This window comes from Cuculus canorus, chromosome W, assembly GCF_017976375.1.
Source record: "Cuculus canorus isolate bCucCan1 chromosome W, bCucCan1.pri, whole genome shotgun sequence".
NCBI lineage: Eukaryota > Metazoa > Chordata > Aves > Cuculiformes > Cuculidae > Cuculus > Cuculus canorus.
The window spans coordinates 8,277,238-8,421,416 of record NC_071440.1 but is presented as its reverse complement, the minus strand read 5'-3'; the positions used below and the strand labels follow the sequence as shown (position 1 = coordinate 8,421,416).

The 144,179-nt window shown below is 41.2% G+C and overlaps 2 pseudogenes; one reads left to right on the top strand and one right to left on the bottom strand.

Moving 5' to 3' along the window:
- Positions 1-43,039: 43,039 nt before the first annotated feature.
- Positions 43,040-103,150, bottom strand: LOC128850209 (tyrosine-protein kinase Fer-like; annotated as a pseudogene).
- Positions 103,151-103,829: 679 nt separating this feature from the next.
- On the top strand, positions 103,830-125,577 carry LOC128850208 (tyrosine-protein kinase Fer-like; annotated as a pseudogene).
- Positions 125,578-144,179: the final 18,602 nt, after the last annotated feature.

Genomic DNA, 144,179 nt, shown 5'->3' with positions numbered 1-144,179 from the left:
CCCTTTCCCTTTTTTTTGGGCAGGGACACCTTCCACTTACCAGGCTGCCCAAGGACCTATCCAAACTGCCTTTGAACACTTCCACGGATGGGGCATCCACAACTTCCCTGGGAAACCTGTGCCAATGTCTCACCACCCTCATCATGAAGAATTTCTTCCTAATGTCTAGTCTAAATCTGCCACTCTCCAGTTTATACCCATTGCCCCTAGTCCTATCACTACATGCCCTTGTAAATGTCACTGCCCAGCTTTCTTGTAGGCTTCCTGCAGGTACTGGAAGGTACAGTTAGTACTTTCTTGTTGCTGTTGAGACACGACACGGTGATGTGGAAGCAAGTTTCTTTATTGAAGTTACAGGGCTGGCCGGCCTGCGCTTGATCTTACGCGCGCCTCTTATACCCTTTATTAACACACGCATCTCCGCATGATTGGATTAGCTTATACATAAACAATCTGTGAATGGATGGTACTACTTTCATGCACGGTCCTATATTGTCTGCCCACTTCCCGTCCCATGATCTCCTTCTGGGTGCAGTAAACAGGGGTCCCCAGCCCACTGTGGATCCCCACACTTTCTCTTTTTACATCTTTTCGAATCTCTTTTATCACTTCATAACTAACTGATTCCCAGCAAGGGTCTGCATTTCGTGAATAAATCATGGGAAAAAATTGCAACATTTCAACCTTTCCCCACACCTGCGCCTTCCTCCTGACTTGTGCCCATCTGTCTGAGGGACAGGATGGAAATAGATCAGGCTCCTTCTCAGGATCTGTTGGACCTGGATCAAAGGGGTTGTTGGCATCCCCTTTGGGGGGTGCAGAGGCAAGTGCAGCCAGTTTAGGGAGGTAGGGGATTAGTGCAGCTGTTGATGGCCCTGCACTCAGTTCTGAATTATCGCTGTGCTCTTTGGAGCTGGCATGCACCTTTAGTGCTTCAAAAACAGTCCGTCAGGGACCGAGCAACTTAGCAGCCGTTTTATCCAACTGAGTTGCTTGATCCCATAGTCGAACTCTGATCTTGTCCCAGGTTTCTTGCTTGAATGCTGAGCAAACATCAAAAGAAGGCTCCTGATCTTGAGCTCATGCCAAAAGTGCTTTAAGATCATTAGTTTCTAGTGTTCGGGTTTGTTTCTTTAAAATATATTTAAATAAGTCTATTACATCTTTCTGTACCTGGGTTATTATGTTCCCCATCAATTTATCGGCAGCTCACCTTCCATCCAGCGGGCAGGTGTCTACGGGTGCACCCTGGCCTTTGTTTCAGCCCCTCCAAACGTCCTGCCAATGTACGCTACTGGACCATGCTCCTCACGCGAGCCTCTGTTCAGACCCTTAGTCGGGTGCCATTTCCTACATATTAACAAGGAAAGACTCAGCTTTTGTTTCAAGCTAAGACCAAGTTTATTGTTACAAGCTCGTATTTATACCTTACAAAAAATGTCAACACCGGTCCCACAAGTCCTTCATAAAAATTTCCACAGCATGTTCTTCTCCTTCCAAGTTCCTCATGACCACTGTTATTGTTTTCATGCCTTCTTGTTTTTGCTACCGATGTTGATTATTCTCCGGCCAGAGGCTCACTTGATATCAAATGCTCTGCACTCCTGCTCCAGAGGTCCAACAACAGTTGTGACTATTTCTTGCTCACTCTCTCTCCTGACAACAGAGACCATCCTTTATAAATAGTCAGCAAAATTTAATGTTGTTCTTTATGACAGAGCTCTTAACCATCACTAAGAATTCTGAATATAATATGGTGCTTTTGAAGTTAAGAGCATATGAAAACTTGTGACAGCAAGATCTAAGGTTATTCATAACTTTCATTTGGCTCTATTTTGTACTTGTATAATAACACAATGTTTTTTTTTTCTTTTTAAGATAATGGTTTCTTTATTTAGATACCATAGCTTGTGTTCTGAGGTTAAATATGTAGTGAATGAGGCTTATTTCAGTAACTTTCTGGAAGAGCTAACTGGGGCAGGAAACTGTCGAAAGTGAAGGAATGGTTTGGGGAGTAAGGCTACTCTGGAGATCAAGTGATTATGCTGCTATTACCATGGCATATTGTATTGGACAAATCATATACATAAAAATTTGCCCATGTGATTGTTCTTCATTATCTGATAGTCAGCTTTCAAGCTGTAGATTCTGATTTGCAGAAATTCTTTGTGGTAACTGAAGCCAATTACATCTTTTGTTCTAGATGTTTAATGTTAAAAATACTAGGCAGTCTGAAAAGTCTGTTTTTAAGCCTTGCAAATTAGGTATCCAGTATTAGCTAATACAAATCTATTTATGTTTGTAAAACACTTGGCTAATTTAAGTGGCAATGAAAAGACATTAATACTTGTGTTCAAAAGAACTAAGACTTTTCTGGAGTGCAGGGATTGGTGAAAAAGAAGTCTGCAGGGTATGTTTGTGCTGCTATCTGGAGCTGTAATTTTAGTTTATGTAAGTTGATCTAAGTTTGAAGCTGATTAGTAAGGGCATAAGTTTTAGATGGATACACAGAAAATAGGGTTCAGCCCACAGGGCAAACCCCATGTAAGACTTCGGAAGTTGCTCATATATGTGAGATCAACTCTTCTGTGATGTGGCTACATGTGTATCTGTATCAGAAGCAGCTGTTTTAAAGCTAGCTCAGACATGTCTTTGACCTGCAGTTGTGCTGTAGAATTTCATATGGTAATATTTAATATTTCTTATCTGATTATCAAGTGATGTCCATTTTATGCAGTGAGACAGAGCTGCTTAAGGGAGAAATGGCATGGAATAAAGGACTCTGTTATGATGTGTATATTTAAGGGAGATCAGTGTAAGGTTGCATGGGGAACCTGATGTGAGGTATTTTCTAACTTTTTGGAGATTGAATCTGAAACTTTTACCACAGTATTTAGGAGAAAACTACCTAGTCATCTTCCTGTTATCTATTTCTCAGAGATGCAGTGCTTCTAAGGCTTAACACTGTAATCAATTATTTTGAGTCTCTAGGACTCTTTCTTGTCCCTTAGAGTTAGGGAGTGTGGTGAGTTGGCTCCTGTCAGCAATTAAGCACCCACCAGCCACTCACTTTCCCTGCAGTAAGATGGGGAAAGAATTGGAAGAGCAAAAGCAAGAAAAACTTGTGGGTTGAGATAAATACAATTTAATTGAAGGTAGGGGGAGGGGGAACCAAGTGATGCAAAGGCAATCAGTCACCACCAACAGGAGCAGACCGAAGTCCAACCAGTTTCTGAGCAGCAGCTACTGTGGAAAGACTACTCTCCATTTTAATTGGTGAACACAATGTTATGTAGCATGGAATATATATGACCCTTTTATATATATGACCCTTTGGTCAGTTTGGGTCAGCTACCCCAGCTGTGTCCCCTCCCAGCTTCTTGCCCATTCTCAGCTTACTCACTGGTAGGGCAGTGTGAGAAACAGAGAAGGCCTTGACTCCGTGTAAGCACTGCTCAGCATCAGCTAGAACATCAATGTGTTATCAACACTGTTTTGGTCACAAATCCGAAACATAGCCCCGTACAGGCTATTATGAAGAAAGTTAATTCTATCCCAGACAGACCCAGAAATATTATACTACTATTTTAGTCCCTCAGTGGAATATGCAAAAGTTAAGCTCCAGTCTTGCTTTAAGAACAATAAACTAAATCAGGATCCTGAATTTTGAACTTCAGTATTTTAGGTTCCTGGGTTGTTTGCTATTTTGTTTAGCATAGTCTGTTTTCAAAACATTACAGTAAGCTTTTCTTTTAAAAACAGTTAAATAGGAACTATTGTTTGTTATAAAATTTTTGACAGAAATAGAAAAATGCTAGGAAACCAAGGCAAAGCCTAGCATTCCTACTGCTATTCACACCATAGTATATTTTTGTGAAGACAAAGCATTAATTCATCGTGTTTCTCATAACTGTAGATTTATTTAAAGATAACTTCATACCCAACTTAAAATAACTGTCTTGACTTTTTATGAAGGTAAAGATGTCCTCTCCCTAAATGATTAATCGTCACATGTAGAGAAGTACAGTGAAGGTAAAGATGATATAAACTTCCCTGTTTTGTTTGTTACTAAGCTTTACTCATGACTTGGCTTCCTTCCTGACTAGAGCAAACAATTCTGTTTCAATGGCTTATTAAATTCTTGGCCCTTTTTGCTGTAGCAGTGGTTACACAGTCACTTCAGTGTGGCATAAATCCTGATCTCCTACTCTGCAGGAAAACATATTTTTCAGTCAGGTTAAGTTTTAGACAAAGCAGTTCTTAGCTGGCTTATGGAGTTGCTGCTTGTATGCTAGCTTCTTATGTACGAGCATGACATAGTATATCATGCTCATAGAGGTAGGAATGTATTAGGTTGGTGCAAAAAACAATTGCAGTCTTTAATCATCAACTTTAAAGCGGTATATTTCAGCTTAGAATAAAATTTATTAATCAAAATAAGAACCATTAGAATCTACGTATTTTTTCCAACAAGAAATGAGTCTATTCCAATATATAATTCTGGAGTCCTGGAACTGATGAATTCTTCAAAGGTGTTTTGAGCTATTGCTTGTTTGTGGAAAACCTTCTCTTGCAGGAAATTGTAGAGGTGCTTGGAAAGGTGATAATTGGTGGGAGAGAGGTCTGGTGAGTAAGTTGAGTGAGGAAGAGTATTGTATCCCAGTCTGCGCAGCTTCTGCAGAGTCATTTGTGAGACACGTGGCTGGGTTGTCATTGGTCCTTTTCATTGACCAACATTGTACGTAAACATTGCAGTTCCTTGGTGAATTTTGTCAACTTTCTGGCAATACTTCTCTGCTGTGATGGTTCTGTGAGGATTCAAGAAGCTGTAGTGGATGATTCCTCTTGCCAACCACCAGTGATCATGACCTTCTTTTGATGCAGCTTCGGTTTGGGAAAATGTATTGGTGCTTCACCTTGGTCAAGCCACTGTGCAGAATACCATCGGATGTTATGTAGAAACAATTTTTTAGAATCATAGAATAGTTTCGGTTAGAAGGGACCTTAAAGATCTTCTAGTTTCAACCCCCCTGCCATGGGCAGGGCTACCTCCCACTAGATCAGGCTGCCCAAGGCCCCATTAAGCCTGGCCTTGAACACCTCCATGTATGGGGCATCCACAACTTCCATGGGCAACCTGTTCCAGTGCCTCACCACTTTCATAGTGAAGAAATTCTTCCTTATGTCTAATTTAAATCTGCCCCTCTCCAGTTTATACCCATTGCCCCTAGTCCTATCACTACAAGCCTTTGTAAACAGTCCTTCTCCAGCTTTCCTGTAGGCCCCCATCAGGTACTGGAAGGTTGCTATAAGATCTCCTCGGAGCCTTCTCTTCTCCATGCTGAACAACCCCAACTCTCTCAGCCTGTTTTCTTATGGGAGGTGCTCCAACCCTCTGATCATCCTTGTAGCCCTCCTCTGGACCTGGGCACAGTAATCCAAGTGGGGTCTCACAAGAGAGGAATAGGGGGGCAGAATCATCTCCCCTGACCTGCTGACCACGCTTCTTTTGATGCAGCCCAGGATATGGTTGGCCTTCTGGGCTGCGAGCGCACATTGCTGGCTCATGTTGAGCTTCTCATCGACCAGCACCCTTAAGTCCTTCTCTGCAGGGCTGCTCTTAATCACATCATCCCCCATCCTGTATTGAAACTGTGGATTGCCCTGAACCAGGTGTGGGACCTTGCACTTGGCCTTGTTGAACCTCGTGAGGTTCTCACAAGCGCACTTCTCCAGCTTGTCCAGGTCCCTTTAGATGACATCCCATCCTTCCGGTGTGGCAACAGCACCACTCAGCTTGGTGTCATCTGCAAAGTCGCTGAGGGTGCACTCAATATCGCGGTCAATATCATTGACGAAGATAGTCCACCTGAGGAGCACCACTTGTCATGGATCTCCATCTGGACTTTGAGGCATTGACCACTATTCTCTGAATACGGCCATCCAATCAGTTTCTTACCCACCAAACTGTCTACCCATCAAATCTGTATCTCTCCAATTTAGAGAGAAGGATGTTGTGGGGGACCATGTCAAAGGCTTGACAGAAGTCCAGATAGATCACATCCATTGGTTTACCTGTGACCACTGCTGTGGTTACCCCATCACAGAAAGCCACTAGGTTGGTCACACAGGACTTGCCCCTGGTGAAGCCATGCTGGCTGTGATTAATCACCTCCCTGTCCTCCAGGTGCTTTAGCATGTCTTCTAGGACAACCTGTTCCATGATCTTCCCAGGCACAGAGGTGAGGCTGACAGGTCGGTAGTTCTCAGGGTCGTCTTTTCTACCCTTTTTAAAAACAGGCACAACGTTACCCTTCTTCCAGTCACCAGGGGCTTCTCCTGATTGCCATGATTTTTCAAATATCATGGAGAGTGACTTGGCAACCACATCGGCCAACTCCCTCAGGACTCTGGGATGCATCTCATCAGGTCCCATAGACTTATGTATGTTCAGGTTCCTCAGGTGTTCATGAACCTGATCCTCCTCTACAGTGAGAGGGGTTTTACCTTCCTGGTCACCATCTTGTCCCATGACCTAGGAGGGGTGAGGAGAGTGGTTGTCAGTGAAGACTGAGGCAAAAAAGTTAAGTACCTCAGCCTTCTCGTCTGTTGAAATTAGGTCACCATTCTCAACCATCAGTGGGGGTATGTTCTCTTTAACCTTCCTTTTGACAGATGTACCTGTAGAAACCCTTCTTGTTGGTCTTCACTTTCCTTGCCAAGTTCAGCTCCAGCTGCACCTTGGCCTTCCTGACCTCATCTCTACAGGGCAGCATCCCTATACATTCCCCAGGTTCCCTGTCCCTGCTTGCACTGCCTGAGCAGTTCCCTCTTGTTCTTGAGTTTGACCAGCAGGTCTCAACTCAGCCACACTGGTCTCTTCCCTTCCTTGCCTGATTTCCTACATCTGGGGATTGAGCGCTCTTGTGCTTCATGGAAAGCATTCTTAAATATTTGCCACCTCTGTTCTGCTTCCTGAGAGCAGGTGGAGGGCCCTTACCAGCATCCCATCCTTCCAACTACAATGTCATCACCCATAACTGGAAGGAGGGAAGAAAAATCACTTGGGCCCCAGATTCCCTCACTAGGCATCCCAAGGCCCTAAAATCTCTTTTAATCCCTCTTGGGCTACGTACTGCAGCTTCATCCCCTCCCACACAGAGCAGCAGTAACAAGTAGTAGTCTGGCGGCATTACCAGGCTGGGAAGTTTTCTAGCAATATCCCTTACCTGGGAGGCAGCAGACTTCCCTGTGAGTATGGTCTGCTCAACATATCGGACCCTCTGTCCCCCTCAGCAGAGAGTCTCCTACAACTATGACTCTCCTTTTCTTCTTTGTGGCAGTTGTAGAAATATGGCGTGTGTGCCTTTGTGGTCTCGTGTGAAGAATGGTTTGGCGAAGGAGGGCGCCCGATGTTCACCCATCAGAGGGCGGAAGTGCAATGACACAGGAACCGGAAGTGCCCACAGTAGCCAGCTGCACTGATAAAGTGCAGGGTTGACAAAGCTGTCACGCTAGCGAGGAATCAGAGGAGGAAGAAGATGACGTGGCGGAGGAAACACCAGATCTTCGCTGGGAATCAGTTAGTTATGAAGCGATAAAAGAAATAGGAAAAGCTGTAAAAAGAGAAAGTACTGACTGTTATGTCGCCAAGCTGCCCCCACCCCAGTGCTCGAGGCAGCCACCGGCTCCATCGTATGCATGCGTGGTTCATGGCCGCCATGGGATGGTCCTTTGCCATGAGGTACTTTAACAACCAAAGACTGTTACCTCTTAAACAATTGATACAAACCTTATTTTATAATACTTGTGCATATTTTAAGTGTTGTATGTGTTCGGTACCGTGTATAGTTTAAATATTCATACCATCGTGCTCTTCTTATTGATTGGTCGTAAACAATATTGTATAGGTATATTAAGCCAGCTCTCAAAAGAGTGGTTCTGTGTGTGTATGCGTGTGTGTGTTTAAAGCGCTTTAAACGTTTGTAAGATTTGCAAATTGGGTTTTGGTTATAGGAGCTTGAGCCTCTGTTTGTTTTGATTAATCTTAAAAATGCAACTCTGGGACCTTTCAATCTCAAACATCCACTAAGCCGGCAAACAGGTAGATTTACCTGGGACCTTTGGAGTGAAAGGCTGCAGAGGACACAATTTTAAACTGCAAACAAAAAAATTAAAATATATATAGAGAGAAAAAAGAAAGAAAAAATAGAAAAAAGAAAGAAAAATAGAAAAATACAAAAGGAACGTAGAAAATAGGAAAAGAAAATGGAAAAAAACCCAGCACCTGAAAAAGCACAAAGGTCAGCTCCGTGGAAGTATTTGGGCTGACGCATTTCTGATGCCCAAATCCCACCACAGAAAATCGAACTGACAACCAGTTTATGAACTGTTAAAGATGTTCAAACGTTGTTAGGGGATATTCAATGGGTCTGCCATTGTGTGGGCATTTCCAACTCTGATATTGCTCCCTTGACTGTGTTGCCAACCCAGCCCGCGAAATTGAGCTTACCGCAGATCAAAGGACTCTTTTACAAAAAATCAATCGTCGCTTATAAACATCTTGGTCATCTCAGAAGATACTGAATTTACCGGTCTCGCTTTTCGTTTGTAACAATAGCGAATCCCCATATGCAGTCATCTGTCAATGGCAAAACAAAAGAGGGGAATCTGGGAAGGACAGAGACCTGAATGACCCTGCCGTTGCCAGTAGCAAGAGAACCGATAAAGCTGAATCATTCTGGGTATTGGAATGGGTGTTTCTGGGTGTGCAGCTAAAAACGAGCATTCAAATCAGACCTGAAGCTATGGCAGAGCTAGTACGAAAAGGCAGATCTCGAATTATTGAGATCAGCGGTCAAGAACCTGCAGACATTAGCATTCCAGTTAATGCTGTAGACCTAGAGTGGTGGTTACGAAATGTAATACCAATTCAGGAAGCCCTATTAGGATTTGAAGGACAAATACATTTGCAGCAGCTGCAAGGGAAAAAGTGGCAGATACTGTCACGAAATCAGTGGCTGGAAAGAACGAAAGGGAGGGACAGCCCCAAGATTCGTTACAGACCTCAGAGTTTAACTGCTGTTGTTTGGGCCCTGTTGAATTGGCTAACCACCCCTCTTAATGTTGTAACGGACTCATTATATGTAGCAGGAGTAATCCCAAGATTAGATGATGCTCTTTTAAGACAGACAACTAACCCAAGATTAGGAGCATTGTTTGTGCAATTACGCTCCACACTTCAACAACGCACAGAGCCTTGTTGTGTTATTCATGTGCAAAGTCATCAACTTGACGTGGGACTAGGAAGGGGTAATCAGATAGCAGATAGCTTCGTTAGTCCAGCTCAGCATATGCCTCTTATGGATAAATTTTGTTTAGCAAGACAGAGTCACTACCAATTTCACCAGAATGCCAAAGGATTAAAACGACAGTATGGCTTAACAGGGAATGAAGCCCGTAGTATTGTACAAGCCCGTCCAAAATGTGGAAATCATGGTCCAGGAATAGGGATCGGAGTTAACCCTAAAGGACTAAAGTCCTTAGAGCTCTGGCAAACCGATGTCACTCACATTGGGGAATTTGGAAGACTAAAATATGTTCACGTGACAATCGATACCTTTTCGAAATTTGTATGGGCAACCGCATTACCTGGTGAGAAAGCACAACATGTGTGTAAACACCTGTTGTCCTGCTTTGCTGTAATGGGGGTGCCTGAGACCATAAAAACGGATAATGGACCTGCCTATACTAGTCAAAAGACGAGGGTCTTTTTGTCCAAGTGGGGAGTACAACATATCACAGGAATCCCGCACTCTCCCACTGGGCAGGCTTTGGTGGAGCGAACTCATCAAGTGTTGAAAGATTATTTACAAAGACAAAAAGACACTGAAATGAGACTGAATAAGGTTTTGTTTACATTAAACTATTTGTGTTTAATGAGTGATAGAGAAGAGCCACCGGTGATAATACATCATCAAAGTATAAGGTTGAATGAAAAGACAATTATCCCCAGCTTTCGAGTATTATATAGAGATCCAGTAACGGGAATATGGAAAGGACCTGTTGCTGTAATATTTAATGGTCGAGGATATATGTGTGTTTCCACAGAAGGTGGTCCTAGGTGGATACCAGCGAAAAGCATTCGACCTTATCAAGAGATGTCATCAGAGTGTGACCAACGGCCTACACAAGAAGATCCTGCACAGGAATGAATGAAGAAAGCTGAAGTCTGCTGTTTTAATTGTGGGAATTGTGATCCCTGGGTGTTGCATAATTGTGGTGACTGTGGTAATAAGCAGTGGCCCTGTAATATGGACTATTAAGGATCAAGATTGAAAGAGAGTAAAAGAAAAGTGTAGGCATTGTTATAAATGGAAACGGTATCGAAAATGAGGCAGTTTTGATTGTGTTTAGTATGTTTAAACTTAGTCATTGCAGTCTATCACCCCGCATTGTTTGATCTGCGACAAAATGTATGGGTTACTCTTGCACGAGTCTTGAACACTACTAGTTTTTGTGCCAGTTTGGCGACCCCTAGCTTACCATTTGTGACTTGTCTTATAGGAGTTCCCATAAGAATTTTTTCGAACTTTAATCAAACAATGCAAGAGTTGAAGTCACAGTTTAACATCACTAGTAACCTACCTTTTTGATGGAAAAATGAGAGCAAAGCATTCGACAAATATGATAATTGGGATGACAAACTTCCAGTTGGACCTGAACCACAAGAACTTGAACTTGATACATGTTGTCTTTTTATAGGTTTAGGATCGTGGTCTGAGGCACAGACGGAAGGGAGATTAGTGGACCAAGCAGCACCAACAATAATTGATCCTATAGGGAGTGATTGGGAGCAGAAATGGTGCAACATTACAATACGAAATAAAACTCATTCTGCTCCTGGCACTGTATTACCAAGACGATTACCACCAGGATATTTTTTGATCTGTGGTAATCAAGTGTGGGCAGGCATGCCCTTTAACCCGAAGGGTGGACCATGTACCATTGGTCAGTTCAGTTTGGGCATTCCACATCATCATCCAAATCAAACTCATCCCACAAGGTGGAAAAGAGACCTGACTCAAACCCTAAGTCGAGGCTGTGAGGATAACATTTAATTATGGAATTTTGGGGAAAGATTTTTTGCATTTCTTTTGGTATCAGGAGTTGCAGCCGCAAAAGCGCATAAAAACTTAGAACAATTATTTTGTTGGGTAGTGAAACAAGCCAACATGACAAGTCGAATTTTGTCTGAACTGGCTTATGACATGTCTACCGTGCAGCATACTGTTTTACAGAACAGAGAAGCAATAGATTTTTTTTTTGTTATTGGCGCATGGTCATGGCTGTGACGATTTTGACCTAGGTTTTTTTTTTGGTTTGGATGGATTATCCAACTGGCTAGGATTGACTGGTTGGTTTAGGAGCGTATTAAAAACGGGATTAATGTTGTTGATAGTTATAGTTGTAGGAATAGTTCTTTTCAGTTGTGTAATGTCATGTGTAAGAAAATGCTATCGCGAATAACAAATGAAGCCTGGCTTGTTCAAAAACAAAAAGGGGGAATTGTGGAAGAATGGCTTGGTGAAGGAGGGCATGATTTAATAGCAGTGAACAATCCAGGGTTTGCTGTCTGTGGCTAGGCCTGACCTTGAGATAAAGCTAAAAAGGAGCAGAATACAAGAATGCGGAATTCAGCACTGGAAAGTCCTGAAGAGTCGTGAAGCCGACAAGAACTTTGTATCTGCCCCTTTCACATGCTTGAGAGCATTTAACCAATTATGTAACAGCACAAGGCGCATGAACAGTATGATATAACCAATTATGATTTGTTATGTTAGCGCATGCCTTATTAGGATAAGTATATAAGGAGTGTTAAGTGTGTGAATAAAGGAGAATGATCATGCTCATATTGAGACTCCATCGTTACTCTGGGTCCGCCTCCCATTCCGACAGTCTCAGCCCTTGCTCTGGTGTAGGTGCGTCATGCCCCATGTTTTCTTCCGGTCCATCCTCCACATTGAGAGCCTCAAATCTGTTGTGGAGAGACACCTGGGGAAGTGTGGGCAAGGAGGGGGTTTGTTTTCTGCCCTGTCAGTGGACTTGCTTCCACTCACTACTTCCTTTTGCGCCCCTGCCTACATCCCAGTGGAGGGAAGATATCAGATCCCTTTGATCAGGGGCTTTTTCCTGTTGCTGAGTTTTCTCTTGTGTGATCCCACCAGTCTGTCTCTAGCTCAGACTCCCTGATGCTCCTCAGCCTCTCTACTTCCTCATTTAGCTCTGCCACCAGGTAGTCCACCTGCTCACACCTTATGCAGCCATTGCCCTTGCTGCCCTCTGTTTCCAGGGCAAGTTGATGGCACTCCGTGCAGTCCGAGACCTGGATGGTTGTGTGCTTTCCTGGGAACTCAGTCTGGACTGACGTATCCCTTCTGGCAGGTGCGGAGGATGCAGCCACTTGCTGTGTGGACACCATGGCTGGGCTCCCTTTCACCGACCAAACTCGCCTCCTGAACACGGAGTCTACACCCTCCTGTGCACCCTGCCTTTGTGAACTGCTCTCGCAAACTGCTTGAACCCACGCTTCTGACGAAGCCAGCCTCTGTTCGTGGCGTTCCCTGGAGAGCATTTAAATCTCCCGCAGTTGCTGCCGGGACTGCCCCCCCCCCCCCCCCCCCCCCCCCCCGCGCATCAGCTGCCATGTAGGAGACTCCGCGTCTGGGTGTCCGGACCCGACCGCCGGGCTCCCTCCGGGATTCCTGGGCTTCCCTCACTCTGGCAACCGCCCCTTCGCCTCAATCGCCAGGCTGCAGCACTTACCGTGTCTGCCGCTGAACAGACATTGTCACATGTTGCAATGCAATGATGTTGGAGATTGGTTTTGTTACACATAAGAAATGCAGAGTATACTTCATGACGGTGATTTTTAAATTTTCAATTAGATTGCGTGGCACCTATTTGTCAGGCTTTTTTTATTTTCCTATTTGGTGCAAACATTGAACTGTTGAATGTTCAATGTTTAATTCTTCGGCAACCTCTTGAGTTGTTTTGTGTGGGTCTGCTTCAACATTGGCCCTCAATTTGTTGTCATCTATCACACAAGGACGTCCATGACCCTCCTCATCTTCAAGAATCTTATTTCCATTACAAAATTTTTGGGACCAATGTCGAGCTGTATGGTTATTGATGGTCCTCTGGCCAAAAGCTTGGTTGATATTGCTGACAGTTTCTGCTGCTCTATGTCCCCTTTGAACTTATACAAGAAAGTCACTCAATGTGCTTTTTTTAATCTTTAATTTTACAGTGTAATATAAAAAGAATCAACAGTGAAACCAAAGCCATTAACATAAATAAGTAGAGCAAGTTTTGTGCTTTAAAATGGTATACTACATGAACTCAGTTAAATAGAAATTTAATCCAAAATAAGCATCAGTTTACAGCAACAAAACCAGCAATTATTCTTGCACCTACCTAATAACTACTTGTGCATCAATCTAGATTTATTCTGGATTAAAGTGGTGGTTTGTGTGATTTGATAGCTACACTGGTATAACTAGCCTGTTTCAGCTGTCCCAAAGGTATGACTTTATTGTATTTAGCTGAAATTCTATCCCTCCCCAATAATTATTGTATTTTTAAGTTGACAGTCTATCTTTTTTTCATATTTAGGTTTTAATGGTGTATTTTGAATGCTTTTCACCCAGTTATGTTTTTCATGCAGAGTGTTTTATAGGTTTTGTTATCTAAGCTTTGATTTTGGTAAACTGATTAAAACATTTTCTGCTTAATGGCAGAAGTAAGATATCTTCTTTGGGATGCATCTATATAAAATATTTGGCATAGAAAACTCAAAGTTTTATGTAGATTTATTGATGATTAATAATTCTTGTAATTGCTGCCCCAAAAGAATTGCTCTTGTGTCCTAGGAAAACTGTCTTGCAGTTATTTTAGGCAGTGAAACTGAGAATGATTTAAGACTGTAACAGTAGACATAGGTATTAGAGTATTCAGCATTGCAATCTTTAAGCTTTATGGCTAGCTCAGTCTAGCACAACTTATGCCAGTTATATGGGTGTCTTTTTTTGTGAGGAAATAATAATAACAAAAAAACCCTCCCTGAAGATGTATCTTTGTGGGGGTCCACAGTGGGCTGAGGACCCCAGCTGATCGTACCCGGAAGGAGATGTAAACAAGGAAGCAACACCTGAGGAATTTGGAGATCATGGGAGAGGAAGCTAGAGATGATACAGGACCGCGGAGAATGAAGTGCCATCCAATCACAAGTTTTTTACCGATAAGTTAAGCCAATCATGTGGAGACACAGGTGTAGACAAAGGAGCATGTGTGAGTAAAGCAAGGCACGAGGCACGTGCAAGTTGAATGGAGTCAGTTAGTTAGTTCGTTCACTCGTTCGTTAGTTTGTTAGGAAGTTAGTTAAGGAGCTAGCTCTGTAAGATCAATGAAGTTTGCCTCCACATCACCGTGTCGTGTTTCAACAGCAACATATCTTAAGCCATTTTCTCTTTGGGTTGCAGAGAGGGCATCTGTGTCATATTTTGAAAACTTGTTTTGGACTTTGGCACCTAAGTTGTTCTTTCGGGACTTATTTTAGCCCCCCTCCCCCATCTTCTAAGGAGGTCCCATGTTCTTCAAACTCTACACTTGATCTCTGTACATATTTGCATGAGAGCAAAAATATTCATGTGCTACCGGCAAATCTTTTGTATGGGCTTGCCTTGAAATTTCACTGTCAACTTAGATTTTAAGGTTGTGTAGCAGTACCTTGTCTTACTGATTTTTGACAATTAAAATGTCTGAATTATTGTTTTGATTACTTTACTGACATAATTCTAATTTACTTTGCTATTTCATGATACCCTTTAATGAGAAGATAGGTTTTACACAACCAAAATCTGACAAAATATTTTGTGGCATAGGTCTAGTATCTTACATTTCTTAACATTTTGAAAACTGTACATAAATATTTGATTTTTGGTGTTATGTGACATAAAAAGTAAATACTAAAATCTCTAATCTTTTATGGTTTTATTTAAGTGTATAGCAAGAGTTTTGGGGGGGGGGTTGTAGATTAATACTTTTTCCTTTTTTTGCTATTTGTCCCTTAGCTAGCTTTTATTTTTTTTAAATAGATTTTGCATACTCCTGACCCTACTCACTGGTGGGGCAGTGTGAGAAACAGAGAAGGCCTTGACACTGTGCAAGCACTGTTCAGCAATAGCTAAAACCCTGGTGTGTTATCAATGTTGTTTTAGTCAAATCCAAAACACAGCACCAAATGGTCTGCTATGAAGAAAGTTAACTACATCCCAGCCAGACACAGTATAATATGTTTATAATGAGACGTAAGAAAACCCCAAGCCTACCAAAAAAATACAGATTAACCTTTAATCATCAAACCTTCAGAAATGTATCTTTAGCAAGAACAAGATTTTAAAAATTGCATATCAGCTGCCTTCAGAAACAGGTAATTGTGTTGTGAATAGTCATTCTGCAATTTCAAATGTATCATAGCAGTCTGTTAGTGAATTAACCTCTTAGGAATCTAATACTGTTCATATCAACAAAGTGTAACAGGGCTCTTTAGGGTATGAGATACTTTCCTTTCATCTGAACTTTAATTTCATTTTTTTCATATCTGTTGTATGTTGGAAATGTTTGCTCAAATTGCGGTTTGTTCTTTATGCAAGGTTCAAAGCCACAGTATGTTTTGCAGTCCTGAAAACTGACTGGCAGAATGGCCAAGGAAGTTATTAAAAAGGTACAGAAAAATCTTCAGTTACTGTGAGTTATCTGTTAACACCTTATGTTTTGCCACTGATGGATTGAATACTGATGATATCAATTAATGTGGAGCAGCTGATGAATAGTATACTCTTAAACAATTATGGCTCAAACAATGAATATTACTGTGAAATATTTAGATAAAGGCATAAAAATCAGCTTGAAGAGAGGACCTGTAAATAGGAAACAAGAGAACAAAGAACATGGGGATGTGATTGTCAAAGGTCTTGAGGACATAATCCAGAAAAGGCTGTATAGATTTTATGGATGTTCAGAAGTACTAAAACACTGCTGAAATGTGACTATGTAATGTTATGTTTTTGTATCTGATACTTTTTTTAATGAATAAGTTCAAGGGATAGTTTTGCTGTAGCAGGAAGAACTTTTTTAGAAGATCTCAAGATTTGGGTAACTTAAAAAAAAATAAAATTACTAAGTTGTTTTAAACAGTGATGCATTTCCCCACAGTTCCTGTTCTTTATTTGATTATTTGTAAGCCAGAATAAGTAATGGATTTTCTGCCTTTTTTTTTTTTTTTTTAAATAGTCTTGGTTGCTCATGGTGCAGCAAACAGAACAGCTGAGTAAAATAAAGAAGACACATGCAGAGGATCTTAATTCTGGGCCTTTGCATAGTCTTACAATGATGATCAAAGATAAGCAGCAAGTGAAGAAGAGTTACATAGGTGTTCATCAACAAATTGAAGCAGAGATGTACAAGGTATTTTATTCAACTGTTTTATACATTTATTATAGTTTTGTTTAGAAAACTAAGAGTGAAATTTTTTTTTTAGCTCTTCTTTTTTTGTGCTATGGTACAAGTGATGATCTGGGATATGTAAACTGTCTAGTTTCGGGTTTTGATATTTCTTCCACATTTTCTGTCCCCTGCTGTTTGACAAGGCAGAGATTGAAAATTTTCTTCTATATGAATTTATTTGGACAGATATGGTGGGTTGACCCCAACCAGCAGCTAAGCACCATGCAGCCACTATGCATCCCCTTGCCCCTAGTGGGTTGAGGGAGAGAACAGAAAAAGCAAAAGTGGGAAAACTTGTGGGTCAAGATAAAGACAGCTTAAGTCGGGGGGGGGGGGGGGGGGAAGAAACATACAAGTAATGCAAAGATGATCATTCATTACCTTCCACAAGTAGATGGTTGCCCATCCAGTCTGAGTGTTGGCTACCTTCCTCAAATACCTCTCCCCCTCTGTTTTCATTGCTGAGCATCATGTTATATGGCATATAATAACCTTCTGGTCAGTTGGGTCAGCTGTTCTGACTGTGTCTCCTCCCAACTTCTTGCCCACTCCCAGCCTACTCACTGGCAGGGCAGAGTGAGAAACAGAGAAGGCCTTGATGCTGTTCAAGCACTGTTCAGCAATAGCTAAAACATTGGTGTGTTAAAAGCACTTCTAGTTCCATGAGGTATCAGGTGGGCAGAGGGACAGTGCTGGTATTTGGGATGATCTGCAAGTATGGAGTGCCTCCGAGATGAGTGTAAGTGTGTTTTTCTGTTAATGAACACCAAGCTGGACTAGTCAGTGAGTGGATTGGGTAGGAGGAGGGCTTAGGATACACACAAGGGTATTAGTGTGGTGGGTTGACCTTGGCTGGCTGCCAGATGCCCACCCAGGCACACTCACACTCCCTCTCCTTAAAAGAACAGGGGAGAAAATAAGATGGAAAAACTTGTGGGTTGAGCTAAAGACAGGGAGATTGCTTACCAGTTACCATCATGGGCAGAACAGACTCTACTTAGGGAAGATTAATTTATTGCCAATTAAAAACAGAGTAGGACAGTGAGAAAACCAAGACAAAACTACCCCCCCCCTTTTCTTTACAGGCTCAACTTTGCTTCTGACACTTCTACATCCTCCCCTGAGTTGTCGAGCAGTGAAGGGGGATGAGGATTAGTTGTCGAGCAGTGAAGGGGGATGAGGAGAGGGGGTTGTGGTCAGTTCATAATACTGCCTTTGCCACTCCTCCTCATGCTCTTCCCCTGCTCTGATGTGGAGTCCCTCCCATGAGATACAGTCCTTCACTAATTGTTCCAATGTGGGTCTTTCCCACAGGCTGCAGTTCTTCAAGAACTGCTGCAGCATGGGTCTATACCATAGAGTACAGTACTTCAGGAACAGAATGCTCTAGTGTGGGTCCCCCACAGGCCACAGTTCTTGCCAGGACACTGTTCCAGCATGGGTTCCTCTCTGCAGGCTGCAGCTTCCTTCAAGGTTTATCTATCTGCTGTGGCATGGGGTCCTCCATGGACTGTAGTGTTGATGTCTGTTCTGACACGGTCCTGCATGGGCTGCAGGGGGACAGCTTGCTTTACCATGGTCTTCTCCGCAGTCTGCAAGGGGTATGTCTGCTCCAGTGCCTGGAACACCTCCTCCCTTCTCCTTCAATGACTTTGTCATCTGTAGGTTTTTCTCTCACATTTTTCTCTCACAGCTGCCACACAGTGTTATTTTATCCTTTATTAAATGTGTTATCACAGAGACATCACTTGCATTGTGGATTGTCTCAGCTTTGGTCAGCTGGATCTGACTGTCTGACTTGGGAACAGCCCCTGGTCCCTTCTCACAGAAACTACCCATGCCATGTAAACCCAGTACATGGAGGGACAGATGGGCTGTGCCATTCATGAAGGGATCTGTGAACGTGATTGTGAATTGTGTGGTGTGTTTGGTTTCACTGGTGGCCTTCAGTCCTTACCAGCTACAGAGGAGGAAGGGGACTTGGTTGTCTATGCTTATTTTTGTGCGAATCCTGGCTGTTTCAACAAGGCAGTGCCTTGTCTGTGGCAGTCTGTGTAGCCCTCGGTCCTCTGTGTGTGTGTCTGGGATGTACACTCAGCCTTGCTACTGGTTGTACCTGCAAATGCGAAAGCAGCAGATGGAGATCTCAAGGTCTCTTTGCTGGGTTCCAGTGGCTTGGCAGAAGGAATCCCTGGGCTCCAAAGCTGCTGGAGGTGATGGCCACTTATAACATCCCTTGACATCCTTGGGATCAGAGCTTTAAAAACTTTTATTAATGAGTGTTCCTTACTATCCAGAATGTTTTGGGTGGAAGTGGGGTTCTATTCCCTATTCTAAAATATAAATCCTAATATTAAATTTGCAGGTAGAGCTGTTCAGGGTATTTTCTGTTACTTTTAGCATTAGTGGTGGAATAAAAACTGATTTCAGTTGTCCTGCTGACGTTGATAGTGCTGTGTCTAGGCAGTGAAGCCGACAGGAATTGGTTTCATTCAGGTGCTCAGGGGAAAGGTTAGTTGCAACTGCCAAAAATCAGGTCTGAAAAAAATCAGTCTGAAAGCTCTACTGATCTAAAAGCACTATTTCTTCTTTTTCCCAGCAATGTGGTTAGGGTTGAGGTGGATATTTAGAGTAGTGTATAGAACGTTTTCATCTAGTGTGATTTTTAATAAGCATTTTTTTGTGCTTTTTCACTTAATTAAAATGTACTAATGTCTATGATAAACTGTGTTTCTTAAACATTTATTGTTATACTGTACTGCACTGATGTAATTAGGGAAACCATTTCAGGCCTCAATTTTATCCCTTACACTTATCGATTTTTTTTTTTTGTTACAGCAAGAAATAGCCTTTTAAGATAACTTTAAGCTAATGAAAAAAAATTAATATGCTTGTTTTGGAAAATAAATCTTGTAATTTCTTTTCACTAATGGCAAGATTGTTTGTAATGCTGAGGTTGAGCATTTTTAATACACTTTTATATTTTTGTTTTCTTAAAGGTCACAAAGACAGAATTGGATAAACTAAAATCTAGCTATAGACAACTAATGAAAGAAGTAAATTCTGCCAAAGAAAAGTATAAAGAAGCTGTGGATAAAGGTATGACTGACTTGTATTAATTTTATCTATTTATTATTGTGATTTAGAATGTACTAAAACTCTTACAGTGAAACAAGATAAGTTTTTACTTTAGCAACTTGATTGCAATATTAAAAAGTGTCTTACAGGCTAATTGTCATCATATATACTTGATGGTACTGTTTTTGAAAATCAAAGTAAATTATAGCCCTTATTTAAAATGAATGGCAGCTCTGTTCTATTAAACTCATTCAGTGGGCATATTCAGAATATAAGATTACTTAAACCAACTATAATAGTGGTAAGCAGGTTGCAGCTATGTCTCATCTACATTGTAGCTGCAGCCTATTTACATCCTGTGATCTTTTATGGTTACTGCAGTGACACTTAGAATGGATCCAAATTGTTTAACCTTAAGCAAAAGCATGTGAAGAATTCATTGTTATGCTGGGATGTTTTAAAGCTTTTAAGGGAATGGTGTGTCCAAATTGCATGTTTTTTTATTCCTGTTGATTTGTACTAATGGTTAGGTAAATGAAAGCCTTTGTTTTATTGTCTGTTGAAATGTCTTGTTAATGATTAGTGGTTTTTTTACATGCCTTTCTAAGATTTTTTTTTCTCTAAAGAAAATAATTGGATGACAGTGTGTAAATATAATTCCAAGATTCATCTTTGCTCTTTGTATGATTGCCTAAAATTATCCTTATTGTCCTTGGTTCTGTTGTACTATAATTCATAGTGCAATATAGTAGTTATTGGTGCTGAAAGATTGTTTCTTTCCAAATTTGTCCAACAATCTGGATGAAAACTGGTGAATGAATGTGGTGAGAGATGTTAGGAGCATGGATTCCTCTTCCAGCTGCTCTGGCCCAGGACTCCCTCTTGCCTGACTTATGGAACCCAGCTTTGTGTGCCCAGGGACCTGGGGTCTCTCTGCCCAGGCCGAGGGATGCGACTGCTGCTTTCCCATTTGCAGGTTCATCCAGTGGCAAAGCATGTAACCCAGAGACACAGGTGCACACACAGGCAGAGGACATTGACGTGACAGGTTACACAGACTGCTACAGATAAGGCACTGCCTTCAACAGCTCCTATGTTTACATCCACTCACGCTGATTCCACCCGGTAGATGACATTCCAGGCAAAGTCTGTAGGACCCTACCTAGATTTGGAGATCTATGGGCCCCCTCCAACTGTTGATGCTAGGACCCTCACTTGCTTTAGTAGCTGACAGCACAGACTACAGGGCATCTACAGCCCCAGTCTGATTCCAGTAGCTGACACCAAATTCCCCTCTCGCGCACACAGGCCTCGCCAGTAGTTGGTGCTTAGTCCTTGCAGCACACACACATGAGACAGTGAGATTACGCAGAGAGATAGTTAAGAAAATATTTAATAAGAAGATATAAGAATATAGGATAGATTGTGGTAATCGGGTGCAGGGCTCAAGCTAGACAAATGTACTGACTGGCCTCATTCTACCTGTGACCAGTTCCTTTGATAGTTTGCCTTCAGTCTCTTGATAGCCCCTCAATTAGTATGAGTGACCAGGTTTGTTTCTGGTTATTGTCTTCGTTAAAGCTAATTGGTCAGGTTTTATGTCTGTGTTTGTCTCCTTCCCTTTACTTATCATACAGGCCGGAGAAGTAAACACTTCACATATCGTAACCAATTAGTTTGACTGACCAGGTTTGTTCCTATCACGATCTCCCTTATTATTTGTCCCTCAGGTTTGTATCTGTTTTTGTTTATGGCTCCTTTGACCAGATACTCTTAAAGGAGCATACACTCTCCATCCATATACCTTTACAGGCTGTAAAGACAAACCAGCATTGGATAAGAGAAATTATGATTAATTTAATTTATTGCAATTAATAACAGAGTAGGATAGTGAGAAGTAGAGACAAAGCTAAAACCGACTTCCCTCCACATCCTCCTTCTCCCCGGGCTCATCTTCACTTCTTCGTTCCCAACTCTTCTGCCCTCCCCTGAGCAGTGCAGGGTGGATGGGGAATGGGGGTTGCAGTCAGTCATTAACAGTTTCTTTGCTAGTCTTTCCTACTCATGCCCTTCCCCTGCTCCTGGGTAGAGCCGCATGGTCTACAGTCCTTCATGAAATGCTCCAATGTGGGTCCTTCCTTTGGGCTGCATTTCTTCAAGACCATTTCCAGCATGGACCCTTTACATGGGGTACAGTCCTTCAGGAACAGATTGCTCCAGAGTGGATCCCCCACAGGCCACAGTTCCTGCCAGAAAACCTGCTTCAGAATGGGCTCTTCTCTACAGGCTGCAGCTCCTGCCAGGAGCCTGCTCTGGTGTGAGTCCTCTGTGGGCTGCTGCTTCCCTTAAGGCACATTCATCTGCTCTGGTGTGGGGTCTTCCACAGGCTGCAGGGTGGATATATGCTCCAATGTTGTTCTCCCTGGGATGCAGGGGGACAACCTCTATCACAGAATCACAGAATAGTTGAAGTTGGAAGGGACCTCTGGAGATTGAGTCCAACCCTCCTGCTAAAGCAGGTTCACCTAGAGCAGGTTCCACAGGAATGTGTCCCAGCTCAAGTGCCTCTACACCAATACATGCAGCAAGGGCAACACACAGGAGGAGCTGGAATCCGTTTTACAGATGGAAAACTATGATATAGTGTCCATAATGGAAGCATGATGGGATGACTCGCACAACTGGAGTGCTGTAGTGGATGGCTATAAGCTCTTCAGAACAGATAAGCAATGAAGGAGAGGCGGTAGAGTGGCTCTGCGTGTTAGAGGGTTTCAGTTGTGTAGAGCTCAACAATTGTGATAATAAGGTTGAGTGCTTATGGGTAAGGATAACGGGGAAGACCAGCAAGACTGATATCCTGCTGGGAGTCTGCTGTAGACCACACATCCAGAATGAAGAGAAAGATGAAGCATTCTACAAGCGGCTGGCAGAAGTCTCACAGTCGCTACCCTTTGTTCTCATGGGGGACTTACTGGGCATCTGCTGGAAATACAACGCAGCAGTGAGGAAATAGTCTAGGAGATTTCTGGAGTGTGTGGAAGATAACTTCCTGACACAGCTGGTAAGTGAGCCTACCAGGGGAGGTGCCTCGCTTGACCTGCTGTTTGCAAAAAGAGAAGGATTTGTAGGTGATGTGGTAGTTGGAGGCCATCTTGGGCTTAGTGACCATGAAATGACAGAGTTTTTGATCCTTCATGAAGTGTCACACCCCAAGGGAGACAGAGTAGGACCCAGAACTGCACTTAAACATTTAATTTATTACCTATAATGTTACAATCCTAAGTCTAGAGTATAAACTTAAGTCTAGACCCAATATTAACATCCTTTAAGGGTTTGTGAGGGACTAAATGACCTGCCCGGAGTTCAGTGATAAAGTCTTTTTAGATGTTTCCACGAGGTTGCTGCAGGTGAAGTTTTTGCAGATGCTCCGGTGCTCAGAGGGATTGGATCCATGATGTTATGTTGATGTCGGTGGGGGTCTCAGACCAGCTGAGAGGGAGCTCCACTTATGATCCGCTCCTCTCATTCTCTTATAGCCCCTTCTGGAGTGATAACATCTGGGGTATCAGTTGGCCCAGCTCCTTATCTTCTTTATCTCTGGCCAGTGGTGCCGTGTGGCAGTGAAGGCACGGACTCCATTTATGGTGCAAACAAAATCGATTTTATTGAGTGAAAGTAAAGTTTATATACCCTTGTCTGCCCCACTAACAGCTACCCCAGTAAAATTCCACTGCTAAAGTTTCTATGGTTACAAAGATAAAGCACAAGGACTACTGCTAGAGATGTACCCCTTATCTTCCTGTTTGCCTTCACTGCTTCCTCAACTCACACATTCCTTTCTAGCATCCCACGAGTACTGTTAGTGATTCCAAGGTCATTAAGCTACCTAGCAATCTCTGTGCTTGCTGCTGATATTGCAGGCATGCCAAGGCATTGGCCGCTTGCGTTGGCATACGCGCGGCAGTGGAATCTTTTATGCCCATACTGATTCAGGGACACAGTCTTTTCTCGTCAGTTCAAACCCATACATGCTTTCTCCCATAGTGCTGCTGGTAAGGGACGCAGTGAGGTGCTTTGGCTCCTCTGCCGGTGCAACCTCCACCAACATGTAGGGATCCGAAAAACTCCAGGGTCATACATCAGGCCATTTCCAACACACAAAATCCATGATTTCCACATCCTTAAGTCTACATGCTATCATAAAGCACATGCAAGAGAACTGGGTGATAAGGTCCAGTCAACACGGGTTCATGAAAGGCAGATCCTGCCAAACTAACCTGATCGCCTTCTATGACAAGGTGATCTGCTTACTAGATGAGGGAAAGGCTGAGGATGTAGTCTTCTTGGAATTCAGTAAAGATTTGACACAGTTTCTCACAGCATTCTGCTTAGGAAACTGTCTGCCTCTGGCCTGGACAGGCGCACCCTCTCCTCCGTGGAAAACTGGTTGGATGGCAGGGCCCAGAGAGTGGTGGTAAATGGAGTTAAATCCAGCTGCAGACCGGTCACAAGTGATGTCCCCCAGGGCTCAGTGCTGGGTCCAGTTCTGTCCAATATCCTTATCAATGACCTGGATGAAGGGATCGAATGTACCCTTAGTAAGTTTGCATATGACACTAAGCTGGGAGTAAATGTCGATCTGCTTGAGGGTAAGGAGGCTCTCCAAAAGGATCTGAACACACTGGATGAATTGGCTGAGACCAATGGCATGAGGTTTAACAAGGCCAAGTGCAGAGTCCTGCACTTGGGGCACAACAACCCCGTGCAGCTCTACAGGCTTGGGGAAGAGTGGCTGGAAAGCTGTCTGGCAGAGAAGGACTTGGGTGTGTTGGTTGACAGCTGACTGAACATGAGCCAACGGTGTGTCGGTGTCCAAGGTGGCCAATGGCATCTTGGCTTGTATCAGAAACAGCATGGCCAGCAGGACCCCTCCTTCTTCACTGACCTTGGTGCCTGCATAGTTGTTTCTCTCACATATTCTCACTCTTCTCTCACAGTTATTCTTGTGCAACTATTTTTCTCTCTTCTTAAAGATGTCCTGATGTTTCATTAACTGTTTCATTAATTATTTTACCAATGTAAGATTCATTCCAGTAGGTACAGGTGATAATTTAGGAAATATTGTACATTTGGATTTTATCAGCTGATGGGATACAACTGGTGCTAAATAAGAAAAGTCACACCCAACAATCTTAACAAGATTACAAATACAGAAATTAAAAATTAGAGTGATTCTTACTATCCATAATTATCTCATCTATTACTACACATGTACAAGCAGTTCTCAAATACACACAACCCTGGCCCATATATACAAGTACAGTCATCTGATTAGCGTCTAGATGGATCCCAGAGTGACAAATGCTTTGCTCAGTGTTGAGGCAGATATCTTGAGCATCGATTGCATTATTATCAAATGAATCCTTGTTGTTCTCGTGTAATGCAAGATTCTAGATTTATAGTTTGCCATTTCCCGTTCACTATTTGTGTCCATGTTCTATGTTCAAAAGGATAGAGCACAGTTTTATCATGGCTTAATCCTAATGCAATGATGGAGTGGATTACACATATTGCAGACTTATATATGGTAAACACAAAGGCTGTGGCTGGATTAGTGATGGGGTCATAGGTAAAATTTACCAGAGTCTACCAGAACAGAACTTCCTCTCTAAACCAGTGGCACTGTCCCGAACCACTTTCCAGATTTCGGTGGGAAAGTACCCTCACCACCTTCTCTTATAATTAAGGCGGCCACTGATTGCATCCATAATTGTGCCTGTATACAAATGAGGGCCAAAGAAATGTTTTCTTGCATCAGACTGAGTGCATTTCCTATTAATTCATGGTCTTGTTCCTCCACCTTTTCCACTTTGGTAACATTTCTGATAGTCAATTCCATTTAGGACCTCCAATCCTGTCTGTAACACGCCTGTTAGGCACCTTTGTGTTCTGCCCCTGAAGGGCACTTGTTTTCACAGCCAGGTTGTCCAGCCCTTGAAGGATGTTTCTAGGAAATGAGAGCCTGCTGGTTGAATTTCAGAAATATCAGTTTGCATTAGCAGTTCAACACAGTTAAGAGACCATTCTGGGTTGAACAGCATTTGCTATAATATTTATTTTAAATTTGAATGAGAGCCCAATGGTATCATAGGCCCAGAGACAAACCACCTTAACAGTCTGTACTAATGTAAAATTATGCCAACAGTCTAATTCATTGGAAATACAGGTCTTTGTATTCTTATCTGTAGGCGTAGTTGAGATAGTAATTTGGGATTCCTTTATATGGATAGTCCCATTAACTATTCAGCATTCTACTTTGATTTCTCCTCCTACAGTCCCCTGAAATTGCTGAATTCCCTGTTCTCTATCCACATTCCATTCTTGCCTCACATATACTTGATTTTCATGCATAACCACAGTTGATAGATTTAAACCCTTTCAATCAGAATATTTCCCAGGGCTCCAGTATGCCAAATAAAAGTTTGAGACCAAGGCCACTCAGTATTCTTTTGGCTAGAGGTGCCTTTCCCTCCATGGATTATAATTATAATCATGAGAAAAATAATTTTCCTGGTTGGACTTGCGTGACCATTCATGGAGATTTATGTGCCTTTTTCACTTGGGTGCGATGGAACCATGCACCCTGCTCCTTGATTTCAATTGCTGTGAAGGAGGTAAGGAACATCTGGAATGGTCCTTCTTACTGCAGTTCCAGAGTCCTCTCTGCAAGAGACTTTACATATACATAATCTCCAGGTCGTATGTTATGCACAGGTTGATCCAAACCCCTACTTCACATCTCAGCCTCATGTTTTTCAATCTTTTGGAGCTGATTGTCCAATGCCACCATGTAGGAGGTCATGATTTCATATGCAAATAGTGACTGATCTGTTGTACTACTTCTGGGATAAGATGTGGTCCCCTATCAGGAGACATAGTTGCTGGAACCAAAAGCATGGTATTATCTCCTGTATTAATGCTCTGGTTATCTCCTTGTTCTAGTAGGGAATACCTCCGGCACACCTGAAAAGGTACCAGTTAATACCACTAAGTATCAACATCCCCCCTGTCTTGGGGGTTCTGAAAAATCAATCTGCCATTATTGCCCAGGCCTGTTGCCTCTTCCAATTTGGCCCATTTCTGGTTTTGGGTTAATTTTGGGATTAGTCTAGAGCCAAAGGTCACACTGCTGAGCCACTTGTTTCACAATGGTGTATAAATTTCTAGCTGCAATCCCTTTAATTAGGTGTTTCTATAGAGCTTCTGCCCCTCCATGTCTCTTCCTGTGTTCTTCCCTCCTCAAAGACCATGTTAAATAAGGGGGAATGATTAGTTTTCCTTGTGGAGTGAGGACCCACCCCTCTTTATTATATGACCCTTCCTCAGATCTACTATAAATTTCTGATTATCTGATCTTCCTTGGTATATTCTGGCTTGCCTTCTACAGAGATTCACCTGTCAGGTATCAAAGCCCCTTTTGGTTTTACCTCACCTTTGGCTGCCAGTTTTGCCTCTCTTTCTGCCAGCTCATTTCCTCTCCCCAGTTCCGAATTCACTCCCTGGTGCTCCTTGATGTGCATGATTGTCACTTTCTCAGGTAGCTGGACTGCTTCCAGCAGTCTCAGAATCCCTCTGCATGCTTGATGTTTTTGCCCTGGCATGTCTTTTATTGCTTAAGGCATAGCTGTTTCCATCCATGAACCAGCCCTCAGCGTCTTCCATGGGACTGTCTTTCAGGTGTGAACGGCTCAAGTATGTGGCCTCAATAGTCTTTAAGCAGTCCTGGTGCACTGGTTCTCCTGTATTTCCACTGAGAAAAGAAGCTGGGTTGATGATGTTAGTAACCACAATTCTCATATCATGTTCCAACGTTATAGTTTGGTATTTTAGGAACCTTTGTGGAGAAAGCCAGTGCCCACCTTTCGCTTCCAGACACTAACACAGTCATTTTCTGGCCCCAGGGTAAATCTTCGTGCCTCCTGGATGTTTAGCACGATGGCTGCAACCGCTCATAAACAGCCAGGCCAAATTCTGTAATATGAGTTATATCAGTTTGCCAAATTTCTAGGGCCTGTAAGCCTCTAGGATTTACTCCATAGACTGTTGGAAAATGTTGTCCTTGACAATCAGGACATGAGGCAACGATAGATCAAGCTTCAGTTGTCGAAAGTTGAAACTGTCTCTTGAGAGCTCTGCAACCCTGGTGAAAAAATTGATGAGAAGCAATTGCTTGTTGCATAATGTTTGGTACTGGTCCTAATGGTACTGCAGATACTAATTGGTCAGCCTGGGCATTTCCTTCTGCTATAAACCCAGATAAATCAGTATGGCTTTTTATGTGTAGAATATAATAGGGCAGGCTGCGTTTTTGTACAGTTTCCCACAGGAGCTTCATAACTCCAAACAACAGGTGGTTTGTCACTTGTCCAAGAACTGTTTTATCCAATCTGTTCACTAGGCCTGCAACATAAGCAATGTCAGTTACCACATTTATGGCTTGTGGGAACTGTTGAAATGCCAATGTGACTGCTCGTAATTCCACCACTTGTGGGCAGCCTTGCTGGTGCTCAATTAAATGTTGCCAATTTTGTCCATCAAACCGTGTAACAGCAGCTTTTCCTGTTTTCCCAGACCCATCTGTGAAAACTGTGGGTCTGTCAACATGTTCTGTTTGGCTTAATAATTTCTGTGTGATAGACATTTGAGTTCCCAGTTTACAAAGTGGCTGAGAAGAAAAATGATACAATATCTGGCCTGTAAAATCCAGGAGTGCAGCTTGAAGTGCAGAACTATTGGCAAGACACCATTCAAAATATTGAACTTGTAGAGGAATAACAATACATTCTGGATCCTGTGCCAATAGTTCCACACATCGTGTTCGAATTTTGATGATGAGTTGAGCTAACAGCTCATATAATCCTGGAGCAGCCTTTTCCTTTTCTTGTTCTAAATGGTAAGAAGATGCACTTCAATACATGGAGGGGGTCTTCCCACCCCTGATCCCACTGCACGAGCACAGCGTAGGGCATTGTGCCCTCCACAAAGACCAATGCCTGCACAGTTACAGTTAAGTCAATGCGCCAGTCATGCTTTTCCTGAATGTCTTGCTCTACTAGTTCCAGAACATTTTTGACTTCCTTATTTAGAATCCTATCTGTGTCCCCTTTTACCAAATTGTCTAGGGGTTGTATTTGTGATGGCGTAAGGTCCAAATAGGGTCTCAGCCAATTTATAATTCCAATTATTTTTTGAACATCATTTAAAGTCTTTATTTCAGTTACTCTCTTAATTGCCTGAGGTTGGACTGTTTTGGCCAGTATTTTCATGCCCAAGTACAACCACGGCTGAACACGTTGTACCTCTTCTTCTGGGTATGGTCAGAAGGGGTCCTCAGCCTGCTGTGGACTCCCATAGTTTACCACTTTTGGAAGAAGGGATAGGCAACTCAAGAGTACAGGGATCTTGTTAGAATATGCAGAGAGAAAATTAGAAAGGCAAAAGCACGACTGGAACTCAATCTGGCCACTGTTGTAAGAGATAACAAAAAATGTTTTTACAAATACATCAACAGCAAAAAGGGAGCCAAGGAGAATCTCCATCTTACTGGATAAGGAGGGGAACATTGCCACCAAGGGTGAGGAAAAGGCTCAGGTGCTTAATGCCTTCTTTGCCTCCATCCTTAATAGTCAGACCAGTTATCCCCAGGGTATTCAGCCCACTAAGATGGAAGACAGGGATGGAGACCAGGATAAACCTATCATAATCCAGGAGGAAGAAGTTGATGACCTGCTATGCCAATTAGACACTCACAAATCTATGGGGCCAGATGGGATCCACCCAAGAGTATTGAGGGAGCTAGCAGAGGACATTGCCAAACCACTCTCCATCATTTATCAGGAGTTCTAGTTAACAGAGGAGGCTCCAGATGACTGGAGGCTTGCCAATGTGATGCCCATCTACAAGAACGGCCAGAAGGAGAATCCGGGGAACCGTAGGCCTGTCAGCCTGACCTTGGTACCAGGGAAGATTATGGAGCAGTTCATCTTGAGTATGCTCACCAGGCAAGTGCAGGGCAACCGGGGGATCAGACCCAGCCAGCATGGGTTCATGAAGGGTAAGTCCTGCTTGACCAACCTGATCTCCTTCTGTGACCAGGTGACTTGTCTAATGGATGATGAGAAGGCTGTGGGTGTCATCTACCTGGACTATAGTAAAGCCCTTAACACTATCTCCCACAGCATTATCCTAGAGAAGCTGCTGGCTAATGGCTTAGACAGGTGTACTCTTTCCTAGGTTAAAAACTGACTGGATGTCCAAGCCTAGAGAGTTGTGATAAATGGAATTAAATCCAGCTGGAGGCCGGCCACAAGCAGTGCTCCCCAGGGCTTGGTGCTGGGTCCAGTTCTGTTTAATATTTTTACCAATGATCGGGATGAAGGGATTGAGTGCACCCTTAGTAAGTTTGCAGATGACACCAAATTGGGTGGCAGCGTTGATCTACTTGAGGGTAGGGAGGCTCTACAGAGAGACCTGGACAGGCTGGATCAATGGGTAAATTGTATGAGGCTTGACAAGGCCAATTGCCAGGTCCTGCACTTGGGACACAACAACTCTATGCAGCGCTTGGGGAAGAATAGCTGGAAAGCAGTCAGCTGGAAAAGGACCTGGGAGTGTTGGTTGACAGCTGACTGAACATAAGCCAGCAGTGTGCCCAGGTGTCCAAGAAGGCCAATAGCATCTTGGCTTGTATCAGAAACGATGCGGCCAACAGGAACAGGGAAGTGATTCTGCCCATGTACTCAGCAGTGGTGAGGCTGCACCTTGAATACTGTGTTCACTTTTGGGCCCCTCACTACAAGAAGGACATTGAGGCTCTGGAGCATGTCCAGAGAAGAGCAAGGAAGCTGGTGAAGGGGCTGAGGGAACTGGGGTTATTTAGCCTGGAGAAGAGGAGGTTGAGGGGACACCTTATCGCTCTCTACAACTGCCTGAAAGGATGTTGTAGAAAGGTGGGTGTTGGTCACTTCTCCCATGTAACAAGTGATAGTATGAGAGGAAATGGCCTCAAGTTGTGCCAGGGGAGGTTCAGATTAGACATTAAGAAAAACTTCTTCACCAAAAGGGTTCTCGGGCATTGGAACAGGCTACTCAGGGAGGTGGTTGAGTCACCATCTCTGGAGGTATTGAAAAGACGGGCAGATGAAGTGCTCAGGGATATGGTTTAGTAGTGGACAGGTATGATTGGACTGGATGATCTCAAAGGTCTTTTCCAACCAAAAGATTCTATGATTCTATGATCCACAGCTTTTCTGAGCCACTCGTTCCAGTGCCTCACCACCCTCACAGTAAAAAATTTGTCCTTGGACTAAGTCAAGTTATAAACTTGTTACTTCTCCCAAGTAACGAGTAATAGGATGAGAGGAAAGGTCTTTGAGTTATGCCAGGGAAGGTTTAGATTAAATATTAAGAAAAATTTCTTTACTGAAACAGTGGTGAAGCACTGGAACAGGCTGCCCAGGGAGGTGGTTGAGTCACCATCCCTGGACATGTTCAAAAAGCATGTAGACATGGCACTTTGGGACATAGTTTAGTAGGCACAGTGGTGTTGGGCTGACAGTTGGACTTGATGATCTTAGAGGTCTTCTCCAACCTTAATGATTTTAAGGTTCACTCTATTACTGCACAGCAGATGTAATAATAATTCAAAGTTACCAATACAAAATCTTAGTCTGCTATAATACAAGGTTATGCATGATTTTGGTCACTTAACAAAGACATGCAATTGGTAAGGAGAGGTCTCAATCTCAAAAAGTAATCTTGAGAGATTACTCCACCATTTCATGGTCATCGCAGCCATGATTTCCCTTGAGCTTCATATTCCCCACGAGCATCCACAACTTCCCTGGGCAGCCTGTGCCATTGCCTCACCACCCTCATTGTGAAGAAATTCCTCCTAATGTCTAGTTTAAATCTGCCCCTCTCCAATTTATTCCCCCTAGTCCTGTCACTACATATCCTTGTAAAAAGTCCCTCCCCAGTTTTCTTGTAGGCCCCTTTCAGGTACTGGAAGGTCGCTATAAGGTCTCCTCAGAGCCTTCTCTTCTTCGGGCTGAACAACCCAAATTCTCTCAGCCTGTCCTCGTATGGGAGGTGCTCCAGCCCTCTGATCATCTTCGCAGTGTCCTCTGGACCCATTCCAACAGTTTTATATCCTTATGTTTCAGATTCCAGAACTGAACACAATACTCCGGGTGAGGTCTCACAGGAGAGGAATAGAGGGGCAGAATCACCTCCCTCAATCTGCTGGCCACGCTTCTTTTGATGCAGCCCAGGATACGGTTCGCCTATCCTGTACTGAAATTGGGGATTGCCCTATTGGTGGACTCACTTCCACTCACTACTTCCTTTTGAGGCCTTGCCTACCACCTGATAGGGGGAAGATACCAGATCTCTTTGATCCTGGGCTTTTTCCTGTGGCTGAGTCTGCTCCTGTATCCTGGAGCTCTTTGCAGGTGTCTGAGCTCCCCTGGAGTTTCCCTGGTTTTTGGCCCACCCTGACCTGCACAGGTGAAAAGGGAGGGTAAAAAGAGTTCTTTCAATATCTGTGCAGCAAATCGGAGACCGACAAATCTCCCAGGGTAAATTCAAATGCAGTATTTATTTTGGATATAGCTAAATTCACAAAACAGATTCTCGGGTACACTCTGAGTGGCAACTTCTCAAAGTCACAAAACAGATCCCAGTCTGGTCCGATCACAGTCTGATGCCCCGAACATAGCCAAGGTCACTAAACAAACTACAACACAACTCTAATTCTGGGCAATACACCAAAGTGCCAAGGGAAAAAAGAAGGTATGTTAAGATAAGGAAAGAGAAGGAGAGAGAAAGAAGTAGTGGAGGAGGGGAAATGATCACCACTTCAGTGGGGCACAGCTGTTCCTCAGGAAAATGGGGTCCATCCATCAGCAATTCCTCCAGCAACAATTCTTCAGGAACATATGGTCTAGTAGTCCTTCTTCAGGAATCCTTGTCCATGGGGTGCATGCTCCATGCCTTCTTGGCAGGAACTATTTATAGGGCAAGTCCACACTTTATTAGAAAATTAAGAAATAATTTTCATAATCTCCTGTGGTATTTAGATGTATATGTTATTATATAAAATACTTAATTTAAGCAGATGATGGGATCAGGGAGGTCCTAAGATCAGCTAAATAGGTAATACAGAATAAACAATTACAAGCTAAGTTCTACAAGGTGTTATGACTTTGTCTTTTCTATTCAGTGATGGAAGACTAGAGAAATCAAACTATGAGGAAAGGCTTAATAGAAGAAATTGACAAATTAGAGGGTTGCCCCCAAAAGTGGTAAGCAACAAAGCTTTCTCAAGAATTCACTGTAAAGTGTGTAAATTTTCTTCAGTATTGTGAGTTGGTTACCTTGAATACACTTAGCTACTTTAGCCTGTTATTTCACTCCGAGGTTAGTATTTTTTTTTTTCTGTGTCATACCTAGGTTCTTAAATCATTGGCTTTAATTTTAGAAGTTTTTAGTCCTTATCAAAATTGACTTGGGAGAAAGGAAATGTTGGAGTCCCACCAGTACTCTCTCTATCAATTTGTAGAAGCAGTTTTAAGCACAGCTTTAGGATTCTCTAATGTTGAAATATTTTATTTCTTTAAAAAAATGTTGTTAAAGGGTCACCTGTTTGAAAGCCTTAGTAATCTCATTCATTTGTATAAAAATATTTTTAGTAGTATAATGCAAACAAATAATATTAAGGAACATTCTTTTCTAGACACAGTGAAATAATCTTCTGTGAAAATGTGTGTCTCCAGAACTGAAATAAATAAGGAAGTGACTACATGGGAGGTTTTTTTACTGATAATGTAAATGTAAAGTAAATGTAAAGACAAAATAAAAATTCAGGAGTTACCTTGGTTATTAGAAATTGGTTATTAGAAATCCTGAAAAACGTGTCGCTGAAAAGATAGATGTGGTTGTGGGAAATTATTTGAAAAACTCTTAAACACTGGTAAATCTCTACTGCATTATGGTATCCTTTGACTTAGTTTTACACATCAATGCTGATATTTAGAAAAAAAAAAAGCCCTGATACTCCCCTAAGTGTTATTTTCCACTTCCATTTTAATTTTTTCTGAAATAAAATGCTGTGATCCCCTAGTGAAGTTTTAATAGAGAAAATTACCATAATTTAAAACCAAATTCATTGACTTTTCTTGGGAAATAAGCAGATATTCTAATTAAGAATTTCGGATAGTAGTTTAAAATAAAAACATTGATTATATCTCTAAGCCACATAAAGATAAACCAAAAAATGGATTAGATGACCAAATGAACCTTCTAAAAATGCCCAAAGGAGAATAACTTGTTTAGTGCTTGTGTGTCATGGTCTGAAAGAAAAGAGAGAGAAAAGATTTTGTGCATGACAGTTACTGGTCCTCTTCCATGCAGTTTGTAACAGAACAGATTCAGCTGAGGAGTTTAAGAGTAGAGTTTTGGCTATCATGTTCTGTAGTACATTATAGCATAGAAATTGTGAGATTTAATCGAAACTGTATTACTATAAATCTCAAGTTTTAAATATATTTCTCTAACATGAAAAATATTGTGTGTGTAATTTGAGAAGTATGAAGAAGACTGCAAGATCAAACAAAGGTATGATTCAACTAGCAACCAAACATCAAATCTGGGCAAGTTTCAGACACTGCAGGGAATGGTAACTGGAAAGTAATTCTAAAGAACAAGCAAGAGATAAGAAGAGAGACTTTTCGGTACTCCGAAAATGCTGCAGGTTTTTTGTGTGCTTTAAGAATGTTGTAAGAGCAATACTCCTGTATGAATCCTGTTTACTTTCCTCCTGTGTTATCATTTGAAAAGCTTGACTGAGAGATGATAACTCACATAATACAATGGAGCTTTTAGAAAGCATGCAGAAGCAGAAGGGAAGTCTGTGCAGACCTAGTGGTCACTAATAGACCTTGCTGGCTCTCATCTACCTCCTCCACCCTTGCCCACAGGCTCTGGGGCCCTATTTCAGCTCAGCACAAGGCTGTCAGTCCCTGCACCAGCAATACCATAGGAATGCCAGTCTCCAGCTCTGTCATAGCCCTGTCCTGCTTGGCAATGAGCCCCACTGAACTGGGCCTGACCCATAGGCTGATGTCCTATCCTGGCCTCTACCCAGTCCTATCACTATGCCCATGCCTGGCAATCCTAGGGCTGGATCTGATGCTGGGTACCTTCACCAGGCCTAATCCCGACCCCTACCTGCAGGCTGATGTCCTGGCTTGGCCTCTGCGAATTCCTGTGGAAGCGACTGATTCCCTGGGCTGGGGACTGCCCCTGCCAGCCTGCCCTGTTGCCTTCTTTGGGTTTGGTGGGTCAGACTGTCAAGGTGCCTCCCCTGCCAGCCCAGGAATCCACCGCAACACCTGGCTCCCTTCAGCAGGTAGCCACTGGCCTATGCTGTCCATGCCCTGACAGTCTGAAGTGGTATGAGAGACTACTGATTAGATGGCTTGGGTCAGCAACTGCACAAAGATAGTTGTTCTCATTGGTTGTCAGTCGCAACCCATGTGTCAAGTCCTACTTTAGAATTCAGATAAGGCTCCTTCATGGAGGCACTTGTATACTACTGTTGCTACGCATTATATATAATTTGGAATGTGTGCCACACAAATATGCATGTGTAAACCACAATTTGGGAGCATCTGCTCTAGTGTGAACTTTGTCTAATCGTGTAATGCAAATGCCTCTAACATAACCAGAGAGTCAATTTTTTTCTTGCTTCATCTTATAACCTATCTCACTATTAAAATTTTATTAGGTTAATTTGTACCAAATTTCTTAAAATGGCATAAAATCCTTCAGCCTTCTCTGTTGTGCGTTAGTTGTTTTAATTCCATTAATAAATTAATCTCTTGTGTCCTTCAACTCTTCTAATATATTTATAGAGCTTTGTCTTTCTGCCTTTGTGTCCTTTAGTGGTTGCAAATGTTTTGTACCCTCTAGTGGGTTGACCTCAGCTTGCAGCCAAGCACCCACACAACTGCTTGCTCACTCACGCCCCTCACCCCAGCGGGATTAGGGGAGAGAAAATAGGAAGAATGAGAGAGTGAGAAGACTTGTTGGTTGAAATAAATACAGGGAAGTCACTTACCAATTACTGCCGTGGGCAGAACAGGCTAGAATTTGGGGAATTTAACTTAATTTGTTGCTAATTAATATAAATATTTGAGTACTGATTTGTGTATCGGGAAACAAACACATTTAAAGAAAACCTTTCCTCCCCCATTCTCAGGCTCAACTTCATTCCTTTATTTCTGACTCCTCTCCCCTTGTTATCACTACTGGCTACACTCGGACTGGACTACAGGGGGTTTATGTGTGTGTAGTCAGGATACAGTGGTTTCTTTCTGTCAGACCTTCCTTCTTGCTCTTCCTCTGCTCTGGTGTGGGTCTTCCATGGGCTGCAGTCCTTTAAGGAATATCTACTCTACCATAGAGTACATCATACTCCTCTGACCTTGGTTTTCCCTCTGTTTTTTCTCACTATTTTGGGGTGTGTGTGTGTGTGATCCCCTCACCCAACATTTTCTGCCCTTTCTTAAATATGTTTTCACAGTGATGCCATCAACTTCACTTTGGCCAGTGGTGGGGCTGTTGCAGAGGTGTATCTGACACAGGGCAGCCCATGACCTCTTCCCACAGTGGCCAATCCTGCAGTCCCCCTGCTATCAAAACCTTGCCACTTACATCCAATGCAGCACTTTACATCTCTGATTTTATTCCTATTTTTTTATATATATTCAGATCTAAAAGTGTCTTTCTCTTTCCACTTCTAATTCAACATATTTTCTTATTTTCCTACTCATTAAGAAGTTCAGGAAGTAATAATATTCACCTTATACTGGCTGTTGTTCATCCTTCTAAGGATAATTTATCACCCTTATATTGCTAAGCTCCAGTAGAGCTCCTTCCAAGTGATCCTACAAAGACATATCTACAGGTTTTTGAAATGCATTATGTATTTTGCTGATCACAGTTCATTATTTGGTTTTGTCAGAATTGCCTTCTATATTCACATGTGATGTGTAACCATTTTTCAACGTATTAACAAGAATTAAATTTTAAATAAAAGCTAATTTCTGAATTGATTGTCATATAGAAAATACTCTCCTTACTACTACATTCTTAAGTGGTAGCAAGACCATTTGTGTATTTCCTTATGGCATTGCCAACACACAGGTGAGTAGATGGAGTTCCTTGCTGCTGCCAGTTCCCTTAAATGCTTTTCTAATTGTTTGAAAAACAAGTTATCCACCAGCTATCATTAGTAAGGTATTCTTTACTCCTGAAGCAGTTATTTTGATCTTGCGCTATGCTCTCTTCTTTCTCCAATAGTGAAATAGCTAGATGTTGTGTCATCAACTTGTGCTACTATTATAAAATTGCCTCTGTTCTTTTTTCCTATTTTTACCCTTACCAGAAATTTTGAGTGAATTTGCTTTTTGGACTTCCTGGACTACGGAGGTAGTTATATGAATTCTTGACATAATGTCTTTGTCCTCCCAGTTTCTGTGGCTAAATAAAGATTTTCTTCTCTGCTGTTACTCATGTATGGGCTTTTAAGTTTTTCAGTTTGCCCTTTTAGTTTTCATTTGGTCTGTCCTGTAATTTTGTTGTTTTTCTTGTCTCCACTATTCTAACATTTAAGGCTTCTAATTGTGTTTCTGTTGGGGGACCTAACCCTGTATTTTCATGTCAGGTATGCCTCTGCCTTCTTTTGAACTTAAATTAATTATCAAAAGCTGGACTTGGGTAATAAAATTATTTTCTTCTTTGTCTGATGGATGTTATCTTCATTAGTGTTTCTGCATGGGATAGTATTCTCTGTTCAATGCAGCCAAAGGTTTTACCTCAATGCCAGGAGCTATAAATTCAGAATGTGAATTTATCTTCTGTGAGCTAAACATTTACAGTGGTCTGTGTTGCCTCTTCTGTTAACACTTTGTCATTGCTTTTGAATGGTTGAAGGTTCTTACCTATCAGTATCATTAATGCTTTCATGGGTGAGAGGCAAGGGGCAGGCTTTGAAATATCATGGCACTGGACTGCAGACAGACATTTCCCAGGGGTTATAAAACTATGGGAGAAGTGACAATAGACATTTCTTTCTAATTATAGACATTGTAAAATATACCTAACTCTCTCAGATTTATGCGTCTTGGCAAACTATTTAGTATTTTAATCATCCTTCCTCAAAAAGCAATTATGATATGATGTTTTTTGATTTTTAAGAGCATAGTTTGCATTTAAAGAAGAGTCTGAGATAGCATCACAGGTATGAAGACATTGCTTAGATGTTGACAAATATTTAGCTATCTTGTCAACTTTTTATTGTTGCAAACATCTCACTCCTTACCCTTCCTCAAAACAAGGACACAAAGGCTCATAACTGAAGCAGCTTAATTGGAATTTCCTATTGCAGAAACAATAGATTGCAGTGGGGATCATTACTTTAACCTACTTTATCATGAAGCTGAATTTGAAATTTGAACAGCTAAACCTGTACCACATCTTGACTCAAGTATTAAACTTTACATTACAGATACACATCAGTATGTAGATCCTTGTTCCACATGAAGAGTATGGGCTTACACTGAATTGCACAGAGTTAGAATTTCACTGCTAGAATAAAAAATCATCATCTGTAATGCAATGTAATATGCCTTTGGTCAGTTTGGGTTATCTGGCCTGGCTATGTCCCCTCCCAATCTTTTGCCCACCCCCAGCCTATTGCCCCTTTTGGGCAGGAGTGAGAGAAAGCCATGTTGCTGTGCAAGCACTATTCAACAACAGAAAAAACACTGATGAGTTAACACTGTTTTGGTCACAAATCCAAAGCACAGCACCATATCGATTGTTATGAGGAAAATTAATTCCTTATGATTCCTTGTAGGACAGGGCCTGACAGGCAGTGGAAAAACCCAAAGTACAGAAGGATTGTTTAAGGGGGATGTGCTGGAACTTGTTGGCCACAGGCCCTGGGAAGGAGTGAGATAAGAACTTTGACGCGTAAGCAGCCTCTAGTTTCTCACTAGTTTCTTTGTAGAATCCTTATAAGCAAGGCCACAGTACCCTTGAGCATAGCTGTTATAGAACAACAGGATATAGATAAAGAAGTACAAGAAATCACAAAAATGTATCTTAAGGAGGAGTTGGTCTTTAACGATGTAGCAAATAATGAGCTTGCTTTTTGCAATATGTATGAGCCTTAATTATCTGTAACTAGTAGTATAAATATATGTTAGCTGCGCAATAAAGATGACATTTGCTTGCATCAAGCTGCGTCCCGTCTCTTAATCGCGGCAATTCCTGCTGCATTGTTTCCTACAACATACAACTTAAATCATGGATGATTTTCTCTCAGGGTTAAATCTCCTTGAGGTATACACTGGATCTCCCCATCTTTATGAGTTATCCACTAAGTGCACCTGAATCCTTGAATGAAGATGATGCCATAAATGGATTTTCCTTTTCCCAAGGAAGGAGCAACTCACACTGCCTTTCCCAGACACTTCCCTATGTGAAATATGGTGACCATATCTCCTCACACAGTACATAGGGACTTTGTTTGGCCAATACCAGGATGGTTAGCACATCCTCTGGTATTAACTAGCTGAAGTAACAGGGCCTGATTGACAGGCCTGAAATGATATGGATGACCCATGGATGATTCGTATTGCATTGCTATGTGCACTGTTCAATCTGTAACTTTTCACACTGCTATCATCAGTGTGATTGTGCTGTGCTATTCTTAATACATAAGAGTGTAAGAAAGTGTTTTATTATCAATATGATTGTGCTGTGCTATTCTTGGTGCAAGAAAATGTGAGAAAGAGAGGCAGTAAGCAGCTGGGGCCAGAGACTCTGCATTTTTGGGGTGAAGTAAGTTGTTTGTTCAGTGATATAAATGCTAAGCCCCTCGCAACAATTGTGGGGAGACTTCATCCACAGGTGGACGCACTGCGTGGCTTCCCAATTGCCTCTCCGAATCCTTGCTGTGAAAAAGAAAGCCCCCCCCATTGCCTTTACAAGCTGTTACTGTTAACTTGTTGTTGATCACTGCTAATCATTTGTTATCACTAATCAATTCTGGCAGTCTGGTCTGCTTGTTCATTGTTTTGATGTTCTTCAGTGGCAGGGTTCTTGGGCAAGTGAGTATCTACATGACCTACCTTTAGAGCGATGTTTTCTACCTGGGCAGTGATGCCTTGCCACAGCACAGCAGCCCAGATGTATTTACTTCTGCACTGCCAGTTGCTCTGCTTCCATTGCTGTAGCCACCCCTACAAGGCATTTGCTACCATCCATGAGTCAGTATAGAGATGAAATACTGGCCACTCTCCTTATTCAGCAATCTCTAGGGCCATTTGGATGGCTTTTACTTCTGCAACCTGACTTGGCTCACCTTTTCTTTGATGGCTTCTACAACTTGTCAGGTGAAACTCTACACAAGAACTTTCCACTTCAGTTCCTATAACACATCAGGATGCATCAGTAAACAGAGCACAATGCCTTTTGTCTTCTGACAGCTCATTATATGGTGTTGTCTCTTGGGCACCAGTCACGTCCTCAGGCAGAGCTCCAAAATGTCTGTTGTCTGGCAAGTGTATGATCTCTTCCAGGATTCCTGGGCAGTTGGGGTTCCCCAATGGAGCCCGGTGCATGATGAAGGCTACCCACTGTTGCAGTTTAACCCTGCTCTGGCCAGGTCAGAAGCTAAAACTGGACAGCAGTATCTCAATTCCCCACCTCACAGGGAAAGGGGAAATGAGAGGAAGAAAGGGGTGGGTTGGAAACTAAACAAGATTAATGAAATAATAATAATGAAAAGAAAAATAATATTAATGAGAAAATAATAATATATATATATATACATACAAATCCAGTTCAAACTTCCCTGATGACTATACCTTACCACTGATGCTGCAGGGCAGGTGCGGGGAAAGTCTTGGACTGGACTCAGCAGCAGACAGGAGCTGGATTCAGAAATGCATGGATTGGGATCGCTGGCAGACAGACAAGCAAGGTCTTCACTGGACATTGGCCACCAAAGAAGAGAGCTTGACCCTCATGATCCCTAAGCTTTTATACTGAGTATGATGTATATAGGATGGAATACTCTGTTAGTCAGTTTGGTGTCACCTGTCCTGTCCACTGCTCCCTGCAGGTGCAACTCCCTTTTTCACTCTTTGACTTACAGTGATCATGAGATGGTAGAATTCTCAGTTCTAGGTGAGGTGAGGAGGGGGATTAGCAGAACAGCCACCTTAGACTTCCAGAGGGCAAATTTTGGACTGTTCAGAAGGCTGGTTGATAAGGTCCCATCGAGACAGTGCTTAAGGGCGAGGGAGCCCAAGAGGTCTGGGTGTTCTTCAAGAAGGAAATCCTGGCAGCACAAGAGCAAGCTGTCCCCATGTGCTGGAAAATACGCCGATGGGAAAAAAAAAACATGTTGGTTGAGCACAGAGATCTGGGTGGATATCAAAAAGGGAGTGCCATGACCTGGAGTGTGGCAAACAGTTGTGGGGCATGTTAGTAAGTAAACAAGGCAGTTTGAGCAGCAATTCAAGCAGGCAGGGCGAGCAGTGTCTAAGGCAACTGTTGCTTTCATTTTACTTCTCATTTAAGCCTCTTTTTCAGGTTTTGGGAAATCTCTTTGAACATTGTGTCATTTTAAAAGATCACAAAATAGTTTAGGGTGAAAAAGACCTTTAAGATCATCAGGTCCAACACTTAATCTAATACTGCCAAGTCCACCACTAAACTATGTCTCTAAGCACCACATCTGCACATCTTTTAAATACCTCCAGGAATGGTGACTCAATCACTTCCCTGGGCAGCCTGTTCCGATGCTTGACAACCCTTTCAGTGAGGTAATTTTTCTAATATCCAATCTAAACCTTCTCTGGCGCAACTTGTGGTCATTTCATTCTATCACTTGCTACTTGGGAGAAGAGACCAGCATCCACCTTGCTACAATTACCTTTCAGGTATTTGTAGAGAGTGATAAGTTCTCCCCTTAGCCTCCTTTTCTCCAGACTAAACAGCCCCAGTTCTCACTAGCTGCTCTTCATAAGACTTTTTCTCTAGCCCCTTCACCAGCTTCATTGCCCTTTTCTGGACACACTACAGCACCTCAATGTCTTTCTTGCACTGAGAGGCCCCACACTGAACACGGTATTTTAGGTGCGGCCTCACCAGCGCCAAGTACAGGGGGACAATCACTTCCCTACTCCTGCTGGCCACACCATTTCTGATACAAGCCAGGATGCTATTGACCTGGGCACATTGATGGCTCATGTTCAGCCAGCTGTCAACGAACACTGATGAGGTTTTATATTAATTAGCAGAAATGTCTAGAGAAGCTGATTACCACTGTATGTCTTAAAACATTTCTCAGGACGATGCTGTTAGTTTCCATTTTAATAAACTCAATCACATGTGTCAATATAATAATCTAAAATAATCTAATGGAATAAAGGCAGAAAAATCCAATAAGTCAATGATTCCATCAATGCATTTCTACTAAAGCTAGTTAGTACTCAGGGCTTATAAACAGTCTAAATATTTACTAAGTCTTTATGAATTAAATATTTTTTTAAAAAAGGTTGTAGTATAATTTTGAAGACAAATCTACCAATATATAAAATAAAGTGTTGCATATTAATCAGTACCAGAGGTTACCAAACCCATACATTTTTCAGCTTCTGAGAGAATCGGAGAGATTGAATTGCCTGTATCTGGTATCATCCCATCAATTTGAAATTCTCTCCAACTGTTGATGAATAATATGAACTGAAGATTAAAAAATAAATCAAGAGCATCTGATAAACTGAATAATTTTGCTGAACAAAGTATGTTCATAAAGAGAAAACCCATATGAATGATAATCCAAATTTGAGTTGCTAAAACTGAAACACTACCCAGTCATTAAGTTTCTTTAAATACAAGTATAGCATTAGCAATATTGTTAAAGGAGTATTATTTAATATCATTTCAGGAGGAAAACAAAGATATGGCAGAGAGACATTGTAGCAAATTCTGCTCTTGAATGGTTACAGAAAAACTCAAAACAGATTTGAATAGCTCACTCCATTCCTAAGCTGGTAGAAGCAAAGATCTCCAAAGATTTGCAACATGAATGACTTTTGAGATAACTTATAAGAATGCAAATAAAGGCAAATAATATATATATATATATATATATTACACTATGGAAACAATACATACGAACATATGCTGTGAGAAAAGAGAAAAAAATACCTGAAACAAGTTCCATAACAATATAAATAGGTTGTCGTTGTGTTCAAACTCCAATGAGTTTTACAATGTTAGGATGATCATACTGTTTGAGTATTCTGCAAAACATACAGCAAATTTATTATATTAGTAAACTTTATTGTATACATTGATTAAGTATCATAGGAAAATATCTTAAATCTTTAATATTATTTTAATGGAACACGCCATTACTGTTATCATTAAAAAAATCATGTAACAGATCAGTCATCATTGTGTTTGAATGCAGCACAACTCACTTATAAATCAAGATTGAATGTTATATTATTTTTATTATAATTCTACTGTTTGTCTACATGACAAAAGAACTGAAAAATAGCCTGACAGATCTGTAGTTCCTCAAGAACCCTTGTAATTAAATAACATTTCAGTGGTGGACCAATAGCAATTAGGTCAAAAAGCCTGCACAGCACTTCCCTATACTTTCCATCTGCACTGTTCAAATGCACACTCATTCCAATTTTGCTTTAAGAGATTAATCTGTACATTAAGTTTTAAAAGAATAGAAAGATAGCAGTTTCAACTTTGGGAATTAAACAAAAGCATTTACGTCTTCTTACATATTTACAATCTAAACCACCCTGCTGTAATTTACAAGTATGATGAAGAGCTAGGAAGAATTCTGGAAAGACATTACAACTTTTAAATGTTTCTTCTACTATTTGTTAATTTAAACCATGTCTTCTTTTTCTCTTTTTCATAAGAGAAAGAGTAAAATTCTAACGTATTTGCTACATCCATGCTTAGACAGAGCACATTTACTTTTATTTCATTATAAGACTGTTCTTCCAATGGCAGGCTGCTTAGCAAATGAAGCATGTCTGCAGTAGGTGAGTTAAGAGCCATTTAAAGACATTAAATAGTTATAGTGGCTGATATTAGAGATTTACATAAGATCATATAGTTTTCCGTATTGATATTACTGTTTTTTTAGTAAGAATGAAAATATATCAAGTTCCTTAGCAAGAAGAGAGAAAGATAATTTAAACAATATTAAAATTATCTCGCTATACCTCTCTACCATGGAGAAATTTATATATCCTGATGATATTTATATAGTTATATAATCAGTCTATATTTAGAATAATTAGAATATTGTGGTATAATTGCAATCTGAAAAATAAGTGTGCAATCGCATGCTGCCTGACACAGCAGAGAATCCCTCTTCTGAAGTGAATTCTTCCCAAGAAAAAAATAGTAAATGGGGGTCTATACTATAACCTCGCCAAATCTGATCAGCTCTATTAATCAAGCAGGTGAGAAAGCAGGATTTACGACTGTTATAATTCAACAGTTACAGTGCGACTATGCAGAGCAACAAGGGGAAGTGGAAAATTGTGCACCTGGGGAGGGACAATCCCATGCACAGTCACCCAACTGGAAAGCAGATCTGCAAAAAAGGAGGCACCAGTTGGTGGACAACAAGTTGAACGAGTCAGCAATGTGCCCTCATGGCAATGAAGGCAAAGCATATCCTGGGCTGTATTAGGCAAAGTATTGCTGGCAGATTGAAGGAGGTGATCCTTCCCCTCTACTCAGCACTGGTGAGGCTAAACCTGGAGTCCTGTGTCCAGTTCTGAGCTTCCCAGTACAAAAGAGATATGGACATGCCAGAGAGAGTCCAACAAAGGGTCATGAAGATTATTAAGGGACTGGAGCATGAGGAAAGGTTGAGAGACCTGGGTCTGTTTAGCCTGGAGAAGAGAAGGCTAAGGGGGGAATCTTATCAATGCTTATAAAGATCTAAGGGGCGGGTGTCAAGAGAATGGGGCCAGAATCTTTTCAGTGGTGCCCAGTGACAGGACAAGGGGCAATGGGCACAAACTGTGACACAGAAAGTTCCACCTGAACATAAGGAAAAACTTTTTTACTCTAAGGGTTACAGAACACTGGAAAGGGTTGTCCAAGGACATTGTGTAGTCTCCTTTCTTGGAGGTATTCAAAAGCTATCTGGACACAGTCCTGGGCAACCATCTCTAGGTAGCCCTGCTTAAGCAGGGGGCTTGGACAAGGTGAAACCCAGAGGATTCTTCCAACTGCAATCATTCTGTTATTCTGTGATATAATCACATTTAAAGTAAGTGTTTTTCAGTCTTTTTATCTGAATCCTTATGGAAAAATGCAGAAAAAGTTTTAAATTAAGGTACTTTCAATTAAAAAAATGTGTTTTATAGGCATAGTTTGCTTTGCTGAAGAGGTGATTTTGCCAATGCAGATGCTGCAGCATTCACACATTAAAAAATGCCTACTTTTAGTTACTGGGGCTACAGTTGTGGAACGTATTGAGGGAGAGAAAAAAAGGAAAAAAGTTTGAGAATAGCTTCTTTAAATTTTTATGAAGGTCAGATTTTATAAATTAATCTAGTAATAAAACCTGAAAAACACCATAGTGTAAATATGTTTTAATTAAATTTAGAAACTCTACCTGGCTTCTGACAGAAATTTGATTTTCAGTTCCTGAGGAAGATCTTCTTTACAAGTTTTTACAGCAACAGGAGTCTTATCCATTAATGTTCCTTTATATACCTCACCAAAATTACCCTGAAATCAGGAAAAAAAAATAATTCTAAGTAAACAAAGTCTTTGCCTTTTCATAAAAGAAAACTAAAGTAAGGAAAATAGAATAATCTCCATCAGATGCATTCCTTACATAAATTACTTAAATAAAGCAAAATGGGTTTTTTAGGACAGAAACTGAAGGAAGAAAGTGTCAGTCAACTCCCCCCCCTCCACACACACACACACACCATAGTCCCCTAAAACAAACCCAGAACCTGAAGATCTCATTCTTTTAGATAAGTTTTGTATTTCCCAAAGAACAAATCAACTCCATTTTAAATTTGTCAGGTAAATATTCAGATTAAACTCATTAATGTTTGCTACTATGTGGAGCTGTGTGTGAGTTTAATAAACAGCAAATATCTGCTAGAAATGGTTTCCTTTCTTTCCTCGTATTTCTTTATTCTAGAGGCCTAGACACTACTTCTGATATTTAAAATAGCATTAGATGCCCAAAGGCAAGTAGCTGAATGACTCCCAACATGCTTTTCCTCAGGCCTTCTGTCTAGAAGTACTTAATAGTGAAAATTGAAACTACCTTAAAGACTACTTAAGCATTAAAAATTGGGGTTTTCCCCTTAATTTAAAATATTTATTTGTAATTTTATATCTATTCCTTCTATTTAACCTTCATTTTGCAGAGTATTATAGAATTAATACAGAGTAAATAAATGGACCATTCAGAACTGAGGTGAAGCAAAATCTTCCACTTTAGTAAAGTTTGCATCATCTTCTACATCATACTTCCATGATTTTTCTATTAATCTTTTCCAGGCCACTCAAGATTTTATTATCCTTCAAATTTCTCATTTCCAGGGTAAATTATGACAGTTTATTTAACATTTTATCCTGGGAAACAGAATTTTTTGACAGAATTTAATTTCCTATTTCTTGAACAGTTTATCAATTCTTATAGTGTGTCTAAGGCAACTGTTGCTTTCATTTTACTTCTCATTTAAGCCTCTTTTTCAGGTTTTGGGAAATCTCTTTGAACATTGTGTCCAAAGTGGCACTTGCACTAAATTTGTTGGTAGTTGCAAAGCTGCTGAAAATGTAAGTGAGGTACGGGGCACTACTTGAGTTGGAGTGTTATAAAGCACAATTTGTGATAGAAACTATAACATATAAGAATGAATTTAACACATATATCATTGTGAGGTTACCTAACATTCATTAAGTCATACAAAACCAATGAGCATTTGTTTTAACAAGTGTTGATTAAATAATCTTATTATATCACATTTTTTATTTAGATAAAACATTCCTATTTTGCAACAATATTATTCTTTTGTAATATTGCACAAAGTAAAACAGCCACATAAAGCTTTATAGACATCTACGTATCTTAAAAGCCTTCCAAATAAGAAAAATATATGTGCTAGAGTTAGACATATTCAGCACTCAGACACATTACATCATTTCCCAGTGAAATTGATTTACATTTATTTAAAGCACGATGTTGTGTTTTGCATTAAAGTAAAAGAATTGGTATAAAATTGCATACCACAGTAATATAAAAGATAAGGCAAACAGGAAATGTACAGACTTCATGAGTGATATATACTTATTTAAATGTTATTTAGCTCATTTGATAACTTACTTTGCCCAGTTATTCTCCCAGTGTGACATCTTCATGACTAAGAGCCCATTTCTTGTCCTATGGAAAGGAAAGAAGAATTTTCAGTCTGTGTACTTTCTATAAAATAAATTTCAGATGGAAGAAAAGTACCTAAAGAAGGATTTTATTCAGATCACTTAATCAATAGCATGCTAAGAAGTTATACATTCAAGAGTTTGCAAAACATGTTTTAGAAATCTTGCTATGCAATATGATATTGAAATATATTATGCAGCATATCTCTATCAGAAAATTTGGCCTACAACAACAGTATACACTTTTTACATGCAAGCTCTGGAAAGGGTAGCTATCACACAGCTTCATTTTAGAATACAATAAAACATATTGCTAGATAAAAAAAAAAATCATCCTCAGTGTACTGAAAATAGAACCAATTTTCCGATTATGAATAAGACACATATTTGCATCTCTTAAACCTACTGTGGTAGTTTTATATATTACAGGAAACTACCTGAAAAGATAACATAACAAGCGCCGATTACAGTATCTTTTCAGTGTCGATGACCAATACCTCAAATATTCTGCAACAACCCACAGACACATCAAAACCAGTTATAAACTTCTTGCTACACAGACACATTTAATAAATATTTAATGAAAAAAATAGAGTAGGATATTTTAAGTCATTATAACCTATAAAATGAAAAAACTGTCTAATATTGTACATTTTTAATAGTCGACAGACTATCAGCATCTCATCTACTAACTACCTGGAAGCACGATTACCACCTGTCATATTATTGGTAATGTCCTAATTATATTTCAAGCAATCTCTATTAGTTATTGTGGTGCTATTAAACAGTCTTGTACCAGCATGAATGAAAAGTATGAGAGACTTTTAGCAAATTGTAAGAGGAGATGGAAACATTTTAATTCAAGGAATAACCATTTCCCAAAGTGTTCATAGTTTTTTGGACTTTATTCTTCCATTTCCTTTCAGTGTGAAAAACAGTAGTGAGTGAATTATTGCCCCCATTTTACTTAACTGCTACAAAGATATAAATATATTAAAACAAATTTGGAATAGGAGAATCTGTGTTAAGGCATTATATTGGTAAAAGTTTTTAGCATAAGATACAATATTTTTCAAGTGCTTTTTTTTTTTTGCCTCACAGCATTAAATGCACTTAAGTTTATTCTGAACAAAGTCTGTTTCATTTTGATTTAGATAACTTTATTTCTACTAATATATTTATCAAACTTTTCCTCTTAGTTATTAAAGCTAACAGCTATTTTCAATATTGCTAAGGTCACTGCCTTTGGGATCCTGTAATTGGTACTTGCTTTCCAAGTGAACCCCAGCATGCGATAATCATTACATTAGACAACAACACATATGTGGCTTTTATCATAGGTCAAAATTTCACTCACTATTGTTAATAAATTTACAGTATAAAATGATCTCAAAACCCAAACATGAAGCATGTGCTGCCCCATTACGCTCTCCCTCAAGCAGAATTTGCCAGGTTGGATGAAACTGAAAAAAACACTGTGGGTGAATACAAATACCTGTAATGCATACAGCATGCAAATATATTTTCAGATACAGCAGGTAGGAAATATTCTACTCTATATACTTAAAATATTTCTGAGTAAGCATCAACTATGAAAATAAAATTATAAATAAATAAATTTACATGCATAAATTAGTAGTAATAAGTTCTGTATTTCAAAACATTTACAGAAATATCTTGGGATTTTTCAACATAGGATAAAAGAAGTAGAATAGCCTCATACTTCATTATTTTTTTTTATTCCCCAAAACTACCTTTTCCTCCAACTTGGGCATTGATGGAAATATTTCCAACAGCTTTCATATTTTTATATAAAGGCTAAAGCTACATGCCATAGTAAGAGATATAGATCCTAAATTGTTAAGCTGAAATAATTAACTTCCTAACACTAAATATTTAGTACTATATCAGAGACGTACATCAGCATATTGTATGATAAAGTGTCTTCATTGTCCACCTGAAAACACAGAAAGGACATATTCACCAGGTTTCCAATGGCTCTCTCGCACCAAGAAGTCTCCTTGATGTTTTAACAGCTCCTGGGCTTCTGTTCTTGGAATTGCACCATGATACCAGTCTTGCCCTGCCAATGGTTTCTTGCTCTGCCAATGGTTTCTCAGTGGTTGATACTACATCAAAGAACTTGGAAAAAAATATTAAAGAAAAATGTTACTATAACAGTACATTTTGAGAATTTAGTTTTCCATGAAAAGTACGATAAACAACAATATTTTTCATTTCTGTAGCTACATTCTGTATTTCTATTAACAAACAAAATTAAGGCTATTCATTTACGCTAAAGGCACACTGATCACCTTTTTTTCTATTACTTAAAAAATATTGACCAAGCTATCACCCTTTCTCACACTTTCTGACATGCTATTAACAACAGTTCAAAATTAATCATGTCTTTATTCTGAGACAAATTTCTGCAATGTAAGAACATAAGAAAGAAAGAAACTGAGCTTTCAAAATTATTTCTATTGGCTAAATTATTGTCATAGGATTTAAAAACCCCATTCCAAATCAGTTAATAATTCTAAAAGCCATTTTCTTTCTAGCATTTACACCATAACAGAGAATAGGCACTTGGGCATATTGTGCTTATGAACTTGCATATAGTTTCTGAAGGCACAAAGAGTCTAAGATACTATTTTCATTGGTTATAAATGAAAGGTAATGAGTTTTAACCAATAACCTCACATATTAATTTTAAACAAGCTTATACTGTTTAAGAAAACACTTGGAAAAACATCTTTTTCGATGACTACTTCAGATTTATTTGTTATGCTAGTCTGAGAAGCCTTTGCTTAGGCTGTGTGTGATTCAGAATCATTAAGGCCAGAGCTCATATAAATTCTCACTGCTAGAGTGATAAATCTTTGAATAAAATAATAGACTCCATATTGCATCATGATTTGAACACATATCTAAACGTGTCCCAGAAAAGCCTGTTGAACTACATTTTAGATAACACACTGTAAACTGAATCCTCAATAAAGCCCTATCAAGCCCTATCAGGATCGATACTGAGGCCAATACTGTTTTAACTTCTTCATTAGTGACGTGTATGATGGGACAGAGTGTACCCTCAGCAAGTTTGTAAACAATGCAAAGCTGGGAGGAGTAGCTGATACACCAGATGGTTGTGATGCCATTCAGAAGGACCTTGAAAGGCTGGAGAAACAGACAGAGAAGAATCTCACACAGTTCAACAAGGGGAAGTGCACCTGAGGAGGAATAATCCCAGGCATCAGTACAGGCTGGGACTAACTGGCTGGAAAGCAGCTCTGGAAAGAAGGACTTTCCTCACAAAGAGAGGATGCTGGTGGACACCAAGCTGACTATGAGCCAGTAATTCATCCTTGCAGCAAAGAAGGCCAACAGCCTCCTGTCCTGAATTAGGAAGAGCATTACCAGCATGTCAAGGGAGGTGATCCTTCCTCTCTACCCAGCACTGCTGAGGCCACACATGGAGTCCTGTGTCCAGTTCTGGGCTTCCAAGTATGAGAGACATGGACATACTGGAGAGACTCTAGCGAAGTGCCACAAAGATGATTAAGGATTGGAGCATATTTCATATGATAGGTGGCTGAGAGCTGCAACAGTTTAGCCTAGATAACAGAAAGCTCAAGGAGGGACCTTATCACTGTGTATAAATACCCGATGGGAAGGAATGAAGAAGAGATCCTCTCAGCAGTGCCCACTGACAGGACAAGAGGCAATACCATTTGAACAAAAGAAAACACTTTTTTTATTGTGAGGGTGGTCATATACTGGCACAGGTTGCCAGAGAGGTTGTGGAAGCTCCATCTATGGAAATATTCAAAACTCAACTGGACATGGTCCTGAGAAACCTGCTCTAGATGACCTTTACTGAGCAGGGGGTTTGGACTAGATGATTTCAAGAGGTGCCTTCCAACCTCAATCATTCTGTAATTCTATATTAACATATGCCTTTAAGTCTGGGGGTTCCCAGTTATATCTCAAAAGGGCTAATTTAGTCCACAGTCCTGACGGAAAACTTGACAATATATTTAAAGGTCTGTCAGAGACTCATAGTCTCAGACATTGACATTGGGATCTAGAGCCCTGGGTGTCTTGAGTATTCCATCCAAAACCAACACCATAAAAGTAAAAATTCAGACCTGAAATTTATAAGATAAAGGCAATCATATTGGGAAAAAAAAAACCTGTCAGAAAGAACAACCCTCTGTACTAAGATCATAATTATTAAACATTAAAAAACTTAAAATATTTAAAATAAAGGAAATAATGCATGCGGTTATCCCATAAAAAGTAAGAGGTGGCTGTGACAGGTTGAAATCCCTCATTGGCAAAAACCAGACTAATTTTACCTGAAGGGAAAAAGTTGGTATTGAAGGCAATTCGTTCAGACTCTTCATTCAGTTCATGTATAACACAGTGTCAGAAGTACATGAAATGTATCCCTTTTTTTCTCTCCTCAGCTGATTAAACTTATATCTCTTGCTGTTATAAACAACTGACATATTTTGTCTGATAAAAGCCACCTGAAACTCTAACCTCACTGTATTTTCTGCAAAACTGTAGTTTTTCCTATATTACCTTTTACTTTCTTATTCAGAGAACCCATAAATCATTTAAGTACAAACACATAATTAACAATTAACCTCGTTTTTGCTAAACTCCTGTTTGCTTGAGGAAGTACAGGGATTCTCTGCTGCTTTCTTTAGGTGACATTAAAAATATTAGTTTTCTATAACTAAACATGAAATTAACTAAACTTCTCTTACCAGTTAATTATGGGAAAACATTTTTTGAATAATACGACGTGTAAACTAAGATATAGTTTCCCATTAAAATTTTCACTATATTTATAATAAAATGTATAATATGAAACCAGGCAGTTAACATAATGTTTTTATTTAGACTACATTCTATAAAAGAATCAGTACCAGTCCTTTTTCTACTCTGCTTCTAGATTCTATTTTGCATTGCTGTATTTAAAATGAAGAAACAAACAAACAAACAGTTTTATGTATGTTTTTTTTAATAATACACCTTTCAGAATCAAGTTGTATACTTTGTTGATGGATATTAAGTTTGAAGTACTTGTTTATACATTTAGCAATCAGCACAGTTATGTAACTGACAACAGGAAAAAGTTGAGCAACTAACCACATTAAGAGCTAAATACTAATTTATGAAGAAAATTTTATCTATATATGAGGTGTGTCACAAACCCCCCGAGACTAACCCTGTAGCTTGGGAACCAAGAGTGGAAGGGGAGAGAGAAAGAGATGGATACAGAACATGTTCTAACCTGTCACAGTGAGACAAGGCTCAACTCGATCGCTTCACACAGTACTAGTGGACATGTGTTCAAATATAGATGTTTTCTTACACTTGGTCAGAAAATGTCAGTGTGCAAAAGTGAACAGCAAGTTAACATCAAATTTCTTGTGAAACTGAAATCTCTGGTGGAAACTTTTCAATTATTCTGTCACAAGATTTCCACCTCTTACCAAAGATCAAGTTAGTGCTCAAAGGAGCCCATTTTTTTGGTAGAAGATGTAAAAGCAAAAATGATGGAGAACCTCAACAGCCTTTCAGAAAATTATCTGCAGAATTGCTTTGAACATTGGCAATATCGTATGCAGCTGTGTGTTGATGCAGAAGAGAACTATTTTGAAGGTGATCATAGTTGATTTTCTTAATTTCTTACATAAAAAGAGTTACAGGCACAGTCTTGGCGGGTTTTGGTTTTTGGTGTTTTTTTTTTTTTGTGTTGGATCATGTATGCATGGTTAGCTTTCATAATACACAAGCAATCACTAAATCACAACACGCAAAATCAAACCAAAAAACTGATTGGCTCTTTCAGAGACATCCAGCAGCAGGACGGTGAATACTGCAGTGGGGTGACAGCTTGTGGCAGTGGGGCGCTTGCCAGAGCCAGGGGAAGCCCAAGAAAACCCAGGAGGGAGCAGGGCGGGCGGTTCCTGGCTCCCGACTATCGGAAGTGTCAGCTCCCGACTATCGGAAGTGTCAGCTCCCGCGTGGTGCCTGACGTAAGGGGCGGTCCCGGCAGCTACCGCGGGAGATTTAAACAGCCCCTAAGGGAGCGTGGCAAATAGGTGCGGGGCGTGTTAGTAAGTAAATAGGGCAGTTTGAACAGCAGTTCAAGCAGGCAGGGCGAGCAGGGATGGCAAAGAGAGGAGCTGGAGGTTGGCCAGAAGGGACCGAGGACCATGGTGGCCACCCGGCAGAAAATTAAGGCTGCTACAGGTACTGCACCAGCCAGGACTGATGCAGCCACTCAGACGGAGCCTCAATGGGTACATGCAGCTACCCAGACACCGGGCTGCAGGGAGTGCCCCCCTCTCACACCGACTCCAACCACCAGTGGTGGTTTCACTTCTGGAAGCTGTGCTCGGGTGGGGGAACTCCTCCGCTTGGTGTCAGAGCTAAGGGAGGAAGTAACCAGGCTAAGGACCATCAGGGAGTGTGAAAGGGAGATAGACCAATGGAACAACACCCTATGCTCCCTCTCACAAACTGAACAGGCAGACAGAGCTACCACGGTTGAGAACTTCCCATCCACTACCTGTTTGGCTGAGGAAAAGAATGATGGGGAATGGCAGTAAGTTCCTGCCCAGCGCAGCAGGCGCATTGTCTCCATTCCGACAACAAACTCCCGGGTTCCCTTGCAGAATAGATACGAAGCACTGCAAGTGGAATCAAACTCCGCAGAGGAGGAGGATGGCTCCCACAGCCTAAAACATTCCCTAGGTTGAGCCATCCTCAATTGACCATCAAAACAACTTCTGTGAAGAAGAGAAGAGTCATTGTCTTGGGGGATTCCCTTCTGAAGGGAACAGAAGGCCTGATCTGCAGACCGGGCCCACTACACAGGGAGGTCTGCTGCCTGCCTGAGGCCTCTGTGAAAGACATCATAAAAAAAGCTTCTGACCCCGGTAAAGCCTACGGATTATTACCTCCTCTTAATATTCCAAATAGGCAATAAAGATATTCAGAGGAAGAAACTGAGGGCAATTAAGAAGGACTTCAGGGCCTTAGGAAGAATGGTGAGGGGCTCTGGGGTAGTGTTTACCTCTACCATTCCAATAACAAGAAATGAAGAGGGAGAGAACAAGAAAAATCAGACAATTAATAGCTGGCTCCAAACCTGGTGTGAGGAGCAAAACTTTGGGTTCTTTGGCCATAGACTGGTCTACACACCTCCAGGCTTCCTTTCCAGGGATGGGGCACACTTGTCCTCTAGGGGTGTAAGAATTCTGTCCAAAAATCTAGCAGGGCTCATTAATAGAGCTTTAAACTAGATGTGAATGGGGAGGGGGATGAAACCAGATTTGACAGAAAAGAGCCTGGAAAAGACCCTGAGAGATGGTGTACTGGAGAGGACCTCCGGTATATCACCTCAGAGCGAGGTAGGGCGAGTACATCTAGTGACATAAAAGATGTAAACGGCACTGATGGGTTAGATAATTTAAGGACCAGTCATTTGAGAATGAAGACTATTCCCTTTATGAGTGCTGCGGGATTAACAGCCCAACTGAAGTGCATCTACACCAATGCACGCAGCATGGGCAATAAACAGGAGGAATTGGAAGCTATTGCAGGGCAAGGAGGCTATGATGTAGTTGCCATTATGGAAACATGGTGGGATGACTCATATAACTGGAGTGCTGCTATGGTGGGATATAAACTCTTCAGGCAAGATAGGAAAGGTAGGAGAGGTGGTGGGGTAGCCCTCTATGTTAGAGAGTGCTTTGATACCCTTGAGCTCGATAATGGTGATGATAGGATTGAGTGTCTGTCGGTAAAAATCAGAGGAGCCCATAAGAAGGCAGATATTGTGATGGGAGTCTGTTATAGACCACCTAGCTAGGAAGAAGAGGCCGACGAGCCTTTCTACAAACAACTGGGAGAAGTCTCAAGATTGCTAGCTCTTGTCCTTGTGGGAGACTTGAACTTACCAGATGTCTGCTGGAAGTACAATACAGCAGAGAGAAAGCAGTCTACGAGGTTCCTGGAGTGTGTGGAAGACAACTTCCTCACACAACTGGTGAGTGAGCCAACTAGGGAAGGTGCCCTCCTCGACCTGCTCTTTGTGAACAGAGAAGACCTTGTGGGGAATGTGACGACTGGAGGACGCCTGGGGCAAAGCAATCACGAGATGGTAGAATTCTCAGTTCTAAGTGAGGTGAGGAGGGGGGTTAGCAGAACGGCCACCTTAAACTTCCAGAGGGCAGACTTTGGACAGTTCAGAAGGCTGGTTGATAAAGTCCCATGGGAGACGATCCTTAAGGGCAAGGGAGGTCAAGAGGGCTGGGTGCTCTTCAAGAAGGAAATCCTGGCGACGCAAGAGCAAGCTGTCCCCATGTGCCGGAAAATGAGCCGGCAGGAAAAAAAAAACAGCTTGGATGAGCAGAGAGATCTGGGTGGATATCAAACAGAAGAGGAAAGTCTATGTACTTTGGAAGAAGGGGCAGGCATCTCGAGAGGACTACAGGGAAGAAGTGAGATCATGCAGAGGAAAAATCAGGAGGGCTAAAGTCCAACTAGAACTCAGACCGGCCAGTTCTGTGAAAGATAATAAAAAATCTTTCTACAAATACATAAAAAGGAGGACCAGGGAGAATATCCAGTCTTTATTGGATGCAAAGGGAACAACTGTGACAAAGGATGAGGACAAGGCTGAGGTACTTAATGCCTTCTTTGCTCCAGTCTTTAATAGTAAGGAAGGTTGTTCCCTGTGTATACATCCACATGAGCTAGAGGAGCAGAGCAAAGCTCTCAACGATCCAAGAGGAGGAGGTTAGAAACTTGCTTGGCCAATTAGACATACACAAGTCTATGGGGCCGGATGGGATCCACCCGAGGGTATTGAGATTTCTGGCGGACGTGCTTGCCAAATCCCTTTCTATCATCTGCCAGCAGTCCTGGCTGACTGGGGAAGTTCCACTTGACTGGAGGCTGGCTGATGTTACACCCATTTGCAAGAAGGGTCAGAGGGAGGATCCAGGAAACTCCAGGCCTGTCAGTCTGACCTCAGTGCCGGGGAAGGTCATGGAGCAGGTGATCTTGAGTGCTATCGTGGAGCACATGCAAGATAACCGGGTGATCAGGCCCAGTCAACACGGCTTCACAAAAGGCAGGTCCTGCCAAACTAACCTGATTGCCTTCTGTGACAGGGTGACCCACTTAATGGATGAGGGAAAGGCTGTGTTTGTGGTGTACCTGGACTTTAGTAAAGCCTTTGACACCATTTCTCACAGTATTCTCCTTGAGAAACTGGCTTCCACTGGCCTGGACAGGGGCACCCTCTCCTGGGTGGAAAAATGGTTGGATGGCCAGGCCCAAAGAGTTGTGGAAAATGGAGTTAACTCTAGATGGAGGCCGGTCGCAAGTGGTGTCCCCCAGGGCTCAGTGCTGGGTCCAGCCCTGTTCAATATCTTTATCAATGACCTGGATGAAGGCATTGAGTGCATCCTTAGCAAGTTTGCAGATGACACTAAGCTGGGAGGAAGTGTTGATCTTCTGGGTAGGGAGGCTCTCCAGAGGGATCGGAACAGGCTGGACCGCTGGGCTGAGACCAGTGTCATGAGGTTTAACAGGGCCAAATGCCGGGTCCTGCACTTGGGGCACAACAACCCTGTGCAGTGCTACAGACTAGGGGAAGAGTGGCTAGTAAGCTGCTTGGAGGAGAAGGACCTGGGGGTGTTGATTGATAGCCGACTGAACATGAGCCAGCAGTGTGCCCAAGTGGCATCTTGGCTTGTATCAGAAGCGGCATGGCCAGCAGTTCCAGGGAGGTTATTCTGCCCGTGTACTCGGCACTGGTGAGACCACACCTTGAATACTGTGTTCAGTCCTGGGCCCCTCACTACAAGAAGGACGTTGAGGCTCTGGAGAGTGTCCAGAGAAGAGCAACGAAGCTGGTGAGGGGGCTGGAGAACAAATCTTACGAGGGGCGTCTGAGGGAACTGGGATTGTTATCCTTGAGAAGAGGAGTCTGAGGGGAGACCTTATTGCTCTCTACAACTACCTGAAAGGAGGTTGTAGAGAGGAGGGTGTTGGCCTCTTCTCCCAAGTGACAGGTGATAGGACAAGGGGGAATGGCCTGAAGCTGCGCCAGGGGAAGTTCAGACTGGATATCAGGAAAAAAATTTCACAGAAAGGGTCATTGGACACTGGAACAGGTTGAGTCACCATCCCTGGAGGTATTTAAAAGACAGGTAGACAAAGTGCTCGGGGACATGGTTTAGTGGCAGGTAGGAATGGTAGGACCCGATGATCCAAGAGGTCTTTTCCAACCAGGTGATTCTATATACTCTGACTTTGAGGTTCACTTAAGTAAAAACTAATCCAGAGTACACTTGTTAATTAGATTTGACCTTCTGCCTCAAATCACCCACTTCTGATCCCATTTCTCCCAAACATATTCCAAAGTTAAAGTAAGCCTACCTACCATATATTTATACCCAGGTTTACACCAACTTCAGTGGAGTTAATAGTGATATGAATTGGCATGAAAATCCAAACGAAGCACAGAAATTCTTTCTTTAAAGTGATACTTTAATGGAAATTTATGACAATTTTGACAGACTTCCTCTGTTTTCATCCTAAATTGTGTATCCTGATCATCTTGTTTAAAATTTGTTCTCTCTCCTGTTTTTGTCTGAAGTAGTTTTAGACTTATTACATTTTTCAAAAAAATCCTAACAAGCTGTTTAATGCATCAAAACATAAAGTTGAAGGCTATGTCTCCCCTATACAAAGAGGTCATAGCAACATAAATTCTAATATGCTTTTATTATGAAGGAATGTTGTAGTTTCCACCATTTAGAAGTTTTATAATACGAAGATAATATTAATTCCAGTTCTGGCATCCTCAGCATAGTTCTGGAATCCTCAGCATAAGAAGGATATGGAACTGTTGGAACGGGTCCAGAGGAGGGCTACAAAGATGATCAGAGGGCTGGAGCACCTCTTGTACGAGGACAGGCTGAGAAAGTTGGGCTTGTTCAGCCTGGAGAAGAGAAGGCTCCAAGGAGACCTTATAGCGACCTTCCAGTACCTGAAAGGGGCGTACAAGAAAGCTGGGGAGGGACTGTTTATAAAGGCTTGTAGCGATAGGACGAGTGGCAATGGCTATAAACTGGAGAGGGGCAGATTTAGACTAGACATAAGGAAAAATTTCTTCACTATGAGAGTGGTGAGGCACTGGCACAGGTTGCCCGGGGAAGCTGTGGCTGCCCCATCCCTGGAGGAGTTCAAGGCCAGGTTGGATGGGGCCTTGGGCAGCCTGATCTAGTGGGATGTGTCCCTGCCCATGGCAGGGGGGTTGGAACTAGATGATCTTTAAGGTCCCTTCCAACCCAAACTATTCTATGATTCTATGATTTGGAAATTCCATTTCTCACTAGGGATATTATAATATTTTAGCAAGGTGTTTCCCATAACATTTTAAATATGTCAAACAACTTCATAATTTTTATACAAAAAGTATTCCTAACCTAATTTTATCTCATTATCTTATTTATTAGTCCACTTCTCTATCACTATATACAATTTTCCTATACATACACTGTATATATATGTGTGTGTGTGTAAATATATATGCCTATGCAACTGTAATATCTTCCACAGATCTTAGATATTGCTTAGCTAAAATACATTTTACTGCATCCTTGGATGTAATCTAAGAGTGACCAATAAAACAGAAGGCCTATTCATTCTAAGGTTTTCTCAAAAATGCTATTTTGATCTAATACCTCAGGTGACAAGATCACAGTTAAAGGGCAGTTCTAAGAATTTTGCTCAGCTTCAATTGTTTGTTTGTTTTGATGGGGTTGGGACAATCATCTGTTCTACTTCAGGAAAACACAGTCAAGTTTTTAGAAGGAAGGAGGTTTTTCAAGTAATATCTGCCCTCCACCCTAAGTACATAAGCAAGTATTTTAACTGATCTTTCAAGCCTGTACATTAAAATAAATGAGCAAGTAGGAGTAATATAAAACAGCTTTTTTTTTTTTTTTTTTTTCACTTTTCTCATTTTGTTTAATAAACCTCTTTTCATATTTGGTCAACAAGAAACTTTCTCCATCCATTGGAGAACCTAAACAAAAGGCAACTAGAAGTAAGAGATACTCGATGACCATTTTCAGTAGGGACTAAAACAAGATGCATAATATCTAATTACATAAATAGCATCAATTCTTGAGGCTTGTATTTGGGTTACATGACAAGGCTTTGTTAACAGTGGGGCTCTTTGAGAAGAGACCAGGAGCTGCCCCTGTGATGGACAGATCCAGTTTCAGCTGGCTCCAAAACAGACCCCACCGCTGGCCGAAGCTGAGCCAGACATGCTGGTGGCACCTCTGTGACAACATATTTAATAAAGGGTAAAAAACACTGTGCAGAAGCTATGAGAGAGAGGAGTGAGAAAAAATGTGAAAGAAATTACTCTGTGGACACCAAGGTCAGTGAAGAAGGAGGGAGAAAAGATGCTTCAGGTGCCAGAGCAGATTCCCCTGCAGCCCGTGGTGAAGACCATGGTGAAGCAGGTTGTCCCCCTGCAGCCCGTGGAGGACCCCATGCCACAGCAGATCAATATGCCCTGAAGGAAACTGTGGCCTGTGCAGAGGAGCCCATGCAGGAGCAGGCTTTCTGGCAGGAACTGTGGTCTGTGGAAGACCTACACTGGAGCAATTTGTTCCTGAAGGACTGTACCCCGTGTAAAGGGTCCGTGCTGGAGCAGTTTGTGAGGAACTGTATCAAATGGAAGGGATCTCAGACTGGAGCAGGGGAAAAAGTGTGAGGAGGACGATGCGGCAGAAACAAAGTGTTATGAACTGACTGCAACTCCCATTTACAATTCTTTCTGTGCTGCTTAGGATAGGAGGAGGTAGAGGAGCCAGGAATGAAGTTGAGCCTGGGAAGAATTGAGGGGTGGGGGGAAGGTGGTTTTAGTTTTGTCTTTGTTGGCATCAAATTAAACTAATCTTCCCCACGTCAAGTTTATTTTGCCCAACTGGTAAGCAATGTCCCTGTCTCCATCTCAATCCATGAGTTTTTTTAAATCTTATTTCCTCCCCTCTGTTCTGTTGAGGAGGTGGGAGTGAGAGAATTGTTTAGTGGACATCTGACAGACAGCCAAGTTAATCCACCACAAGCAGTAGTAGTAGCAGCAGCAGCAGCAGCAGCAGCAGCAATTTATGTGATGGTGCCTCTATAATAAGTATAGGAAATATAATTATTGTAATCATGGGGAAACCTTGCCTGGCCGTCTAACCTACAGTATTACTAGTAAATCGACCACACAGGAAATGGTAATCTTTCAAGTACAGCACCAGTCTGGAAGCAGCAAAGAATATACAAATTCTTTTTTTTCTGAAGTGCAATAAAGTTGGTCTGGCATACTATTATGTCACAACATTATCATATTCACTGATCAGTCAGAACTGTGTTTTTTATGGTGTCATTTTAATCTACTTTTTTTCCTGTGTAAATAGAAATGTGTGATACTTCAGAAAAAAAATTCTACTTAAGCTGTAAAGATAAGAGAATTCTACATTGTTGATAGTACTTACCGACGATGAGCCCAACATGGATTTTGGAGATCTTATAATTCCAGCTATGGAGTGACGTATAGTGTCCAACTTTGAGACTTTGTCCTTCTTGTCCTAGGAGAAAAAGTAATCTCTCCAGTAAAACCAAGGAAATCAATATGAATTTACCTCTGTGCATTAATAATTGAATTATTGGAGGACATGGAATGTAGACTCATGGATTCTGTCTGAATAAAAGATAGGGACTGATCTGCTACTGATACAAACCAGTAAGCTTGTGTTGATGAGTGGGATTATGCTAATGCATACCAAATGAAGAGCTGAAAGATTCTGTGATTCTTTAAAAATTTGTGCAATTATTTAAATATCACTGTTGTTACCTATAAGAGATCTGAAATTCTTTTGTACTCTAAAGACAAAGGATCTAATTCTCAGCTGTCCTGAAATACCTACTTTTTAAAAGGGTATTGGTTTGACACCATATAATAAAACCATACACAATACAACCCGTACATACATACTTGCATTATCTTTACTTAATTTGTTTTGTTCTTTTATTAATCTGATCTTGTCTAATAACACATTACTTGTAAATATTGATACCAATCAGTGCAAGTGATATGATCCATTTGTTTTCTGGCACTACAATAAAGCACAGGGGCAGCCACCACTATCTGCATTTTCAGTCCTTTAAGAACAGAGCTATTTACTAAAACTAGAACATTGAATCAGCCTTAAACCATTCATAATTCAGCAAAAGTAAATGGAAAGTACAAAGTGTTTATAACTTGACTTAGTCCAAGGACAAATTTTTTACTGTGAGGGTGGTGAGACACTGGAACGGGTGGCTCAGAAAAGTTGTGGATCATAGAATCATAGAATCTTTTGGTTGGAAAAGACCTTTGAGATCATCCAGTCCAATCATACCTGTCCACTACTAAACCATATCCCTGAGCACTTCATCTGCCCGTCTTTTCAGTACCTCCAGAGATGGTGACTCAACCACCTCCCTGGGTAGCCTGTTCCAATGCCCGAGAACCATTCTGGTGAAGAAGTTTTTCTTAATGTCTAATCTGAACCTCCCCTGGCACAACTTGAGTCCATTTCCTCTCATACTATCACTCGTTACTTGGGAGAAGTGACCAACACCCACCTCTCTACAACCTCCTTTCGGGCAGTTGTAGAGAGCGATAAGGTGTCCCCTCAACCTCCTCTTCTCCAGGCTAAACAACCCCAGTTCCCTCAGATTTGTTCTCCAGCCCCTTCACCAGCTTCCTTGCTCTTCTCTGGACACGCTCCAGGACCTCAATATCTTTCTTGTAGTGAGGGGCCCAAAAGTGAACATGGTATTCAAGGTGCGGTCTCACCAGTGCTGAGTACAGGGGCAGAATGACTTCCCTGCTCCTGCTGGTCTCTCAGTCCATCCACGGGCTTCCCTGGCTCCGAGAACCCTCCCCCATTAGGTGCTGAAGAGCTGCTATGAGGTCTCCCGGGAGCCTCCAGGCTGAACAACCCCAACTCTCTCAGACTTTCTCCATAGGAGAAGTGCTCCAGCCTTCTGATCATCTTTGCAGCCGTCCTCTGGTCTGTCCCCAACAGGTCCATGTCCTCCTTATGTTGGGTGCCCCAAAGATGGATGCAGTACTCCAGGTGGGGTCTCACCATAGGGGAGTAGAGGGGCAGAATCACCTCCCTTGACCTGCTGGCCACTCTTCTTTTGATGCAGCCCAGGATACGGTTGGCTTCCTGGGCTGCAAGCGCACATTGCCAGCTCATGTTGAGCTTCTCATCAATCAACACCTCCAACTCCTTCTCATCAGGTCTGCTTTCAATCCATTCTCTGCCCAGCCTGTAATTGTGCTTGGGATTGCCCTGACCCAGGTGCGGGACCTTGCACTTGGCCTTGTTGAACTTCATGAGGTTCGCACAGGTCCACCGCTCCAGCCTGTCCAGTTCCCTCTGGATGGCATCCCTTCCCTCCAGTGTGTCAGCTACACCACACAGCTTGGTGTCATTGGCAAACTTGCTGAGGGTGCCCTCAATCTCACTGTCCATGTCTGCGACAAAGATGTTAAACACCACCAGTCCCGATGCTGATCCCTGTGGGACACAGAGGTGCCACCAGCTTTACTGATTGGCTCAGCTTTGGCCAGCAATGGATCCATTTTGGAGTTGGATAAAACTCTCTGTCCAGCACCGGGTGTGGCTCCTGGTGTCTTCTCACATTGGCCACCCCTGCAGCCCCACCGCTACCAAAACTTTGCCATGTAAACCCAGTACACCAGGGAAGTATGATCGATTTGAAAATATTCTAGAACAGTGTTGTGGTTTAAACCCATCCAGCAACTAAGCACCACACAGCCACTCACTCCCCCGCAGCGGAATGGAGGAGAGAATTGGAAGGGTAAAAGTGAGAAAACTCTCGGACTGAGATAAAGACAGTTTAATAGGTAAAGCAAAAGCTGTGTGTGCAAGCAAAGCAAAACAAGGAATTCATTCTTAGTTATCTCCATCACACATAACAGTTACTTTGGAAGACAAACACCATCACTCCGAATGTCCCCCCTCTTCCTTCTTCTTCCCCCAGCTTTATATGCTGAGCATGACGTCATATGGTACGGAATACCCCTTTGGTCAGTTGGAGTCAGCTGTCCTGGTTGTCCCCCCCGCCCAACGTCTTGTGCACCCCCAGCCTACTTGCTAGTGGGGGCAGCGTGAGAAGCAGAAAAGGCTGTGTAAGCACTGCTCAGCAATAACTAAACATCCCTGTGTTATCAACACTGTTTCCAGCACAAATCCAAAACAAAGCCCCATACAAGCTACAAGAAAATTAACTCTATCCCAGACAAAAAAATAATACATACGAGTGCAAAACTGTTTACATAAAGCTCTTTGGAGAATGGTCATTAATGGGATCCTGACAGAGGAGAGGGATGTATCCTGTGGGACATTGCAGGATATATGTTGAGATTAGTTTTGGATGTTTTTTCAGTGTTTCAGTTTGTAATCCTCCCTCTCAGGATGACTGGTTCAGGGTATGCTTATTAAATTTCTAGGCATGCCTGGAGGGATTGAAAGTGCACTGGGGGGCAGTTGTAGACTTAAATATAATTTGACAAACTGGAGAAATGGTCTGAAAAAAATAATGTTACTCATCAGGAACAGATGCCATAGCAAAAATAATCAGTAATGCCATGTTTCCAGATGGGTTTAATTTTTTTTTTTTTTTTAATAAGTGTGACTTATAGAAGTTTAAAGGGATTCTTTGGCTTTCAGTGTTAATAGAACCTCAACTGAAGTATTGTCTGGTTTTGCGTACTGCATTTGTGGAACATTGTGAGCCGACTGCAAAAAGAAAACAGGATTTAGAAGATGTATGAGTTGTTTAGTATGAAGATTAGAAGACTGGGCAGAGAAGGGGAATGTATAATCTTCTAATAAGTAAAAGATGGATTGCAGAGGACTGTGTAATTTTTATGTCCATGGCAAGTAGATGAAGGAAGTAAGTGTTTAAATTGAAGCAAGAAATATTTAGGTTGGAGAAAGAATGTTTTCAGCTAGCACAGCACTAGGCCTGAATTGTATTGAGAAGCTGCAAAGTTACTCATCGTTGGATGTCTCGGTAAGATCATAAAAACATCTGCCACACAGTTCTGCAATTAGTCTTCCTGACAAAGAATAAAATAGGTGACCTTTTGAATTACCTTATAGCTCTCTGGTTCAGCACTGAACTAGTCTTGTCAGCATGAACTTGAGGATTTCTAGACTCTAAGTGTAGTACTGTGATTGTGATGCTGACAGTGATGAGGAAATGTTAAGCTGTACTAGAGAAGCTGTGAGCTTTGAACAGGAGTAATAGTGAGAGAGTTCAGCTACTCAAGTATGGACCGAATCAGTGCTTCATTAGGATGATATGTAGCAATGGAATTTTTGCTCACAATAAACAACAGCTCCCTAGAATAAGTCGTCTTAGAACCCACAGGAGAAGATGCTATTTTGAGTTTCACCTTAAGTCATGTGCACTCAAGGTGATGTAGAGGTATTAGTGGGACAGCCGGTATCTAATAGCAACCAGCATACGATAGTTTCAGCATTGTAATGGTAGAGGACAAACCAAATAAATCCATCATACAGAAACTCAATTTCAGGAAAAGGAGTTAAGTAAACTTGAGGCAGATAATTCTTTAAAATCAAAACAAAACAATAAAAGGGAAAAAAAGCAGAAGAATAAAAACAAATACCCAAATGAAAAGAATAAAAAGATTAATTCATAAATCAAGCTATCTGAAGGCTTTTCAGAAATACTGTATTAGAAGGCCAGGTAAGCTGCGTGCTGTAATTCAAGAAGAAAACATGCTCAAAACCCCATGCCATAGTTCTATAAAAAGTAAGGAGGCCAATATCAACAGAAGTCTGGCATTTAAGAAAATAAAGGAAAACAGGATCATCCATAAAACATGGTAGTTAAACAAGAGATTAAGAGGGTTTAAGAACGTGAAGAGTGTCTTATAAAGGATGCTTGAGCTGACAGCAGAAATTTCTTTAAATACATCAAATGTAGGAAGCTGGTGAGAAGACCTTTAGCTTTTCTTGAAGAGAAAGGTATAAGGGGACACTCAGGAATGACTAAGCCAAGGCAGCACAGCTCAGTGTATTCTTTGTATCAGCTTTTCCCGCTGAAGACGTTGGGGAGATTGCCTACCTGATTCATTATTTGTTGTAGGGAATCTGAAAGTACTAGTTCAATATAAGGATAATATGGGGAACCATTGGACCAGATATATAGTGATTAATAGTTTATAAGTCACCAGCACCAGATGGCCTTCACCTGCGAGCTCTGAAGGAGCTCAAATATCAAACTGTTGAATTGCTGGTTAAGGTGAGTAACCTACCACTATGCCAGGGTCCTGCTGGATTATCAAGGGACTAAGAAGAGATCCTGGGAGCTACAGAGATGATTCTGACTTCCATCCTTTGCAAGACTGTAAAGCCTAAAATAAATAAGATTTCAGAGGGTATGAATAACCATGGTCTGCTAGGAAAGAGTCAGCATTATTTCTGTAAAGACATTTGCTAACTTGATGGAGTTCTGTGATCTTTAAGGTCTCTTCAAACCCAAACCATTCAATGATTCTATGCATCTAGGAAGATGTCAATAAGTATGTGGGTAAAAAGATTTCAGTGAACAAAATATATATTTTTTTTCAAAGAGCCTTTGATAAGGCTCTTTGCCAAAGACTGTTAAAGCAAATAACTTGCCATAGGATAGGAGGAAAGGCCCTTATAGATAGATTGTCAAAGGGTAGGATGCAAAGGGTAGGACTTAAGAGTACTTTTTTCAGAATGGAGCAGACTCAGTAACTAATGGAATTAGTGCTGTGACTGGCTTTTACTCAACATTTTTATCAGTGACTTAACAAGAGAGTCAATGACCGGATGAATGCAGAACTGTTTTTCTCCTGATCTTGCAATACTAGAACTAGGTGGCACTGGTTGAAACCGGCAGGAGACTGTTTTAAAACAGATAAGAGGAAAGTGCTGTCCAAAGCAGGCACTGAACTTCTGGAACTTGCTGTTGCAGGAAGTTGTGGAGGCATACAGGTATCAACAGATTCAGATATTGATATCCTGGGCTTGCCTGTTTCTTCTGAAGTCTCCCCCATTACTGGGAGGATTGAGGAAAACACTATCTGTGGTCCTGAAATTTTAGCATTCTTCCCAGGACTCTGAAGTCTCTTTTGATTGAGCTCAGACATAGTTGCGACAACATTTGTTCCCACATGAAAGAGCAGGAATGGATAGTAGCCTGAAGGTTGGACTGGACTCTTCAGTCTTGTGGTGACATCCCTAACTCAGGCCCCAGGGAGGCAGCAAACTTCCCTGAAAACAGGGTTAGGTCTGCAAGCAGGTGCTTCCCTTCCACACAGGAGGGAATCACCAATGACTGTAACTCATTTCTTCTTGGTGCTGGTCTTCATGCAGGTTTTATTGCAAGGGCTTGGTCTCTCTGACCTTGGCAAGACTGCTTGCATGGGTCCCTCCTCTTTCTCATTATGCGCTTCATCTACCATATCCAGGGCCTCATATCTGTTCTGTAAGGGCATCTTAGAGGATAAGGAGGGGGTTCTCTTACAGCTCCGTGCTGTAACCTTCTTCCACCCCTCCTTATCCCTTGTGACACTGCTTTCCTCCTGGCACAAAGCAGATCCAGGACCTGCCTCTGTAGTGGCCATGCCAAGTTGGCTTCTATGCGTGATAGATGGCAGAGAATGGCTCCATTGATCAATCTCCCCCTCAGACTCTCAAATACTCTTCAGTCTGCTCACCTCTTCCTGCAGCTCAGCCACCAAGCAGAGCAGTTCATCGATCTGATCACACATCCCACAGCTATAAACCTGGGTGGTCTCATGCTTGAACAGGAGCTCTGTGTGGCTGCATTGGTTCTACCAGGTGCTAGAAACTCAGGAGAAGCAGGGGACACTGCTTTTTGCCAGATGGTCACCATGCTGCTGCATGCCTACCTGCTACTGACAGGCTGAGAGAGTTGGGCTGACAGGCTGAGAGAGTTGGGCTTGTTCAGCCTGGAAAAGAGAAGGCTCAGAGGAGATCTTATAGCGACCTTCCAGTACCTGAAGGGGACCTACAAGAAAGCTGGAGAGGGGCTATTCACAAAGGCTTGTGGTGATAGGATGGGGGGGAATGGGTACAAACTGGAGAGGGGCAGATTTAGACTGGACATTAGGAAGAATTTCTTCACCATGAGAGTGGTGAGACACTGGAACAGGTTGCCCAGGGAAGTTGTGGCTGCCCCATCCCTGGAGGTGTTCAAGACCAGGTTGGATGGGGCCTTGGGCAGCCTGATTTAGTGGGATGTCCCTGCTCATGGCAGGGGGGTTGGAACTAGATGATCTTTAAGGTCCCTTCCAACCCTAACTATTCTGTGATTCTACTGTACACCTGCCCACCAATCAAAAGTCACAGTAGGATAATGAGAAATAAAAACAAATCTCAAAATGCCTTTCCCCACTCCTCCCATCTTCCTGGGCTCAACTTTGCTCCCCCTTTTCTCCCCCTCCTCCACACCGAGCGGCTCAGGGGGAACGGGGAATAGAGATTGCAGTCAGTTCATCACACGTTGTCTCTGCTGATCCTTCCTCCTCACTATTCCCCTGCTCCAGTGTGGGGTCCCACCCATGGGAGACAGTCTTCCATGAATTTCTCCAATGTGGATCCTTCCCACAGGCTGCAGTTCTTCACAAACTGCTCCAGCATGGCTCCTTTCCATGAGATGCAGTCCTTCAGGAACGCACTGCTCCAGCATGGGTCCCCCAAGGGGTCACAAGTCCCACCAGCAAACCTACTCCAGCGTGAGCTTCTCTCTCCATGGGGCCCCAGGTCCTGCCTGACAGGAGCCTGCTCTGGCTATGGGCTTCTCATGGGGTCACAGCCTCCTTCAGGGCACATTCACCTGCTCCAATGTGGGGTCCTCCATGGGCTGCAGGTGGATGTCTCCTCCACTGTGGATGTCCATGGGCTGCAGGGGGAACAATGTGACTTTCCCTGATCTTCTCCATGGGCTGCGGGGGAATCTCTGCTCTGGCTCCTGGAGCACCTCCTCCCCCTCCTTCTTCACTGACCTTGGTGTCTGCATAGCTGTCTCTCTCACATATTCTCACTCCTCTCTCCCAGTTGTTCTTGTGCAACTGCTTTTCTGCCTTCTTAAATATGCTATTACAGAGGCACTGCCACTATCGTTGCTTGGCTCAGCTTTGGCCAGCGGCGGGTCCATCTTGTAGCCAGCTGTCACCGGCTCTTCACATGGGGGAAGCGTCTGGCATCTTCTCACAGAAGCCACCCCTGCAGCCCCCTCCCGCTACCAAAATGTTGCCAGGCAAACCCAATGCATCTTCTCACAGAAGCCACCCCTGCAGCCCCCTCCCGCTACCAAAATGTTGCCAGGCAAACCTGCACAAAAGCCTGTCAATTAACAACTACAAGAGATTATAGCACACTCAGATCAAAATTGTCATTATTTTGAGCCCCACACTGGGTGCCAAAAAGGGCTATAGTGGGTTGACCCCATTTAGCAGCCAAACACCCAGTCTGCCTCTCACCCGCTCTACTCTTCTACAGGATGGGGAGAAAATAGAAGGTGAGAAAGCCTATGAATCTAGATAATGACATTTGAATAAGGAACACAAAAGCTGCATGCACCAGAAAAGCAAAAGGAATTCATCCACTATTTCCCATTGCCAGGACTGGAAAACAGGACCACAGCACATGTACTGGTTGCTTGGGAAGGCAAATGCCATAACCATGAATGTCCCCACTTCCCTTAGCTTTTACTGTTGAGCATGATATGGAATATCCCTTTGGTCAGTTTGTTTCAGCTGTCTTACCTATGTCCCCTCCCAGCCTTTTGCTCACCTCCAGTCTACTGATTTTTGGGGGTAAGAGAGAGAGAAAGCACTGGCACTGTGCAAGCCCAATTCAGCAGTAACCAAAACACTGGTGTGTTATCAACACTGTCTTAGCTACAAATGCAAAGTACAGCATCATACCAGCTACTATTAGGAAAGTTAACTACATCACAGACAGAATAAGTATATAATGCAAGATCAAAGGACCTGCACAGGAGATCCAGTTTTTGGCAGGATGGACATTGGCACATCCCTATGGATGTGATGAACAAGATAACAGCCATGTCCACACTAGTTCATAAAAAAAGAAACAGATTCCCTAGGCGTTATGGCTTTCTGGAAATAGACGTTATGAGTTACAGTCAGCCTGTAAGCCCTCTCTGTCAAGGGACCCAAAAGAAGAACTGTTTTGTCTGGGGCCCTCAACAGATCAAACAAGGGATAGCTCATGTGGTAGCCCTTGAGCTGGTCCAGTAAGGAACAGCTGTGAGAAAAATGTTCTATACAGTAGCCATGGAGCACAGCCTCACCTGGAGCCTCTGGCAGAAATCACCAGGAGAAACCTGAGGTCAGTCTCTGGGGTTTTGGAGCCCGGGATATTGAGGATCTGAGGCCCACTACACCCTGACTGGCCTCTGACACCAGGACTAAAGCACAATTACAAGGCTGCATGATATAGTTAAACAAATACAAAGCTTACCATAGAAATGACTGATCTGGCATCTACTTCATAATTCACTAAAGGTGGTGGCTCTTTCCCATCATTTTCTTGAACCTTTTGTTCCAGTAGTTCTTTCTGGGCTGCAAATTTTGCCTCAGAGCATTGCTGAACTGTTTGCTTGAGTTCTTCCAGTGCATGCTTTTGGCTCAGCAAGAGTACAATACTGCAGAGAAAAATAACAAACAATTTTAAAACACATGATTTAAAATACATATTCTGCTTCATGAAAGCTACACAGAGTAAAGGATTTTTCAATACTGGAATTTGTTTCTTTCTTCACTTTATCCATCCATGTAATGAAGGAAATTACTAACCTTTTACAAGTAAGTTTGAGAAGTCCTCAGAATTATTTGTTCAAAGGCATGAAGCAAATATTAGAAAATCTGCAAAGCTATGAGATAATGAAAGCAGACACCTTAGTTATTCCAAAAAGTAGTAAATACAAAAGAATTATTATTTTCATACACTTCGGTTGAATTTACAACTGTGTTCCCTGTCCTTTTGGGAAGAAATACACATTTAGATTATGATTTCCAATGATTTCCACGTATAATTCCTCTCTTACGAATGATGTTGGTTGTTGTACTCATGAACAAGATTCATGCAGCTCTGCTGATACTGCCCGTAAGAGAGCTGGAAAATACAGAAAAAATAATTCAAGTATCAACCTCATCAACAATTCCACACATCCACGGCTTCAGTCCTCTCCAACAAAGCAGAGGAGACCTGATTCAACCTAGTTTGTTAATGCAGCAAGAAGTTGCTCTGTTATAACCTGCACATGTAAACACTGAACATGAAATAGACATATTCTGAATGCACTACAGGCCAAACATCTTGGATGTCAAGAGACTGTCTTTTCACAAAGTGATCCTGAGCCAGCTGATTATTCAAGTAGGTTCCAAAATAATAAGGGAACACTCTGTCATAAAATCCTTATTGGCAGGAAAAGATATAAAGTCATATCTCTAAATATGTGCATTGTACTAAGTCGTAAAAAAAATAATCTGATAATCAGCAGAATGATCATTCATGGGGAAAGGATTGGTATGACATATAAAGACACAACTGCAGGTCCTGGAAGTGAAGTTTGGCTTGAGATTAGAGAAGTTTAAAAGTATCACACAAAGAAATGAACAAACTCTACTAAAGATAATGTGCTATTGTCTAGTCTTCATTATGAGAGAGAAAAAAGGAAACAGATCTCCTTGTGAAAATGATGGCCTTCCACTATCAGCAAGGCTTTGGTGAATATACAGCATCAGCTAATATGAAAACATCCCAAACTCTGAATGGTTAGAGCTCATCATGGTCCAGAAATAATAAGACAGATCTTGCATGTTAAAAGACATGAACTGTTCTCCTTCTTGAACTGTGTCAAGATGTGCACCAGATCATCAACTGAAAAGCATATGAAATACTAAATATTTTCAGTTTGCCAAAATTACATGTAGAACGTTCCCTGTTCCATCTATGCGTGGAGACATAGCCCCTATAAAATTCTTTAGCTGTGGCTTCCATCAATGAAAACTTTATAGTCCTTGTGACTAACAAGAGCTACTATCAGTCTCACAGAGTAAGATCTTGTGTGGACAGTCCTTGTGAGACCATATCAGGGCAACAGATTGGAAAGTAGTATTTGGTTTATATGGCAAAGTTTTGGTAGCTGGGAGGCTGCAAGTGTGACCTCTGTGAGAAGACCAACATGAGGCACTAAAAAATGCTGTGGTGGGTTGACCACATCTGGCAGCCAAAGACCCAGCCTGCCTCTCACCCACTCTTCTGTCCTACAGGATGGGAAGAAAATAGAAGGAGGGTGAGAAGACCCATGAATCTAGATAATGACAGTTTAATAAGGAACACAAAAGATGCATGCACCAGCAGAACAAAAATAATTTATCCACTACTTCCCATTGCCAGGCCTGGAAAAGCAGGAGTATCACTGGCTCGAGGCAAGCTTTCATTCATCACTCAACTGCCCTTGCCTTTGATCTTGCTTTGCAGTGCTGAGGCTGAGGTGTGACAACAGTCAAGAATATACAACAGCTGACTGAGATATTTTAGGGACCATAAGTACTTGTAAAAGAGCTAAACAAAGTCACAAGTGGTGTCCCCCAGGGCTCAGTGCTGGGTCCAGTCCTGTTCAATATCTTTATCAATGACCTGGATGATCCTTCCAGGTCTTTGATAAGTTTCTGATTATCTAATCTTCTTTGGTATATTCTGGCTTACCTTTTAGGGAGATTCGCCCGTCAGGGATCAAAGCCTCTTCTAATTTTACCTCGCCTTTGGCTGCCAGTTTTGCCTCTCTGTCTGCCAGCTCATTTCCTCTCCTCAGTTCCGAATTCACTCCCTGGTGCTCCTTGATGTGTACGACTGTTGCTTTCTCAGGTATCAGGTATTTTGCCTCTTTTCAGGCCTGTCTCAAAGTTCTTCATCCAGCGCTGATTTCATAGCCCAAATAGATCATCTCATGTTGCATTATTTGGGCCTTCTTTTAGATACCCAGTATCCCGGGAGCCCCAAGAAGTTTAACAGACTCACCATCCAGGTCATGCAAGTGTTGTCTTGGTGGCAATCAGGGTATCATCTACATACTGCAACAGTCTCCCTTCCTCAGGTGGGGCTTCCCAGGCCTCAAGATCTTTTGCATGTTGATTACCAAATATCCAGGTGAGCTGAGTTCTGCGCCCGCTTTTAGGGTTTTCCCATTTAAATGCAAATATTTTCTGGCTGGCTTCATGGAGAGGGAGGCAAAAGTAGGCATCCTTCAGGTCTAAAACAGTAAGCCAGGTTAGTTCAGGTATTAATACAGTCAACAGGGTACATGGATTTGCCACCACTGGGTAGAGGTTTTCAGTTATTTTATTTACAGCCCATAAGTCCTGGGCACGTTGGTGGCCTATACATCAGGGTATACCTGGTTTGTGATTTCTTCACTGATTTTTCCTTCAGTGGGAACACTGGCTAGGGATAAACCCATTCTTTGCATATACTGCTGGTCATTTACCTCCAGAGTAATCTCTCCCTTTTCAAATTTAATTACTGCACCCAATTTTTCTAATAAATCTCTCCCCAAAAGTGCCTTCGGGGACTTGGGCATATACAAGAATCTGTGGATGCCCCATTGTTTTCCCAGTTTATATCTTAGAGGTTCACAAAAATACGCCTTTTCACTTTGGCCAGTTGCCCCTTTTATCACGATATAGTCATTTCCTAGGGACATCAAAGCTTGGTTCAAAACCGAATATGTTGCCTCTATGTCAACTAAAATTAAACCCTATACAGTCCTACAGACTAGGGGAAGAGTGGCTGGACTGCTGCCTGGAGAAGGACATGGGGGTATTGATTGATAATCGACTGAACATGAGCCAACAGTGTGCCCAGGTGGTGTCTTGGCTTGTATCAGAAATGACATGGCCAGCAGGTCCAGGGAGGTTATTCTGCCCCTGTACTTGTTCTGCGGAATTCAAACCCTATAACCCAAAAATGAGTTATAAAGCAGGTATGTTTATTTCCAGTGCTGGGGTACAAGGGGGTTCTCCTCCTAGCTTGCACACTGCATAACTTAACAAGCAGCTACTTATAGTGTAAAGACATGCATAGTTATAAGCACTTAATACATATTCATAACTTTCCCCCGCTTCGTATTATAATTAGTTCTGGGAGGTTCTCTCCAGTCTTGTGCCTGCGCAGCACCTCCTGGAGGTCATGGGCCGGGGTCTCCTGGATGAAATCAGCAGTCTTCTTCAGGATGAACTTTTTTCCTCCAACTGTGCACAGGCGCAGTCCCCCTCTGGTTCTTTTCAAACTACTGAACCAGGTGCAGCCAGCTTTCTGCATTCCAATCCCTGCTTCTTATCAGTAAACTTCTGCAAGCTATCTCTCTCTTGTTATCAACTTTCAGGGTCTTCAAGGCCATCCCTAATGAACAGCTCAACTTCCAGTGAGCTATGTCTTTTCCAAATATGGTGTGATTTACATTTACAATTAACTAAGTCCTTTGAACCTCTCAGCTTCCCAACCCCCATGTCTGCTTTTGTTCATCATACTCAGCACTGGGGAGACCACACCTCGAATACTGTGTTCAGTTCTGGGCCCCTCGCTACAAGAAGAATGTTGAGGCTCTGGAGCATGTCCAGAGAAGAGCAACGAAGCTGGTGAAGGGGCTGGAGAACAAGTCTTATGAGGAGCGGCTGAGTGAACTGGGGTTGTTTAGCCTGGAGAAGAGGAGGCTGAGGGGAGATCTTATTACTCTCTACAACTACCTGCAAGGAAGTTGTAGAGAGGTGGGTGCTGACCTCTTCTCCCAAGTGACAGTCTTCACTGATAACCACTCTCCTCACACCTCCTGGGTCATGGGACAGCAAGATGGTGACCAGGGGGCTAAAGCCCCTCTCACTGTTGAGGAGGATCAGGTTTGTGACCAGGTGAGGAACCTGAACATGTATAAGTCTATGGGACCTGATGAGATGCATCCCAGAGTCCTGAGGGAATTGGCAGATGTGGTTGCTAAGCTACTCTCCATGATATTTGAAAAGTCATGGCAATCAGGAGAAGTCCCTAGTCCCTTAGTGTCATCTGCAAACTTACTTAGGGTGCATTCGATCCCCTCATCCAAGTCATTGATAAAGATATTGAACAGGACTAGACCCAGCACTGAGCCCTGGGGGATACCACTTGTGACCGGCCTCCAGCTGGAGTTAACTCTATTTACTGTCACTCTTTGGGCCCAGCCATCCAACCAGTTTTCCACCCAGGAGAGGGAGAGCCTGTCCAGGCCAGAGGCAGCCAGTCTCCTGAGCAGAATGGTGTGAGAAACTGTGTCAAAGGCTTTACTAAAGTCCAAGAAGACTACATCCACAGCTTTTCCCTCATCCTGTAGCCGGGTCACTTTGTCATAGAAGGCGATTAGGTTAGTTTGGCAGGACCCTTTCATGAACCCGTGTTGACTGGGCCTAATCACCCGGTTATCTTGCATGTGCTGTATGATAGCACTCAAGATCATCTGTTCCATAACTTTCCCCAGCCCTGAGGTCAGACTGACAGGCCTGTAATTTCCTGGATCCTCCCTCTGACCATTCTTGTAGATGAGTATAACATCAGCCAGCCTCCAGTCAAGTGGAACTTCCCCAGTCAGCCAGGACTGCTGATAGATGATGGAAAGGGGTTTGGTAAGCACGTCCGCCAGCTCCCTCAATACCCTTGGGTGGATCCCATCCAGCCCCATAGACTTGTGAGTGTGTAATTGGCCAAGCAAGTCTCTAACCACTTCTTCTTGGTAAGTGTATGACCAACTTAGTGGCTTTCTATGATGGGGTAACCGCAGCAATTGACACGGGTAAAGTGATGGATGTGATCTATCTGGACTTCAGTAAAGCCTTTGACACAGTCCCCCACAACATCCTTCTCTCTAAATTTGAGAGAGATGGATTTGATGGGTGAACAGTTCAGTGGATAAGAAACTGGTTGGATGGTCGTATTCAGAGTAGTGGTCAATGGCTCAAAGTCCAGATGGAGATCCATGATGAGTGGTCCCCCTCAGGGGTCTGTACTGGGACCGGTGCTGTTTAATATCTTCTTCAGTGATATTGACAGTGAGATTGAGTGCACCCTCAGCAAGTTTGCTGATGACACCAAGCTGTGTGGTGTAGTTGCCACACAGTAAGCATGGGATGTCATCCAGAGGGACCTGGACAGGCTAGAGAAGTGGGCCTGTGAGAACCTCATGAGGGAGAATAGCCTCAAGCTGTGCAAGGGGAGGTTCAGACTGGACATCACAAAAAAAAATTCACAGAAACGGTTATCAGGCACCGGAACAGACTTCCCAGGGAGGTGGTTGAATCACCATCCCTGGAGGTATTTAAAAGACAGGTAGACGAGGTGCTCAGGGACATGGTTTAGTGGCAGATGAGAATGGTTGGACTCGATGATCTAAGAGGTCTTTTCCAACCTAGTGATTCTATGTTTCTATGATTCTATGAAAAGTGTCCTGGTCATTCTCCAGCGCAGTTAAAAATGAAAATGGGGTCTGCTGGTGAAAGACATAACCAATGCCAAAACAGAAGGGGTGATTTCAGGGAAGGTTATGTCGAACACCTAGAAATCTAAGCCAGAGCCCATGCTTTCTAAAAAGACCCACGAATACAGTTGGATTCTACAGTGAGATCATGTCCTCAACAATACAAACATCTGCTACAGGATCAAAGGAGCTTACCTACAGCAGAAAATGCAGGGACAGAAAACCACTCTCAGAGAGATATAACGGACAACAAGACAATACTGAAGAAATGTTCCTAAGGAAAAAGCAGCATGAGGGAGAAACAAAGTCATAATGCTTAAAACCCCCACAAAACTCATATATTTCAAAGTGTTTATCCTTTAAGCTTATGCAGCCAAGAAGGTAGGTTAAGAACTGAAAAGTGGGAATATGTGAGTATGTGTGTAGACTATCGAAGAAAGTGGAGGCAATCATCAAATCAGAACAATTACACATATATAAAAATTTTCATATATGAATAAAATACTACTCAATGTATCAAGTTACAAGATGCCTTCAACAGAGAGCTTAGAAGTCTTTTTCAATGAAGGCAGAATTATCTGAGGACGTGCATTCCACTTCACTGGTATTGTAAACAGTATTGATGATCAAGTTATTAAGATTCTGACTGATCACAACAAGAACTAGAAAACCAACTACAGATGGAAGCTATTTATAAAGTTGTTATAACTTTAGTTTAGACTGTGATGTGAAATTTAATCAGAGTTAGAAAAAAATCCCAATGATCTTAATCAAAAATTATTATTTATAATGAATGTGGCACTGGAAAGCACCAATTAATCCCTCACCTTTGTTATTTATTATTCATTATGAAAGGATATTGGTTCTACATTGCTGCATAAAAGTAAAGAGTTTAGTTTACGTATCTTGCATAAGACACTGAAAAGTCTTTAATAAAATCATATCTATACAATGAACTGTCAGAGAGACAATCTGAATTGACTCATTTTGTTCTGTCAGGCTGAAGTTACACTGCTAACCAAACGTCCGGTTCTTGAGCCATCCCAATAGAATGACAATTAAAGAAAATTAAAGGAGCTGCTTGGTTCTCTAATTAATTAGGATCTGGAGTGGGAAAAGTTTATTTAAGACGTGGGAAATCAACTTTTTGTTGTCATTCATAATAATAATTTCTTAGTAAAGCAAAACATTAGTATAGGTTATTTCATATTTAAGTCTTAGGAAGTGCATTATAGACAAATTGATCTCAAATTATTATATTTTGATATTGTAGTTATACTTACTCTGATGGTTTTTCACAAGTCTTAGAGGACTCTTCTATTTTTTTCTCTAGTTCCAACACAAGTTTCACTTTGCTCAAAAGTGTCTGCTGTGTCTGAATCAATTCTTCTGTTGTTGCTATTAACCTGTAATACATACATTTATTGAAACCTTCAGTAATGCATGTAAAGTTCTCATTCTTCTCACATATTCGAAAGAACAATTGATTTGACCAAAAATTATTGATTCTGTATTAGCACATATTTTCTAATCCATTCAATGTCTAAACCCAGTTTATATATTTGATTTATTATATTTGCTAGATATTGAAGGTAGTTTTCCTCTGCAGAAAAATAACGATGTAGTATTTTGAAGATCCAAGGCCATGATATCAACTCTAAAGATCAACAGTCAAATTCCTGTTGTTTCAGAACATACATAATGGATCTTTTAAAAGCCATCATCTATCATTAAAGGATTGTTCTGGTTTGAGCTAAAGCAAAACATTTCCTCTGATATTTCAGCTAAGCCTCTTCTGAGTAGCTTCAGTTTCTGAAAGTTACCAACACAGTTATTCAGACAGTGATAAGCCTGATAGTCATCACCAAGGTAATATGGCACTGGTGTGTAGAGAGGCCATTGCTCACTCCTATGTAAATTAAAGCCATCCCAGAGTTGGTGGCAAGGGAGTCACACCTGCTGGGAGGAGCCAACAGGACAGGTGACCCAGTCTGACCAACAAAGTATTCCACATCACACTCAGTACAAAAGCTTAGAGATCATAGAATCATAAGGCTGGAAAAGACCTTTGAGATTATCAACTCCAACCATACCTGTCTACTACTAAATCATGTCCCAAAGCACCTCATCTACCTGCTTTTTAAACACCTTCAGGGCTGGTGACTCAACCACCTCCCTGGGCAGCCTGTTCCAGTGCTTGATAACCCTTTCTGTGAAGAAATTTTTCCTAATGTCCAAGCTAAACTTCAGTGACGCAACTTGAAGCCATTCCTTCTCATCCTATCACCTATCACTTGGGAGAAGAGACCAACATCCACCTCTCTGCAACCTCCTTTTAGATAGTTGTAGAGAGCAATAAGGTCTCCCCAGCTCCCTCAGTCACTCCACGTAAGGCTTGTTCTCCAGTCCTTCACCAGTTTCATCGCCCTTCTCTGGACACCCTCCAGGACCTCAATGTCTTTCTTATAGTGAGGGACTCAAAACTGAACACAGTATTCGAGCCTCACCATTGCTGAGTACAGGGGCAGAATCACTCCCCTGGTCCTGCTGGCTACACCGTTTCTGATACAAGCCAAGATGCTGTTGGCCTTCTTGGCCACTTGGGCACACTGCTGACTCATGTTCAGTCGGCTGTCGACCAACACCCCCAGGTCTTTCTCTGCCAGGCAGCTTTCCAGCTACACTTCCCCAAGCCTGTACATCTGCACAGGGGTTTTGTGTCCCAAGTGCAGGACTCTGCACTTGGCCTTGTTGGACCTCAGACCATTGGCCTCAGCCTATTGATGCAGCCTGTTCAGATCCCTCTGTAGAGCCTCCCTACCCTCCAACAGATCAACACTTTCCCAGTTTAGTGTCGTTTGCAAATTTGCTAAGGGTACATTCGATCCCCTCATCCAGGTCATTGATAAAGATATTGAACAGAACTGGACCCAGCACCAAGCCCTCATCCAGCCAGTTTTTAACCCAGCAGAGGGTGCGACTGTCCAGGCCAGTGGTAGCGAGTTTCTTAAGTAGGATACTGTGTCAAAGGCTTTACTGAAGTCCAGGTACTCTATATCCACAGCTCATCCATCAAGTGGGTCACCTTATCATAGAAGGCAATCAGGTTAGTTTGGCAGATCATGAGGGTCAGCCCTCTTTCTTCAGTGGCCAATGTTCAGGGTGGACTTTGTCTGCCTGCCCCTGAACCCATCCTTGTGTCCCTGAGTCCAGTTCCTGGATCCAGTTCCTGAGTCCAGCTCCCACCTGCTGCTGAGTCCAGTCCTGGACCTTCCCTGCGCCTGCCCTGTAGCATCAGTGGTGACTATGGTCATCGGGTGAGTTTGAATTGGGTTTGTATACTTCTACCTATTTTGTTATTTTCTTATTAATATTATTGTTTCCTTTTTATTATAGTCATTTCATTAAAGCTGTTTTAGCTTTAGTGTCCAACCCACAAGTCTCTTCTTTTCTCATTTCCCTTTCCCCTTTGCCTGTGGGAGGGGAATTGGGATACATCTGCCCCGTGTTTAGCTGCCGACCTGGCTGAAGAGGTGTGCTAAACCAAGACAAGGATGTAATACACTGACCTTACTTGAGAATATCTAGTCAATGCACAATAACCATGTTATATTTTTCTAGTAGTTTTTTTTAATTTTTGGTTTGGTTTTTTTTTTTCCTAGTAGTCTTAAAGCAAGATTATAGTAAAAGCTGTCTGAAAAGCAGATGGCAAGGTATATTAAGCAAAATCATTTAAAGAAAACTAAGCAGTCATAAGAAGAAAGATGATAAGAATAAACAGTCAGTTTTTAACTGAGATGAAACAACAATTTTAAAAGTGACAAAGAATGCTGACAGCACAAAGTTATTTGAGGTAGTAAAGGAAGGGGCTGAATGTGAATAATGCAAAAGGAGTTTTCTGAATCTTAAGAGAATCAGTAGCTTGACTGCCATTTAGAAGATTAATCTCCATGTGTATTAAAATAAACAAATATGCAAGGAGGAAAACAATAAAAATTTTATACAGTGAATGGCTCTAAGCTGACCATTACGACTAAGAAATGAGATCTTGGGATTATGACAGACTGTTCCATGAAAACATTGGCTTGATACTCAACAGTGGTCAGAAAAATCAAACACAAGGATTCTCTACTCTAGGATTTGTCAAAAATCAGGCAGAACAAGAACATAGGAAAACTCAATATGCCTCCCTCTAATCTATGTATGTGGATCACCTGTGCAGTTCTGGTCATTTGTCTCAAAAACAACACAGTAATCTTAAAAACATTCAAAGAAAGATAACAGGCTTAATAAAATATAAGAAGGTTTGGGAAAGGAAGGACTAAAGCTAAAGACTTTGCTTTGAAAAAAAAAAAAAAGACACAGCAGGAGTATGATTAAAGTTTACAATATCATGAATGGGGTGGAAAGGAGTTAATTGTTCCTATTCTCTTCCAAACCAAGATCTTAGAGTCATGAAATGAAACTAGGGAGCAGCAGGTCCACATAATGTTAAAATAATCTTTGGAATTCCTTCACATAAAATACCATGGACGATAGATTCTTACACCCATTGAAACTGACTGGACAAATTAATGAAAGGAAAATACATCTAAGGCTATTACAAACAAATATTACTTCTGGATCAAAAAAATCTAATCTGCAAATTATGGGAGTCTCAGAGAACATTCTAGGGAAAGCACACACATCCTGTTCATGTTCTTCACCCTAGACTTTCCCTTTGGGCTAATGTCAGAAAGAAGAAAGTCGGCTAGGTAAGTCTTTGGTCTGACCTAATACAGTCAGACTCATTTGCTCAGAGGCCCTAATATAATCCATACTAGAAAGTGGACATTCAGCAACACTACAAAGAGCTATTTCATTCCCGTTCCAAAAATAAAATCACACCATAAAATTTCACTCAAATGTAACAAAGAATTTAAAGTGCTTGAATATAAGCTTTGTAAGAGGACACACTGGAAGTTGTATTAAAAAAGTTATATTTATGCAAATATGAAGGTACGCATTTACAAATACAAGTTTCATTGAAATAATTTGCTAAAAATGCAGTGTTTAAGCTGTTTTGCTTAGACGTGTTGATGGCTTATTTATAAACACTGGGATACAGAAGACAAGCCAAACAAGAAGTTATTTCTATTTTTGAGCTGTGGAAGGTAGAATCCTAGAAAAATCGTAAGTCTTTTCATAAGGGAGATTTAGTATGTATTTTTTCCCTTGTAACTGTGCTGAAGTGCAGCTGGCTGTACAACATATACATAGTTTGTGCAGGAATAATTTCAATTTAGTAATAATGCAGAATATATTATAAACAGAAAAATATTTAAAGAGGAAGGAGGGGCTTAGTTATTAATGGACTTTTTCATAAGAAAGATTAAGTTGCTTTGGGACTGAGGAGGAGTCTGACAAAGAAAGCTGAGAAATTATATAAAAGAGGTTATTTCAATACCTATTTAAGAATAAAATTATGAAAAATAATTAGATTGCACAAGAAAAACAGGGAACAGCTAATGACCTTTAAAAAGAACGGGAATCTCAGTAGTGTTGAGGAAACATAGGGCTTAGAATAATTTATGGAAGACACGCTGTTATGTATTTTCATTTGAAATGTCTCACTTCTATACATTCTCACTATTATTTTGATTTTAATAAAAATCTGCATAAAACAAAAGTCATAGTTTGATTAAGCAGACAAATTAAAAAAAATATACCAATTTCTTTTTTGGATCAGTTATATATTGTAAATAAAAACTTCAAATAAGTCAGATTGAAATATATTACAGACAAAAAAAATCTACCAATGAATTATTGAATTTAACATTTTATATTGCTTATAGTCAATAAAAATAAATATAAAATTATTTTTTCCATCTGAAAAGTGACTGCATCAGAATATTTTATGTAAAAGATGAGATTGACAAGATAATAAGCTCATCAGGAGATTTGCTGTCCAGTAACAACTGATTAAAGTTGGGGAAATAAATAAAAAGATAAAACTACACAAAAGATCAACAAAATATGCAGAGAGGTAGTTTATCACCCTGAATGGCTAAAAGTTCCATGAAATGTAATACAATTACATCAAAGTAATTACAACAAAATTAATTACAACAATTAGTAAAATAATACAAATTAAAGGTTATAACAGTGAATAAGAATTTTCTTTGGAAAAAGCAGAACACTTACAAAACAGGTAAACCAAATGTTTTTATGAACATTTCAAGGTTGGCAATTTACATCACTAACTATATGACTAAACTCAAGCTTCACAGATTTCAGTATTTTCCTATAATACTGAATGTGGAAACACCTCTGAGAAAATTATTACATTTCCAAAGAAAATTCATGATTGGATTTGGGGTACTGTAAAAATTAATTGGGGAGGAGGAGAGACTAGACTGACAGTTCAGGCAAGTGCTGCTTTTTGGGCGTTAGGCAGGAGCATTTTGTGTAAAGGAACAATAAGCAGTGCAATGGGCGAGAGTCTATAGCTTAAAAACATTATTTCAGAAACTGAACCTTAAAAGTCAAGACACAGCTATGCAATGAGATGATTAAGTCTAGCTATTGTGTATGACAGAATTTCTAAAGGATTAAAGTTTGTAAAGAAAACTTACGTGACTTGTAAACTTTCTGCTGTTAGATTATTCCACATGATCTCATTAGCTTGAAGGTTTTCATTTTCTTCTAGTAAAGATGTATCAAATTCTATTGCTTGTTCAACAACTTCTGATGACCTAATTTATCAAATAAAAGTCATATTTGCAAAATTAACATATACCTTTAAGTAGATCATAAAGAAAATTGTTTTGGTTCTAAGTATTAATAAATAGAATATAGTTTAAATTGCATATGAAATAAAAGTAAAATATAATAAGATATATAATATTTTTTCCATTAAATAATGGACACAGTTTAAAATACATACAAGAGAACAAAGTAGAATATGATTCTTTGAATTAATATCATAACATAATCAAGATTTTCAAGAGGTATCTATTTGCATGAATACACTCTTAGCAGATCCAGCTATAAATCTGCATGTGACGATTATCAATAATAACTACCTGGATAATGCAAGAAGCGTTAGGACTATCCACTTATGTACCGATATGCAATATCAGTTCAATAAACAGCAAATAAGGTTTATTTTTTAAATTAAAAACTTTCTTGCGCTACTTGCATATTTTTTTGTTTCAGGCACTGCTCACTCTGCAATACCTACAGCTTATACAGGGGTACCTAGAGTTCACTTTAAACTATCTAGAATACGGGCAGTGAGAGAAATATAGCAGAGAAACTTAACTTAGCCCAGGATGCAAAATGCATCCAAATATATACTAAATTAGCTCACACTGAATCTGGGTTGTCATGTGTACAAAGAAGAGCAACAAAGCTGGTGAAGGGTCTAGAGACCAAGTCCTACGAGAAGCAGCTGAGGGAACTGGGCTTGTTTACCCTGGAGAAAAGAAGGCTGAGGGGAGACCTTATTGCTCTCTGTAACTCCCCAAAAGGAGGCTGTAGTGAGGTGGGTGTTGATCTCTTCTCTCAAGTAACAAGCAATAGGACAAGGGGAAATAGCTAAGAGAGATTTAGACCAGATATTAGGAAAAATTACATCTGTGATTCTATGATTCAACCATCCATCTCTTTGACTGTCTCTAGAAACACAGAATTCCAATTACTGTTATCACATGTAAAGAACCATAACTTTGGTACTGGTAGAAGACTATACATAGAATCGCAGAATCACATAATCATTTAGGTTGGAAAAGACCTTTAAGATCATCAAGTCCAACCGTAAACCTAACACTGCCAAGTCCACCACCAAACCATGTCCCTAAGAACCACATCTACCCATCTTTTAAATACCTCCGGGGATGGTGACTCTACCACTTCCCCGGGGCAGCCTGTTCCAGTGCCCGATGACCCTTTTGGTGAATAATTTTTTCCTGATATCCAGTCTAAACCTCCCCTGGTGCAATTTGAGGCCCTTTCCTCTCATACTATCATTTGTTAATTATGAAAAGTGAACAACATCCACCTCCCTACAACCTCCTTTCAGATAATTGTACAGAACAATAAGGTCTCCCCTCAGTCTCCTTTTCTCTAGACTGAACAACCTCAGTTCCCTAAAGAAGAAACATTCAGGTTGAAACCCTGACATTCAGACAACTTTCTGCACATGCAAGTGGAACAGCTTTTAAAATTAGGATAATGTTTTACAAACAACAATTTAAAAGGAACCAAACAGAAACAAATACAACTCTGATCACTTTTAGCAATGTTGTAGTTTAATATAAGTTTTTCCTTGAGAAGAAACATGAACATGTACACCAAGATGAAAACTTATACCTATGAGTATCTATGAAGTCATTATACTCAGAGTTAGGGTCTATTTGATCAACAGAGGTCTTGATCTCTTTATGGACATTCACAATCTCTTCTGTTACAAGACTGGTGATCTGGCTATATTAATCCAAGATTCCTTTTCTAGAGAGAAAGGAAAACCCACTATAGTGTATAACATGGTACTGAAGGCATAGATGGCACTGACCATGCATCAAACTTTCAGTTTTCTGTTGCTACAAACACATTTTAACTGCCTAATAAGGGAGGAAAAAAAAAGACCATATACTACTCAAAGAAATAACAGATCAGTTGTGACCTCTTCTTTACAGATTGTCTATGAGTAGTCTCCAAGACCATGCCTATACTAATTACAGTATATCTAGACATAATGGAGTGCAAGCAAAGCTGTAGAGATTACAGTGAAAAGGAACGTATACAGCTCATTGATGACACTGTTCTTTATAACCAGAAAACTTATGCTAGTTATCATTTATACTGAAGCTTTTCATGTTCCCTTGACTGACAAAATAAGTATATTCTGACATACACGAAAATTAGTCAAAAAATAGACAGTGTGCATTCCCTTTAAGACTTGGCTTTCTCCATTGATTCGACTGTTCTCATTCATATATTCATTTTATTATTTGGCCATTAGGGCAAAAATAAGCATAAATCACAAGTCTGCATATATTTACAAGAAGAAATAAAATCAAGCAAAAAATTGTTATGAGAAAGTATGAGCCTTCTAGCCTAATGATCTGTCCGCAACAGTGGACAAAAGCAAGTTATTAGGAAATGATAAATTAATGTCATATTTTACCACTACATTTAATAGCATACAGAGATATTTCTCCAGAATGACTTCATACTCTCTTTAATAAATAGCACTTCATTATAATATCCTGTTTAATTTTTTTTTTTTTTGACAACCTTACTGGATTGCCAAGTTCTTAAGCATGGTGAAGTTTGTTTTTTCAATTTTGACCAACCCAGAGGAAAGTGCAGGCAAAATAAAGTATTGGCAGAATTTTCCTGGATAAGATCTCAAGCTACATTTATTTAAAAAAAAATAAAATTATTTGCTTGTATTTCTTCAGTACTTTTTCTAAGGAGTAAACAGACAAGAGAATTCATTAATGCCAACTACAGCAACAGCAGATCTAGGAAAAATGGAATCTAAGGTAATTGCTAAAAAAATATTAGTGATGTTAATAAACACTTAGAATCACAGAATCATAGAAGCCCTAGGTTGGGAAAGACTTTTGAGATCATCAAGCCCAGCCGTACCTGTCCACTACTAAACAATATTCCTAAGAACTTCATCTACCCATCTTTTAAACACCTACAGGGATGGTGACTCAACAACCTCCCTGGGCAGCCTGTTCCAGTGCCCGATAACCCCTTCAATGAAGAAGTTTTTCTGAACCCCCCCTCGGCACAGCTTGAGGCGATTTCCTCTTGTCCTATCACCTATCACTTGGGAGGAGAGACCAGCACCCACCTCGCTACAACCTCCTTTCTGGTAGTTGTAGACAGCGATAAGGTCTCCCCTCAGCCTCCTCTTCTCTAGGCTAAACAACCCCAGTTCCCTCAGACGCCCCTCGTAAGACTTGTTCTCCAGCCCCCTCACCAGCTTCGTTGCTCTTCTCTGGACACTCTCCAGAGCCTCAACGTCCTTCTTGTAGTGAGGGGCCCAGGACTGAACACAGTATTCAAGGTGTGGTCTCACCAGTGCCGAGTACACGGGCAGAATAACCTCCCTGGAACTGCTGGCCATGCCGCTTCTGATACAAGCCAAGATGCCACTTGGGCACACTGCTGGCTCATGTTCAGTCGGCTATCAATCAACACCCCCAGGTCCTTCTCCTCCAAGCAGCTTACTAGCCACTCTTCCCCTAGTCTGTAGCACTGCACAGGGTTGTTGTGCCCCAAGTGCAGGACCCGGCATTTGGCCCTGTTAAACCTCATGACATTGGTCTCAGCCCAGCGGTCCAGCCTGTTCCGATCCCTCTGGAGAGCCTCCCTACCCAGAAGATCAACACTTCCTCCCAGCTTAGTGTCATCTGCAAACTTGCTAAGGATGCACTCAATGCCTTCATCCAGGTCATTGATAAAGATATTGAACAGGACTGGACCCAGCACTGAGCCCTGGGGACACCCCTTGTGTCCGGCCTCCAACTGCATTTAACTCCATTTACCATGACTCTTTGGGCCTGGCCATCCAGCCAGGTTTTAACCCAGCAGCGGGTGCCCCTGTCCTGGCAGTGGAAGCCAGTTTATCAAGTAGAATACTGTGAGAAACTGTGTTAAGTTCTCCAAAATAATTGATTTGCAAAATCAAGATTATTGACGAAGTAGATTTCACACAGATAGCCACACCAACCCCTACAGTTGAAATCACCATCCCCTTTTGTAGAATTAAGCCCAAAGATATTAGACTGCAGTAATTTTCCAGTAAATTCAAAACTCAATGAAAATGTTTATTTAGTGACAAGAATATTTTTACAGGTTTTTGTTTCAAAGATGACAAAGAAAATTGAATTCAATAGGTTCTTGTTAAATGATAAAACCTTTCAGTGAATTATCGTAATTCACAGTTACAAAACACCATATTCATTACAGCCCACAAATTTATCTGGCCTTCTGCTGTGATTTTACATACAAAATTGAGATTAAAAGGCCTGTGCAGACACTACTATAGAGGTCTATTTTATTTACATACCTGCACCAGAATCAAAGGGGGCGATGATACTTCATGAAGTAGTTACTATTGCCTGCATAACCTAAGCATATAAGGCACGAAACTCCCAACTCTGCTTCATTTGTTGTGTGCTGAAGTCAAGGTGAATATAGACTTTGGAAAAGGTAAGAAAATGAGATATAGAAGGGTGTCTCCCATCTAAATGAACAGTTCTTACAAAAAGAATTAACTGCTTTTCCTTTTAGAGTAAGCAATATTTTTTAATTGTAGTCCACAGAATGTCTTAGAGAAAGACCTACAGAATAGTCTCACAAACCAACTCATATTCTTCAGGAAAGCCAAAGAGGCAGCATGGTGGTTACAAATCAGAAAAGATAGCTTAGAGTCCTCATTGACAATTCTCTGAGATATCAGTTTGCACATCTTCATCAGTGATGCGGACAATGATCTTTCAGAAAAAGGTAATTGCATTTTTAAGGCTGGATAAGCTATGATGAGATTAGGTTTATATGATCCTGCTATTTGCACACACAAGTAACCATGCATCTGGCCCTCCTCCCAAATTACTTTAAAGACTGTTGGCCATTTTAAACCAAACCAGTTCCCAGCAGAATTTCATAAAAATGAGGCTACCGGAGAGGCAACTAACTTGGGAAGGGAAGGGAAGGGAAGGGAAGGGAAGGGAAGGGAAGGGAAGGGAAGGGAAGGGAAGGGAAGGGAAGAATATTTCAGTTGGAAGGGACCTACAACAATCATCTAGTCCAGCTGCCTGACCAATTCAGTGTTGACCAAGTTAAAGCATGTTAACTTGCCATAGTATTACAGCTGAAGGAACGGATAAAGCGTGAGCTTAACTATAAACACCACAGTTAATCTCTAAGATTTAAAAGTTTTATGAGAAGACAGTCTCTCGTGAAAATGCTCAAGTAACCCCTTAAAGCTACTATCTGCAGTTATTTGAACACTTTTCTTTGATATACAAATAATTGATGAAGGCTTATTATTTTCTAATAATACTCCAAATTAATTTGGATATTAAACAAAAAAAGTGGAAATTAGAAATATATAAGAAAATATAGCTTACAGGGCTTTAATCATTTCTTCTTCCATCTTCTGTAGTGAATCAAGTAACAGAGGAAGTATAGTGTCATAATATTGGTGCTGATGTAACTGTGCTCCTTTCAGTGCCAATACATATTGATTATGCAACGTATGAAGTTTCATAGTGGCTTTATCACACCGATCTTTTGCTTTCTCAGTCTCCTTTCCTGAGAAGAAAGAGAAAAAGAAAATTCATGTGTGATTTTAAAGTATACAAACATCAATACTTGTGCTTGACTTAAATCTAATGGATTTATTATAAGTTTGCACTTTGCTCCACAATAATACATTTAAGCTCTTTCTCTGAAGAAGCTAAAATTTGACAAACCTCAGGTCACTAGTAAGACCAAATGTTTTGGTGTTCTTATGCGAGACCAAGAAAAAAATTGTTGTATTTTCTTTTAGCAGAAATGTTAGAATAGTTTCAGATAAAGTATATGAAAACCATCAAATGCATAAGTATAAAAATAAGTATAAAGAATGAAATAAAAATGACTCAAACACGACTATCACAAATGTCAATCTTTTATTTGTCTCAGAGTAAATAAACATTTTCTTAATGAAGAAAATAAGAAATGTCCTACTGGGTCAGACCCACGATCCATTCAGAGCAGTACTCTGTCTTACAGTAGTGAAAGCAGGAACTGCTTTCAGGAAAATAATGTGCATTGGGTTTGCCTGGCAACATTTTGGTAGCGGGAGGGGGCTGCAGGGGTGGCTTCTGTGAGAAGATGCATTGGGTTTGCCTGGCAACATTTTGGTAGCGGGAGGGGGCTGCAGGGGTGGCTTCTGTGAGAAGATGCATTGGGTTTGCCTGGCAACATTTTGGTAGCGGGAGGGGGCTGCAGGGGTGGCTTCTGTGAGAAGATGCATTGGGTTTGCCTGGCAACATTTTGGTAGCGGGAGGGGGCTGCAGGGGTGGCTTCTGTGAGAAGATGCCAGACGCTTCCCCCATGTGAAGAGCCGGTGACAGCTGGCTACAAGATGGACCCGCCGCTGGCCAAAGCTGAGCCAAGCAACGATAGTGGCAGTGCCTCTGTAATAGCATATTTAAGAAGGCAGAAAAGCAGTTGCACAAGAACAACTGGGAGAGAGGAGTGAGAATATGTGAGAGAGACAGCTATGCAGACACCAAGGTCAGTGAAGAAGGAGGGGGAGGAGGTGCTCCAGGAGCCAGAGCAGAGATTCCCCCGCAGCCCATGGAGAAGATCAGGGAAAGTCACATTGTTCCCCCTGCAGCCCATGGACATCCACAGTGGAGGAGACATCCACCTGCAGCCCATGGAGGACCCCACATTGGAGCAGGTGAATGTGCCCTGAAGGAGGCTGTGACCCCATGAGAAGCCCATAGCCAGAGCAGGCTCCTGTCAGGCAGGACCTGGGGCCCCATGGAGAGAGAAGCTCACGCTGGAGTAGGTTTGCTGGTGGGACTTGTGACCCCTTGGGGGACCCATGCTGGAGCAGTGCGTTCCTGAAGGACTGCATCTCATGGAAAGGAGCCATGCTGGAGCAGTTTGTGAAGAACTGCAGCCTGTGGGAAGGATCCACATTGGAGAAATTCATGGAAGACTGTCTCCCATGGGTGGGACCCCACACTGGAGCAGGGGAATAGTGAGGAGGAAGGATCAGCAGAGACAACGTGTGATGAACTGACTGCAATCTCTATTCCCCGTTCCCCCTGAGCCGCTCGGTGTGGAGGAGGGGGAGAAAAGGGGGAGCAAAGTTGAGCCCAGGAAGATGGGAGGAGTGGGGAAAGGCATTTTGAGATTTGTTTTTATTTCTCATTATCCTACTGTGACTTTTGATTGGTGGGCAGGTGTACAGTAGAATCACAGAATAGTTAGGGTTGGAAGGGACCTTAAAGATCATCTAGTTCCAACCCCCCTGCCATGAGCAGGGACATCCCACTAAATCAGGCTGCCCAAGGCCCCATCCAACCTGGTCTTGAACACCTCCAGGGATGGGGCAGCCACAACTTCCCTGGGCAACCTGTTCCAGTGTCTCACCACTCTCATGGTGAAGAAATTCTTCCTAATGTCCAGTCTAAATCTGCCCCTCTCCAGTTTGTACCCATTCCCCCCCATCCTATCACCACAAGCCTTTGTGAATAGCCCCTCTCCAGCTTTCTTGTAGGTCCCCTTCAGGTACTGGAAGGTCGCTATAAGATCTCCTCTGAGCCTTCTCTTTTCCAGGCTGAACAAGCCCAACTCTCTCAGCCTGTCAGCCCAACTCTCTCAGCCTGTCAGTAGCAGGTAGGCATGCAGCAGCATGGTGACCATCTGGCAAAAAGCAGTGTCCCCTGCTTCTCCTGAGTTTCTAGCACCTGGTAGAACCAATGCAGCCACACAGAGCTCCTGTTCAAGCATGAGACCACCCAGGTTTATAGCTGTGGGATGTGTGATCAGATCGATGAACTGCTCTGCTTGGTGGCTGAGCTGCAGGAAGAGGTGAGCAGACTGAAGAGTATTTGAGAGTCTGAGGGGGAGATTGATCAATGGAGCCATTCTCTGCCATCTATCACGCATAGAAGCCAACTTGGCATGGCCACTACAGAGGCAGGTCCTGGATCTGCTTTGTGCCAGGAGGAAAGCAGTGTCACAAGGGATAAGGAGGGGTGGAAGAAGGTTACAGCACGGAGCTGTAAGAGAACCCCCTCCTTATCCTCTAAGATGCCCTTACAGAACAGATATGAGGCCCTGGATATGGTAGATGAAGCGCATAATGAGAAAGAGGAGGGACCCATGCAAGCAGTCTTGCCAAGGTCAGAGAGACCAAGCCCTTGCAATAAAACCTGCATGAAGACCAGCACCAAGAAGAAATGAGTTACAGTCATTGGTGATTCCCTCCTGTGTGGAAGGGAAGCACCTGCTTGCAGACCTAACCCTGTTTTCAGGGAAGTTTGCTGCCTCCCTGGGGCCTGAGTTAGGGATGTCACCACAAGACTGAAGAGTCCAGTCCAACCTTCAGGCTACTATCCATTCCTGCTCTTTCATGTGGGAACAAATGTTGTCGCAACTATGTCTGAGCTCAATCAAAAGAGACTTCAGAGTCCTGGGAAGAATGCTAAAATTTCAGGACCACAGATAGTGTTTTCCTCAATCCTCCCAGTAATGGGGGAGACTTCAGAAGAAACAGGCAAGCCCAGGATATCAATATCTGAATCTGTTGATACCTGTATGCCTCCACAACTTCCTGCAACAGCAAGTTCCAGAAGTTCAGTGCCTGCTTTGGACAGCACTTTCCTCTTATCTGTTTTAAAACAGTCTCCTGCCGGTTTCAACCAGTGCCACCTAGTTCTAGTATTGCAAGATCAGGAGAAAAACAGTTCTGCATTCATCCGGTCATTGACTCTCTTGTTAAGTCACTGATAAAAATGTTGAGTAAAAGCCAGTCACAGCACTAATTCCATTAGTTACTGAGTCTGCTCCATTCTGAAAAAAGTACTCTTAAGTCCTACCCTTTGCATCCTACCCTTTGACAATCTATCTATAAGGGCCTTTCCTCCTATCCTATGGCAAGTTATTTGCTTTAACAGTCTTTGGCAAAGAGCCTTATCAAAGGCTCTTTGAAAAAAAATATATATTTTGTTCACTGAAATCTTTTTACCCACATACTTATTGACATCTTCCTAGATGCATAGAATCATTGAATGGTTTGGGTTTGAAGAGACCTTAAAGATCACAGAACTCCATCAAGTTAGCAAATGTCTTTACAGAAATAATGCTGACTCTTTCCTAGCAGACCATGGTTATTCATACCCTCTGAAATCTTATTTATTTTAGGCTTTACAGTCTTGCAAAGGATGGAAGTCAGAATCATCTCTGTAGCTCCCAGGATCTCTTCTTAGTCCCTTGATAATCCAGCAGGACCCTGGCATAGTGGTAGGTTACTCACCTTAACCAGCAATTCAACAGTTTGATATTTGAGCTCCTTCAGAGCTCGCAGGTGAAGGCCATCTGGTGCTGGTGACTTATAAACTATTAATCACTATATATCTGGTCCAATGGTTCCCCATATTATCCTTATATTGAACTAGTACTTTCAGATTCCCTACAACAAATAATGAATCAGGTAGGCAATCTCCCCAACGTCTTCAGCGGGAAAAGCTGATACAAAGAATACACTGAGCTGTGCTGCCTTGGCTTAGTCATTCCTGAGTGTCCCCTTATACCTTTCTCTTCAAGAAAAGCTAAAGGTCTTCTCACCAGCTTCCTACATTTGATGTATTTAAAGAAATTTCTGCTGTCAGCTCAAGCATCCTTTATAAGACACTCTTCACGTTCTTAAACCCTCTTAATCTCTTGTTTAACTACCATGTTTTATGGATGATCCTGTTTTCCTTTATTTTCTTAAATGCCAGACTTCTGTTGATATTGGCCTCCTTACTTTTTATAGAACTATGGCATGGGGTTTTGAGCATGTTTTCTTCTTGAATTACAGCACGCAGCTTACCTGGCCTTCTAATACAGTATTTCTGAAAAGCCTTCAGATAGCTTGATTTATGAATTAATCTTTTTATTCTTTTCATTTGGGTATTTGTTTTTATTCTTCTGCTTTTTTTCCCTTTTATTGTTTTGTTTTGATTTTAAAGAATTATCTGCCTCAAGTTTACTTAACTCCTTTTCCTGAAATTGAGTTTCTGTATGATGGATTTATTTGGTTTGTCCTCTACCATTACAATGCTGAAACTATCGTATGCTGGTTGCTATTAGATACCGGCTGTCCCACTAATACCTCTACATCACCTTGAGTGCACATGACTTAAGGTGAAACTCAAAATAGCATCTTCTCCTGTGGGTTCTAAGACGACTTATTCTAGGGAGCTGTTGTTTATTGTGAGCAAAAATTCCATTGCTACATATCATCCTAATGAAGCACTGATTCGGTCCATACTTGAGTAGCTGAACTCTCTCACTATTACTCCTGTTCAAAGCTCACAGCTTCTCTAGTACAGCTTAACATTTCCTCATCACTGTCAGCATCACAATCACAGTACTACACTTAGAGTCTAGAAATCCTCAAGTTCATGCTGACAAGACTAGTTCAGTGCTGAACCAGAGAGCTATAAGGTAATTCAAAAGGTCACCTATTTTATTCTTTGTCAGGAAGACTAATTGCAGAACTGTGTGGCAGATGTTTTTATGATCTTACCGAGACATCCAACGATGAGTAACTTTGCAGCTTCTCAATACAATTCAGGCCTAGTGCTGTGCTAGCTGAAAACATTCTTTCTCCAACCTAAATATTTCTTGCTTCAATTTAAACACTTACTTCCTTCATCTACTTGCCATGGACATAAAAATTACACAGTCCTCTGCAATCCATCTTTTACTTATTAGAAGATTATACATTCCCCTTCTCTGCCCAGTCTTCTAATCTTCATACTAAACAACTCATACATCTTCTAAATCCTGTTTTCTTTTTGCAGTCGGCTCACAATGTTCCACAAATGCAGTACGCAAAACCAGACAATACTTCAGTTGAGGTTCTATTAACACTGAAAGCCAAAGAATCCCTTTAAACTTCTATAAGTCACACTTATTAAAAAAAAAAAAAAAAAAAATTAAACCCATCTGGAAACATGGCATTACTGATTATTTTTGCTATGGCATCTGTTCCTGATGAGTAACATTATTTTTTTCAGACCATTTCTCCAGTTTGTCAAATTATATTTAAGTCTACAACTGCCCCCCAGTGCACTTTCAATCCCTCCAGGCATGCCTAGAAATTTAATAAGCATACCCTGAACCAGTCATCCTGAGAGGGAGGATTACAAACTGAAACACTGAAAAAACATCCAAAACTAATCTCAACATATATCCTGCAATGTCCCACAGGATACATCCCTCTCCTCTGTCAGGATCCCATTAATGACCATTCTCCAAAGAGCTTTATGTAAACAGTTTTGCACTCGTATGTATTATTTTTTTGTCTGGGATAGAGTTAATTTTCTTGTAGCTTGTATGGGGCTTTGTTTTGGATTTGTGCTGGAAACAGTGTTGATAACACAGGGATGTTTAGTTATTGCTGAGCAGTGCTTACACAGCCTTTTCTGCTTCTCACGCTGCCCCCACTAGCAAGTAGGCTGGGGGTGCACAAGACGTTGGGCGGGGGGGACAACCAGGACAGCTGACTCCAACTGACCAAAGGGGTATTCCGTACCATATGACGTCATGCTCAGCATATAAAGCTGGGGGAAGAAGAAGGAAGAGGGGGGACATTCGGAGTGATGGTGTTTGTCTTCCAAAGTAACTGTTATGTGTGATGGAGATAACTAAGAATGAATTCCTTGTTTTGCTTTGCTTGCACACACAGCTTTTGCTTTACCTATTAAACTGTCTTTATCTCAGTCCGAGAGTTTTCTCACTTTTACCCTTCCAATTCTCTCCTCCATTCCGCTGCGGGGGAGTGAGTGGCTGTGTGGTGCTTAGTTGCTGGATGGGTTTAAACCACAACACTGTTCTAGAATATTTTCAAATCGATCATACTTCCCTGGTGTACTGGGTTTACATGGCAAAGTTTTGGTAGCGGTGGGGCTGCAGGGGTGGCCAATGTGAGAAGACACCAGGAGCCGCACCCGGTGCTGGACAGAGAGTTTTATCCAACTCCAAAATGGATCCATTGCTGGCCAAAGCTGAGCCAATCAGTAAAGCTGGTGGCACCTCTGTGTCCCACAGGGATCAGCATCGGGACTGGTGGTGTTTAACATCTTTGTCGCAGACATGGACAGTGAGATTGAGGGCACCCTCAGCAAGTTTGCCAATGACACCAAGCTGTGTGGTGTAGCTGACACACTGGAGGGAAGGGATGCCATCCAGAGGGAACTGGACAGGCTGGAGCGGTGGACCTGTGCGAACCTCATGAAGTTCAACAAGGCCAAGTGCAAGGTCCCGCACCTGGGTCAGGGCAATCCCAAGCACAATTACAGGCTGGGCAGAGAATGGATTGAAAGCAGACCTGATGAGAAGGAGTTGGAGGTGTTGATTGATGAGAAGCTCAACATGAGCTGGCAATGTGCGCTTGCAGCCCAGGAAGCCAACCGTATCCTGGGCTGCATCAAAAGAAGAGTGGCCAGCAGGTCAAGGGAGGTGATTCTGCCCCTCTACTCCCCTATGGTGAGACCCCACCTGGAGTACTGCATCCATCTTTGGGGCACCCAACATAAGGAGGACATGGACCTGTTGGGGACAGACCAGAGGACGGCTGCAAAGATGATCAGAAGGCTGGAGCACTTCTCCTATGGAGAAAGTCTGAGAGAGTTGGGGTTGTTCAGCCTGGAGGCTCCCGGGAGACCTCATAGCAGCTCTTCAGCACCTAATGGGGGAGGGTTCTCGGAGCCAGGGAAGCCCGTGGATGGACTGAGAGACCAGCAGGAGCAGGGAAGTCATTCTGCCCCTGTACTCAGCACTGGTGAGACCGCACCTTGAATACCATGTTCACTTTTGGGCCCCTCACTACAAGAAAGATATTGAGGTCCTGGAGCGTGTCCAGAGAAGAGCAAGGAAGCTGGTGAAGGGGCTGGAGAACAAATCTGAGGGAACTGGGGTTGTTTAGCCTGGAGAAGAGGAGGTTGAGGGGACACCTTATCGCTCTCTACAACTGCCCGAAAGGAGGTTGTAGAGAGGTGGGTGTTGGTCACTTCTCCCAAGTAACGAGTGATAGTATGAGAGGAAATGGACTCAAGTTGTGCCAGGGGAGGTTCAGATTAGACATTAAGAAAAACTTCTTCACCAGAATGGTTCTCGGGCATTGGAACAGGCTACCCAGGGAGGTGGTTGAGTCACCATCTCTGGAGGTACTGAAAAGACGGGCAGATGAAGTGCTCAGGGATATGGTTTAGTAGTGGACAGGTATGATTGGACTGGATGATCTCAAAGGTCTTTTCCAACCAAAAGATTCTATGATTCTATGATCCACAACTTTTCTGAGCCACCCGTTCCAGTGCCTCACCACCCTCACAGTAAAAAATTTGTCCTTGGACTAAGTCAAGTTATAAACACTTTGTACTTTCCATTTACTTTTGCTGAATTATGAATGGTTTAAGGCTGATTCAATGTTCTAGTTTTAGTAAATAGCTCTGTTCTTAAAGGACTGAAAATGCAGATAGTGGTGGCTGCCCCTGTGCTTTATTGTAGTGCCAGAAAACAAATGGATCATATCACTTGCACTGATTGGTATCAATATTTACAAGTAATGTGTTATTAGACAAGATCAGATTAATAAAAGAACAAAACAAATTAAGTAAAGATAATGCAAGTATGTATGTACGGGTTGTATTGTGTATGGTTTTATTATATGGTGTCAAACCAATACCCTTTTAAAAAGTAGGTATTTCAGGACAGCTGAGAATTAGATCCTTTGTCTTTAGAGTACAAAAGAATTTCAGATCTCTTATAGGTAACAACAGTGATATTTAAATAATTGCACAAATTTTTAAAGAATCACAGAATCTTTCAGCTCTTCATTTGGTATGCATTAGCATAATCCCACTCATCAACACAAGCTTACTGGTTTGTATCAGTAGCAGATCAGTCCCTATCTTTTATTCAGACAGAATCCATGAGTCTACATTCCATGTCCTCCAATAATTCAATTATTAATGCACAGAGGTAAATTCATATTGATTTCCTTGGTTTTACTGGAGAGATTACTTTTTCTCCTAGGACAAGAAGGACAAAGTCTCAAAGTTGGACACTATACGTCACTCCATAGCTGGAATTATAAGATCTCCAAAATCCATGTTGGGCTCATCGTCGGTAAGTACTATCAACAATGTAGAATTCTCTTATCTTTACAGCTTAAGTAGAATTTTTTTTCTGAAGTATCACACATTTCTATTTACACAGGAAAAAAAGTAGATTAAAATGACACCATAAAAAACACAGTTCTGACTGATCAGTGAATATGATAATGTTGTGACATAATAGTATGCCAGACCAACTTTATTGCACTTCAGAAAAAAAAGAATTTGTATATTCTTTGCTGCTTCCAGACTGGTGCTGTACTTGAAAGATTACCATTTCCTGTGTGGTCGATTTACTAGTAATACTGTAGGTTAGACGGCCAGGCAAGGTTTCCCCATGATTACAATAATTATATTTCCTATACTTATTATAGAGGCACCATCACATAAATTGCTGCTGCTGCTGCTGCTGCTGCTGCTACTACTACTGCTTGTGGTGGATTAACTTGGCTGTCTGTCAGATGTCCACTAAACAATTCTCTCACTCCCACCTCCTCAACAGAACAGAGGGGAGGAAATAAGATTTAAAAAAACTCATGGATTGAGATGGAGACAGGGACATTGCTTACCAGTTGGGCAAAATAAACTTGACGTGGGGAAGATTAGTTTAATTTGATGCCAACAAAGACAAAACTAAAACCACCTTCCCCCCACCCCTCAATTCTTCCCAGGCTCAACTTCATTCCTGGCTCCTCTACCTCCTCCTATCCTAAGCAGCACAGAAAGAATTGTAAATGGGAGTTGCAGTCAGTTCATAACACTTTGTTTCTGCCGCATCGTCCTCCTCACACTTTTTCCCCTGCTCCAGTCTGAGATCCCTTCCATTTGATACAGTTCCTCACAAACTGCTCCAGCACGGACCCTTTACACGGGGTACAGTCCTTCAGGAACAAATTGCTCCAGTGTAGGTCTTCCACAGACCACAGTTCCTGCCAGAAAGCCTGCTCCTGCATGGGCTCCTCTGCACAGGCCACAGTTTCCTTCAGGGCATATTGATCTGCTGTGGCATGGGGTCCTCCACGGGCTGCAGGGGGACAACCTGCTTCACCATGGTCTTCACCACGGGCTGCAGGGGAATCTGCTCTGGCACCTGAAGCATCTTTTCTCCCTCCTTCTTCACTGACCTTGGTGTCCACAGAGTAATTTCTTTCACATTTTTTCTCACTCCTCTCTCTCATAGCTTCTGCACAGTGTTTTTTACCCTTTATTAAATATGTTGTCACAGAGGTGCCACCAGCATGTCTGGCTCAGCTTCGGCCAGCGGTGGGGTCTGTTTTGGAGCCAGCTGAAACTGGATCTGTCCATCACAGGGGCAGCTCCTGGTCTCTTCTCAAAGAGCCCCACTGTTAACAAAGCCTTGTCATGTAACCCAAATACAAGCCTCAAGAATTGATGCTATTTATGTAATTAGATATTATGCATCTTGTTTTAGTCCCTACTGAAAATGGTCATCGAGTATCTCTTACTTCTAGTTGCCTTTTGTTTAGGTTCTCCAATGGATGGAGAAAGTTTCTTGTTGACCAAATATGAAAAGAGGTTTATTAAACAAAATGAGAAAAGTGAAAAAAAAAAAAAAAAAAGCTGTTTTATATTACTCCTACTTGCTCATTTATTTTAATGTACAGGCTTGAAAGATCAGTTAAAATACTTGCTTATGTACTTAGGGTGGAGGGCAGATATTACTTGAAAAACCTCCTTCCTTCTAAAAACTTGACTGTGTTTTCCTGAAGTAGAACAGATGATTGTCCCAACCCCATCAAAACAAACAAACAATTGAAGCTGAGCAAAATTCTTAGAACTGCCCTTTAACTGTGATCTTGTCACCTGAGGTATTAGATCAAAATAGCATTTTTGAGAAAACCTTAGAATGAATAGGCCTTCTGTTTTATTGGTCACTCTTAGATTACATCCAAGGATGCAGTAAAATGTATTTTAGCTAAGCAATATCTAAGATCTGTGGAAGATATTACAGTTGCATAGGCATATATATTTACACACACACACATATATATACAGTGTATGTATAGGAAAATTGTATATAGTGATAGAGAAGTGGACTAATAAATAAGATAATGAGATAAAATTAGGTTAGGAATACTTTTTGTATAAAAATTATGAAGTTGTTTGACATATTTAAAATGTTATGGGAAACACCTTGCTAAAATATTATAATATCCCTAGTGAGAAATGGAATTTCCAAATCATAGAATCATAGAATAGTTTGGGTTGGAAGGGACCTTAAAGATCATCTAGTTCCAACCCCCCTGCCATGGGCAGGGACACATCCCACTAGATCAGGCTGCCCAAGGCCCCATCCAACCTGGCCTTGAACTCCTCCAGGGATGGGGCAGCCACAGCTTCCCCGGGCAACCTGTGCCAGTGCCTCACCACTCTCATAGTGAAGAAATTTTTCCTTATGTCTAGTCTAAATCTGCCCCTCTCCAGTTTATAGCCATTGCCACTCGTCCTATCGCTACAAGCCTTTATAAACAGTCCCTCCCCAGCTTTCTTGTACGCCCCTTTCAGGTACTGGAAGGTCGCTATAAGGTCTCCTTGGAGCCTTCTCTTCTCCAGGCTGAACAAGCCCAACTTTCTCAGCCTGTCCTCGTACAAGAGGTGCTCCAGCCCTCTGATCATCTTTGTAGCCCTCCTCTGGACCCGTTCCAACAGTTCCATATCCTTCTTATGCTGAGGATTCCAGAACTATGCTGAGGATGCCAGAACTGGAATTAATATTATCTTCGTATTATAAAACTTCTAAATGGTGGAAACTACAACATTCCTTCATAATAAAAGCATATTAGAATTTATGTTGCTATGACCTCTTTGTATAGGGGAGACATAGCCTTCAACTTTATGTTTTGATGCATTAAACAGCTTGTTAGGATTTTTTTGAAAAATGTAATAAGTCTAAAACTACTTCAGACAAAAACAGGAGAGAGAACAAATTTTAAACAAGATGATCAGGATACACAATTTAGGATGAAAACAGAGGAAGTCTGTCAAAATTGTCATAAATTTCCATTAAAGTATCACTTTAAAGAAAGAATTTCTGTGCTTCGTTTGGATTTTCATGCCAATTCATATCACTATTAACTCCACTGAAGTTGGTGTAAACCTGGGTATAAATATATGGTAGGTAGGCTTACTTTAACTTTGGAATATGTTTGGGAGAAATGGGATCAGAAGTGGGTGATTTGAGGCAGAAGGTCAAATCTAATTAACAAGTGTACTCTGGATTAGTTTTTACTTAAGTGAACCTCAAAGTCAGAGTATATAGAATCACCTGGTTGGAAAAGACCTCTTGGATCATCGGGTCCTACCATTCCTACCTGCCACTAAACCATGTCCCCGAGCACTTTGTCTACCTGTCTTTTAAATACCTCCAGGGATGGTGACTCAACCTGTTCCAGTGTCCAATGACCCTTTCTGTGAAATTTTTTTCCTGATATCCAGTCTGAACTTCCCCTGGCGCAGCTTCAGGCCATTCCCCCTTGTCCTATCACCTGTCACTTGGGAGAAGAGGCCAACACCCTCCTCTCTACAACCTCCTTTCAGGTAGTTGTAGAGAGCAATAAGGTCTCCCCTCAGACTCCTCTTCTCAAGGATAACAATCCCAGTTCCCTCAGACGCCCCTCGTAAGATTTGTTCTCCAGCCCCCTCACCAGCTTCGTTGCTCTTCTCTGGACACTCTCCAGAGCCTCAACGTCCTTCTTGTAGTGAGGGGCCCAGGACTGAACACAGTATTCAAGGTGTGGTCTCACCAGTGCCGAGTACACGGGCAGAATAACCTCCCTGGAACTGCTGGCCATGCCGCTTCTGATACAAGCCAAGATGCCACTTGGGCACACTGCTGGCTCATGTTCAGTCGGCTATCAATCAACACCCCCAGGTCCTTCTCCTCCAAGCAGCTTACTAGCCACTCTTCCCCTAGTCTGTAGCACTGCACAGGGTTGTTGTGCCCCAAGTGCAGGACCCGGCATTTGGCCCTGTTAAACCTCATGACACTGGTCTCAGCCCAGCGGTCCAGCCTGTTCCGATCCCTCTGGAGAGCCTCCCTACCCAGAAGATCAACACTTCCTCCCAGCTTAGTGTCATCTGCAAACTTGCTAAGGATGCACTCAATGCCTTCATCCAGGTCATTGATAAAGATATTGAACAGGGCTGGACCCAGCACTGAGCCCTGGGGGACACCACTTGCGACCGGCCTCCATCTAGAGTTAACTCCATTTTCCACAACTCTTTGGGCCTGGCCATCCAACCATTTTTCCACCCAGGAGAGGGTGCCCCTGTCCAGGCCAGTGGAAGCCAGTTTCTCAAGGAGAATACTGTGAGAAATGGTGTCAAAGGCTTTACTAAAGTCCAGGTACACCACAAACACAGCCTTTCCCTCATCCATTAAGTGGGTCACCCTGTCACAGAAGGCAATCAGGTTAGTTTGGCAGGACCTGCCTTTTGTGAAGCCGTGTTGACTGGGCCTGATCACCCGGTTATCTTGCATGTGCTCCACGATAGCACTCAAGATCACCTGCTCCATGACCTTCCCCGGCACTGAGGTCAGACTGACAGGCCTGGAGTTTCCTGGATCCTCCCTCTGACCCTTCTTGCAAATGGGTGTAACATCAGCCAGCCTCCAGTCAAGTGGAACTTCCCCAGTCAGCCAGGACTGCTGGCAGATGATAGAAAGGGATTTGGCAAGCACGTCCGCCAGAAATCTCAATACCCTCGGGTGGATCCCATCCGGCCCCATAGACTTGTGTATGTCTAATTGGCCAAGCAAGTTTCTAACCTCCTCCTCTTGGATCGTTGAGAGCTTTGCTCTGCTCCTCTAGCTCATGTGGATGTATACACAGGGAACAACCTTCCTTACTATTAAAGACTGGAGCAAAGAAGGCATTAAGTACCTCAGCCTTGTCCTCATCCTTTGTCACAGTTGTTCCCTTTGCATCCAATAAAGACTGGATATTCTCCCTGGTCCTCCTTTTTATGTATTTGTAGAAAGATTTTTTATTATCTTTCACAGAACTGGCCGGTCTGAGTTCTAGTTGGACTTTAGCCCTCCTGATTTTTCCTCTGCATGATCTCACTTCTTCCCTGTAGTCCTCTCGAGATGCCTGCCCCTTCTTCCAAAGTACATAGACTTTCCTCTTCTGTTTGATATCCACCCAGATCTCTCTGCTCATCCAAGCTGTTTTTTTTTTCCTGCCGGCTCATTTTCCGGCACATGGGGACAGCTTGCTCTTGCGTCGCCAGGATTTCCTTCTTGAAGAGCACCCAGCCCTCTTGACCTCCCTTGCCCTTAAGGATCGTCTCCCATGGGACTTTATCAACCAGCCTTCTGAACTGTCCAAAGTCTGCCCTCTGGAAGTTTAAGGTGGCCGTTCTGCTAACCCCCCTCCTCACCTCACTTAGAACTGAGAATTCTACCATCTCGTGATTGCTTTGCCCCAGGCGTCCTCCAGTCGTCACATTCCCCACAAGGTCTTCTCTGTTCACAAAGAGCAGGTCGAGGAGGGCACCTTCCCTAGTTGGCTCACTCACCAGTTGTGTGAGGAAGTTGTCTTCCACACACTCCAGGAACCTCGTAGACTGCTTTCTCTCTGCTGTATTGTACTTCCAGCAGACATCTGGTAAGTTCAAGTCTCCCACAAGGACAAGAGCTAGCAATCTTGAGACTTCTCCCAGTTGTTTGTAGAAAGGCTCGTCGGCCTCTTCTTCCTAGCTAGGTGGTCTATAACAGACTCCCATCACAATATCTGCCTTCTTATGGGCTCCTCTGATTTTTACCGACAGACACTCAATCCTATCATCACCATTATCGAGCTCAAGGGTATCAAAGCACTCTCTAACATAGAGGGCTACCCCACCACCTCTCCTACCTTTCCTATCTTGCCTGAAGAGTTTATATCCCACCATAGCAGCACTCCAGTTATATGAGTCATCCCACCATGTTTCCATAATGGCAACTACATCATAGCCTCCTTGCCCTGCAATAGCTTCCAATTCCTCCTGTTTATTGCCCATGCTGCGTGCATTGGTGTAGATGCACTTCAGTTGGGCTGTTAATCCCGCAGCACTCATAAAGGGAATAGTCTTCATTCTCAAATGACTGGTCCTTAAATTATCTAACCCATCAGTGCCGTTTACATCTTTTATGTCACTAGATGTACTCGCCCTACCTCGCTCTGAGGTGATATACCGGAGGTCCTCTCCAGTACACCATCTCTCAGGGTCTTTTCCAGGCTCTTTTCTGTCAAATCTGGTTTCATCCCCCTCCCCATTCACATCTAGTTTAAAGCTCTATTAATGAGCCCTGCTAGATTTTTGGACAGAATTCTTACACCCCTAGAGGACAAGTGTGCCCCATCCCTGGAAAGGAAGCCTGGAGGTGTGTAGACCAGTCTATGGCCAAAGAACCCAAAGTTTTGCTCCTCACACCAGGTTTGGAGCCAGCTATTAATTGTCTGATTTTTCTTGTTCTCTCCCTCTTCATTTCTTGTTATTGGAATGGTAGAGGTAAACACTACCCCAGAGCCCCTCACCATTCTTCCTAAGGCCCTGAAGTCCTTCTTAATTGCCCTCAGTTTCTTCCTCTGAATATCTTTATTGCCTATTTGGAATATTAAGAGGAGGTAATAATCCGTAGGCTTTACCGGGGTCAGAAGCTTTTTTTATGATGTCTTTCACAGAGGCCTCAGGCAGGCAGCAGACCTCCCTGTGTAGTGGGCCCGGTCTGCAGATCAGGCCTTCTGTTCCCTTCAGAAGGGAATCCCCCAAGACAATGACTCTTCTCTTCTTCACAGAAGTTGTTTTGATGGTCAATTGAGGATGGCTCAACCTAGGGAATGTTTTAGGCTGTGGGAGCCATCCTCCTCCTCTGCGGAGTTTGATTCCACTTGCAGTGCTTCGTATCTATTCTGCAAGGGAACCCGGGAGTTTGTTGTCGGAATGGAGACAATGCGCCTGCTGCGCTGGGCAGGAACTTACTGCCATTCCCCATCATTCTTTTCCTCAGCCAAACAGGTAGTGGATGGGAAGTTCTCAACCGTGGTAGCTCTGTCTGCCTGTTCAGTTTGTGAGAGGGAGCATAGGGTGTTGTTCCATTGGTCTATCTCCCTTTCACACTCCCTGATGGTCCTTAGCCTGGTTACTTCCTCCCTTAGCTCTGACACCAAGCGGAGGAGTTCCCCCACCCGAGCACAGCTTCCAGAAGTGAAACCACCACTGGTGGTTGGAGTCGGTGTGAGAGGGGGGCACTCCCTGCAGCCCGGTGTCTGGGTAGCTGCATGTACCCATTGAGGCTCCGTCTGAGTGGCTGCATCAGTCCTGGCTGGTGCAGTACCTGTAGCAGCCTTAATTTTCTGCCGGGTGGCCACCATGGTCCTCGGTCCCTTCTGGCCAACCTCCAGCTCCTCTCTTTGCCATCCCTGCTCGCCCTGCCTGCTTGAACTGCTGTTCAAACTGCCCTATTTACTTACTAACACGCCCCGCACCTATTTGCCACGCTCCCTTAGGGGCTGTTTAAATCTCCCGCGGTAGCTGCCGGGACCGCCCCTTACGTCAGGCACCACGCGGGAGCTGACACTTCCGATAGTCGGGAGCTGACACTTCCGATAGTCGGGAGCCAGGAACCGCCCGCCCTGCTCCCTCCTGGGTTTTCTTGGGCTTCCCCTGGCTCTGGCAAGCGCCCCACTGCCACAAGCTGTCACCCCACTGCAGTATTCACCGTCCTGCTGCTGGATGTCTCTGAAAGAGCCAATCAGTTTTTTGGTTTGATTTTGCGTGTTGTGATTTAGTGATTGCTTGTGTATTATGAAAGCTAACCATGCATACATGATCCAACAAAAAAAAAAAAAAAACACCAAAAACCAAAACCCGCCAAGACTGTGCCTGTAACTCTTTTTATGTAAGAAATTAAGAAAATCAACTATGATCACCTTCAAAATAGTTCTCTTCTGCATCAACACACAGCTGCATACGATATTGCCAATGTTCAAAGCAATTCTGCAGATAATTTTCTGAAAGGCTGTTGAGGTTCTCCATCATTTTTGCTTTTACATCTTCTACCAAAAAAATGGGCTCCTTTGAGCACTAACTTGATCTTTGGTAAGAGGTGGAAATCTTGTGACAGAATAATTGAAAAGTTTCCACCAGAGATTTCAGTTTCACAAGAAATTTGATGTTAACTTGCTGTTCACTTTTGCACACTGACATTTTCTGACCAAGTGTAAGAAAACATCTATATTTGAACACATGTCCACTAGTACTGTGTGAAGCGATCGAGTTGAGCCTTGTCTCACTGTGACAGGTTAGAACATGTTCTGTATCCATCTCTTTCTCTCTCCCCTTCCACTCTTGGTTCCCAAGCTACAGGGTTAGTCTCGGGGGGTTTGTGACACACCTCATATATAGATAAAATTTTCTTCATAAATTAGTATTTAGCTCTTAATGTGGTTAGTTGCTCAACTTTTTCCTGTTGTCAGTTACATAACTGTGCTGATTGCTAAATGTATAAACAAGTACTTCAAACTTAATATCCATCAACAAAGTATACAACTTGATTCTGAAAGGTGTATTATTAAAAAAAACATACATAAAACTGTTTGTTTGTTTGTTTCTTCATTTTAAATACAGCAATGCAAAATAGAATCTAGAAGCAGAGTAGAAAAAGGACTGGTACTGATTCTTTTATAGAATGTAGTCTAAATAAAAACATTATGTTAACTGCCTGGTTTCATATTATACATTTTATTATAAATATAGTGAAAATTTTAATGGGAAACTATATCTTAGTTTACACGTCGTATTATTCAAAAAATGTTTTCCCATAATTAACTGGTAAGAGAAGTTTAGTTAATTTCATGTTTAGTTATAGAAAACTAATATTTTTAATGTCACCTAAAGAAAGCAGCAGAGAATCCCTGTACTTCCTCAAGCAAACAGGAGTTTAGCAAAAACGAGGTTAATTGTTAATTATGTGTTTGTACTTAAATGATTTATGGGTTCTCTGAATAAGAAAGTAAAAGGTAATATAGGAAAAACTACAGTTTTGCAGAAAATACAGTGAGGTTAGAGTTTCAGGTGGCTTTTATCAGACAAAATATGTCAGTTGTTTATAACAGCAAGAGATATAAGTTTAATCAGCTGAGGAGAGAAAAAAAGGGATACATTTCATGTACTTCTGACACTGTGTTATACATGAACTGAATGAAGAGTCTGAACGAATTGCCTTCAATACCAACTTTTTCCCTTCAGGTAAAATTAGTCTGGTTTTTGCCAATGAGGGATTTCAACCTGTCACAGCCACCTCTTACTTTTTATGGGATAACCGCATGCATTATTTCCTTTATTTTAAATATTTTAAGTTTTTTAATGTTTAATAATTATGATCTTAGTACAGAGGGTTGTTCTTTCTGACAGGTTTTTTTTTTCCCAATATGATTGCCTTTATCTTATAAATTTCAGGTCTGAATTTTTACTTTTATGGTGTTGGTTTTGGATGGAATACTCAAGACACCCAGGGCTCTAGATCCCAATGTCAATGTCTGAGACTATGAGTCTCTGACAGACCTTTAAATATATTGTCAAGTTTTCCGTCAGGACTGTGGACTAAATTAGCCCTTTTGAGATATAACTGGGAACCCCCAGACTTAAAGGCATATGTTAATATAGAATTACAGAATGATTGAGGTTGGAAGGCACCTCTTGAAATCATCTAGTCCAAACCCCCTGCTCAGTAAAGGTCATCTAGAGCAGGTTTCTCAGGACCATGTCCAGTTGAGTTTTGAATATTTCCATAGATGGAGCTTCCACAACCTCTCTGGCAACCTGTGCCAGTATATGACCACCCTCACAATAAAAAAAGTGTTTTCTTTTGTTCAAATGGTATTGCCTCTTGTCCTGTCAGTGGGCACTGCTGAGAGGATCTCTTCTTCATTCCTTCCCATCGGGTATTTATACACAGTGATAAGGTCCCTCCTTGAGCTTTCTGTTATCTAGGCTAAACTGTTGCAGCTCTCAGCCACCTATCATATGAAATATGCTCCAATCCTTAATCATCTTTGTGGCACTTCGCTAGAGTCTCTCCAGTATGTCCATGTCTCTCATACTTGGAAGCCCAGAACTGGACACAGGACTCCATGTGTGGCCTCAGCAGTGCTGGGTAGAGAGGAAGGATCACCTCCCTTGACATGCTGGTAATGCTCTTCCTAATTCAGGACAGGAGGCTGTTGGCCTTCTTTGCTGCAAGGATGAATTACTGGCTCATAGTCAGCTTGGTGTCCACCAGCATCCTCTCTTTGTGAGGAAAGTCCTTCTTTCCAGAGCTGCTTTCCAGCCAGTTAGTCCCAGCCTGTACTGATGCCTGGGATTATTCCTCCTCAGGTGCACTTCCCCTTGTTGAACTGTGTGAGATTCTTCTCTGTCTGTTTCTCCAGCCTTTCAAGGTCCTTCTGAATGGCATCACAACCATCTGGTGTATCAGCTACTCCTCCCAGCTTTGCATTGTTTACAAACTTGCTGAGGGTACACTCTGTCCCATCATACACGTCACTAATGAAGAAGTTAAAACAGTATTGGCCTCAGTATCGATCCTGATAGGGCTTGATAGGGCTTTATTGAGGATTCAGTTTACAGTGTGTTATCTAAAATGTAGTTCAACAGGCTTTTCTGGGACACGTTTAGATATGTGTTCAAATCATGATGCAATATGGAGTCTATTATTTTATTCAAAGATTTATCACTCTAGCAGTGAGAATTTATATGAGCTCTGGCCTTAATGATTCTGAATCACACACAGCCTAAGCAAAGGCTTCTCAGACTAGCATAACAAATAAATCTGAAGTAGTCATCGAAAAAGATGTTTTTCCAAGTGTTTTCTTAAACAGTATAAGCTTGTTTAAAATTAATATGTGAGGTTATTGGTTAAAACTCATTACCTTTCATTTATAACCAATGAAAATAGTATCTTAGACTCTTTGTGCCTTCAGAAACTATATGCAAGTTCATAAGCACAATATGCCCAAGTGCCTATTCTCTGTTATGGTGTAAATGCTAGAAAGAAAATGGCTTTTAGAATTATTAACTGATTTGGAATGGGGTTTTTAAATCCTATGACAATAATTTAGCCAATAGAAATAATTTTGAAAGCTCAGTTTCTTTCTTTCTTATGTTCTTACATTGCAGAAATTTGTCTCAGAATAAAGACATGATTAATTTTGAACTGTTGTTAATAGCATGTCAGAAAGTGTGAGAAAGGGTGATAGCTTGGTCAATATTTTTTAAGTAATAGAAAAAAAGGTGATCAGTGTGCCTTTAGCGTAAATGAATAGCCTTAATTTTGTTTGTTAATAGAAATACAGAATGTAGCTACAGAAATGAAAAATATTGTTGTTTATCGTACTTTTCATGGAAAACTAAATTCTCAAAATGTACTGTTATAGTAACATTTTTCTTTAATATTTTTTTCCAAGTTCTTTGATGTAGTATCAACCACTGAGAAACCATTGGCAGAGCAAGAAACCATTGGCAGGGCAAGACTGGTATCATGGTGCAATTCCAAGAACAGAAGCCCAGGAGCTGTTAAAACATCAAGGAGACTTCTTGGTGCGAGAGAGCCATTGGAAACCTGGTGAATATGTCCTTTCTGTGTTTTCAGGTGGACAATGAAGACACTTTATCATACAATATGCTGATGTACGTCTCTGATATAGTACTAAATATTTAGTGTTAGGAAGTTAATTATTTCAGCTTAACAATTTAGGATCTATATCTCTTACTATGGCATGTAGCTTTAGCCTTTATATAAAAATATGAAAGCTGTTGGAAATATTTCCATCAATGCCCAAGTTGGAGGAAAAGGTAGTTTTGGGGAATAAAAAAAAAATAATGAAGTATGAGGCTATTCTACTTCTTTTATCCTATGTTGAAAAATCCCAAGATATTTCTGTAAATGTTTTGAAATACAGAACTTATTACTACTAATTTATGCATGTAAATTTATTTATTTATAATTTTATTTTCATAGTTGATGCTTACTCAGAAATATTTTAAGTATATAGAGTAGAATATTTCCTACCTGCTGTATCTGAAAATATATTTGCATGCTGTATGCATTACAGGTATTTGTATTCACCCACAGTGTTTTTTTCAGTTTCATCCAACCTGGCAAATTCTGCTTGAGGGAGAGCGTAATGGGGCAGCACATGCTTCATGTTTGGGTTTTGAGATCATTTTATACTGTAAATTTATTAACAATAGTGAGTGAAATTTTGACCTATGATAAAAGCCACATATGTGTTGTTGTCTAATGTAATGATTATCGCATGCTGGGGTTCACTTGGAAAGCAAGTACCAATTACAGGATCCCAAAGGCAGTGACCTTAGCAATATTGAAAATAGCTGTTAGCTTTAATAACTAAGAGGAAAAGTTTGATAAATATATTAGTAGAAATAAAGTTATCTAAATCAAAATGAAACAGACTTTGTTCAGAATAAACTTAAGTGCATTTAATGCTGTGAGGCAAAAAAAAAAAAGCACTTGAAAAATATTGTATCTTATGCTAAAAACTTTTACCAATATAATGCCTTAACACAGATTCTCCTATTCCAAATTTGTTTTAATATATTTATATCTTTGTAGCAGTTAAGTAAAATGGGGGCAATAATTCACTCACTACTGTTTTTCACACTGAAAGGAAATGGAAGAATAAAGTCCAAAAAACTATGAACACTTTGGGAAATGGTTATTCCTTGAATTAAAATGTTTCCATCTCCTCTTACAATTTGCTAAAAGTCTCTCATACTTTTCATTCATGCTGGTACAAGACTGTTTAATAGCACCACAATAACTAATAGAGATTGCTTGAAATATAATTAGGACATTACCAATAATATGACAGGTGGTAATCGTGCTTCCAGGTAGTTAGTAGATGAGATGCTGATAGTCTGTCGACTATTAAAAATGTACAATATTAGACAGTTTTTTCATTTTATAGGTTATAACGACTTAAAATATCCTACTCTATTTTTTTCATTAAATATTTATTAAATGTGTCTGTGTAGCAAGAAGTTTATAACTGGTTTTGATGTGTCTGTGGGTTGTTGCAGAATATTTGAGGTATTGGTCATCGACACTGAAAAGATACTGTAATCGGCGCTTGTTATGTTATCTTTTCAGGTAGTTTCCTGTAATATATAAAACTACCACAGTAGGTTTAAGAGATGCAAATATGTGTCTTATTCATAATCGGAAAATTGGTTCTATTTTCAGTACACTGAGGATGATTTTTTTTTTTTATCTAGCAATATGTTTTATTGTATTCTAAAATGAAGCTGTGTGATAGCTACCCTTTCCAGAGCTTGCATGTAAAAAGTGTATACTGTTGTTGTAGGCCAAATTTTCTGATAGAGATATGCTGCATAATATATTTCAATATCATATTGCATAGCAAGATTTCTAAAACATGTTTTGCAAACTCTTGAATTTATAACTTCTTAGCATGCTATTGATTAAGTGATCTGAATAAAATCCTTCTTTAGGTACTTTTCTTCCATCTGAAATTTATTTTATAGAAAGTACACAGACTGAAAATTCTTCTTTCCTTTCCATAGGACAAGAAATGGGCTCTTAGTCATGAAGATGTCACACTGGGAGAATAACTGGGCAAAGTAAGTTATCAAATGAGCTAAATAACATTTAAATAAGTATATATCACTCATGAAGTCTGTACATTTCCTGTTTGCCTTATCTTTTATATTACTGTGGTATGCAATTTTATACCAATTCTTTTACTTTAATGCAAAACACAACATCGTGCTTTAAATAAATGTAAATCAATTTCACTGGGAAATGATGTAATGTGTCTGAGTGCTGAATATGTCTAACTCTAGCACATATATTTTTCTTATTTGGAAGGCTTTTAAGATACGTAGATGTCTATAAAGCTTTATGTGGCTGTTTTACTTTGTGCAATATTACAAAAGAATAATATTGTTGCAAAATAGGAATGTTTTATCTAAATAAAAAATGTGATATAATAAGATTATTTAATCAACACTTGTTAAAACAAATGCTCATTGGTTTTGTATGACTTAATGAATGTTAGGTAACCTCACAATGATATATGTGTTAAATTCATTCTTATATGTTATAGTTTCTATCACAAATTGTGCTTTATAACACTCCAACTCAAGTAGTGCCCCGTACCTCACTTACATTTTCAGCAGCTTTGCAACTACCAACAAATTTAGTGCAAGTGCCACTTTGGACACAATGTTCAAAGAGATTTCCCAAAACCTGAAAAAGAGGCTTAAATGAGAAGTAAAATGAAAGCAACAGTTGCCTTAGACACACTATAAGAATTGATAAACTGTTCAAGAAATAGGAAATTAAATTCTGTCAAAAAATTCTGTTTCCCAGGATAAAATGTTAAATAAACTGTCATAATTTACCCTGGAAATGAGAAATTTGAAGGATAATAAAATCTTGAGTGGCCTGGAAAAGATTAATAGAAAAATCATGGAAGTATGATGTAGAAGATGATGCAAACTTTACTAAAGTGGAAGATTTTGCTTCACCTCAGTTCTGAATGGTCCATTTATTTACTCTGTATTAATTCTATAATACTCTGCAAAATGAAGGTTAAATAGAAGGAATAGATATAAAATTACAAATAAATATTTTAAATTAAGGGGAAAACCCCAATTTTTAATGCTTAAGTAGTCTTTAAGGTAGTTTCAATTTTCACTATTAAGTACTTCTAGACAGAAGGCCTGAGGAAAAGCATGTTGGGAGTCATTCAGCTACTTGCCTTTGGGCATCTAATGCTATTTTAAATATCAGAAGTAGTGTCTAGGCCTCTAGAATAAAGAAATACGAGGAAAGAAAGGAAACCATTTCTAGCAGATATTTGCTGTTTATTAAACTCACACACAGCTCCACATAGTAGCAAACATTAATGAGTTTAATCTGAATATTTACCTGACAAATTTAAAATGGAGTTGATTTGTTCTTTGGGAAATACAAAACTTATCTAAAAGAATGAGATCTTCAGGTTCTGGGTTTGTTTTAGGGGACTATGGTGTGTGTGTGTGTGTGGAGGGGGGGGAGTTGACTGACACTTTCTTCCTTCAGTTTCTGTCCTAAAAAACCCATTTTGCTTTATTTAAGTAATTTATGTAAGGAATGCATCTGATGGAGATTATTCTATTTTCCTTACTTTAGTTTTCTTTTATGAAAAGGCAAAGACTTTGTTTACTTAGAATTATTTTTTTTTCCTGATTTCAGGGTAATTTTGGTGAGGTATATAAAGGAACATTAATGGATAAGACTCCTGTTGCTGTAAAAACTTGTAAAGAAGATCTTCCTCAGGAACTGAAAATCAAATTTCTGTCAGAAGCCAGGTAGAGTTTCTAAATTTAATTAAAACATATTTACACTATGGTGTTTTTCAGGTTTTATTACTAGATTAATTTATAAAATCTGACCTTCATAAAAATTTAAAGAAGCTATTCTCAAACTTTTTTCCTTTTTTTCTCTCCCTCAATACGTTCCACAACTGTAGCCCCAGTAACTAAAAGTAGGCATTTTTTAATGTGTGAATGCTGCAGCATCTGCATTGGCAAAATCACCTCTTCAGCAAAGCAAACTATGCCTATAAAACACATTTTTTTAATTGAAAGTACCTTAATTTAAAACTTTTTCTGCATTTTTCCATAAGGATTCAGATAAAAAGACTGAAAAACACTTACTTTAAATGTGATTATATCACAGAATAACAGAATGATTGCAGTTGGAAGAATCCTCTGGGTTTCACCTTGTCCAAGCCCCCTGCTTAAGCAGGGCTACCTAGAGATGGTTGCCCAGGACTGTGTCCAGATAGCTTTTGAATACCTCCAAGAAAGGAGACTACACAATGTCCTTGGACAACCCTTTCCAGTGTTCTGTAACCCTTAGAGTAAAAAAGTTTTTCCTTATGTTCAGGTGGAACTTTCTGTGTCACAGTTTGTGCCCATTGCCCCTTGTCCTGTCACTGGGCACCACTGAAAAGATTCTGGCCCCATTCTCTTGACACCCGCCCCTTAGATCTTTATAAGCATTGATAAGATTCCCCCCTTAGCCTTCTCTTCTCCAGGCTAAACAGACCCAGGTCTCTCAACCTTTCCTCATGCTCCAGTCCCTTAATAATCTTCATGACCCTTTGTTGGACTCTCTCTGGCATGTCCATATCTCTTTTGTACTGGGAAGCTCAGAACTGGACACAGGACTCCAGGTTTAGCCTCACCAGTGCTGAGTAGAGGGGAAGGATCACCTCCTTCAATCTGCCAGCAATACTTTGCCTAATACAGCCCAGGATATGCTTTGCCTTCATTGCCATGAGGGCACATTGCTGACTCGTTCAACTTGTTGTCCACCAACTGGTGCCTCCTTTTTTGCAGATCTGCTTTCCAGTTGGGTGACTGTGCATGGGATTGTCCCTCCCCAGGTGCACAATTTTCCACTTCCCCTTGTTGCTCTGCATAGTCGCACTGTAACTGTTGAATTATAACAGTCGTAAATCCTGCTTTCTCACCTGCTTGATTAATAGAGCTGATCAGATTTGGCGAGGTTATAGTATAGACCCCCATTTACTATTTTTTTCTTGGGAAGAATTCACTTCAGAAGAGGGATTCTCTGCTGTGTCAGGCAGCATGCGATTGCACACTTATTTTTCAGATTGCAATTATACCACAATATTCTAATTATTCTAAATATAGACTGATTATATAACTATATAAATATCATCAGGATATATAAATTTCTCCATGGTAGAGAGGTATAGCGAGATAATTTTAATATTGTTTAAATTATCTTTCTCTCTTCTTGCTAAGGAACTTGATATATTTTCATTCTTACTAAAAAAACAGTAATATCAATACGGAAAACTATATGATCTTATGTAAATCTCTAATATCAGCCACTATAACTATTTAATGTCTTTAAATGGCTCTTAACTCACCTACTGCAGACATGCTTCATTTGCTAAGCAGCCTGCCATTGGAAGAACAGTCTTATAATGAAATAAAAGTAAATGTGCTCTGTCTAAGCATGGATGTAGCAAATACGTTAGAATTTTACTCTTTCTCTTATGAAAAAGAGAAAAAGAAGACATGGTTTAAATTAACAAATAGTAGAAGAAACATTTAAAAGTTGTAATGTCTTTCCAGAATTCTTCCTAGCTCTTCATCATACTTGTAAATTACAGCAGGGTGGTTTAGATTGTAAATATGTAAGAAGACGTAAATGCTTTTGTTTAATTCCCAAAGTTGAAACTGCTATCTTTCTATTCTTTTAAAACTTAATGTACAGATTAATCTCTTAAAGCAAAATTGGAATGAGTGTGCATTTGAACAGTGCAGATGGAAAGTATAGGGAAGTGCTGTGCAGGCTTTTTGACCTAATTGCTATTGGTCCACCACTGAAATGTTATTTAATTACAAGGGTTCTTGAGGAACTACAGATCTGTCAGGCTATTTTTCAGTTCTTTTGTCATGTAGACAAACAGTAGAATTATAATAAAAATAATATAACATTCAATCTTGATTTATAAGTGAGTTGTGCTGCATTCAAACACAATGATGACTGATCTGTTACATGATTTTTTTAATGATAACAGTAATGGCGTGTTCCATTAAAATAATATTAAAGATTTAAGATATTTTCCTATGATACTTAATCAATGTATACAATAAAGTTTACTAATATAATAAATTTGCTGTATGTTTTGCAGAATACTCAAACAGTATGATCATCCTAACATTGTAAAACTCATTGGAGTTTGAACACAACGACAACCTATTTATATTGTTATGGAACTTGTTTCAGGTATTTTTTTCTCTTTTCTCACAGCATATGTTCGTATGTATTGTTTCCATAGTGTAAAATATATATATATATATATATATTATTTGCCTTTATTTGCATTCTTATAAGTTATCTCAAAAGTCATTCATGTTGCAAATCTTTGGAGATCTTTGCTTCTACCAGCTTAGGAATGGAGTGAGCTATTCAAATCTGTTTTGAGTTTTTCTGTAACCATTCAAGAGCAGAATTTGCTACAATGTCTCTCTGCCATATCTTTGTTTTCCTCCTGAAATGATATTAAATAATACTCCTTTAACAATATTGCTAATGCTATACTTGTATTTAAAGAAACTTAATGACTGGGTAGTGTTTCAGTTTTAGCAACTCAAATTTGGATTATCATTCATATGGGTTTTCTCTTTATGAACATACTTTGTTCAGCAAAATTATTCAGTTTATCAGATGCTCTTGATTTATTTTTTAATCTTCAGTTCATATTATTCATCAACAGTTGGAGAGAATTTCAAATTGATGGGATGATACCAGATACAGGCAATTCAATCTCTCCGATTCTCTCAGAAGCTGAAAAATGTATGGGTTTGGTAACCTCTGGTACTGATTAATATGCAACACTTTATTTTATATATTGGTAGATTTGTCTTCAAAATTATACTACAACCTTTTTTAAAAAAATATTTAATTCATAAAGACTTAGTAAATATTTAGACTGTTTATAAGCCCTGAGTACTAACTAGCTTTAGTAGAAATGCATTGATGGAATCATTGACTTATTGGATTTTTCTGCCTTTATTCCATTAGATTATTTTAGATTATTATATTGACACATGTGATTGAGTTTATTAAAATGGAAACTAACAGCATCGTCCTGAGAAATGTTTTAAGACATACAGTGGTAATCAGCTTCTCTAGACATTTCTGCTAATTAATATAAAACCTCATCAGTGTTCGTTGACAGCTGGCTGAACATGAGCCATCAATGTGCCCAGGTCAATAGCATCCTGGCTTGTATCAGAAATGGTGTGGCCAGCAGGAGTAGGGAAGTGATTGTCCCCCTGTACTTGGCGCTGGTGAGGCCGCACCTAAAATACCGTGTTCAGTGTGGGGCCTCTCAGTGCAAGAAAGACATTGAGGTGCTGTAGTGTGTCCAGAAAAGGGCAATGAAGCTGGTGAAGGGGCTAGAGAAAAAGTCTTATGAAGAGCAGCTAGTGAGAACTGGGGCTGTTTAGTCTGGAGAAAAGGAGGCTAAGGGGAGAACTTATCACTCTCTACAAATACCTGAAAGGTAATTGTAGCAAGGTGGATGCTGGTCTCTTCTCCCAAGTAGCAAGTGATAGAATGAAATGACCACAAGTTGCGCCAGAGAAGGTTTAGATTGGATATTAGAAAAATTACCTCACTGAAAGGGTTGTCAAGCATCGGAACAGGCTGCCCAGGGAAGTGATTGAGTCACCATTCCTGGAGGTATTTAAAAGATGTGCAGATGTGGTGCTTAGAGACATAGTTTAGTGGTGGACTTGGCAGTATTAGATTAAGTGTTGGACCTGATGATCTTAAAGGTCTTTTTCACCCTAAACTATTTTGTGATCTTTTAAAATCTTTATCATTCTGGTTCAGAATTTTCAAAGTCTAGGGCAACTTGTTGAAACCTACTAATACAATTAGAGAAGAAATTAGTGGAAGTCTTTCACTGATTCTCATGCCCTGTTTGCAGTCCAAATCCATTAAAAAAAATTTCTGCCTCCTGACTCTGAGTTTGCAATAAGTTTCTCAATTCTTTTGTATTTTTCTGGACTATAAGTCTACTGGATAACTCCACGCTTGCCTGCCCTCTAAAACCTTTACACTGTGCTAAAACCATCACACATTTCTGTGTTCTTTGGACAGTTAAAACTTGCCTAGCATACCATGGGATTGGTCAAATCAGCTAGAAATATAAGGATGTTAACTCTGAAGAAGTTTGCAGAGCAAAGACAAACCACTTAGATCAGTTCAGAAAAGCAGTGACTCTAATATATCTGGTTTTCTGTTCTCTAATGACAAGTTTGGATGAGATTATCTAAATTTATTGTTATTAGTGTTTTAACTTGATATTTAATGCTACCCTTTGAAGAATAAAATATTGATGGCCTTTTAGACTTCCACTCACCACTCGGCTTTCTCAGCGCCTTCTTTATCTGTGCCTTGTCTTATATGTCTTTACAGCTGAAGGTGTTTAAGCAGGTTAACTGACATTTTTTCAATGACAAAACATCACATGGTTTAAGTTAGAATTGCTTTTCATAAGTGTACAGCAGTGAAAGTCTGTGATTAATAAATGACAGTTTCTTCTCTGAGAAAACATTAGAAATGGCTTCATAAAGTGTGGAATTCCCTGTGTTAAGTTTTTTATTGTTCTGTTTAATTGCATTTTTTCTACAGTTCTTATTTCCCAGATACATGTGTACTGTGTGCTTACTGTGTCTTTTTGAGACTGCTCTAATGTGGGTTTCAGTGTTTCAGTAGTGGCTTATTCTGCTTTTCATTTGAGATTCAGATTTTAATTCAGATTCTTACTTTGTTCAGGTGTTAAATTTTTTCTAGAAGCAGCACTTTATGTAGAGAAGTGCTACTCTATTAATGATTCTGTCATTAACTGTCTCTGCAGAGGAAATCTTTTTTGTTTGCTTTTTTCCATTGTCCCAAATACAAATGGAGAATATGCATCTGGAAAACGTCCTCAGTGAAAACAATAGAGACAATGGCAAATGCATCTGCCCATCCATTTTTTTATTAAAAAATGTATTTGGTTTATGTGGCAAGGTTTTGGTAGTGGGAGGATGCAGGAGTGGCTTCCCATCAGGAGCTGCTCCCATGATGGACAGAGCCAGTTTCAACTAGCTCCAAAATGGACCCACCACTGCCCAAAGCTGAGCCAATCAGCGATGCTGGTGACTCTTCTGTGATAACATATTTTAGAAATGGTAAAAATGCTGTAAAGCAGCTGTGTGGGGGAGGAGTGAGGAAAACTGTGATAGAAACAACCCCGCAGACACCAAAGTCAGTGAAGAAGGAGGGAGAGGAGATGCTCCTGCTGCTGGAGCTGAGATTTCCCCTGCAGCCCATGGAGAAAATCATGGTGAAGCAGGTTATCGCCCTGCAACCCATGGAGTACTACATTGGCACTGATACCCACCCTGCAGCCCATGGAGAACCCTACACCAGAGCAGGTGGATATGCCCTGAAGGAAGCTGCACCCTGTGGAGGACCCACGCTGGAGCAGTCTGTTCCTGTACTCCATGGATAGGACCCATACTGGAGCAATTCATGAAGGACTGCACACCACAGCAGGGGAAAATTGTGAGGCAGAAGGAGCATCAGAGACAAAGTATTATCAACTGACCAGAACCCCTATACCCCATCCCTCCTCAGTCGCTCAGTGGAGGAGGGGGTAGAAGAGTCAGGAGCGTAGTTGAGCCTGAAAAGAAAGGAGGATGAGGAAATAAAGTAAAAACTAAGGAGATCTATTCTCTATTTCCCATCAACAGGCTATGTCCAGACATCACCTGGGAAATGGAGCCTTAGTACATGTAGCAGTTGCTTTGGAATACAAATGCCTTAATGAATGACTCCTTTCCTCCTTTTTCTTAGCTTTTATTGCTGAGCATGATGTCATATAGTATGGAATATCCCTTTCATCAGTTCAGGTCAGCTGTTCCAGCCATGTGCCCTCCTAAGCTCCTGTCCATCCCCAGCCTACCGGCCTTTGGAGGAAGGAGATGGAGAGACAACCACAATGCTATGCAAGCACTGCTCAGACATATTCCAAAACATTTGTGCATTATCAATGCTGTTTTAACCACAAATGCAAAGCATAGTGCTATATGGGCTACTATAAGGAAAGTTGACTGCATCCCAGCCAGTCCCAGTACAAAACCCAGCCTAGATGTTGCTAATAGATAGCAGAGAAGTAGAACAAGTTATCGGAGAATAGCTAGCTTCATAGCTAGACCCCTTATTTTTTGTATTTTTTAACAGAACATAATAAATGATGTTTTCTAAAGAAAGAATCACACGGATGAAGAAAATTCAAGAAAGTTGATGTAGCAATGAGTGACTGAAAATAATAAATAAGGTAGCAGGGCATGTTACAGATATCTAGCCCAAATTAAAAGATTGATCAGAAATTATATATATTAATGAAAAAGAACCATCATTTACTTATATCTCAGTTTCTTCTAAATTTGCTGTTGGCCGTGTTGAACTAACTTCATGCATCCATGCAGTGTCAATCCATCACAGAATACTCCAATAAAGACTTTGTTATATTTTTCCCTGTTCATCACCTATCAAAAAATGAAGGAAGTATCTTAATCTAATTTGTGCATATGTGTTATAACTTCTTTTTACTTTAAGGAGATGCATACGTGGAAAAATACAACGTATCTCATATCCCTTGACTGGGTTGTTAGGGGCTAGGTCACTTCTCAGTAATGTCCTGTGGACCTTGCAGAAATCTCAGGGGAAAAGGAAGAAACATTTTTAACCAGACTGTGGCATCTTTTTCTAGAGTTGGTTAGCATGAGGTCACTCTAGTTCTTCTAGCTTCTCAGACAACATTTAATGAAAAAGACAGTCCCTTAAGTTGACTGAGAAAGGAGGCGGCCTGAGAAGATAGAACTTGTTATTCTAACCATGTTTTCATGATGTTACCACTGATGATGACCTGGACTTGGGAAGTTTTATCCACTGTACTGAAAACAGGAATAGGAGACTTAAGGTTTTTAAAGATTAAACTACACAGTATCCTTGCATCAAGTTGACATAGAGTCCAGTAAACTGATTAAAGACAATTTCTTCTGACAATTCAGAGTTCATAACACATATTTTAACAAAGAAACATTTTATGATTGTCTAATAAAATATGTCTGTTGTCAATCACAAGGTAAACTTATTTCTTACATATTAAAAAAAAAACTATATCAAGGAATACATAAAACCAAACAGTACATTTTAATACAGAAAAAAAATTAACTGGAATATTTTTAAAAGAGCTACATTCTCCTGTTTTCCAGATAAGTAACTGGCACCATTATCTGAGTAAGAAGGCATAATAATTATTTCTTTGACTACAAAAGAGGATATTCTACCAACTGTTTCTTATTTCTTGTGACACGTATGCCACAGATAAATGTCTCAGTAGACTTTAGTCATTACCTGCTAACAAGAAATCCTTGGTCAATGTTCTAAAAATCATTCCCTTTCTTTTCTCCTTTCAGAATGAACCCTGCATCTTTTTATGGAAAAGAAGACATTAGAATACCCTTCTGTCTCACCCTTTTTCACTCTTACCTTCTATTCCCAACTTTTCTCACTGATCATGAACCTTACTATGGTATTTCTGTTTTCAGAATAAGGGAGTTTAATTCACTGAATCCATGAGAATCATTTAATTCTGTTTTCACTTCCTCATAATATATCACACAATCTCACATGCAATCAAAATCAAATTGCAAGAGACCATCTAAACTCCTATTTTTTTTTTCTTTTCCTACGTTTTGGGAAAATCTAATAAAAATCGAATGAAAACTTTCAGATGCAAAAAGCAGTTCCAAGACACAGAATTCTTTCTTCTCCTACTTTACCTTCATTTCATTTTTCTTGAATTTCAGATTGCCCTAAAAGAAAGACTTAAAGTAGAGGAAGGAACTTCACATGTTCACTAATCATATGTTTTAGAGTGGAGAATTTTTAATTTAGTCATATAATCTTTCAAAAGTATATCCTATAGAATCTTCAAAGGTGCCTCCATTCCTTCAGCAAAGAAAATCTGCACAGACTGTCAAAATATGCAGTTTGGTTAAGCCCCTATTGGTTCTCTCTAGCAGAATTTGTCTAATGACAGCAGATGCAAACATCTTTAAGGTGGTAGAGGTAAGATTACAGTTACGCTTTTCATGAACGACTCCTTTTAGCTGTTGGACTATTTAATCACAAGCAAATAGCCTATTATCTCTTTCAAGTTTCTGTGTATTTAAGTGTGCTTATCATTAGCACAGTTAAAATTATATCCCTAGAAATTTTTTAAATATCTTTCATTTTGCAAAGTCAAGCATTCAAAAATAGACAATTCAAGAATCTGACTTGTTTATCGAGTCTGTATTTAGCTTTCTCTAATATATATATTGTGATACAGCCTTTAATAAATGGATTTCTTTTTCATACCAGATCTCTACCACATATAGTTCTGAATAGTTTTGCAGTATTTGTTTCTCTTCTTCAAATCCATTCTATGACCACAGGCCTTATTTAATTTCTTCTATCAGTGGGATTTTCCCCTCCCCTCCCCTCTCCTCCCCTTTCCTCCTCCCTCCTGTGGACATTTCAGGGGGTGCATTACAAATGTTACTCTGGAATGCTAGCATGCATTCCTTATACAACCATAAAATTTCTATTTGATAATAAATGCATAGTTCCCACCTACCCCCCCCCCCCCCCCATTATTTGGACACTAACTTTGTGTCTCTTGGTTCTTTTATGCTCATGCTTGCATATATTGGAGTAGATTTACTGAATACTTGCAACTGCAAACAGTTACAGCTATGTTTGTATATAAAAAGGGCAAAATAAGATTGAATTTATCATTGGATTCAGGTTTCAGCTATGTATGTTCAGTTTATACTTAGACATACGTAACTAGTTTTTAAGGTGGAATTCAGCAAAGTCATCACATCAATCTTTGTAGCTGTTCAGATTTGGACAGACTCATTTGGGATACTAATTCTCTATGGCATTGATGAAGAAACAATTCAGAGGTTTTATTAGCTCAGGTGCAGAACTGCATGACTGCAGCTACACTGGCACATTCAGAAACAGCATGACTATTTCTATAATGCCCATAACAGGATGTGATAAACCATTCCTAACTCAGGCTCTTGGGCTATCTCTGCACCCTGTTCATTCCATGATATCTACAGTTCTCTTTGGTTCAGCTTGGCTTGTCCACACCAGCTCTTCTGAAATTGAGATGACTCCATTGCTGCTTTCTGTACACTACAGTACTTTTTAGCTCCAGTGGGCTTATTAGGTCAGAGGCATTTGCAAATAAAGCCCAGTATTATGCCTGACTTAGCAAGCCCTTTCTTGGCCTTCTTGGAAGGGAGGGCTAAAAGGTATCAATAGGGAAATGCCTACAGATTCAGTATAGCTGGTGCTGAGATACAGCTAACACATCCTATTAAATCAAAGCTGAGTTTTATGGAATTATTCATATTTTCTGTATAATGCTCTGTAGTGATATATTTGGGTACAAGACCAAATCACAGCCAACTCCATATATTTCTGCTGTTAGCTGCACTGAAGCTAACAAGCCCATTTGAAACCAAGGACTGAGGTAGGTATATTTTATTCGTTGATATAATGTATAATATCCAGATTATCTGAGTTTTTCTGCTAGTTGGAGTGTCTAAATGAACTATTATCTTGAATGAACTGTTATATTGCCAAAAAATATCACATAAAGTATAGCACAAACTTTATGCTATAAAGTATGGGCATGATGAAGAAATGCTGACACGATATTTTTGCTCTCTTAAAATTTCTGTATATAAAGATAAATATTTCACATTCTCAGTGAAATATATGGAAGGCTGGTTTTGGAATAATCCAGTTATAGCAGGCTGCTCTCATGAAGCTTCCTGCTTGTGTGCTACACTTTATCTACTTCATAGAATAATTCTTTTGTATTAGGCGGACACTCCCATCCTGTTATTTATACGTTCGTAAACCAATCCCAAACTGCTAATTGATTTCGGCTTGTAGTGATGCTATAATAGTCTAATTATTTCTGTAGCAGTTATAGCTGTTGGAGCAGGTTTCATTTTCAAGTAGTGTTGTGTGCTGTTAACTGGAATAACAGGTAGCAATTTAGAATAGAATGGAAATTCCACATGTAAGAGAAAGCACTACTTTCTTTTATGAAATCACCTAGTTTTGTTGCAGTTGTTTCATAGTTTAATCGGTCTGTTTATTTCTTTTTTATTAACAGCTATGAAATCTGAGATTATGCTTTGACACTGTATGCTGCAAATAGTGAATTACTGCTTTTATAGTAAAACTTGTTTTAAGAAGCATATAAAGGTATCGTGCAGTTAGAATTCTGTACTGAAGGGCTTGTAGTGAAATCCTCTTAACTTAATTTTGAAGATATTCCCGTGGATTGTTTCTTGTGAAGATAAATAGATGAAACATTGGCCACAATAGACTGTAAAAGTCAGATTTGCTACTAAGAGTCATTTTGTTAAAGGACTAACAGTTAAGCTTATATTTCTGTTACAGTGATGAGAACAATCAGATGTAACCTGAAATGACATAATATATTTTGTACAGTATGTGATGGAAATAGCTTTCTTATTTCATCTGTAACTAACAGTGTTTTCAAATCAAGGTTGGACAGAGTATCTAAAAGACATTTTCATGACATTTTTTCAGGAACAAATACCAGTAAAAAAGAGACCAATGTCCTTGGTGACTTTTTCTCCTATTGTGTTTCTGAGACGTGAATTGCTAAGCTATGTTTTGATTATAAACAAAAAATATTCTGTGTACAACTGAGGTATGCTGTGCTATTTTTGCTAAAAAACCTGGAAATTCATGCAGTCCATCTCAAGAACTGAAGATAAATTAGCATGCCTAAATCACCTTCTAATGGTATTTTTGTTTTGAGAAGTTACAGACTCATACTCTGCCAATTTGACACTGTAATATAAGCAAATGAGAAATTTTCCATCTTGTTCAAAAAAGAACTGATGAAAATTAGGTTCTTCATCTGCTTGCTTAAGCATATTAGAATGTATAAGTTTATATACAATTTTTCAATTAAAAGTCCTTGCAAGTGAAGGCTTGCAAGACATTTATTGTTCTGATGGTCTGGAGCCTGGTTCTGACAGCCTGGAACCTGGTTCTGACAGGGTCCTGAGGTGTCCCTGTCTCATGGGACCATAATTCAGACATCCTTCATCATATGATTAATGTACTTATGCAATATGATTTTCAATACTGATTCTGATTAGCTGTTTTTTAGGATGATCTTACCGTGTTTTTTGTAAGCTGCCTTGATTTACTGTTCCCATACAAGCAATGCCACAATTTGTCAACACTGGAGGGATTTCACATTCATATAGATACGTTATCATACTTATTAAAAGATGATTTCTACGTACTGGGCAGTGAGTGCTCAGTATATAAACAATAATTTTAGTCAGCTCTGAACGTAATATTGCTTGTGTGCATGTGGAGGAGGGCTTACTTAAAATTATTTTAAACTATGTGCTGTAATGAGAATAATTCTGTTTACATGTGAAAGAAATTACACCTATTTCAATGAAGTGGTCATCTATGGTCTCTAGCTATACCTGTTTGTTGTCAGTTACCAGACTGGGTCAGTAACCTCTCAGATTGTATCATAGAGTATTACTTGTGAGAGAGAATTGCTGTAGTCAGTTTAGTGCAAAGTGAAAAGAAACGAAGACTGGAGCAATGACTGGCTATAAACTTGCAAGTAATTATTGTGAGCAATTATTGTGAGTATTGCAGTGTTTATATAATGTCTCCCATGTTATCTTTGTCCTAAATCACTTTTTTTTCTGAAACTCTCTTGCAAATGCAGATTCCCTTTTGCAAATCCTTTATGCTGACACCTTCCCCTCCTCAGACAAGATGTGGTAACAACTTAGTTCCTCCAAGGCAGAAGGCTCTGAAGTCCCAGTGATAATTGTTTGCCTTTAATTATCAGTATGAAATAGGCAGTTAATATTGCCCAAGAAGTAAAACACTTTGTAACCTTTCCAAAGGCTTCAATGTAGAGTTTGAAAAACACCACTACAAATCAATTACTTCAGTGTATCTAAACCTGCAAGTAGAAACTAATTATTTTATTCACAATTTTGATAGACACTTCTAGTGACCATTCTGCAAGTAGAGAACTACATTTAGCACAAATTATCAGGTGTTTTTGTCAATACTTTTCATTCAAATGTCTATTTAATATATATTAGTGAAGATTTTTGATATAACAAAACCACAGGTTTTGCTTAATTTCTGTCATGCTTCGTGCAGCTTTCATTTTAAGCACTTAATATTTAAGGGAGCTTAGGGAAACTATACCTGGTGATAGTGCAGTCCTTCCTTTTTCTTAAACTAACTTCAGACTGCTGGGTTGAGAATAGCTGATAGCTGCATTTTGGTCAGTCTTGCATCCCTAATAATAGGTACAAAACTGATATTTCTCTCGCTTGTCTCATTGTCCATCTATCTGTTTATCTAGGAGGAGATTTCTTGTCCTTTTTAAGAAAACAGAAGGATGAGCTAAAAAACAAACAGTTAGTGAAATTTTCATTAGATGCTGCTTCTGGTATGGCATATCTTGAATCTAAAAACTATACACAGGTAAGGAATATATTTATTTTCAGTATTGTAATTTTATTCACTTGAACTGTTAGCAGGTAAATATATAGTGTTGTATAATAATGGCAATTAATTCTAGTGTCAATGAATCATGGTGCTCTATGCGTCTTAAGTCCTTCTTGAAATTTTAAAACACTTACATAGCCAATACAGAAGTTCAGATATGTTTGCAGTGTGTTTCAAGGAAATCCATTGATATCTCAGATGATCGAGGGAGAGAAGCTGGAATTCTGCATATTATAACATTAATTGTTTTGACTGCTTTCTCTGCAATATTGAAGATGATCAAGCCTTATTTCCTTTTTGTTGTTTCTTCTCCAGCTTGACTCTGTTATGGAGCTGCTTAACTCCATGTATATCAAAGGGAATAGAAATTATTTTTTTGAAAAATAAAATAAATTTTAAAATTACCTCAAAATATCACAGTATATAACCCTGCTATTATCAAACATATGGCTGAAATATGAGACAGAAACATGATGATCATTCCCTTTCCAGAGGAAATTATAAAATAACATTTTCATTTATAATACTGATGATTTCCAGTTTGCTTTTTCAAACATTTGTAGCTAAACTCTGAGCCACTGAACTTGCAAAATCAGACCATTTCATACTTAGCACAGTTCTAATGAGAGCTGAATGGCATTTCTCTTAGTTTTTTATCAAAAATGAATTGTTCTACATGCTATCGGTAAAGAAGTAGATTTATCTTTAAGCATATTCTTCCAACAAGAATAAGTTTAAAATCTATTTAGAAAATATTATAGTATTATTGTAAGTATTGTTTATATTCTGAAGAACAAATTAATTGAATCACTTCTGCCATATCATAATATATAAGTAAAACTGAAGAAAACCCCCATATTTGCTATGTAAAACTGTAGAATATTCTTTATGGGAAATCCCAGAAAAACATTGTAAGCAATATGGGGAAAAATATAATTAAAGTCCCAGCATTCTGTCATGGTAGAATGCATTTTAGCCTGACTCTATTTGTTAAGAAAATAGTGGCATACAAATCAAAGCAATTAATAGCATTGGTGGTTTTCACTGTCCTCATAAATGCTGTGGTATTTCCTCATTTCTTTAACTTAAATCTCATGTGTTCTTAGAAAATAAAAGCAAGTGGAAAAGAAATAACTAAATAACTAAACAACTAAACTATATTTGAAGTGTATTGTATAATGTTCTACTTGGTAATTATGATTACTGAAAAAGATTACTGTATTTACTCATTAAATGGTAATGTGATACCTGCAAAATATAAACAATTTTAGAAGCAATTATTTTTTGAGATGTGCTATTTCCCCTCCTGCTCCCCTTTAAACTCACTAAAAAGCATTTTGTTGCTCATCTGCCATAATTAGTACTGCTCTAGTTACTATAGATGAGAGTATGGCCAGCTTCCCTTCAGCAACAGTTATGAAGCTCTGGAAGTGGAACCAAACCTCAATGAGGATGGTCGTCCCACAACCTAGAAATATTCCCTAGGTTAAAACACAACAAGCCTTCCTTTAAAACGGCCTCTGATAAGAAGCAGAGACAGGTTATTGTCACAGGGAACTCCCTTCTAAAGGGAACAGAAGGACCAGCCTGTAGACCAGATCCATTACAAAGGGAAGTTTGCTGTCTTCCTGTGGCCTTGCTTAGAGATGTAGTGAGAAAACTACCAACTCTGGTCAGGCCCACGGATTATTATCCATTGCCGATCTTCCAATTAGGTAGCAACAAAATCTCAACAAAAAAATTAAGAGTAATTAAAAGGGATTTTAGGGTCCTGGGAAGTATGGTGAAGGGTTCAGGGGCACAAGTTGTTTTCTGTGGAGAGTTTTTGTAGAGACATGGCTTGAGGAGAAGGGACGTGAGAAAATACAGCTGGTGAAATAATAACAGCCTCGTACAAGGCCACAGTCTCCCTGAGCAAGAAGTTAGGTGATAACAGGAGATAAAAACAGGACCTAGAAAAACCACAAACATCCTAGGAATGTAGCAATAGAGGCAAGGCTGACACTCTGTATCGGACCAATGATGAGCCTTACTTTTGTAATATGTATGAGCCTTATTACTGCTATTATAAAAGCATGCCTATCGTATCAATAAATCGAGACTTGTTGATCATCATCGGATGTGCTTGTCTCCCGTCGACTCCGTCAAATGGTGACCCCGATGTACCCACCGGACACCACGGACGACTCCGTCAAATGGTGATCCCGACCGACCGGATACCACGGACGACTTCGTCAAATGGTGATCCCCGACATGCCGGAGTAAAATGCAGGCATTGAACCACGGACGAGCGACGACAGGGTAAAAGTTCGGGTCCCGAAGCAGCCGGGACGGCAATAAGCGCGAATAAAAGTAAGGTGACCGTATAGACGAGCCTGAGGACGCGCTGTGCTCTGGGCGACCATATAGATGGGCCCGGCCGATACGTGCTGCCGAGACCTTGAGGGGCTGCAACAGCGCTGATAAATTAGGTATGGAAAGGCAAGCAGCATATAATTTATTTACCGCTTTCCTGGAAGAGCGGCAGGTTAAGGGAATAGATTTGCAGGAGTTAACGAGTCTTTTAACATATGGGCATGCTAAAGGCTTATTCATAAATCCGCATACCGTACATGAGCTGACAGAGTGGCAAAAGTTCGGAGATGTGTTGTGGGAGGCTACATTACAGGATGATAAAACGGCAAAAAAGTTGGGAAAGCTATGGAGGGTGGTACATAACGAGCTTTTACAGTACCAGGCAGAAAAGAAAGCAGCTGAGCAAGCATCTGCTGCTCACACAAAAAATAGAAACTATGAAAGAGAATGGTCCCAAACTACTCTTTTGCCCCCTACGGTCACGCAGGTGGCTTTACCCCCCCCCCCCCCCCCGCCGCCACCGCCTTCTGGCTCTGGCTCAGAGGCAGCTTCTGAGCTGTCCGCACCCCCCGAAGAGCAGGGGCCGCGGCCGAAAGCGCCCCCGGCCGTTCTCCCTCTGGGCAATGAGACAACCCCTGGGGCGGAAAGCGAGTTAGCGGAGGTCATTGCCAGGGAGCGGAGAGAAGCTTGGGCTGCGCTTGCAAAAGACGGCTTGGAAAGGGGAGATCACTGTGCGGTTAATGCAGCAGCACAGCTAGCATGCCCGGTGATCTTCCAGGCTCAGGCAGGTGGAGGACTGATGGCAACAATTACTGCCCTTGATTGGAAATTGCTGTCACAGTTGCGATCTACAGTCAGCCAGTTCAGGGTGACAAGTGAGCCAGTAAAGCAGATGTTAGACTACATATGGGGCACTCAAGTGCTTCTGCCCGCTGATTGTAGAGGAATAGCAAAGTTAATATTTACACAGCATCAACAGCTTTTATTTAATGCACATTGGCAAGCGATTGTTAACGAATGCGTGGCAGCACAGAGGCAGCCAGCAGATCCTCTTCATGGAGTGACAGTTGATGAGCTTATGGGGCTGGGAGCGTTTCTCCGCACGGAAGCTCAGGCTATGGTGGGACCAGACAAGTGCCGAGAGGCTATGAGATTGGTCAGATTGGCTATAGATAAGGTAAAAGAACCTGGAGGAGTACCTGTATATATGGGAATCAAGCAGGGTCGGGAAGAACCGTTTGGTGCATTTATAGATAAGGCTGCTGCCACAATAGAAAAAGCAGGGGTACCCGAATACATGCGAGGGGCACTGCTAAAACAGTGCGCTCTTCAAAATTGCAATCAGGCTACACGGAGTGTGATTAACACCTTGGGTGCAAATTGGACCATAGAGGAGGCATTAGAAAGGATGGCTCAAATGCCGTTAGGATCACAAGCATTTTTAGTAGATGCTATTAAGCAGCTGGGGCTGGGATTACAGGAACAGGCAAAGGCTTCACAAAATCAGGTGTTAGCTGCTCTCGCACCCCTTCAAGCGTCAGCCGCAGTTAATTCGGCTCCATCGGGAACCCGTACGCGATGCTACAGATGCGGAGGCATGGGTCACATGCGCCGAGAATGCCAGGCTACAGGGATATGGTGCCGAAAGTGCCGTTCAGATACTCACACTATGGGCGCTTGTCGGCGGAGGTCGGGAAACTCCGGCAGGAGCGCGCTCAGACACAAGTCGCCGCTGCAGCTCAACCGACCTTCCCTGCCCCCAACCTGCCACCACAGGGAGCCTCGGGCTGGACTTGGCAGCAGCAGTAGAAATCACGCTAATGACATCGCACCCACGAAAGATCCCAACAGGAATTAAAGGACCTATTGTTATACAAGGTCAAGCGGTGGGTGCACTGCTATTAGGACGATCGTCTGCCTCTATGATTGGATTATTTGTGTTACCTGGTGTTATTGATGCGGACTTTACTGGAGAAATTATGATCATGGTGCATACTCCTTTTCCACCCGTTCAAATTAATAAGGGACAGAGAATTGCTCAATTGGTACCGTTGGAGCAAATGACAAAAGAGATAAAGCCTATAAGGGAACAAGAGAGGGGAGAAAAAGGTTTCGGATCCACTGGCGGCCTGACCTTGCTGACTTTAAATCTTAATGAAAGGCCCAAGAAAATCGTGGAGGTGGAATATCAAGGACAAAAGAGGTCATTTTTAGGCCTTTTGGACACTGGGGCTGATTCCAGCATTATTAGCCCTAATTGCTGGCCTCCACATTGGCCTTTACAACCGGCTGCCACCACAGTGACCGGGGTTGGGGGCTTAACCCTGGCCAGTCGTTCCCCTCCTATCAAGGTGAACATCGATGGAAAACAATTAACAGCTACTTTCTCGGTAGTCCAATTGCCACCTACCGTGCAGTGCCTTATAGGGCGGGACATTCTGACCCAATTGGGAGTGGTGCTAACCAATGAGCACCCTTTGGGGTAGTGGCCATTGCCTGGACTTTCCCGATACCCATTACCTGGAAAACCAGCTCTCCGATGTGGGTTAAGCAATGGCCTTTAAAAAGGGAGAGTCTCCTGCGTGCTCATGATCTAGTGAAGGAGCAATACGAACAGGGGCATCTGCGACTATCCACAAGCCCCTGGAACACTCCAATTTTTGTGATCAAAAAGAAATCAGGAAAGTTTCGTTTGTTACATGATTTGCGTACTGTCAATGCCCAAATGGAACCCATGGGGGCTTTACAACCAGGATTACCTAATCCCGCAATGATTCCTAAGGATTGGCCACTACTAATTATTGATCTTAAAGACTGCTTTTTTACTATTGCCCTTCATCCACAAGACATGATGCGATTTGCATTTACATTACCTGCACTTAACAGGGAGGGGCCGGACCAAAGATTTGAATGGACAGTACTCCCGCAGGGAATGCGCAATAGTCCTACTTTATGCCAAATTTATGTTGACTCTGCATTACAGCCCCTGAGAAAGAGATGGCCAAATGTAGTGATTTATCACTATATGGATGATATATTGTTTGCCCAACCAAAACCTTTTACTGAACAGCAAATTCAGGAGATACGGACTGCCTTGGCACAATTTTCCCTTGTTATAGCCCCTGAGAAAATTCAAACAACAGCTCCGTGGAAATATTTGGGATGGACAATGTCGGAACAAATAGTTAAACCCCAGAAGCTACAACTGCAAACAAAACTCACAACTCTGAATGAGGCTCAGAAGTTACTGGGCGATCTTCAATGGTTAAAACCGATTGTGGGAATACCAAACAAACTGCTGGACGAATTACGCCCACTTCTCAAAGGTACGGACCCAGCAAGACCGATCCGTGTTACTCCGGAACAACAGCACACTCTTCAGAATATAATGGACTGCATTACACAGGGGCAAGTCCATCGGCGAGACCCAGAATTATCCATAGACCTGACGATCTGGAACGGTCCCAAATACCTCCTTGGGGCACTGACTCAATTGCAAAAGAAAACGGGGGAGATAAGGGTATTGGAGTGGATTTCCCCCGCGTTACAACAAACCAAAACTCTGGTTCAAAAGGTCAAAATGCTAGCAGACTTAATAAAGAAAGGCAAGGAGAGAATGCTACAAGTAGCTGGAACCGAGCCAGCAGTAATCAGGATGCCAATTAAAAAGGATACCTTGGACTGGTACTTGTGTAATAGCGAGGAGCTGCAGGAGGCACTTTTAGGTGTTAGCTGCCCCATTGAAACAGAAAAGCTCCGGCAGGCGCCAGTTCAATGGATTGGGGAATGGAATTGGATCACTCGGCCAAAACGAGAAAATTCCCCTATCGCAGATGCTCTTACGGCATTCACGGATGCTGGCAGAAAATCCAGAACTGCTGCAATAACATGGCAAGAAAAGGGACTATGGAAACATCAGATTTTACAAGCAGAAGCTGCAGACAGTCTACAGACTATGGAACTTTTAGCAGTAGTATGGGCAATATCACAGCTAAGAGGACCACTGAACATTGTAACAGACTCTTTGTATGTTGCTGGGGTCGTAGCTAGAATCGAAGACGCCTCTATAAAAGAGGTGCAAAACTGGAGGCTGTATGAGTTGTTGGTACAGTTAAAAAAGGCTACAAGGTTAAGGGAGCACGCTTATGCTGTGATTCATATTAGAAGCCATAAATGGGAAGCTGGCTTGGGTGAGGGTAATGCTAGAGCAGACAGACTAGTGTCTGTGGCTCAGGGCACTCCACTGCCAGGCCAGCTGCTAGCCAGAGAAGCTCACTCTATGTTTCACCAAAATGCAAAGGGCTTGCACCGAGAGTTCAAAATCACAATGGCAGAGGCGAAGGCCATAGTTAGGGCCTGCCCGATTTGCAGCCATCACAATGGAGGTGGTGGTCTAGGCCTAGGGGTAAACCCACGGGGACTACAATCAAATGAGTTATGGCAAATGGATGTTACGCATGTCCCTAACTTTGGTCGGTTGAAGTATGTGCATGTATCTATTGACACCTATAGTAAGTTCATTTGGGCAACAGCGCAGGCAGGAGAAAAGGCTATCCACGTGGAAAGGCACCTATATAGCTGTTTTGCAGTAATGGGGACGCCAAAAAGGATTAAAACAGATAATGGGCCTGCTTACATTAGCAAGAGAATAGAAGGGTTCTTAAAGAGTTGGGGAATTGAGCATATCACAGGCATTCTAAACTCCCCAACAGGGCAAGCTATCATCGAAAGGGCTAATGGCACTCTGAAAAGGTACTTGGCAAAACATGAAAAGATTGCTGATCCCCAGGCAAGGCTATTGAAGAGCTTATTTGTGATCAATCACTTGTGCATATTTGGGGACGCAGAGTACCCTTCAGCAGAATTACATCATTGGCCAAATGAAACTACCGAGCAGAAAAAGGACGTGTGGGTGAAATACAGAGACCCTAAGACAGGGTTGTGGAAAGGCCCTGCTAAGGTTATGTTTTGGGGGAGGGGATATCTTTGTGTCTCTACCCCTACAGGACCGGTATGGGTGCCTGCAAGGTGGACTAAACCTGTTCTCGATGCAACAACTGCCAAGCAATCTGACGGAGGAAGACAAGAGGAGAATAGAGGAGAAGCTGCCACTGATCCTACGACCGCTGCTGTCATAGTTGAAAGGATACTCGAAAGCCATCGACAGGGTTTTGAAGCACTGCCAGACCTTTGAAGGACTAATTACAACTATTGGACGGTTATCGGAAGTATTACATATGGGGCCAGCGGGTCAAAATTGTCTTGATTGTAATAATCCATGTTGTGCTGCTTGGGTAGCTTTGTATTGCAGGGGTTGCGATAAGATCTTTTGGATAGAACAGTCCCTAGTATGTGACTTATGGTGTAACAGGTGTGCATTTAACCATAACTTTAACAGCTGGCAGAGAGGTCTGCAAGAGCAAACAAGGCTAGCAACAACCACGGCCTTAGCATTTTTTGAAGCACCTGAACAGAAAATATTGGCTTACTACCGTTGGGAATTGGAGAATATTGTTAAAAGGGTTATAGTTCAAGGTAGATTTCATATTATCTCTGCGAGGTGTAGCAAATTGGTATCCATAACATAGCATTACGTGGTAGGGCCCATAAGAGGAGATCCTGACAGGGAATTGGATCAGTGCTTGAGCAAGTTACAGGAGTTAAAACTGCAACAGCTAGGAACAGTAAGGACTAAAAGAAATAGGGGGAGAAAGGATAGAAGAGAAAAATGAAGCCTGTTTCTGCTGTATTGCTTAGTGCTGTAGTAGCCAGCATAGCAGGAGTTATACGCTTTACACGCTTTAATCAGCCAAGAGATAACATCTGGGTAACATTGGCAAACCAAACTAGTCAATCGTCGTTTTGCCTTAGCTTAGGAGGGGTTACTAATCCTTTCCGAACTTGCCTGATAGGTTTGCCTGCTTGGTCCCCAGGGGAATTTTGTGGTTTTGTGAACGAAAGCAGCCTGTGCAAAAACTTATCGAGCGCTGAGGGCTGTAGCCAGGTGTCTCCCGAGTGGGGAGGTAACCCTCAGATTGAGGATGGCTGCCAACAATGTAAGATCATACTGTCCTTGAACATCACCCTGCACTCTCCCCCAGAAGAATTAGATCTCTTTGGAAGTGCAAATGCCAGTTTATCCAATGTCAAACAGGGGGGTTGGTTCGGTTTTGAGCCACTGAACCTAAAAGACTTTAACAAGAATCGCAAAATTGGGCCAGCCTAGACTCATCCCTGGAATCAGGAACAGTGAATAGCCAGCTTTACTCCCGATGTAACGGTGCCAACATTACGGCCCCAAAGAAATTGCCCCCCAGGATATTTTTAATTTGTGGAGACAGAGCTTGGAATGGTATACTGGCAAAGCCACAGGGAGGACCTTACTATTTGAGGGAATTTATCGTTGTTCCATCCTAATGTATCCTTATTAGTGCAATGGAGTCAGGGAAAAACGCAGTGTGCATGAGCTAGACTGCGGTCAGATAGGGAAACCCACGTTTTGGAGTCAGATGAACCTTCTTGCTCAGAAAGAAAATGGGGGAAATGTGGAGAGTTTTTGTACTCCGTCAGTTTTCTCCCCTGTCATTCCTACTACTGGCAATAATGAGGAAAGATTAGCAAGTGCCGGGAAATAAATAACTGGTTCCAAATCAGTGAGGAGCAAAACTTTGAGTTCTTTGATCATGAACTGATGGGCTAATCACCAGGTTTGCTATCGAAGGATGGGGTACACCTGTCCCCTAGAGGCAAAAGAGTACTCACTAAGAAGCAAGCAGAGCTCATTAATAGAGCTTTAAACTAGATGTGAAGAGGGAGGGGGACATAACCAGGCTTGACTGAAAAAAGCCTGGGAATGGCACTCCAGTTTCTGAGGGATGGTGTGCTGGCAAGGACCCTTGGTCTGCCACCTCACAGGAAGTGAGGAATAGCACCTCAAATGGTTCCACAGAAGTGTTAGATAATTCAGTGAGTAGCTGCTTAAGAATTAAGACTGTTCCCCTTAGGAGCGTAGCAGGATCAACAGCCCAGCTGAAGTGCATCTACACCAATGCACACAGCATGGGCTATAAACAAGAGGAACTAGAAGTTAGGTGAGGAGGAAGAGGTGATGGGGTATCCCTCTTAGAGAGTTTTGAGAGCCTTGAACTCATTGACAGTGATGATAGGGTTGAATGTCTATGGGTGAAAATCATGGGTGCGCCTAATAAGGCGGTGGGAGTCTGCTATAGACTACCTAGCCAGGATGAGGAGACTGATGAGTTATTCTATAAGCAACTGGGAGGAGTCTCACAATAGCTATCCCTTGTTCTTGTGGGAGACTTCAATTTACCAAACGTCTGCTGGAAGTATAATACATCAGAGAGGAAACAGTCTAGGAGGTTTTGTTTTGCAGAATCAAACTCTGTAACCCAAAATGAGTTATAAAGCAGGTATGTTCATTTCCAGCGCTGGGGTGCAAGGGGATTCTCCTCCTAGCTTGCACACCATATAGCTTAATAAGCAGCTATTTAGAGTGTAAAGACATACATAGGTATAAGCGCCTACTACATATTCATACCCTATCCCCGCTTCGTATTATAATTAGATCTGGAAAGTTCGCTCCAGTCTTGCGCCTGCGTAATGCCGCATGATGGTCGTTGGCCGGGGTCTTAGGGATGAAGTAGGAAGTCTTCCTCTGGATGAATATACTTCTTTTTGAACTTTGTGCAGACTCAGTCTCCTCTGGCTGTTTTCAAACTCCTGAACCAAATGCAGCCAGCTTTCTGCATTCCAATGCCCACTTATCAGTAAACTGCTGCTAGCTGTCTCCTTCATTATCATCTTCCAAGATCTTCAAGGCGAACAACGCCAAGCTCTAACAAATGCTCCCAGCCCCCCGTCTGCTTTTGCACATCAATTCCCCCGTCTTTTTTAACATGGGCAAATTCATTTGCCAACTCTGTAATTTATGTCTCTAAGGGGAATAGTATGATATTTTGTTAGGAAATTACCTTTTTAATGCATTCTTATGGGAACTAAACATAGAAGTCAAAATTATTAGTCATTGTAGCATTCTCCAATTCCAAATAAATAACATAGCAGAGAAAACAAAGCTAACTTAAACTAGCATCAGAAGGGCAATAATGGGGTGACACAACTTATTTAGAATGCCAGTCGCAGTAGGGGACCATCTGAACAACACGACCTTCCAACGATGGTTTAAATTTTCTTTTACCCTTTTAGGACCCCCTTTCTTTCCAGTTGTGGTGGACTGTTATTAGGGTCTTGTCCCACTTTCCTGGACCTCGTCCAGAATTATAATCAAGTCCTGATGTTTCATTAACTGTTTCATTAATCATTTTACCAATGTAAGATTCATTCCAATAGGTACAGGTGATAATTTGTGAAATATTGTATAATCCGATTTTATCAGCCGATGGGATACGACTGGTGCTAAATAAGAAAAGTCACACCCAACAATCTTAACAAGGTAACAAATACAGAAATTAGAAATTAGAGTGATTCTCACTATCCATAATTATCTCATCTATTACTACAGAGATACAAGCAGTTCTCAAACACACAATCCTGGCCCATATATACAAGTACAGTCTTCGGATTAGCCTCTGGATGGATCTCAAAGTGACAGATGCTTTGCTCAGTGTTGAGGCAGATGTCTTGAGCATTGATCGCATTATTTAGCAAATGAATACTTGTTGTTCTCATGTAATGCAAGATTTTAAATTTACAATTTGCCATTTCCTGTTCACTATTTGTGTCCATGTTCTATGTTCAGAAGGACAGAGCACAGTTTTATCATGGCTTAATCCTAATGCAATGATGGAGTGGATTACATATATTGAAGAGTTACATATGGTAAACACAAAGGCTGTGACTGTATTAGTGATGGGGTCATAGGTAAAATTTACCAGAGTCTACCAGGATTGAAGCTTCCTCTCTAAGCCAGTGGCACTGTCCCAAACCACTTTCCAGATTTTGGTGAGAAAGTACCCTCACCACCTTCTTTTATAATTAAGGCAGCCACTGATTGTATCCATAATTGTGCCTGTATACAAATGAGGGCCAAAGAAATGTTTTCTTGGATCATACTGAGTACATTTCCTATTAATTCATGGTCTTGTTCCTCCACCTTTTCCACTTTGGTAACATTTCTGATAGTCAATTCCATTTAGGACCTCCAATCCTGTCTGTAACACGCCTGTTAGGCCCCTTTGTGTTCTGCCCCTGAAGGGCACTTGTTTTCACAGCCAGGTTGTCCAGCCCTCAAAGGATGTTTCTAGGAAATGAGAGCCTGCTGGTTGAATTTCAGAAATATCAGTTTGCATTAGCAGTTCAACACAGTTAAGAGACCATTCTGGGTTGAACAGCATTTGCTATAATATTTATTTTAAATTTGAATGAGAGCCCAATGGTATCATAGGCCCAGAGACAAACCACCTTAACGGTCTGTGCTAATGTAAAATTATGCCAACAGTCTAATTCATTGGAAATACAGGTCTTTGTATTCTTATCTGTAGGCGTAGTTGAGATAGTAATTTGGGATTCCTTTATATGGATAGTCCCATTAACTATTCGGCATTCTACTTTGATTTCTCCTCCTACAGTCCCCTGAAATTGCTGAATTCCCTGTTCTCTATCCACATTCCATTCTTGCCTCACATATACTTGATTTTCATGCATAACCACAGTTGATAGATTTAAACCCTTTCAATCAGAATATTTCCCAGGGCTCCAGTATGCCAAATAAAAGTTTGAGACCAAGGCCACTCAGTATTCTTTTGGCTAGAGGTGCCTTTCCCTCCATGGATTATAATTATAATCATGAGAAAAATAATTTTCCTGGTTGGACTTGCGTGACCATTCATGGAGAATTATGTGCCTTTTTCACTTGGGTGCGATGGAACCATGCACCCTGCTCCTTGATTTCAATTGCTGTGAAGGAGGTAAGGAACATCTGGAATGGTCCTTCTTACTGCAGTTCCAGAGTCCTCTCTGCAAGAGACTTTACATATACATAATCTCCAGGTCGTATGTTATGCACAGGTTGATCCAAACCCCTACTTCACATCTCAGCCTCATGTTTTTCAATCTTTTGGAGCTGATTGTCCAATGCCACCATGTAGGAGGTCATGATTTCATATGCAAATAGTGACTGATCTGTTGTACTACTTCTGGGATAAGATGTGGTCCCCTATCAGGAGACATAGTTGCTGGAACCAAAAGCATGGTATTATCTCCTGTATTAATGCTCTGGTTATCTCCTTGTTCTAGTAGGGAATACCTCCGGCACACCTGAAAAGGTACCAGTTAATACCACTAAGTATCAACATCCCCCCTGTCTTGGGAGTTCTGAAAAATCAATCTGCCATTATTGCCCAGGCCTGTTGCCTCTTCCAATTTGGCCCATTTCTGGTTTTGGGTTAATTTTGGGATTAGTCTAGAGCCAAAGGTCACACTGCTGAGCCACTTCTCTCACAATGGTGTATAAATTTCTAGCTGCAATCCCTTTAATTAGGTGTTTATATAAAGCTTCTGCCCCACTCATGTCTCTTCCTGTGTTTTTCCCTCATCAAAAGCCATGTTAAATAAGGGGGAATGATTAGTTTCCCTTGTGGAGTGAGGACCCATCCCTCTTTACTATATGACCCTTCCTAAGATCTATTATAAATTTCTGATTATCTGATCTTCCTTGGTATATTCTGGCTTATATTCTACAGAGATTCACCCATCAGGGATCAAAGCCCCTTCTGTTTTTACCTCACCTTTGGCTGCCAGTTTTGCCTCTCTGTCCGCCAGCTCATTTCTTTTCCCGAATTCCGAATTCACTCCATGGTGCTCCTTGATGTGCATGATTGTCACTTTCTCAGGTAGCTGGACTGCTTCCAGCAGTCTCAGAATCCCTCTGCATGCTTGATGTTTTTGCCCTGGCATGTCTTTTATTGCTTAAGGCATAGCTGTTTCCATCCATGAACCAGCCCTCAGTGTCTTCCATGGGACTGTCTTTCAGGTGTGAACGGCTCAAGTATGCGTCTTCGATGATCTCTAAGCAGTCCTGGTGCACTGGTTCTCCTGTATTTCCACTGACAAAAGAAGCTGGGTTGATGATGTTAGTAACCACAATTCCCATATCATGTTCCAACGTTATAGCTTGGTATTTTAGGAACCCTTGTGGAGAAAACCAGTGCCCACCCTTCACTTCCAGACACTAACACAGTCATTTTCTGGCCCAGGGTAAATCTTCGTGCCTCCTAGATGTTTAGCACAATGGCTGCAACCGCTAGTAAACAGCCAGGCCCGAGGGTAATCCCTTGATTCTCATAAGAGAAAAGGAAAAATGGCTTACTCATATCTGGAAGTCCTAAGGCCAGGGCAGACATCAGGGCTTTCTTCAGCTGTTCAAAGGCTTGCACAGCCTCTTTGCTCCATTGGAGGCATTTCTGTTCGGCAGTGGGTAGTGCATACAGAGGTTTAACAAGCAGTCCATAGTTATAGATCCATAGCTGACACCACCCAGTCATCCCCAAGAAAGTTCATAACTCTTTCACTGTTTACAGTCTCAGGGTTTGGTATATTGCCTCTTCTCAGGCCTGTCCCAAAGTTCTTTGTCCAGTGCTGATTTCATAGCCCAAGTAGATTGCATTATTTGGGCCTTCTTTTAGATATCCACTATCCCTGGAGCCCCAAAAAGATTAATAGACTTGCCATCCAGGTCATGCAAGCATTGTCTTGGTGGCAATCAGGGTATCATCTCCAAGCTGCAACAGTCTCTCTTCCTCAGGTCGGGCTTCCAGGCCTCAAGATCCTTTGCAAGTTGATTACCAAATATCCAGGTGAGTTGAGCTCTGCACCTGCTTTCAGGGTTTTCCTTTCAAATGCAAATATTTTCTGGCTGGCTTCATGGAGAGGGAGGCAAAAGTAGGCATCCTTCAGGTCTAAAATAGTAAGCCAGGTTAGTTCAGGTATTAATACAGTTAACAGGGTATATGGAGTTGCCACCACTGGGTAAAGGTTTTTTGTTATTTTATTTATAGCCCGTAAGTCCTGGGCACATCGGTGGCCCATACCTCGGGGTATACCTGATTCGTGATTACTTCTCTGATTTTTCCTTCTGTGGGAACACTGCCTAAGGATAAACCCATTCTTTGCATATACTGCTGGTCATTTACCTCCAGAGTAATCTCTCCCTTTTCAAATTTGATTATTGCACCCAATTGTTCTAATAAATCTCTCCCCAAAAGTGCCTTCGGGGACTTGGGCATATACAAGAATCTGTGGATGCCCCATTGTATTCCCAGTTCATATCTTAGAAGTTCACAAAAATACACCTTTTCACTTTGGCCAATTGCCCCTTTTACCACGATGTAGTCATTTCCTAGGGACATCAAAGCTTAGTTCGAAACCAAATACATTGCCTCTGTGACAACTGAAATTCTACTTTCTTTTCCTCTTTCTCTGGCTTCATTATAACCAGTGGATCCACTAGGGTGGATTCCCCAGGTCTTCCTTCACATGAGTCACTATTCCTCTTTCAGACTGGCCCAAACCCAAAACCTAGTTGTTGTATTCCTACCCTTGACCCAGGATCCAGCAGTGTTGCAGCACATTATATCCCTCAGTCGATTTATGAATTCAGATGGTGATTTAGAGGGACCTTGTTTACTTGTTTGGGAATTGCCCTTTTCATTCCCTTTGAGATTCACTCCTGATATACCTGTAATTTTTCTACATGTTTAGATCTGTCTGTATCCCACACTGGGTCTTGGATGGGAAATACTCTTCCCAAATCCCATAAATTTTTTCCCATACAGTTTTTACAATCAGTTTTGTTTGTTCTTATTGGGTTTTTTTTGTTTGTTTGTTATTTTTTTCTTTATCGTCTCATTCTTCCCAGAGGTGCATGTAAAACTGTCAAAGCAGAACTTTCCCTGATGCAGGAAGATACCGGGCTATTCGGGGGACCCGTCCGAGCCCGTATCCCATTCCTGTGATCGAGCGGGATGCTTAAGCAAATCAGATAAATCTTTTTCTGTTCTGCTGTCCAGTGAATTTTATTTATTCTAGTGCACCCTTGCTCAATACTGCACGTCACGCAACATTGCCTCAGTTTACCTTTAAATTGTTATTTTCCCACCTAAAGGCGAGTACCATAGGGTCCTGCGGTGACAAAATCCCACTGTCCCTTTGCCACTCCAGATGGTTTCGGCGGGTGAAAAACACTTCATTTCACTTTCCCTCTCTTTAAAAACATTAGTTGAAAAATGGTACTGCAATCCTCTTCTTACTCATTCAGCCTCCAGCTCCCCTCGCCAATTCCTTCCAGTGCTGTAATATGCATCCTAATGGGCTTGCCCGAGGAAATTCTTGCTTGGTTTTTGCCCCCATTATACTACCTTCTGACTCCACCTTTCTCCAACTTCCACAAACCATTTAAACATATACAAATGTCCTGTCTCTAAGTTCTCAGGGACTTCCCACAGGACTAGCAACAACAACAATTCCCGTCTACAGATTACAGACACTCAGGACAATAAAGTGATCCCAATCTAGCTGAATAGCACAATAAAACTTTATGATAGTCCAAACACCAAATCTGATCCACTCCCGCAGCCTGCACAATTCTGGCCCCTCTGTATGCGAACAACGCCAAGCTCTAACGAACGCTCCCAGCCTCGCTTGTCTGCTTTCACACATCAGTTTCTAGAGTGTGTGGAAGGCAACTTCCAGTCACAGCTGGTGAGCAAGCCGACTAGGGAAGGTGCCACTCTGGTCCTGCTGTTTTTTATCAGAGAAGGCCTTGTGGGGGATGTGACAGTTGGAGGACGCCTGGGGCATAGTGATCATGAGATGATAGAATTCTCAGTTCTAGGAGAAGCAAGGAGGGGATCAGTAGAACAGCCACCTTGGACTTCTGGAGGGCAGACTTTGGACTGTTCAGAAGGCTGCTTGATCAAGTTCCATGGGAGACAGTCCTTAAGATTAAAGGAGCTCACCAGGGCTGGATGCTCTTCAAGAAGGAATTCCTGGCAGCACAAGAACAAGCTGTCCCCGTGTGCCAGAAAATGAGCCGTCGGGGAAGAAAATGGCCTGGCTGAGTAAAGAGCTCTGGCTGGAAATCAGGAAAAAGGAAAATGTACAAACTCTGGAAGAAGGGGCAGGCAACTCATGAGGACTACAAAGATAAAGTGAGATCTTGTAGAGTGAAAATCAGAAGGGCTAAAGACCAATTAGAACTTAGATTGGCTCATTCTATGAAAGATAATAAAAAGTCCTTCTACAAATATATCAGCAACAAAAGGAGGGCCAAGGAAAATCTCCATCCTTTACTGGATGCAGGGGGAACAATAGTGACAAAGGATGAGGATAAGGCTGAGGTGCTTAATGCCTTCTTTGACTCAGTCTTTAATAGTAAGGTGAGATGTTCCCTGGATACTCAACCTCACGAGCTGGTAGACAGGGAGGAAGAGCAGAACGAAGCTCCCTTGATCCAAGAGGAAATGGTTAGAGACCTGCTAGGCAAATTAGATATTCATAAGTCTATGGGACCGGATAGGATTCATCCAAGGGTATTAAGGGAGCTGGTGGAGGTGCTTGTCAAACCTCTTTCCATCATCTACCAGCAGTACTGGCTGACTGGGGAAGTTCCATCGGACTGGACGCTGGCTGATGTTACACCCACTTACAAGAAGGGTTGGAGAGAGGATCCAGGGAACTACAGGCCTGTCAGTCTGACCTCGGTGCCACGGAAGGCCATGGAGCAGGTCATCTTGGGTGCCATCTCACAGCACATACAGGATGACCGGGTGATCAGGCCCACTCAGCATGGGTTTATGAAAGGCAGGTCCTGCCAAACTAATCTGATGGCCTTCTATGACAAGGTGACCCGCTTGATGAGGGAAAGGCTGTAGATGTAGTGTACCTAGACTTGAGTAAAGCCTTTGACACAGTTTCTCACAGTATTCTGCTTGAGAAACTGGCTGCCACTGGCCTGGACAGGCGTATCCTCTGCTGGGTTAAAAACTGGCTGGATGGCCAGGCCCAAAGAGTGGTGATAAATGGAGTTAAATCTGGCTGGAGGCCAGTCACAAGTGGTGTTCCCCAGGGCTCGGTGCTGGGTCCAGTTCTGTTCAATATCTTTATCAACAACCTGGATGAGGGGATTGAATGCACTCTTAGCAAGTTTGCGGACAATACTAAACTGAGAAGAAGTGTTGATCTATTGGAGGCTAGGGAGGCTCTGCAGAGGTATCTGAACAGGCTGGATCGATGGGCGGAGGTCAATGGGATGAGGTTTAACAAGGCCAAGTGCCAGGAGTCCTGCACTGAACATGAGTCAGCAGTGTGCCCAGGTGGTCAAGAAGGCCAATAGCATCTTGGCTTGTATCAGAAACGGTGTGGCCAGCAGGAGCAGGGAGGTGATTCTCTCCCTGTACTCAGCACTGGTGAGCCCGCACTTCAAATACTGTGTTCAGTTTTGGGCCCCTCACTATTGAAGGACATTGAGGTCCTGGAGCATGTCCGGAGAAGAGTGACAAAACTGGTGAAGGGGCTAGAGAACAAGTCTTACGAGGAGTAAGTGAGGGAGCTGACTGTCTATAACTACCTAAAAGGAGATTGCACAGAGGCGAGTGTTGGTCTCTTCTCCCAAGTGATAGGTGATAGTACAAGAGGGATAGTACAAAGGCCTCAAGTTTAGATTGGACATTAGGAAAAATTTCTTCACCAAAAGGGTTATCAAGCACTGGAACAGGCTGTTCAGGGAGGTGGTTGAGTAATCATCTCTGGAGGTGTTTAAAAAGCAGGTAGATGAAGTGCTTGGGGACATGATTTAGTAGTAGACAGGTACGGTTGGAGTTGATGATCTCTAAGGTCTTTTCCAACATCATGATTCTATGATTCTAACATGTCTGTGAGAGAAACACTGACAGTTAACATTGAATAGGAACAGATATTTTTCTGCTATTTAGAGTAAACTTTAAAGACTCATTTACACTACTACTCATTACATCAAGTGCTGTCTTTCAAATAACTTTGTTATATCCATAAAGGTTTGTGGATGAATTGTGTAGTGATTGTGCTAAAACAACTTATGATAATGGTTGATATCCTGTTTTAAATTGCTTTTTTCCCCTAAATTCTGTCTTAATAAGACTTTTTCATTGTTGCTTGGAGAGTTTTAGGTAAATTTAAAAAGATAATAATTTGTGATTCAAAAAATATGTTTCAAAGAGAACATGTATGTAGCAATATCTTACTCTACGAGAGTTTCATTATGATAAGTTTAGAAAGCTGAATGCAAATGTCAAACAAGACTAAAGCCAGCAAATAGAAATGTATCCTAATTTTCTGTTTTCATAGTACCATAGGCTTTGCTAGTGCCTGGGTTACACATACATGTGGTACATGGGGGAAAAAGGCCTTTCACTTCTGTTTACCTTTTAAGTTTCAGAATCTCAAAACTTGTTTGTTATTATCATAGATTATGACAGACATTTATCGTAGAGAACTGCCACTTTCCTTAAAGGCAGAAACAAAATTTTTAGTTAAGTTAGAATTTCAAAACACAACCAAGTAGTCAAAAAATATCTTCAGGAATACCGCTTCCTTTTATGAAACGCGCAGGTTAATAAATCAAA